A 127,571-nucleotide genomic window follows, 5' to 3' on the forward strand; every position below is an offset into this window, starting at 1 on the left:
AAAGCAAACCTTGAGATACTTACAGATTGTGGCTGGTGAGCCTTCCTGTATCCTGTGAAGGAAAAGTGACATTGAGATAACGCAGCCAATAGAAGTTAAAGTCAGGCTGGTCTCTATCATTAAGCCAGTGGAAGAGGTCACTCCTTCCAGGCCGCAGTTCACCCCGGAGATCTGAGTGATAGGTGGAAGAATGGGACACACCGCTTTGTACGAGTGCTTCTACCCAGGATGGATAGTTTGTACCTACCTGGTCTCCTCCTCCTCAAGGAGTGATCTATACATGGCAATTTCAATATCCAGGGCCAATTTCACGTTCAGGAGCTCCTGATAATCGTGAAGAAGGCGAGTGAGATCATCTTTGGCCTGCTGCAGGGCATTTTCCAACTCCTGAAGCTTTTGCTGGCCATCTTTGATGGCAGAGCTCCCACGCTGCTCAGCATCTTTAACGGTTTCTTGGAGGCTGGCATTCTGCAGGGGACACAAACAGAGCGTTTCGGTTTCCCTTCTACGGGACGGGGATTTTCAGACCCTTCTGGCAGTCCTTGGAAATTAAAAGACCTGCCTCAATGACAGAAGATACATTAGACTGGGTAAATTATACATTAGGCTGGGTAAATTAACCCGAATTAAATCCCAGTGTAAACAGCCAAAATCTAAATCTGCTTCATTTTGAAGAGAGAACGTCATCTCTGTTTGCCTTCAAAGGACAGGCCACGTTATACTGCGCTATGTCCCCGTGTAACTGTGACTTAAATAGTTTAGTCATGGTGGAAAGCATCAGTCTTACCCGTTTCCTTGCGATTTCAATCTCTGATTGTAGTCTTTCGATCTGCCTGGTAAGTTCCTGAATTTCCTGATAACTGTTTCTCAGTTGCTCACGTTGATTTATCCACAAGTTCTGAAGGTCCTGGTACTGATGTGCAGAGCAGAGAACAGACATTTTTCGTTTCTTTACCATTGAGACAGACTTGCTTCCCCATTTTGTTGATGTCTACTCACCCTGCCCTGATACATGGCATCTATTTCAGCTTTGCTACTCTGAGCAATTGTCTCATACTCCTGCCTGACTTCTTCGATGATGCCATCCATGTTCAGCTCTCTATGGTTGTCCATGGACAGAATGACGTTGGTGTTGCCAACTACTGTTTGCAGCTGGGACAGCTCCTGCAAGGAAAACAAGATTTTGGATTTTAATAGTCCATGTGAGCAGTCCAGGTTGTGTTACAATGAAATAAAGGGCACTATCTGGCCAGTTACCCCCTGGAACTTCCCTACCTGCACCCCTCAGGTCCTATTGTTCCACCACCAGTTTTAATCTTCAAGTGCCTCTTCCAGTCTTTATGACACACCAGACCCCCTTTTCACTCACAGCTTTAAAAGGACTTTATAATTTCAAAGATAATCCGCTCTCCACACCACTCTACAAAGTCCTTTTCAGGTGAAATTTCTGAGAACCTCCAAAAGATACACGTCCTTCAAGACCTGAGGGTTTTTAATCTGAGAAGTATACTCACAGCTTCATGTAAGCATCTGAGGAACTCAAGCTCCTGCTTCAGTATTTCCACCCGAACATCAAACTCCATTTTTCCCATGTAGGCACTATCCAGTTCCTGTAAAAAAAAAAAAAAAAAAAGCCATAGGCATATTTGTATTTCTCTGATGGCACTCTCTCCACTGAAGTGCAATTCTTGCAAGACTTGGTACGTTTCTTTAAAGCGTTCATTTCTGGAGTCAAATAATGGCCCACAAATCTCAGGTTTCATTTGAAAAGCTATTGGAACAAAAGGAAGGTTTTTAAGAAGAAAAGGATGGCTCGGAGATAAGCAAAATAGCTGTGGGAATAGATGTATTCCTGGGGAAAAAAAATAATGCAAAACCAGAGATTTCATTAATTCTTCTAATAAAAAGTTGTCTAAATTTTCTATTCTCCTGTCTAAGCCATCTATAGATACTATTTAACCCCTAATACTGTTTCCCCTAAGTTGTGACTGAGTGAACAGAGAAAGACCAGCACTTTTTAGATATTCGTCTTACAAAGGACCAATTCCATCTCTAGAGGAAATTATTTCTTCCTAGTCTTGTAGTAAAAAGTTCAGGTTTTCAATTAATTCCATTAATTTTAATTAATTTTAATTAATTAGAGGAGAGTTAGATGAAGCTAAGCAAAGACCCGGCTTTTGAAAACCTCAGCAACCATCCAGTTATTGCTTTATTTCCGAGGCTTTGACTTAGCTCAGTGTCTTGGATTACTTCACCTTTTTAAGCTCCACAAACTCCTCTTCTTTAGATGCACGCTTGTTGATCTCGTCCTCAAATCTGTTGCGGCAGAGAAAAGAAACAGGTGGATCATTGCCTATCTGACTCTTCCCGTCAAGTGGATCAGAAACCAAAGGGATCATCCAAAAAGGGAATGTGTCAAGTTTTCATTTAACCGCAATTTCCGACAGCTGCAAGGGCAGTTGCAACCCCCCGCCCCTGCAAAAGCATATGCTAAATTATCCAACAAAATGCAATAGATGTACACCAGTTCTAACGTCCTGGTGGTTCTGAACTAAGATGCCCATATTTCACACCTGTGGACATATGTTATATTTTGGGTGTAGACAAGATAGAAGAAGTGATTCTTCTCAGCTTGAGGCTGATAGTTGGGGGTGTTCAGCCAGAGAAAAGAAGGCTCCGGGTAGACTTTATAGCAGCCTTCCAGTACTTAAAGGGGCTACAGAAAAGATGGGGAGGGGCTCTCGATCAGGGAGTGTAGGGATAGGATGAGGGATGACAGTTTTAAACTGAAAGAGGGGAGATTTAGATGAGTTATAAGGCAGAAATTCTCCCCTGGCACAGGCTGCCCAGAGCAGCTGTGGCTGCCCCCTCCCTGGAAGGGTTCAAGGCCAGGTTGGACGGGGCTTTGGGCAACCTGGGCTGGTGGAAGGTGGCCCTGCCTGCAGGGGTGGGGGGGTGGGGGGGGGGGTGTTTTGAACTAGATGATCTTTAAGGTCTCTTCCAACCCAAACCATTCTGTAATTCTCCACAACTACCAGCAGGAGTAGGGAGTTCTGGGTTACTCATTGCTCGGGGTAGGAAGGGCATGCAGGAGGACAGGAGGAGAGAAGAGTGGGATAGATCGACAGGGCCTTTGATTTTCCTCTTACTGTTCTTGGTTCTACCGAACCTGCTTTGGTCTTCCAGCATCAGAGTGAAGTCCCATAATGAACCTACTGCAGAGTAGTGCTATAATGGCTACAGAACTCTCGAAGGCGTGAAGCTAAGCTCTGCCATCCCAGGGCATGATTAACATTGCCGTGGAAAATTCCAGTATGCTTTTTCCCAAACTTGTGGTTATTCACCTATTTTTATAATCTTCAACAAGCTGAAGCATATTATACGCTTCTGGATCCAGCTGCTCCTTCTGGGTTTGGAGTGTTTCTAGCTGCCTCTGCAGGTTGTTGATATAAGATTGGAAAAAAGAGGTGATATTTCTGCTCTCCTCCGGTCGGGCACTTTGCTGCTGCAGAAGTTCCCATTTGGCCATCAGAGCCTGGTTCTGCCGCTCGAGACATTGAACCTGAAAGGCAAAGCAGAAGTGCGTCAGTGGCTGGAAAGCACTGGGGAAACACCGACATCAGCACCGGCCTCTATAGCAAAATAAATGTTTCTAAAGCAGTAACATCTAGAGGATTTGTCAGGTGGGACCAGCTGCAGTAACACTGGTACCAACACCTGAAAGAGCTTAGACTAATGGGGGACACACCTCTTTTTTTTTCCCAATCTGTTGCATAAGGGTGTGATTTTACTGCTGCTTCTCAAACTGGTATTGAAATCTTCACTGGCTTTCATCTCTTAAATGCACGATATTTAGGGGGAAGATTGGGGTGGAGGGAGATTTCAGCTGTTTCTGAAGTACCTGAGACACCCAAATACGTGAGAAGATTTTGCCCCCTCTCAGAAGACCACCCGGTACCTCTCTCTTCCTAGCGATACCTCGCCTTAGAGAAGAGGTCAGAAAGACCTATGACATGCAAAGCTGGTGTTTTTAGAAACCAGAGGGATAACATCTCTTCAGCTGGGACACTGAAGAGGTTATAAGCTGGAAGATGACATCCAGAAGGTTTCAAAAAATTTAAAAAGAAAAAAAAAACAGTCAAAGGCACTACTATTTTTCAGGATTGAACATGCTTAAAACCTGCGTGTAACCAGCACCTTTTCTGTAGGGTAATACAAGAAGCCCTGAGGTTTTCACGTGTAACAAATAATACAAGCTTCCACCCTGTGCAGAGACACATGTCACCACCCAAACAAAGGCACATGTCAGGTCTGTGTGGGTGGAAATGTTTTTGTGGCCTGTTTTGTTCCTGTGTCTGTGAGTAGAAATGAAAGAGAAGACAAGACTGCAGATAGAGGTGAAAGTATCGCAGTGTGGACCAAGAGGTAAAGAAGGAAGATGTGGGGGCCATTGGCCACTTGCAAGAGGCTAGGACCTCCAAGCAAAGAAGTAATTTGTTTTGGAATTTGGAGAAATACAACAATTTGCTTTGCTTGAGAAAAAGAACACATCAAGGATGTCCAAGTCCATCACCCATTTGTCCTGCTGGCATCAACAATTCCCACGCACCAGACTAACACTCGCCATACAGAAACCCTTTTCCTCAAAAGAGAAGTGAGTTAATGTGTCGGCGACATCTCAGTGGTTTGTTATTGTCCTGCCACAAAAGATTACTCAGAGATATTTATCCCAGGGCTAAACATAAGTGATTCATGCAGCAGCCTTTATAGCAAGCTGTTAAAAACTTCACACCGGCACAAGGGAATCTAGCCAAATCTGTGATTTTGGGGGGAGAAGGTGCAATCTAAAGGTGTCCCCATGACTCAGAGAGGCAGAGCAGCACCCCTTATGTTTCCCCCTTCCCAGATAACAAGTCAAAAATCGGATAGGGACTCACCTTATCGATGAACGATGCAAATTTGTTGTTGAGAGCCTTAATCTGCTCTTTCTCATCCGACCGCACTCTCTGGAACTCGGGGTCAACTTGTACTTGGATTGGCCTCAGCAGGTTGGTATTGACACGGACCTCCTCGATGCCCCTGATAACACCAGCCTGGCCAAAACCCTGGCTCGCCCCTGGGTCGCCAAAGGCACTTCTGCCAAGGCCTCCTCCAAGCACCTCCCTGCCTGAACTTCTTCCGCACATTCTACCAAGCCCTGCTTCACCACCTTGAAAAGCTCCCACAAAATATCCTCTTCTACCAAAGCCACTATCAAGGTGTTGCCTACCACCAAATCCCAGGTACCTCCCGTATCCTCTTCCTTCTCCTCCGTAGCCTCCACCAGTAGAAACATTCCTAAATTCACCAAGGTTGTGGAGACTCCTGCTGCCATATCCATACCAATAACCACCGTATCGTTCTTCTCCTCTATTGTCTTCATAACGCCTTATGGTAGATGGACTTCTCCCACCACCCAGCGTGCCACAGTGAGCAGAAGAAGAACTGAAATTCCCATCCCCAAATCTGAAGAAATGTTGGCTCATAGTGTCACTTTCAGAGCGTTAAGAGAAGGCAAGAGAGCAGATGGGAAAGGTTTGTAAAACAGGAGGAGAAATGAGAATGAAGGATCCTCACCTCCTCTGGTGGGGGTGATGGAAGTTCTCCTTTATACGTTCTGGAGGAGTTAGTCTCCATTCCGTGGTAATTAGCAGGTCTGTTAATATTGTTATTGGGTTTGGTTCATCAGGCAGCAATTAATGGCTGGCTGCCTGAAGAGAGGTCAGAGTAAACACCACACACCAATGGAAGAATTGTGAAATTCCCCAAATCCTGCTTGACTCATGAGTTTTTCTCAGATAAGATTTCCTTATCTTATTAGCCTGCCCACCGTCATTAATTACAGCTCGCACAGTTATCCATGCACATTACCGGGGTTTGTTCTCTCTCAAATTTCCCCACCTCTTTCGGCACTTCACTTCATGGCACAGAAGGCCTTGATATTGTCCTCATACTGACTTCATGGTGGCTCACCTTGCTTCACCGCAACACCAGGAGTACCTACTACTCCTTTAGCTTCTTATGCTCTCTCTCATTCCCGGTATATCCACCTGTGAGTAAGCATTGCCTCTGCAGGGCTGCAAGGAGGGGGAAGGTGTTGAGATCTGGTCTAATGGCATTAAAAAAAAAATATATATATATATCTGCCTTTGGCTCATAAAGTTGAAATAGCATCTAGAAAACAGAAAAAGATGAAATCTCTCTGTATCAATCTTAGCTTTGAATAAATGGATACATTTTAAATGGAAAAGAGAAAGCTCTGACACAAACTTTAATCAATTAAACAAAACATTTAACTGTTTAAGATTAAGATGAGGTCACATTAGGGAACAGATGACCCATCACTTCTATACACTCTTGGCCCTTCTGCTCCTGCTCTTCCATGTGGAAGCAGTTCGACCATGAACTGAAACTACCTGTTTGTGGGTTGTTGTTTTCTAAAGGCCGTGCCACTGGACAGCTGTGACACCAAACACAGAGCTGGGATCTGAGATTTTCTACACAGATTCTCTCACTGACCATCTGCCTGATCCATCCTTTCCTCTCCTCAGCTCAGCGCAAGCGTCCACTTTTCCAGTCTGAGCACACTCTGGTACAAGACTCAACGGCCATGGGCTCATGAAAAAGCATTTGGGAGCCAAGTCCTGCTGCTGACAACGCCACTGAGAGTCTTCAGCCTTGCCTGATATCTCTAGAAGACAGCTCAGATCCAATGCACCGTCCCCAAAAGCACTGGTGGAACACTTTTCACATGGCAAGCACCTCCCCTTTGTCCCCTACGCAACATTGAGGATCTGGGCTTCACCTGAAGGGGATGTTTTTCCCTTCCAAAGGTGCTGGATAAAGCCACACTGCAAACCCTTCAGTTACAGAGGTTAAGTGGTCAGGGCTTTGTAATCCTTGCTCTGGCTCCATTTGGAAAGTGCCTCATAAATCCCCTAAATGAAAGGTGTGTAGGGAGAGTTTACTAAACCAGCCGTTAGACCAACTGAAATATCTTGAGGGGGGACAAGATTTTGGATGCTCAGCGACCAGATGAAGGGTTCTCCTTAGAAGCAGACACAGTGTTTTCCAGACAACCAGATAACAAGTACTTTTCCCTACCAAACTTGGTCTCCTCCAGCCTTACACCAGGAATGGCCAACTGGTAGCCCAGACCTTCCATTCGTGTTACTCCTTCGTAATTAAACTTTACTAGTTACCCACATTTTACTGAGAATTTTGATCAAATTTCTCACTGAATTCCAGCTTTTTATATACATATTTGGAATGAGAATTCTGTGTCCTGCTGGAAAGAATAATTATGGTGAACAGAAAAAGTGTGTAATGACCTTGATTTTAAAAGGGGGGGAGGAAATCTGGAAACAGAACCATTTCAACACATCTGGGTAAGGTTTACCAAAGCATTAGGATATTAGACAATAATCTTTCCTATTCTTAGTTGGGCTCAGTAGTTTGTAGATGCTGGTGCGTTTCAAGAGAAACCAATGTAAATTGGTTTTTACTCCCATATTTCAGTCAAGCTGAAAGATGCTTTCAGAACCGCGTCTGCTCCCTGCAGAATCCTTCATAGGACAAAGTGTGTCTGAACAATGCTGAGAATGAAACTCCTTTGTGACCTCGGAGCCATTACTAGATTAGGGGACAATGACTTCATGTCAGGAGGACGTGAGACTCAGTGACCCATGATCTTCTCTGTGAGGTCTGAGCTAATACATCCCTTTTGCTTGCCTTCACTAACAATTCCTCAGCAACGTGCACAAGAGTTTCTAAAGAAGGGCTGTTGCTGTTCACTTGTCTGCTGAGTTTGTGAATGACTGCTCTGGGTGCAATTCATCTCCATCCCTTCTCCTTCCAGTTTGAGAGTGGCTCATTCCGATGAATGCTGCATCAGTCAATACTTTAGATCATCCACATGGACCTTGGAAGGAAGTGTTATGACCCAAGGAAGGGAACAGACCAAACAAGCCAGCTCCATGCGGAGCATTGGTTGGAGAGATGTCTATCCAAACCCCATTGCCCTAAATACATACATCAACTCGTTGCGTGAAGCAAACCAGATGGCGATTCATACAAGACCACTGCGTTGATCTCTGAGGCAGCCGTGTCCTGCTTGAGAAGGCCTCCTGCAAACGCTGCATGAGAAGAGCAGCCATCCTACTCCACGTGCCACATAATCCAGAGCACAGCATGTAGGCTGCTGTTGTGATTGTCGGTGGCACCAGCTCCGCCTTGGCACAACAGACCAAGCCACACCTGGACCTGTTGAGCTGGTTCCAAAAACAGCGATGCCTCCTGCAGATGAAGGGGGAGCTTCCTGTGATACCTTCCTCTTCCCTGCAATATGCTGGCATAGTTTTTGGATCTGCCTGGCTAGCGTCTGCTCTGATTCCTTAAAAAAAAACAGCAAAATAGTTCCCAACACGCATGGACCAAAAGGACCACAAGCTCAACCAACGTCCTTACCACAGGGACGGGTTATCACAGAATCTACCAGGAGTGGAAGTCTTCAGGGGATATTCAAATAGACACATGGTCAACCTGGATTTTTGTTGTTGGGGGGGTTTAAGATAGATGTAAGTTGCCTCCCAAAAGTTATTCATGTAGAATTGACTGCCTGGGCTTCTTGTGTAGCTGTTGGAGCAAGCACAGAACATCCATGTGTTGTTCCTCATATCCAGAACAGTCCATGAAGCAGGTGATGACGTTCCTCCCATCTGGAGAAGCATCTGAGACAGGTGACATGAGCGGGCCTTTCTGGATGGTCTCCCTTCCCTCTGTGGACCATAAGGGAACCTGGAGATCTCACTCAATTCCTGACTTCCAAGTGCTGAAAGTAATGCAAGTTGGGTTGTCCTCCATCAGAGCCGTGTCACAGAGTCTACACCAAGGATTAACACCTTCAAACCATAAAGACAATTCCCAAACAGACCCAAGCCTTAGCTCTTTGAGCAGAACTGATGCAGGAACATGTCGGCCTCCACAATCCCCACCCATCTCTGTCCACCTCCGGTCAACCCAAATAATAAATGGGAATAATAAATTCTAGTACTGCGGCTAACACTCAAGGAAATGCCTCCACATCCTTGCGGGACTATTTTCATCAGCTCAAAACAGAAAGCCTAGATGACTAAAATCCTGCAGATGTCTCAGAAGAAGAATCTAGCTACATTTCATCACTGCTGAACATAAACTAGTGCTCTTTACAAGCCACGCTGGCAGAGCAGAGGGTAGATAAGTACAGTGATGGACTTATTATTATTTAATATAATAACTACTGCACACCAGTACAGTGGACACACAGCAGTGTAGTACCGTAGTGCATTAATAAATACAATACTTAACTTCAACAGCTGTCCAGATGAAATAGACTGACATGCACACATAGGATTGAAATGGTACATTTTGATTGCCAGTTGCCTAAATACCTGCGCATAAGTAGGGCCCTAAGTCACTTAGAAAACGGGACTGAGATCGCATAGACACGCTAATAAAAATGCCTGTTGTCCCCCAGACTTTAATTTTCCCCCACCCTCCATCCCAAGGACTAACAATAACTGTTTGCTGTGGCCTGTGAGGGCAGTAAGAGATTTCAAGGTGAGAACAAACGGAAGACAAGTGTCAAAAACCTTGTAATGGCAGAAAAAAAAAAAAAAAAAAAAAAAAGTGAAACGCTGGCATTCTACCAAATGTTTATGCTATTTTAATTCTGAGGTTCCCCAGACTTGAAAGCACCTTGTCTGCAAGAATATATTGTACTAATTACACAGACACTTAGAGGTGGGAACAGAAATATGATCCCACATACATGATCTATAGTACATAGAGATCTGACGGGGTTTCCTCCACCCAGACCTACACCTGGGTGTGACTGAAAGTTGCTCTTAGACCACAGAAAGAAAGTCCCACATCAGGGCATGGTCAGAATTACATGAGCGGTCAACCCTTCGCAGTAAAACAGTGAAGCTTCTGCACGAGGAAACTGTAATTAGAGGAGTTCTGGGAAGGCCCTAAGATGGGAGAGCTCTGTTCTGCGTAGGCTGATGTAAGTGGGCACTGAGTTCAGCTGCTTGGGGATGGTTTTGGGGAGAAAATGTTTTCTCTTTGGCAAACAGAAGCATCTTGTGGAAATGCTGTGGTGGATTTGCACAGAACCAGGGTGGAGGCTGGGATGGAGGGTGAGGGGGCAGAGCTGGCCACTCCAAACAACGTGTGCTTAATGAGTGGGTAAGGAGGAACCTGGCACAGCACCTGCCATTGGCTTCTCCATCAGGAGCTGCTCCATAATACAGATGTGAAGAAGCAGCTGGTGGACCGCAGCGTTTCAGATGGTGAGAAGCAACAGAGCACCTCTGCTTGCACGGGTGTGATTTCTTTTTGAGTGGAGGAAGGACAACAAGTAGAATAAGGTGGAGACCAAGAGGTCAGGGGCAGCACAGACCAACCTGTAAGAGGTTGGAAACAAGTGCTGAGCTCGTAAGTACAATGACAGCAAGGCAAGCTGAGGAGACACGGCGTGGGAAGCCCATGAGGAGCCAAGAGAGCTGTCCCTGGAGCGCCAAACCTTGACTGTGCAGGGAGCTCCGTGATGGCTTTAGATTAGACCTTTGACTTCGAGAAAGCCAGAGTTAGGCAGGATGGATTCTACCTGGTGCGGGGTAGGTCCCCTTCTTCTCAGGGTAGGTTACTTCCCAGCTTGGTCTTGCCTGCTTCAGACACTTTGAATGGGGAGAGGCGTGGGCTGTGTTAAGGCTTGATTTTAGTTTCAGGTCTGGACCAGCAAGTGTTCTTCTAATACAAAACAGAGTATTACTTTACCTTGCAATCCCGTTAACATATGACTAAAGGCTACTTTATTAAATGGTTAATTATTCTGGGTTAACAGGAAGGTAAACAAGTCAATAAATTACTCGTAACCACCTATAATATTAAATTATCTACTCAGAAAATACTAATCACAATTATGATATATGTTGATCTCTTACTTCCCCTACAAGAATGTGAAAGTGACGGTTTAATAAAATGTGTGAAAACAGTGAAGTAATTTTTCTGTTGCTGTTATTATTAACAACTGCAGTGAGTGGATGAAGTAGAAGCTTATTACTTCTTTTTTTTTTTTTTAACTTTATTGGCTAACCGAATCAAAATATCATGCTCTGTGATCCCTGAGATCTCTTAAAGGCTGAACAAGTCCTGGTTCCTCCACACACAGCAAACCTGAAGCTGATGCACTCAAGCTGGGGGATGTGGTGCTGGAGCAAGGCAGGGATGAAATTTCCAAAGATTTCAGGGCGAGGAGAGATAAAGTCTACAGAGGGGGAAAAAAAAAATAAAATTAAAAAAAAAAAAAAATTAAGATGAAGAGGAAACTGGGTCCCACACTAGGTTAAATGTGAACTCTCATGTCATGAGAAAACACTACTTGCTTCCCAGCAGAAAAATAGTCAACGTACATGGTGTCCATGATATGAATAGAGGAAAAATTCTAGGGCAGCTTCTTGAGCAAGATCTACAGAGGGAATAAGTAAAGAGAGTTGCTGGGACTTCAGTAACTGACACCAGCAATCGGTGCTCACAGGAGTGGCCTCTCTGAGGGTTTGGGACCTTGGGGACCGCTTCACTTGGTCAGAGAAAAAAGGTAGAGAACATGCCGAGAGGGGTGTGGCAAACATCCAAAGGCCCTGTTTATGATTGGGAAGAATTATAATAACATCCCTTCCCACAGGAAGTTGAAACAGCTGAAAATAATTCTGGCAGATGTTCAGAATCCAGTAAACAGTGTGATTACCAGCCGACAAAAGAAGTGGGTCCCAGTGCTGCCTTCTCTGGGCAGAGTGTCATTACATCTGGGAGGTTCACCACACCCAATCACACTTACGTATCACCTGGGCCGGCCTCACAGTTGACTTAGAGCTGATAATTAGTCCAATCAAGGTCAGACTTTGTGATCAATTGAGTAAATCACTCTTTTAAGTTATTGGAACCTCAATTGCTATAATTAGCTCCGTGGCAGTAATAACAGCATCCACAGGACAACAAAACAGGTGGAGAAAAGGTAAAGCACAACAGAACTTTGATTATTCTCAGGCTAGACCTCCTGCCCAGCAAGGGAAAGATCTGAAGAAGTCACCTAGTGTGGGCATCACGTGACAGCCAGCTCTGGAGATGAGGATTTTGGCTAATCTAGGCACTTAGGTTCTTTGCAGAGGTGGTCAAGAGAGATCACCGCCTGCAGGAAGTGATTCCCTCTCTGCAGAATCCATCTTGGAAGGTATCTTTCTTTCCCTGCATAACAGCAAAGTTAGTCAAAGTCTCTTTTAACACAACCTTAATGTGTTTTAAAGGATGATGTTTCTTAGCCGAGAGGACTCTTCCATTAGAGGGTTCTGCCGGGTATATCGTGCACATCCACAGTTTCAGACAAGCCACATTCCACCAGTCTCTCCTGGGTTTGCAGTGGTCTCACTGGTGGCGGATATGAGGGCCAGTGACTGAGTTTGACACAAAGACACAAGATTCCCCAGAATTCATCCTTTCAAGAGACCTGTGGCATCATAAGGCACCTTACTTGGAGGAGCACTTTAAACCATCGGTGCTATCCCTGGAAGATCCATCCCATCATACTTTGTCCCAGTCCCATGCCCATATTTCACATAATCAGATGCCATACGGTGTCCAAAACTCAGCACCCAGCGCTCCCACAAATCAGTGAGTTCCTATCCCATGGCATCTCCCAGTTAAAAGCTCCAGTTCGCAGCAGCAACTACACAACGCAATTTGCTGGCCAAGCCCTGAATTCAGCTTTTTCCAAAGAAGTTGAGACTGGCAGCCACCTCGCTCTCGCTGCACGCCAGGACAGCGTCCGATCTCTTTTGGAGCACAGCCGCTGCCACGGAGCTCTGTTTGGGTCTGGGCCAGCAGGTTTTGCATGGCGGGTTGGGCATGACTTGCTGACGTGCACCTTCGAGCTGGTGGTGCAATGGGCCCAGGGGGGCAACATGCAGCCGCCTCCCACCAGCGCTCCTCAGCACCACGCACGTTTGGTACCTGCTTGTGCACAGCACGAGCCAGGGGGTGGCGGTTCAGGCTGCCACGTCCCTCTGATCTGGGAAAGCTCTCTGGGCAGGACATGGCATTTGGGTGCCTGTCTCCATGGCCCTGGGGATCTGATAACATGCCGGCTATAAAGCTCAAGGAAGAGCTGGGATGGAAATAATTTGCTCGGTGGAGGCCTGTTCTGTGCTGCGGCAGTATTCATCATGCGGGTGCACGGCATGGGGGGTGCTATAAGTGCACACAAGTCTGTAGGATTTAGGGCAAGCTTCATTTAGTATGGTTTGTCTTAGGTGGGAGAGTATCATCAAGTCCATGAAGGCTGGTTTGATCCCTCAAAACCTCCACATACTGCAGCTCAGGCTGTGGTACACGCATCATTTCAAATGATGACCATGGGCAGTCCTGGCACCTCAAGAGGAACCCGCAATGAGCTGCCACTCAAAGCTGTCCTTTAGCAAAGCAAATACTCCCAGGCACACATCCAACCTCTGGTTTGGGGGAGAGGAATAAAAATCTGCTGAACACTGCGCTCCGTTTAGGGGACACGCTGCAACTCTTGTCCACGTTAGCAGGAAATGTTCCCTGTTGCTACATGGCCCAAGAGGGCTGGAGCTGAAGTATTAACATCCTGGGAATTATCTCATCCATCAGCCATTTCCACCCTGGCCTGCAGCTGCACTTTGCTCACCAAGACAGAAGAACGCCAGTCCGCAGGAACAGAGGCAGGTTTGCGCACCAGAAGGACTGGCGAAGGCGTGCCACTGCTGGGAAGAGCCAAGTGAGTTGCAGACTGCTAGAAGTAACCCTGTGGCTCAAAAAGTCACAGTCTTTCCCAAATCCTCCTGCTTTCAATAATTCCCATGCCAGAAGCAGTCAACAATATACAAAAATTTTAAATACGGTTATTTTTTGTCACTAGGAACCTCAGTCGGAGCCATCAATCATCTGTGCTCGGCGCTGTATGAACAAAACCGTTCACACATTGTCACCAGAACCCCTGTGGAGCCGCAGGCACGCTGGCTCTGTTCCTTGAAGGGAGAAAGGCTGCTAACACTCGGCAGTAAAGAGTAATTTAGATCTATTTTTTATGCATTTAAAACCTTTCCCGAGCCCTCTAGTGGTGCTTGGCACAGTCTGTGCTTTTAAAACCACCCAGAGCGGCAGTTTTGCTGCGCATCTTGGTGTAAAAATACTGACCCAAAGGATGCCCAGAGCCTGAAGCACCTTAGTGAGTTTACCAAGACTTTGGTAGCCCGGTGTGAGTGACCTCAGCCATCACAGCCTGTCAGATCCAGGCACAAGATAATCTCCCCTTTCCAAGGCCCAATTTGCCTACCTAACATGCCAGAAAAGGGACCTACCGACCTACCCTTGAATGCCAGAACCCACCAGAAGTCTTTACAAGTGTAACAGTGAAAAATTACAACTCCTGCCTCACCAACAAACGAGGCATTTTTTTCACTGAGGATCTTGATTTGCTCCTTCTCCAGTATTTGCACATTCTGGACCTCAGGATCAACATCTGTACTGAGAGGTGTCAGGAAGTCTTGGTTCAGGGTGATCTCTTGGATGCCAGCAGATGTGATGGAGGGGAACCAGCATATCTTTTTTCCAGCAAACATTGTTTTCACCGTAGAGATTTCCCACACAACCTTAGGAGCACTCAGCACCAAAGTGCCCTCCCAGCTGAGAACTTCCAACCTGTAGGAAACACTTCTACCCCCACCGGTTCTGGAGAGACTTCTACTGCAAAGCCACAGAAGCCATTTCTCAGCCCAAAAGGTTTTAAGCAGGCTGTGCTGTTGACAGTCAAGACAATACCAAAGCTGCCCTTGCTCTTGTTCAGCTACTTCGCTTCAAATGGACGAGGCTGTGGCGCAAAACCAGACCTCCTAGCAGAGGATCGGCCGATTTTCCCTTTACGTGTCTGCAAGGAGCTGGGCCTGGCCAGAGAGGTGACACAGCTGAAGGGCTTGGTTCCTTGGCTGTCAGCCCCGCCTTTACTCCAGCAAATTTAAAATATCTGTGTTAAAGGGCTTATTCTAGGGACTTCGGAGAGTGGTTCTGTGGGGATGGAGGCAGAGAAGCTGCTCTGAGGACCTCCAGGACCGGCATGAAGTGGCTGTTTAAGTCTGAGATGAGGACCAGTTCCTGTTTAGTTAATTCTGGTCCCATATCAAACCCTGTAAAAATCAGGCAAGGCAGAAGACCTCCAGCTCAGACAGATCTGCCACAAACACACTTAGCAAATGCAACACGCCACTTGTCCTTTCATCAGGCTGTCACTTGTGAGTGATGACTGCACTAAGGATGAAGCCGGTCCTTCCTTTAGGTAGTGGTTTTCTGCACAACCTGCAATTCCCATCTCAAGCCTGACCGATAATTTATGGGAAAGTCAATTTGTCATCAACCCAGAGGACAACAGCAGGTTTGTGTGAGAACAGGGCAGTGTCCCTTGCACGGGCTGCAAGCCTTCTGGTGACATTTTGTGGCTGTGTCTACCCTATCTTTATCGCGTCTGCCCAGCAAGCCCCAGTCCATGGGCTATGGGAGATGTCGACTTGCTTCAAACCATACTTCTAGTTAAAGAGTGGATGTTGCCATGCCATGCTATGCCATGCCGTGTTGTCATGCCGTGTTGTCATGTTATGTCACGTCGTGTAGACTTTCAGCTTGACCTGATAAGCACCGTCAATAGAGCTCATCAGAAAATGTGGATTGTGGGGTGACAAGTGTAAACCTGAAGAGATATCAGCCCACTCGTAAGGCAGAGCTAGTGAGTGTGGAGGCAAGATGAAGGGCAGAAAAGCACCAGCTTCCAAGCCAAGAGTGGGTGGGAGGAAGAAGAGGAGGAAGGTTTGCTGTCAACACCAGACACAGACAATGTGGTTGCCATAAATTCTGAAAATCCTGCTCTACCCGCCCCAGCTGTAGCTGAGAGAGCCCTGGATAAAATGAGGCCAGGAGGGAGCTGGAGATACACCACATGTCCCGGCAGCACTCAGCCAGGTCACCTGGCTATGTGGGAGCAGCTATTCTGTTCAGAGACACGTAACACGGGAGCAGCATGTGATTTGTTTGCAGCTCATTGAGCACTCTCACAGAGGAATGGAGCTGACATCAAACAGGAAGGAAAGGCTGGGATCAAAGACGCTTGGCTGTTGGTGCAATCTCCACGATCAAAGCCGAAACTTAGAGGAAGGGCCCAAATTCTCCTGCAAAGCCTTAGATGATGCTCTAGGACATGGACTTCTTTGGATCCCGGTAAGGCAGACAGCGAGACTCACCCTGCCAGCACAAGACATCTGTGGAGACTGACAACAGAACCAGTATCACACCTGATGAATCCAAGGCAAGAGCAGCCAGGATCCGAAGGGGAGAGGAAGGAGGTGGGTTTGCATCTAGAGCAAAAGAACAGGAGCTTGCAAAAGCGAACAGAAGAGCTCCACTTTGCTCCTTAACTAAACTTCTTTGGTAGCTACGTAGATTTAGGTACATTTGTCAATGTGTTTGCTTGCAGAAGGTTTTTAGGTCTTTGACTCTTGGGTTTTAAAACTCCTTCCAAGCCAAGACGCTTGGTGAGTGTCCCTGTTCTCATGATATGCTGATTTTAGTCTCTCTTGAGAAGGTCAGCAGTTTTCTAGTGAATATTTGATCTCGTTTTGAATTTAGACGAGTTGGAGGTGACTGAGCTGGGGGTGTTGCTGTTGCTGTTTGAAGTGTAGATAAGGGACGAAAGGATTCTGATTTCCATTTAACCTCCAGTAACCTCTCTGCACCTCAATTCCATTGCCCTGAACATCTCATCCTTCAGGGTCATGAAGGACTCTGGCTGCTCAGGAGATGTGTGCCATGTAAATAACCGTGAAGGATGCAGAGGCAGATTACCTCTCAGGAGACTCTGTTCCCATCCTTTCAACAAAGCAGCACCACTTATAAAGCCAAATGTTTCCTGCTTACCAGCTGTCCACTGACGTATCCAACACGACTACAAAGTGGGTGGGTCTCCTCCATATTTGCACAGTAACCAACCCAGGGGAAGTAATCTTGGTAGCTTCTGAGGCCCTCCCATAATAAACATGATTAGTAACAATTAAAAACTCATTACAGCTCTAATTACAGCTAATATAATGCCACCTGGATTCATTCCCCAATAAGCTCATAAAATATTGCACCTATTTTGTTTCTTCCCATGTTCTAATGCGAAGAACCACTCATGCCCTGAACCAGGTTTTATAGAGACATCTACGCGCTGTCTTCTCCTTCCAGCAGCTTCCTGCACGACAATCTCAATGTCCAGGGCTACCTTCACACTCAACAAGTCCTGATGTTCCTTCAGTCCACGGCCAAGCTTTCCCTCAGCTCCACCAAGGGCTCGGCAAAGTTCAGCCAGTTTGCTTTTGGCTTTGCTGAGGGTGAGATCTCCTTTCCATTCCACCTCAACAATGCTTGGTGGAAGGAAGAGTGCTCCGAGTCCCACCAGCTGGGGCATCGCTGTCCTCTGAGCCATAGGGCATCTAGCCACTGGTGGTCTTGTACTAAGCCAGTTGGTGACTGGGCAGGTCAGCAATCCCAGACTATCTCACAACTCCACATTACTCAGACTAAGTGGTGGAGACCCAGTGGTAAATAGGGGGAGTAAGGCGTTTGCCATCTCGCTTTGAACTCCAATCTCTGCATTCCAAAAACGATCTGAAAATGCAGGCACGTTCTCGTGAGCACCTAAGAAGACTCCTGAGGGCAGATTTTGTGTTAGCACAGAAGGCACATGCCCTTTACTGTAGAAAACAGGAACTTACAAACCAACAAAAACCCATATTTATCCTATATTTTTTATCCTCTACGTCCAAAATGGCAGCAGCACCACCAAAAAAATACTGAAGACATCATTGGTTGATTGCACTGAGGCTGTTTCACAAGTAAATTCACTCATTTTATGTGACGTTTTGCTGCAGATATGGTTTTACATTTACACTAGAGCTAGCAGCCAGCACAGTGCCCCACGGAGCAGGTGAAGGGGAGCCCAGCCACTGGGCTGTTAACGATCTTTCACTCAAGCGTGATGCACTTGAGCAATTAACATTTCTCCCTTTTTCATGAGCGCAGCAGATGGGAAAGATAAACTCCAGCACCTCTGGGTTATAGCTTGGCCCCTCTCCAGGAAAAACTCAGGAAACTCATAAAAATCCTGTGGTTTTCTGCAGGACGAAGCCTGCATCTTTGGCTTCTTGGGTTTCAACACGCTGAAGATCTTCCCCTTCTCTGCCATCCTTCCAAGGAAGTCCCCGGGAATGCTCTTGGGCTTTGCACCATCTTGGTCTGTACCTGTCCTTGGGCGTGAGGAAGTAGGAGATGACTTCTTGGTCTTTCCCATCCCAACCTATAATTTTTAGGATCAGAAATGTCGTTGTTTATTTAAACAAGAGAATAAGGCAGATTATAACCCGGTGTAAACATCAGATGAAGAAGTCAGGTGAGTCAACTGAAAGAATAATTGGGGGAAAATAAGAAAAGCGGCATGAAAGTAACACTAGTTCGAATAAGAATTGTCATTTCCTCCTCATTTGTTTTGTTCGTTTAGATGGCAAGAATTCTGCGTTCTTCCCCACTTCTATACTTTTATCTGGCAAACACCGAGGCTGCACCCAGCCAACGCGCACGCTACAGCACAGTCAGGGTTGATTCACCTACTGGTCCAGCTCTCACTCCTCCCAATGCTGGAGAAGGATCCAGCCAAGCATTAATCAAATTAATTTGGTTGCAATGGGATGATATTTAGGGAGGACTAATGACTAACCTGGCTGGGCAATCTGGAGTTATAATAACAGGTTGGAGGCTGCGTCTCATACTTTCACACTGCTTTTTTTTTTAATGAGTAATTTGTGTCCATGTAGCGTCTTCAGGCCTTCCCACCGCTCACGAATGAGGTGGCAGTGCCCGTGTAAGAGCCCGGCTCGTCAGATAGATGGTGCTGCTCGCCCTTGAGCCAGCCAAGGGTGGAGGACAACCGCTCTTCATCGCGCATGAACCGCCCACTGCAGACCTGTCGCTGGTGTCCTCCTCCACCGAGGCCTCCAGGGCACCTGGGTGGGAACTCCAGGCACCATCAGGACTGAGCCACCGCGTGGTGGCGATGGCTTGGCTGCGTGTCCTCTTGGGATGGCAACTGTGCCAAGGATTGGCACTAACTGCCACATCCCAACTGCCATGTTCAAGCTGACACCATCCAACGGCCACGTCCCAACAGCCACGTTCAAACCAATCCCAGTCCAACTGCCATATCCCAACAGCCATGTTCAAACCAATCCCAGTCCAACTGCCACAACCCAACGGCCGTGTTCAAACTGCCACCATCCAACTGCCACGTCCCAACGGCCGTGTTCAAACCAATCCCAGTCCAACTGCCACAACCCAACGGCTGTGTTCAAACCAATCCCAGTCCAACTGCAACATCCCAACAGCCATGTTCAGACTGCCACCATCCAACTGCCATGTCCCAACGGACGTGTTCAAACCAATCCCAGTCCAACTGCCACGTCCCAACAACCATGTTCAAACCAATCCCAGTCCAACTGCAACATCCCAACGGCCATGTTCAAACCAATCCCAGTCCAACTGCCACGTCCCAACAACCATGTTCAAACCAATCCCAGTCCAACTGCCACATCCCAACGGCCATGTTCAAACTGTCCCAGACCAACAACCACAACCACCCTGTTCAGACCACCATGTTCAAACCATTACATCCAGACCACCAGGTACTGACTGCTGCCATACATCCCCACATCCCAGACACAATGTCCCCACTGGTGGCCCTGACTGCCTTGCTCCTGAGGTGCCCATCAACTGAGGGCTGGACACTTCATCCTGCTACTCTTGGGACAAGCACAATCCCCCCACCTCATGGGCACCAGGGTGGCATCGCATGTTGCCTTCCTGTGCCACACTCACAGAATCACAGAATCATCTAGGTTGGAAAAGACCTTGAAGATCATCCAGTCCAGTCCTTAACTTCACATTGTCCCTTCCCAACTGCCCCAGATCCCTCAGCGCTGGCTCAGCCCGACTCTTCAACCCCTCCAGGGATCCTGGGGACTCCCCCCTGCCCTGGGCAGCCCATTCCAACGCCCAACAGCCCCTTCTGCACAGAAATCCTTCCTCAGAGCCAGCCTGACCCTGCCCTGGGCAGCTTGAGGCCATTCCCTCGGGGCCTGGCGCTGGGGCCTTGGCTCCAGAGACTCATCCCCCCTCTCTGCCCCCTCCTGGCAGGGAGTTGCAGAGGGCCAGGAGGTCTCCCCTCAGCCTTCTCTTCTCCAGACTGAACCCCCCCAGTTCCCCCAGCTGCTCCCCAGCAGACCTGTGCTCCAGACCCTGCCCCAGCTCCGTTGCCCTTCTCTGGCCACGCTCGAGTCATTCAATGGCCTTTTTGGGGTGAGGGGCCCAGAACTGAACCCCCTCAGCGAGGGGCGGCCTCCCCGGTGCCGAGCCCAGGGCTCAGATCCCTTCCCTGTCCCTGTGGCCACGCCAGGGCTGGTACAAGCCAGGATGCCGTTGCCCTCCTTGGCCCCCTGGGCACACTCTGGCTCATTCTCACCCCCCAGTCCCTCTCTGACCGGCAGCTCTCCAGCCACTCCTCCCCAGGCCTGTAGCCCTGCTGGGGGTTGCTGTGGCCCAAGGGCAGCCCCCGGCACTTGCCCTCAGTGAAACTCCCCCAGCTGGGCTCAGCCCAGCGCTCCAGCCTGGCCAGATCCCTCTGCACTCCTCACAGCCATGGCTCTCCCACCCCACAGAATCTACTGTGATGAGGATTCTACTGTGGAGGAACAAACTGGCACTTCCTAAGAGGAGAGAGAAGGACACTTTCTTCCTCCTCACCTCAGCTGGGCAGTTCATGGCGCTCAGAGATTTGCACCACAGGACAGAACGCAGGCATTGCCATTCCTTTTGGTGAAGAACAAAGGGTGTTTTCCCTTCCCTGGGGACCGTTAAGCGATAAGACAACACAAAGATATCTTTTCATCTGACTGCAGTTTATTGGTAATGAAAGAACTTGGAGGGAGGGGGTGCTGGTAGGAAGCAACCATGCAGAAGGGTTCACGCAACAGAAGGTTTGCAATAAGGCCATACATATGTCAGGTGTGAAGGAGAAGAGGGAAAGGAATCTGTAAAATATTAAAGCTGCCAGATTACTCCACCAAGGGAAGGCGGACATCATCAGAGACCTGTTTCTCACTCCTAAATCTGACTATGAGACGTTATCACGTTTCTTCTGCTTACGTGAATTCCTGATATAGCTGAAACAAGCATGTGGATAACATGCAGGACACGCGGAAGTCGCAAGGGAAACACTGCCATTGAAAAAGAGACCTTAAAAAGTGAAAGGAAAGCAGTTTTATACACGCTCCTTCTCAGCCAGCGCAGCAGCTGGGGCCAGCAGCAAGAAGCGCAATGGAAGATGCTCAGATGAGCTCTGCAGTCCCTGGTACCCACGAGGGAGATTGTTCATCCCTGGAGACTGGTGGAGCTCAGAGAAGAGCCAGGCTCTGCCCACAGGATGGTGTTTCGCTGCAAATCTCCCCTTGGGTGGGATGTTTTAAGGAGGTTCTGAGCTATAAGGGAAACAGTTCATTGCTTTGCTGGATGCGGGTTCAGGATGGAAGGGGTTGTGCTGTTGGCTGGAGAAAGGAAAAGATGCTCCTTTCCTTTGAGGGACCGAGGTCAGGGCTCAGTATTTTACACCTGACGATTTGACCGTTGTGGTTGTGACACATCTCCGCACAGAGGAGGATCCACCCCCTGAGATGAAGTTGCCACCTCCAGAGCTGCACATTCTTCCACTTCCAGAGGAGAAGCCACCGCTGAGGATTCCTCCTCCCATGCCACAGCTGCCTCCAATGATGCTTCCTCCTCCGACCGCACATACTCCTCCTCCCATGCCACTGCTGGCTCCAAAGCCGCCAGCTCTGCCTCCGGCAATGGTGGTTCTGCCTACCACAGCTGCAAGAGAAGGACAGGCTCACTGCACATCGAGTGACAGCCTGGGAATCCTCACGAAACCCAGGGTAAAAGCCATTCTGCAGAGAGGACAACGTACAGATACTTACAGACATTTACGTTGGATGGGTTGTCTACGCAGAGCCTGTGTGAGGAAAGGAACACAAGGTGTAAATCTAATGTAAGAGGAATTAAGCTCCATGCGATTTCACAAACACTCCTTTCATTTCCTGTTTCATTCAACATCAATCAAAACCACTGAGAAATATTCCCCGTGGGGACCTCGATTCTATTCTGGGATCAAAAAATTGGGGAAAGAATGAAAGTAAATCAGATTCCAACGTTAAATATGTTGTGAGAGATGATTAAACCTCAGTCTGTCCCAAGGAGAGACAGTACCCTGGTCACGCCAAGCTGACAGCAGATCTTACCTGTTCTCCTCTCCCTCCAGCAGCTTCCTGTACATGGCAATCTCAACATCCAGAGCAATCTTGATGTTCAGCAGCTCCTGGTACTCCTTCAGCAAGCGAGCCAGCTCCTCCTTGTCTTTGCTCAAGGCGCATTCCAGCTCCTCCAGCTTCCTCCTGGCATCCTTGAGGGCCATCTCGCCCCGCTCCTCAGCCTCAGCAATAGCTGCCTGAAGCTGATGGTTCTGAGAAAAAAAAAAAGAAAAGCAGTTTCTCAGTTCCCCTCTGCACACTCACCACTGGAGCAGCCCTCAGGGCACAGACTGCATGGAAACTCAGGAACCATCAATCCTCTCCAAAAGACCTCAATATCGTTCCCTCACGCTATCTTTAGCACGACACTCAGCTCAGTTGTGATCCAGCCTCATGCCGTTACCCAACAAGATGCTGAGGAAGCCCTACCTGCTTCTTCACGTTCTCAATCTCAGCCCGCAGCCTCTGGACATTCCTGGTCAGCTCCTGGATCTCTATCTTGGTGTTGCGGAGGCTGTCCCCGTGTCTTCCAGCGGTGTTCTGCAGCTCTTCATACTGACAGTAGGGAGATGAGGCAAACCATCAGTGACACAACCTACCAAGAGCCATGGCAAGGGAGCAGAGACTGTCGCAGGCGCTTCCCAACTCACCCGGCTCTGGTACCAAGCCTCAGCTTCGGCCCGGCTGTTCTGAGCAATCTGCTCGTACTGACGCCTGACCTCCTCGATGATGCTGTCCAGATCCAGGTGCCGGTTGTTGTCCATGGACACCACCACAGACAGGTCCCGGCTGATTGTCTGCATCTGAGCCAGCTCCTGCAAACAAGACAGGCAGCCCAAGTGATTCTCAAGCCTAAATCCACACGGGCATCCAGTCCAACCCCGCTGTCTTTGGCCACCACACACTTCATTGCAACTCCAGGCAGCCCAGCGGAAGGCAGAGCTCTTACCTCCTCGTAGATGCACCTCAGGAAACTGATTTCATCGGTCAGAGCTCCCACCTTGGCTTCCAGCTCTACTTTGGTCATGTAGGCACAGTCCACATCCTAAAGGAAAGATCCCACAGAGAGACAACGGCTGCAGCCCAGCCCAGAGGAGCCGTTGGCAGCCAAAGCCTCCTCTGGGTGCTGCCTCCTTCCAAGGGCTTTGCAGCCTGTCCCCCCACACCCCCTCTCTCCTGCTGCCTCTCTGACTCACCTTCTTGAGCACCACAAACTCGTTCTCAGCAGCGGTGCGCCTGTTGATCTCTTCTTCATACCTGGGGAAGGGGACAAGACAGGGTCAGTCTCCTCGACCGCTCACCATCAACCAGCGGAACCCCCCTGCCCTCCACGGCAGCCTTGCTCCCATTTCTGCAGAGACCCACAGCAGGCAGAAGACAGTGTGGGAATGTCCCCGCTGGCTCAGCTCTCCTGCCGTGCCGCTCATTTCTTCCTCAGGCTGTCACTGCACTCACTTGGTTTTGTACTCCTCCACGTATTGCCGCATGTTCTGCAGCTCCGACTCCAGCTGTCCCCTCTGTCCCAGCAGAGACTCCAGCCTCCTCCTCAGGTTCTGGATGTAGTTTTCAAAGATGACATCCAGGTTCTTCCTTGGCCCCGAAGGCCCTTGCTGTTGGAGGAGCTCCCACTTGGTGGAGAGGACCTTGTTCTGTTGCTCCAGGAAGCGGACCTGAAAGCCCACAAAGGGGTGTGTGAGGTGTTCACCCAGGGAGACATCACACTGCTCAAACCTCCTGATTATTTGGGAGCCCAAGGCAATCATTTCCCCAATGCCCAACAAGACCATGGCTAGCTGAAAACCAGTTTTCCAAAAAGATTCTTCCCTTCTTTCTCCCCTTTTGTCAATTATCCTTGAATTTGTCCTTTTCACCTCCTACATTTCAGGTCTCTTTTTATTATCTATCGGAATGGTTACATTCCAGATTTACAGATTATTGTCATTCCCAATTGCAAATCTTGATCCACATTAATTTTCTGAAGCCTTAGATAATTTTTTCCCTCCAGATAACAAAATCCCATTTGTCTCAATTTCAGAGAATATTCCTCTTATCAATCAGATACAAAACCCATGCAATATATGTAATAACCTATAAAGCACATTTATAACCAGTGTTCTCCCAGTGCAGTCTAAAGAACACTCATCTGTACTTAAACTGAAATAAGGAACAGCCAGGAATTATTGAAAGTTCATTCCTACATTTCAAGTTTCTCTAAAAGAAACTATCCTTGAAAAAAAAAAAAAAAAAAAAGACTTAAAGAACCACTTAGGCTAACTGAGTATATCATGATCCCTTTGGGCTGACTGCACAGAGAACACTTGAGAGAAAAGCTAAGGAAGAGTTTGGATCAACCAAACCTACAGAAAGTCCTCTGGTTTCTCTGCAGATGTAAAATTTTTACATTTCTTTAGGAGGACTCAGTGAAAACGCTACCAGCCTTCCAGATCTGCCAACACCGAGCTGAGGAGGACATTTCCCTCTCCACAGCACAGGGAAGTTTGTCAGAGTCCCATTCCCAAGCAAATACAGTTCCAGCCTCTCACCTTGTCAATGAAAGAGGCAAACTGATTGTTAAGAGTCTTGATCTGCTCCTTCTCCTGGCACTTCACTTGCTGGATCTGAGGATCAATATCAACATGGACCGGCCGCAGGAGGGTCGGGTCAACCTGCACCGGCTGGATTCCTCCAGGGAACCCAGGACCACCTCTCACAGGACCTCCAAAGCTGCCTATTCCTCCACCAATGACACCTCCTCCAATGCTGCCAAATCCTGCTCCATAGCCTCCACCAAAGCCACCAATTCTACATCCGTATCCACCGCCATAAGAGCCACCCATGGAAATCCTTCCGCTGCCACCCATGTTATGGAGGCTCCTGCTGCTAAAACCTCCGCAACGTCCGCCGCCTCCAAATCCCCTGGAAGTGGAGAACGAGCTATAGCTGATCCTGGTTCTGCCCCCACTTCCTCCAAAGCCACCACCGATGGCAGAGCAAGAGCTGTATCCCCTTTTGCTGCCGCCTCCAAAGCTTCTGCAGATTGACTGCCGAGACATGGCTGTTTCTTCCGAGCAGAGTTGAGGAGAGCAGAAAGACGAACGGAGCTGTGCTGCTGAGGGATGAATGCAGAGAGAAGTGTGCACAGTCTTCTCTGGCTCCACAGCTTCAGGCATTCCCTTTTATCTGTTTCTGGAGGTGGGATGGGTCTACAAGGGCGTGAAGAGGAAACAAATTTACTGTCTTCATCAGCTTGGTGCGGTTAACAGATTTTTGCCAAATTGTTGACTCCACCCAGAAATACGCTTTGCAATGCAGAAGAGAATAAAGAGCAAGAGCATTGAAAGAGGTCTCAGTGAGTAAGTGGACTCTCATATCTTTATGGCATCTGAAAAAAATATGTTTTACAGTGATGTAGTCATGTTCCTCCTCCCTCCCACCTTTCTATCTGTTCTTAATGATTTCACAGTTTGTCTGGATCTGGATCTTTTGCACTGACACTCAATGTCAGACAAGTATTTTGGAGAAAACCAACTAGAATGAGACTTTCACAATTCCCCCAAGCACACCCCAAATCTCCTTCTTAAGTGGAAAACTGCTGATGGCTTTCCAAGAGGCAGTTTCCCAGTGTAGAGCGAAAACACCACACATTAACATTTAACAACTGTCAGCATTTCTTTTTTATCCGTAAAGGAGGTGCTTAGTTCATTTCCTAAGAGCATCAGTTGGGATGGGAGTGCCTTCTTCTAGGGCACATTCCTGCAAAATGTGTCTCCTAGAGTCTGAAATAGCCAGGTACCGAGACGCTGAGCACCAGAGAGGAATGAGCAAGAAGAACAAGGAGGTCCAAGCTCCTTCCTTGTGCTTTTCAGATGGCCACAGGGATTGCCAAACCTTCAGAGGACTGAAAGGACGCTTCGGGCACTAGATATGGTAATGATGACTGAAGACAGACAAATCGCAGAGAAATGCAGGCAGGGATAACAGCGGCTTGTTCAATTTTTTATTTTAACTTAAGTTGGTAGGCAAATGATCAGACTGCATTCATCATACTTGATCATTTTGAAATAAGGGGCAACTAAAAGGTAGAAGAAGCTCTGATCATTTCTTAAGCAGTAACAAAGTATTGCTGTACATGAAGTGTGCTTTAAGAGGCATGACATCGTGGCCCACAGCTTTGACCACAGTAAATTTGGAGTGGGGGAGAGAAGGATTGCTGACCAAATTCACTTTAGAGAATGTGGTTTTTAGACAACAGCTGTTGCCTCAAACTAGAAGCCAATCATTTTTAATTTCATCCACAGGCTATTTGGCTATGAAGTGGGAAGTTCACCTGAAAGACATCTTGCAGGTATCTTCTGTGTCTCACATACACATTTTAGTTACAATTATTACATTTAAGAAAAAAAAACCACTCTATTCCTAGTGCTTACTTCCTGAAAATCTTATTAAATATCAGGGGAAATATATTTTCAAGCCTTCCAAACATTTCAGCAGTCCAATATTGCACTAAAACTTCCAAAGCAGAATATCCATGTGTGTTTCAATTCTCACAACCACCCATAAGACTTGTGCAACTAAACGTTGTTTGAAAGTATCACTAGGGAACAGCCTTCAGCCACAGACACTTCAAAGCCTTTGAAAACCCAGCCCAGAGAATCACTTGCAAAAGCCGCCAGAGGAATCAGAAACGTAAATGCTGGTGCCTGTCGCTGGGACCGAGGCTGCTGGACACCGCAGACTCTTCACAGAACAGGGCGTAGGGAGTGGAGATGGTTACCCTTGAGGGATGCAAGTAATGGTTGGCCAAAGGTTATCCCACCCTTGAGGGACACAAGTAATGGTTGGCCAAGCGTTATTCCCCTTGAGGGACACAAGTAATAACTGGCCAAGGGTTTTCCAGATGTGTGCGGCCTGTCGTACGCAGCAAGCTGCAGCTGGAGGATGGGCAGGGAGGGGACATTTTCCCTTTCAAAAGCAGCTTGAATGAAGAGGGTCTGATTTCTCCGTTGTTATCCCCAAAATAGAGTTGAGTTCTCCGGTTCATTCTGCAGTTCAGTGCACACCCTCATGATGAGCAGACCTGGGCAGGTGTGGGGTAACTCAGTTTTTACTTAGAAAAAACAAGTGGTCTCTTCTCATGGCCTCCCTCCAGGTTGTCAAACGTACAGTAGCCACCTCTCTTGGTCGGCTGCGTGACTTGGTTGTAACATCCCACATGGCGGCTCCATGACAAGGGCAAAGATCTGTTAAGTCAGCCAAATGCCTGGATGCTGACCACATTCAGCTCACGCAGATAAGACGCCCAGATTGAGTCACTCTCTGACGTCTTCAGACAAGATGTGTAGATTATACTAAACCTGGAGTCACTTCAGCCTCCTCCAGGTAAAACTCGATAGACAGCCTGGGCTCCAGTCGTTCCTTCAGATCTCTTACGCAAGGAGCTGTGCACAGCAAAATCATCAACAGCGGGCAAAATGTAAACTCTGCAGAAAACATAGATGGAGACTAAGCCAGGCTGCAGCTCTGGATCTCACACAGCAAAGAGATTCTGGCAGCATAGAGGAGGATGTTGCAATGACTCCTCACAACAATGCGTCTACAACGCTGTGTTTCAGATTTTAAAGCTGAGAAGAAACCGTCTTAAAATTAAAAATGAGAACAGGTGACTCTTTCCACAAGCCAAAGCCCAAAGAACTCTTGGCACAGCCCCAGCTTCGCAGAGGCATTGCCTTCTCATCGTCTCCTGCTTGGGCCAAACCCGGCCACGTTCCCCAGCTCGAGCTCACTTCTGCTGGGCTTCAAAGCCACTCAGATCCCTCTTGGAGAGCCCTGGAACCATTCCCCACCACCTTGATGGGCCTCTTCTGAGGTCTGCAGCTTCCCGACCTGCGTCGGGGACACTGGCAGCTCACAGCAGGTTGTTGTGGGACTCCTCAACCACTACTGACAGCGGTTTCTGCCTCTTTGATCTCTTTGTGGGCTGGAGCAACTGGAGCAGAGCGCAGATCAAACACACCAGCATTCTTCTCCCAGTCCCCGCTCCTCGAACTAGACCAGATCTCTCCCTCTTGCTCTCAGTGTAAAGGAGAGACTCTGGGGGAATTTATTGACTTTTGAGGGAGCTGAGGGGTACCTGAGCCCAGGGGTTTGGGATGAATCACTCCGTCCCAGCCCTTCGTGTTCCCCCTTCTGGTGCATGAAGAGGGGGATGAGTTGGTGCTTCTCAAGCGCCCCTGGTGCTCGTAGGGTGCCGAGCTGCGCAGCCTGCCTGGCCACAGCCGACTTGTACTCCAGCGAGTAGGTGCTTGGCCAACGGCCATACCCATGCTTACGGGCAGTTGTAAACCTGCTCTCCCACCACTCTCCACAAGACTCCTACCACTGCCACCCTCCCCTACCACAAAGTAAAGTCCACTCCAAGGCAGGAAACTCAGATTAACCGACAAGAGCAGACTGATCTGATGTCTGCTCCCACCCTGCAGCTCCCCATTTCCATCATCAGTCAACATGTTTGAGTCTCTACTGGTTTCACCACTACACACTGACAGCATTCCTTCACAAATCCCAAAACTCTCTGCGATTTCAGCACAGCCTGTACACAGCTTCTTCCTGCTCTGAAAATCTGAAATCCAAGAGAGAGATTAATAAAACCCCTTTCCCAGAGCAACAGCAATTTGTATGTTAGCAGATCACTCTGGTATCACTTGACACGGGCAACAGGGCACAGAGAGACTTAGTTTGCATCATGGCAGATACTTAAATATTGGTGCAGGGTATCCTGGAGCCTCCACATTGATTTGGGAGGTGATGGACTCCTCTGTGCTGGAGGTTTCCAGACACAACAAATGAAGACGTCTGCTGTGGAAATGACTACACATATTTCCAAGGATGGGTTTATATCAGGATCTGCCCAAACATTGAACTCCTCCTTTGGGGTCTCAGGGCTCCCGCCTGCTCATATTTACTGCACATTGTTGAGTGAAGCATCCAAACCCCCACCGTTCTAGATATGGGCTTGTGTTTTCAGGCACTACAACGACTCATAAGAGTCGAGCCATCACCCACGATTGGGCACTTGTCCAGCTCTCTCCGCACACCAGCCCAGACCCCTCAAAGCACAGTCACAACACATTCAAAAGAAGAACAACCCACACCATCCCACCAAACTGCTTCTCCAACAACAAAAACCACCTTGCCTGGAAGGGCCCTCCAAAGTAATGACACAAAGGCATCATGAATGTTCTCTGCAATTTATTGAGAATGGCAACATCCCGAGGAAGTAGGGCCTACCACAAACAGAAGAGGAAGGGAGGTGGGGACAGTACATCTTGTTCCATGTCACAGGGGGCCTGGCACTGAAGAGCAAGGTTTGTTCTCCTTAGAAAAAGTCCACGTGTGTGTAAGGGGTTACCAGGTGTCACAGAGAGCAAGGACAAGTGGAACTGGAAGCCACAACCTCCAGGGAGAGCTCCTGCTTACAGCACACCTGGGGCTACCAGGTGAGCAAAGCTGCCCAGGAGCTTCGCTCCGGGGCCGTTCATCCCTCTGGCCACCTGCCAAGAAGATGCTCCCTCCCCAGCTCTGCCAAGGGACAAGTTCCACTTGCCCCACGTCTACCCTGACCCCAAAGGCTAGTGAATGGAAGCAGCGGGATATACTGCATGCAGAAGCACCCCAGGGACACGGCCATCGGGGAACAAACATGAGGACAGAGGAAGAAAGAGCAGTTTTATACACATTTGCCACAAGGCAGCCAGAAATGTACAACACAGCAAGAAAGGCAGAGCGTTTCCCTCCTGTAAATCAGCTCTCCGTGCTGGGTATCCACAGGAGAGGCTTTTCTTTGCTCAGAGAGTTATTTCATCACGGGGCTTGGGGCTAACGAGCAGCTCAGCAGGGCTGTTGGCGGGACGTGGCACTGCCACGAGTCTCCCTTGCTGGGACCAAGCCAGGTAGATGAGCTGGTACATGGTGGGCCGTGAGGGACACAGTTCATTTCATTGCAGGACGCTGGAGCTGGATTTAAGGAGGCTGGGCTGCTGCCGGGGGAAGACAGGAGGTGTTTCTTTCCTTTTTCAATCTGGCTTTGGGGCTCAGAATCTCACGCCCGAAGATTTGACGGAGGTGGTTGTGACACATCTCCGTACGGAGGACGATCCCCCACCGGAGCTGAAGTTGCCCCCTCCAGAGCCGCACATCCTTCCACTTCCAGAAGAGAAGCCACCGCTGTACATTCCTCCTCCCATTCCACAGCTGCCGCCCATGCTGCCTCCTCCAAAGCTGCCTCCTACTCCACATACGCCTCCTCCCATTCCTCCGCCCATGCCGCTGCCACCTCCGAAGCCTCCGCCCATGCCGCTGCCGCCTCCGAAGCCTCCGCCCATGCCGCTGCCGCCTCCGAAGCCTCCTCCCATGCCTCCTCTGCCTCCAGAGATGGTGCTCCTGCCTACCACAGCTGGAAGAGAAGCACAGGTTACATACGCATTGCCCACTGGCAGGCTCTATCTCCAAAAAAAATCTGGTCTGCTGCTGCTTCACAAGGAAACAATTGCAGATACTTACAGACGTTGACGTTGGACATGCCATCATTGCACAGCCTGCAAAGGGAAAGCACAACCAGTTAATCCTGTGGGAAGTGCGCGTTTCTTCAGCTAAGAATTTCCCTTTTTTTTTGTAGGATATATATTCCTTATTCTTTCTGAAATTCCCAATTATTTTTTAAAACAAATGGCAACCTTGAACTTAACGTTCAAGAAATATGGAAAACATACTTCATGTTAACCATTAGAGTGAGAGATATGCAATTTATTTTTAGAGTGCATGCAAAGGTTTTACCAAAACATAGTATAACCTATAGATAATATAGTCAAATCAATACAAAGAAAGAGAGGTACCTGTTCTCCTCTCCCTCCAGCAGCTTCCTGTACATGGCAATCTCAACATCCAGAGCAATCTTGATGTTCAGCAGCTCCTGGTACTCCTTCAGCAAGCGAGCCAGCTCCTCCTTGTCTTTGCTCAAGGCACTTTCGAGCTCTTCCAGCTTTATCCTGGCATCCTTGAGGGCCATCTCGCCCCGCTCCTCAGCCTCAGCAATAGCTGCCTGAAGCTGCTGGTTCTAAGGGAGAAAAGAAAGGCAGTTTCTCAGTTCCCCTCTGCACACCCTCCACTGGAGCAGCCCTCAGGGCACAAACTGTATAGAAAATAGACAGGAACAATCATTCCCCTCCAGAGAACCTGAATTTCATTCCCTCACAACCACTCAGCTCAGTTGTGATCCAGCCTCATGCCGTTACCCAACAAGATGCTGAGGAAGCCCTACCTGCTTCTTCACGTTCTCAATCTCAGCCCGCAGCCTCTGGACATTCCTGGTCAGCTCCTGGATCTCTATCTTGGTGTTGCGGAGGCTGTCCCCGTGTCTTCCAGCGGTGTTCTGCAGCTCTTCATACTGACAGTAGGGAGATGAGGCAAACCATCAGTGACACAACCTACCAAGAGCCATGGCAAGGGAGCAGAGACTGTCGCAGGCGCTTCCCAACTCACCCGGCTCTGGTACCAAGCCTCAGCTTCGGCCCGGCTGTTCTGAGCAATCTGCTCGTACTGACGCCTGACCTCCTCGATGATGCTGTCCAGATCCAGGTGCCGGTTGTTGTCCATGGACACCACCACAGACAGGTCCCGGCTGATTGTCTGCATCTGAGCCAGCTCCTGCAAACAAACATGATTTAGCCTGACCATCCAAGAAGGGCAGAAGGAGCAGCAACACCAAGCAGCCTCTCCAGACCAAATCCACACGGGCATCCAGTCCAACCCCGGTGTCTTTGGCCACCACACACTTCATTGCAACTCCAGGCAGCCCAGCGGAAGGCAGAGCTCTTACCTCCTCGTAGATGCACCTCAGGAAGTTGATTTCATCGGTCAGAGCTCCCACCTTGGCTTCCAGCTCTACTTTGGTCATGTAGGCACAGTCCACATCCTAAAGGAAAGATCCCACAGAGAGACAACGGCTGCAGCCCAGCCCAGAGGAGCCGTTGGCAGCCAAAGCCTCCTCTGGGTGCTGCCTCCTTCCAAGGGCTTTGCAGCCTGTCCCCCCACACCCCCTCTCTCCTGCTGCCTCTCTGACTCACCTTCTTGAGCACCACAAACTCGTTCTCAGCAGCGGTGCGCCTGTTGATCTCTTCTTCATACCTGGGGAAGGGGACAAGACAGGGTCAGTCTCCTCGACCGCTCACCATCAACCAGCGGAACCCCCCTGCCCTCCACGGCAGCCTTGCTCCCATTTCTGCAGAGACCCACAGCAGGCAGAAGACAGTGTGGGAATGTCCCCGCTGGCTCAGCTCTCCTGCCGTGCCGCTCATTTCTTCCTCAGGCTGTCACTGCACTCACTTGGTTTTGTACTCCTCCACGTATTGCCGCATGTTCTGCAGCTCCGACTCCAGCTGTCCCCTCTGTCCCAGCAGAGACTCCAGCCTCCTCCTCAGGTTCTGGATGTAGTTTTCAAAGATGACATCCAGGTTCTTCCTTGGCCCCGAAGGCCCTTGCTGTTGGAGGAGCTCCCACTTGGTGGAGAGGACCTTGTTCTGTTGCTCCAGGAAGCGGACCTGAAAGCCCACAAAGGGGTGTGTGAGGTGTTCACCCAGGGAGACATCACACTGCTCAAACCTCCTGATTATTTGGGAGCCCAAGGCAATCATTTCCCCAATGCCAGCTATGGAACATTCCAACATCCAAGCTCCTCAAGTACATTACAGGTATTACTAATTTCTGAATCGTTCTGTACTGCTCACTTTGGGACAAAAAGATGTTGCAAATAGCAAGCTGCATCCCAATTTTCCATAGCGTCAGTTTGGGACGTTGCTATTGACAAAGTCAGGAAACCATCTAACGGCACATAAATTCTCTTACAAGACATTCCGTATTTCTTTGGTTTGTCTTTGCAATGAAAATAATCCAAGAGTGGTGGAAAGGTCTTTAACACTCTTAAGTTTATAGAATCAGTTCCTTGAAAAGAAAGTTTCATCCAAACGCAAAGCACAGCAATGAGAACTCAGGATAACTATATATACGATGATGACTTTACGCTGAATCACTAGAAATTAGGCTGAAGAGAAGACTAGGCAAGAGAATCTACAGAATGTCCTGCAGATGTTCTCTTTAATCCTCCATTAGCATTGAAACCTTGTCTGTTGTTCGGTATTACTTAATAAGACCTTAATAATAAGTTGCTATTAAGGCATCAGGCTCGCAAACTTTAACAAGTATTTGTCAGTAAGAAAAATAATTCCCTTTCCACACCACAGTTGTTTAAAAAAGTTGTTTAAAATGCCCACCTCCAAACAAGCACGGTGCTAAATTCTCACCTTATCAATGAAGGAAGCGAACTGATTGTTAAGAGTCTTGATCTGCTCCTTCTCCTGGTTTTTCACTTGCTGGATTTGAGGATCAATCTCAACATGGACCGGTCGCAGGAGGGTCGGGTCGACTTGCACCGGTTGGATGCCTCCAGGGAAGCCAGGACCACCAAAGCCACCCATTCCTCCACCGCCCATTCCTCCACTGCCCATTCCTCCACCACCCATTCCTCCACCAAAGCCACCCATTCCTCCACTGCCCATTCCTCCACCAAAGCCGCCCATTCCTCCACCGCCCATTCCTCCACCGCCCATTCCTCCACCAAAGCCGCCCATTCCTCCTCCGTAGCCTCCACCAAAGCCGCCCATCCTGCCTCCGTAGCCTCCACCACCGTAGCATCCACCCACAGTAATTCTTCTGCTGCCACCCATGTTATGGAGGCTCCTGCTGCTAAACCCTCCGCAATGTCCACCTCCTCCACCTCCCCGGGACGAGGAGTACGAACTGTAACTGATCCTGCTTCTGCCGCCGCCTCCTCCAAAGCCACCACCGATGGCAGAGCAAGAGCTGTAGCCCTTTCTACTCCCGCCGCCAAAGCTTCTGCAGGCAGACTGCCGAGACATGGCTGTTTCTTCCGAGCAGAGTCAAAAATCAAGAAGAGCAGAAAGATGAACGGAGCTGTGCTGCTGAGGGATGAATGCAGAGAGAAGTGTGCACAGTCTTCTCTGGCTCCACAGCTTCAGGCATTCCCTTTTATCCTCTTCTGGAGGTGGGCTGGGATGACATGGGCGTGAAGGTGGAAACCATTTTATTATTTTCATCAGCATGGTGTTGTTGACAGATTCTCAGTCGAGCTTTACCATATTTGGGCCTGCCTAGAAACACACCCTGCAATATAGAAGGGAATAAAAGAACGAGAACACTGAAACAGGTCTCAATGACTAAGCGGACTCTTACACCTTTACGACACCTTGGAAATCAGCTCTTAGGATAATGCCCTTTTCTGCAGCCCCTCATTGGATTTCCAGCCTTCATCAATGGTTTCCAATAATCCCAGATATAGATCTTTCCAATCAAAACTCCACTGAAAGGAAAACTTTTGATGCTATCCCAGCTATAATATAGCTTTCACAATTCCTTAAACACACCCTAAATCCCCTTTTTATATGTAAAATAGCCTTTGGCATTTCAGGAGTTTCCCAATCTGGAACTGGAACTCATGACACCAAAGTTTGAAGAGACTCAGCATATTCTCCTGCTAGAAAGTAAAAACATCTCCTTGGAGTGTGCACGGTATCACTTTGAATGGGAGTGTCCTCTACAAGTGGATTAAAATTCCCTCCAACTCTATCTCTCCAAATCTGTGACACCTAACTGGGACCTCAGATGCTGCTGGAACAGAGTGAACAAGACAACTTGGATCGTCACGTTCCTTCTCTTGGAACATCACGTTCCTTCTCCGTGCTCTTCTGAGGACAACGGGGACTGACAACCTGTGGAAGAACAAATGGACACGTCGGGCAGCTGCTTTGGTGACAATGACGGGGGACAGACAGACAAGCACTACAGAAGCGGAATGACAGATGAACACTTGGAGGAGGTGAGGGGGCTCCTCCTGCTCAGATGAATGTTGCTGACCTCTTGTTTACCTGATTGTTTCCAATTATGAGACAACTGAAGTGGAAAACTTGTTGAGAAATGGAGCTGTGACAACTTCTAAGGCATAGTATACCCTCTTGATTTCAAATATTCTGTTGGGAAAGGAAGATATTTTAGAAATGTATTGTGTAGGATGTTTCTGAAACAAAGAAGCCCATTTTTCGATTGCGTGTAAATGAAGTTTTAAATAATTACACATAAGGTTCCAGATTACGACAAAAAATATACAATGATACTGATGTGCAGTGTTCTGTCTAAACTGGATTATAAATGCTGGTTAAAAGTAAAGAGGTCTGTAAATACTATTCTAAAGGCATTCTGAAAGCCTTAACTGTCTGAATATTATCAATAAATACATGTTTAAGTTAATGAGTGAAATATACGATGACTTTTCACTTTTCCCCTCTAGATAATAACCAGCACAAGTAATCAAAAAGTGACAGAGAAAATACACATTACAGTCCTTCAAAAGATTTAAAACAATAATGGCCAAGCATTTAAGGACAATCAGGAAACCTAAATGTGAATATATACATCCATAAGGAATTTTCAGAATCTGCTGTAAGACTTGTGCAACTAAACGTTGTTTGAAAGTATCACTAGGGAACAGCCTTCAGCCACAGACACTTCAAAGCCTTTGAAAACCCAGCCCAGAGAATCACTTGCAAAAGCCGCCAGAGGAATCAGAAACGTAAATGCTGGTGCCTGTCACTGGGACGGAGGCTGCTGGACACCGCAGACTCTTCACAGAACAGGGCGTAGGGAGTGGAGATGGTTACCCTTGAGGGACGCAAGTAATGGTTGGCCAAGGGTTATCCCACCCTTGAGGGACTCAAGTAATGGTTGGCCAAGGGTTATTCCCCTTGAGGGACGCAAGTAATGGTTGGCCGAGGGTTATCCCACCCTTGAGGGACACAAGTAATGGTTGGCCAAGGGTTTTCCAGATGTGTGTGGCCTGTCGTACGCAGCAAGCTGCAGCTGGAGGATGGGCAGGGAGGGGACATTTTCCCTTTCAAAAGCAGCTTGAATGAAGAGGGTCTGATTTCCCAGTCGCTATCCCCAAAAAGAGGAGGTAAGTGTTTCTCCTGGTTCGGGCTGGGATAGAGCTAATTTCCTCCCCAGTAGGTGGTGCAGTGCTGGAGTTTGGATTCAGTGTGAGAATAACGTCGATAACACCCTGATGTTTTAGTTATTGCTAAATAGCACTATCCTAAATTAAGAATTTTTCAGTTTCCCATGCTCTGCCGGGTGTACCACAAGTTGGGAGGGAGCACGGCCAGGACAGCTGGCCCAAACTAGCCAAAGGGCTATTCCATACCACAGGACATCATGCTCAGTGTAGAAATGGGGGGGTTGGCCCAGAGGGGTGGATCACTCCTCAGGGACGGTCAGAGGGTGGTGAGCAGTTGCATGGTGTATCACTTAATATTCTTGAGTTTTATTTCTCTCTTTTATTTTGTTATCATCCTTTTCATTGTTGTTGTTATTATTAATATTATTATTGCATTGTGTTAAACTGTTCCTATCTCAACCTACGAGTTTTCCTTTTTTTTCCAATTCTCCTCCCCAGCTCACTGGTGGGGGAGAAGTGGGTAAGCAGCTGTGTGGTGTTTAGGTGCTGGCTGGGTTTAAACCATAAACGTGCTCCAGTTCATTCTGCAGTTCAGTGCACACCCTCATGATGAGCAGACCTGGGCAGGTGTGGGGTAACTCAGTTTTTACTTAGAAAAAACAAATCATCTCTTCCCATGGCCTCCCTCCAGGTTGCCAAACGCACGGTAGCCGCCTCTCTCAGTCGGCTGCGTGACTTGGTTGTAACATCCCACATAACAGCTCCACAACGAGGGGGAAGATCTGTTAAGTCAGCCAAATGCCTGGATGCTGACCACATTCAGCTCACAGATAAGACTCCCAGATTGAGTCACTCTCTGACGTCTTCAGACAAGATGTGCAGATTGTACCAAACCTGGAGTCACTTCAGCCTCCTCCAAATAAGACTCAATACCAAGCCTGGGCTCCAGCCGTTCCTTCAGATCTCTTACACAAGGAGTAGTACACGGTAGAATCGTCAACACTAGGCAAAATGTAAACTCTGCAGAAAACATAGATGGAGACTAAGCCAGGCTGCAGCTCTGGATCTCACACAGCAAAGAGATTCTGGCAGCATAGAGGAGGATGTTGCAATGACTCCTCACAACAATGCGTCTACAACGCTGTGTTTCAGATTTTAAAGCTGAGAAGAAACCGTCTTAAAATTAAAAATGAGAACAGGTGACTCTTTCCACAAGCCAAAGCCCAAAGAACTCTTGGCACAGCCCCAGCTTCGCAGAGGCATTGCCTTCTCATCGTCTCCTGCTTGGGCCAAACCCGGCCACGTTCCCCAGCTCGAGCTCACTTCTGCTGGGCTTCAAAGCCACTCAGATCCCTCTTGGAGAGCCCTGGAACCATTCCCCACCACCTTGATGGGCCTCTTCTGAGGTCTGCAGCTTCCCGACCTGCGTCGGGGACACTGGCAGCTCACAGCAGGTTGTTGTGGGACTCCTCAACCACTACTGACAGCGGTTTCTGCCTCTTTGATCTCTTTGTGGGCTGGAGCAACTGGAGCAGAGCGCAGATCAAACACACCAGCATTCTTCTCCCAGTCCCCGCTCCTCGAACTAGACCAGATCTCTCCCTCTTGCTCTCAGTGTAAAGGAGAGACTCTGGGGGAATTTATCGACTTTTGAGGGAGCTGAGGGGTACCTGAGCCCAGGGGTTTGGGATGAATCACTCCGTCCCAGCCCTTCGTGTTCCCCCTTCTGGTGCATGAAGAGGGGGATGAGTTGGTGCTTCTCAAGCGCCCCTGGTGCTCGTAGGGTGCCGAGCTGCGCAGCCGGCCTGGCCACAGCCGACTTGTACTCCAGCGAGTAGGTGCTTGGCCAACGGCCATACCCATGCTTACGGGCAGTTGTAAACCTGCTCTCCCACCGCTCTCCACAGACAATTGCAATCTTCTTTCCCTAACACATATCCAGCTCCACCAGATGAGCAGAAGGGACTGTCATGGGAGGGTGCTCAATGGCTTTGGCTGCTACGATGGCTGAGACATGAATGCCAGGACATTACTCCTGTCTCAGCTGAATTACTGCATGTTCTGTGAACTCAGCACCCAAACCCCCACCGTTCTAGATATGGGCTTGTGTTTTCAGGCACTACAACAACTCATAAGAGTCGAACCATCACCCACGATTGGGCACTTGTCCAGCTCTCTCCGCACACCAGCCCAGACCCCTCAAAGCAGTCACAACACATTCAAAAGAAGAACAACCCACGTTTTCCCACAAAGCTCCTTCTCCAACAGCAAAAATCACCTTGTGTAGAAGGGCCCTCCAAAGTAATGACACAAAAGCATCATGAATGTTCTCTGCAATTTATTGAGAATGGTAAATTCCCAAGAAAGTAGGGCCTACCACAAACAGAAGAGGAAGGGAGGTGGGGACAGTACATCTTGTTCCATGTCACAGGGGGCCTGGCACTGAAGAGCAAGGTTTGTTCTCCTTAGAAAAAGTCCACGTGTGTGTAAGGGGTTACCAAGTGTCACAGAGAGCAAGGACAAGTGGAACTGGAAGCCACAACCTCCAGGGAGAGCTCCTGCTTACAGCACACCTGGGGCTACCAGGTGAGCAAAGCTGCCCAGGAGCCTCGCTCCGGGGCCGTTCATCCCTCTGGCCACCTGCCAAGAAGATGCTCCCTCCCCAGCTCTGCCAAGGGACAAGTTCCACTTGCCCCACATCTACCCTGACCCCAAAGGCTAGTGAATGGAAGCAGCGGGATATACTGCATGCAGAAGCACCCCAGGGACACGGCCATCGGGGAACAAACATGAGGACAGAGGAAGAAAGAGCAGTTTTATACACATTTGCCACAAGGCAGCCAGAAATGTACAACACAGCAAGAAAGGCAGAGCGTTTCCCTCCTGTAAATCAGCTCTCCGTGCTGGGTATCCACAGGAGAGGCTTTTCTTTGCTCAGAGAGTTATTTCATCACGGGGCTTGGGGCTAACGAGCAGCTCAGCAGGGCTGTTGGCGGGACGTGGCACTGCCACGAGTCTCCCTTGCTGGGACCAAGCCAGGTAGATGAGCTGGTACATGGTGGGCCGTGAGGGACACAGTTCATTTCATTGCAGGACGCTGGAGCTGGATTTAAGGAGGCTGGGCTGCTGCCGGGGGAAGACAGGAGGTGTTTCTTTCCTTTTTCAATCTGGCTTTGGGGCTCAGAATCTCACGCCCGAAGATTTGACGGAGGTGGTTGTGACACATCTCCGTACGGAGGACGATCCCCCACCGGAGCTGAAGTTGCCCCCTCCAGAGCCGCACATCCTTCCACTTCCAGAAGAGAAGCCACCGCTGTACATTCCTCCTCCCATTCCACAGCTGCCGCCCATGCTGCCTCCTCCAAAGCTGCCTCCTACTCCACATACGCCTCCTCCCATTCCTCCGCCCATGCCGCTGCCGCCTCCGAAGCCTCCTCCCATGCCACTGCCGCCTCCGAAGCCTCCGCCCATGCCGCTGCCGCCTCCAAAGCCTCCTCCCATGCCTCCTCTGCCTCCAGAGATGGTGGTTCTGCCTACCACAGCTGGAAGAGAAGCACAGGTTACATACGCATTGCCCACTGGCAGGCTCTATCTCCAAAAAAAATCTGGTCTGCTGCTGCTTCACAAGGAAACAATTGCAGATACTTACAGACGTTGACGTTGGACATGCCATCATTGCACAGCCTGCAAAGGGAAATCGGTACATTTTAATTACCCAACAAAAGCAACATTGTAAAAACAGAACTGTATTTTAATTATCAAACCATTTTCCTGTTTCTTCTTTATCAGTAACTGCCGTATCACTAAAATATCTAAGGAGGGAAGGCATTGACAATTACTCTTTACCATATGGTTCTTTCAGATCTGATGTTCATTACAGTGTTTGCACATAACAGAAACAAATTGTTAGTTATACCACCTATAGTGACCAGGCCATGCCAATTATCAGTCCTGACTCTCCAAAATATCACCCCGAGTGCCAATATCACCCAGAGTGCCAATCACCACATCTACCCGTTTTAACCAAAAGAGCTGGATTGGGATTACACTGTTATCAAAACTCAGGGCATCCAGCATCGATCATAACAGCCCTCTCAAACCAGAGGTGAAGTGTTTACCTGTTCTCCTCTCCCTCCAGCAGCTTCCTGTACATGGCAATCTCAACATCCAGAGCAATCTTGATGTTCAGCAGCTCCTGGTACTCCTTCAGCAAGCGAGCCAGCTCCTCCTTGTCTTTCTGCAGGGCACTTTCCAGCTCTTCCAGCTTTATCCTGGCATCCTTGAGGGCCATCTCGCCCCGCTCCTCAGCCTCGGCAATAGCTGCCTGAAGCTGCTGGTTCTGAGGAAAAAATAAAGGGCACGTTCTCAGATCCCATTTTGTCAGTTAGCATCAGCCCTCAAACCCCAAGCGGAGAAGTCAAGAAAAATAAAATGAAACATTTACATGAAGCAAACAAGGGCTGGTTGAAGAAACCATTTCTGCCCCACAACGTGCCAACATCCCACGTGACACTAGCCAACCCCTACCTGCTTCTTCACGTTCTCAATCTCAGCCCGCAGCCTCTGAATGTTCCTGGTCAGCTCCTGGATCTCTATCTTGGTGTTGCGGAGGCTGTCCCCGTGTCTTCCAGCAGTGCTCTGCAGCTGTTCATACTGACGGCACCAAGACAAAGCAAACCTTCAGTGAGACATTCCTGACGCCTCGGCAAGATTTGTCAACAGTTTCATAGCTCGCATGTTGCTACAAGGATCTATCACGTTGGTCATGGATGCCCAGCTCAATATAAAAGATGAGTCTGAGACTCGATTATTGGTTTTGAACTTTGAAATAGGTCTTAGTGACTAATAAGCATCCCTCGGCTTCTGGCAAGCTACTTTGGGCAGGCATTTTCAAGGTACTATTTTGGCCATCTTTATTGAGAGGCTTGTACCGTGCACCAAAAGAAACAGAATTCCTCTTGAGCCTTCCTTGCATGAGTTCTAGCAGTGTTAGCTTGAAGAGATGTCTCCCATTGTCATAAATTATCTGTGAACTCTATCCGTCACCCAGGGTTCCTTCATTGCTTCCCAACTCACCTGGCTCTGGTACCAAGCCTCAGCTTCAGCTCTGCTGCTCTGAGCAATCTGCTCGTACTGACGCCTGACCTCCTCGATGATGCTGTCCAGATCCAGGTGCCGGTTGTTGTCCATGGACACCACCACAGACAGGTCCCGGCTGATTGTCTGCATCTGAGCCAGCTCCTGCAAACAAACATGACTTAGCCTGACCATCCAAGAAGGGCAGAAGGAGCAGCAACACCAAGCAGCCTCTCCAGACCAAATCCACACGGGCATCCAGTCCAACCCCGGTGTCTTTGGCCACCACACACTTCATTGCAACTCCAGGCAGCCCAGCGGAAGGCAGAGCTCTTACCTCCTCGTAGATGCACCTCAGGAAGTTGATTTCATCGGTCAGAGCTCCCACCTTGGCTTCCAGCTCTACTTTGGTCATGTAGGCAGAGTCCACATCCTAAAGGAAAGTTCATAGAGAATAGTTTAATTTCCTCTTGGAAATCTTTCAGGATCATGGAAATCATAGTCTGTGCTGAGGGTAAAAATTACGATAGCGGTATTCAGTTATACAACTTAAAAAAAAAAAAAAAAGTTATTTCAAATGTCAGCCCACAGATCCTTCAATCTCTACAAATTCCCGTTGAAGGAGTCCCCTCCGAGCACAGATAAAGCCTGATATTCAAGCAATCACCTTGTTAGTGCGTGACTCACCTTCTTAAGCACCACAAACTCGTTCTCAGCAGTTGTGCGTCTGTTGATCTCTTCCTCATACCTATAGAGAGTAAAAATAAAAGCTGACTTTCCTGAATTTTCCTGCCTAAGGCCATGCTAAAGAAACTAAACGAGGGAAAAAAAAAAAAAAAAAAAAAAAAAAAAAAAAAAAAAAACAACCCACAAAAAAAACCAACACAGGATATATAGACTGAAAAAACTATGTCCAGAATTGCCATAAAAACCATGTGTGTGAAGAAAGATGACTACAAAGCTGCTTGAGTTTCTTTATGGGTTAGACGGCCACTGCACTTACTTGGTTTTGTAATCCTCGACGTATTGCTGCATGCTCTGCAGCTCTGACTCCAGCTGTCCCCGCTGTGCCAAGATTGAGTCCAGCTGCCTCCTCAGGTTCTGGATGTAATTTTCAAAGATGGTATCAAGGTTCTTCCTTGGCCCCGAAGGCCCTTGCTGTTGGAGGAGCTCCCACTTGGTGGAGAGGACCTTGTTCTGTTGCTCCAGGAAGCGGACCTGAAAGCCAACACATGGAGTATCCACCATCACGTGGGGACCAGCAGGAAAAGATTCTCCTTTGCATGACAAGACACCCAGTTAATATGTTTTTGGTTTTTTTTTTCTATTTCTGTTGCTGCCTAAACGGCAAGAACAGGAAAAGGAGGGAATTTCTAACTCATAGTCAAGTCTTATAAATGTAGCACCAGCTCTAAGTACATTCCCATCACAGGCAGTGTAGAAATCTTTGATTTCTAGTCTGGATTTAAAAGCCTGAATATTTGAAAGCCAAAAGAAAAAAAAAAAAATATATATATATATATATATATAAGTGAATATTTAAATGGGAGGGTATTTGGAAAGAGAATGGTACAGGAGGGAAAATTGGTGCCTGAAACCTAAAGATGTTTGGAGGCGTTGAGCCTGCTTGCAAGACCGAACTATTACTTGATCCTGGTGCAACAGGCTGGATTAAAGCCCTGAAGACATAGCTTTGATCTCCTATGGAAGAGAGATTCTCATCTCTTCTCTAGCAGTACTTAATAAAAAGACTCTGCTCAAGCGTCTCAGCCTGCTGATATTTAGCCCAAAAAGGACATTTCTGCAGAACTTGAAAGTTCCTCCCAGTTTTGACCCTTAGACACAATCCCACCCTCTCACCTTATCAATAAAAGAGGCAAATTGATTGTTAAGAGTCTTGATCTGCTCCTTCTCCTGGTTTTTGACTTGCTGGATCTGAGGATCAATCTCAACATGGACTGGCTGTAGGAGGGTTGAGTCAACCTGCACTGGCTGGATTCCAGGGCCACCTCTACCAGGGCCACCAAAGCCTGGCATGCCAAAGCCTGGTCCGCCAAAGCCGCCCATTCCTCCACCGCCCATTCCTCCACCGTAACTACCCATTCCTCCACCGTAACTACCCATGCCTCCACCGTAACTACCCATTCCTCCACCATAACTACCCATCCCTCCACCAAAGCCACCCATTCCTCCTCCGCCCATTCCTCCACCAAAGCCGCCCATTCCTCCTCCGTAGCCTCCACCAAAGCTGCCCATCCTGCCCCCACCACCGTAGCATCCACCCATGGAAATCCTTCCGCTGCCACCCATGTTATGGAGGCTCCTGCTGGTAAACCCTCCACAACGTCCACCACCTCCAAATCCCCTGGACACAGAGAACGAGCTGTAGCTGCTCCTGCTTCTGCCGCCACCTCCTCCAAAGCCACCACCGATGGCAGAGCAAGAGCTGTAGCCCCTTCTACTGCCGCCTCCAAAGCTTCTGCAGACAGACTGCCGAGACATGGCTGTTTCTTCCGAGCAGAGTCAAAAATCGAGAAGATAAGGAAGATCAATGGGGTTGTGCTGCGAGGAGATGAGTGTAAAGAGAAGGGAAGTAAGTCCCTCTGACTGGAGGGCAGTAGATGCTCGCTTTTATCTGTTTCTGGAGGTGGGCTGGGTTTTGCATGGGCGTGAAGGAGGAGACAGTTACTGTCTTCATCAGTGTGGCGTGGTTTACAGATTTTCATCTTCAATTTGCCAAACACTGACCCTACCCAGAAACACACCCTATAATGCAGGAGAAAATTAAAAATATACAACTGTGTCTACCAAATGGTAACACTCAATGACTAAGAAGTTTTATGCTTTTGCAGTATAGTAGCAGTCTCCCTAGGATATACTAGTCTTTTTTTTTTTTCTTCTCTCTTTTTTTTTTTTTTTCACCTTTCATCCATTGTGGTTGTTTCCCTGCTTAAGTTTATCTTTATTATGATCTTTCACTCCAAAGCCCCATGGCAGGCAAGTGCTGTAGTTCATGCCAAGTTGTAGCATGGCTTTCACAATTCCCAAAACACACCTATGTTACACCCTTAGTCTTCTTTTTACATGGAAAATTGCCTTTGGCTTTGAGAAGTAGTTTCTCAATGTAGAGCCAGGGCTCAGCAAATTGCATTTTGATGAGGCTCTGCATCTTTTCGATAAATAAAACCTTACCAGAAACAAGATAGCAGAGCGATGGTTGGCACTGGAAATTCATTTATTGTTGGATCAAGCTCTTACTGAAAGTGAGTCCTGGAGTCTTCATGCCAAGATAGTCTCAGCACCAGTGAAGAAACGCCACGAATATCACAGATGGGAAATCCCTTTAGGGTTTTCTGAAGGCTTCAAGACCACGCGAAGAGCCAGAAAAGACATCAGGAACCCGGCTGCTACGGTGGGAAGTGTGGACAGAAGGACAGACGGCTCTGAGAATAGACACTGAGAAGGAGGCATGCAAAATCATGCTGCCCACATAATAAGTCCTGTAACCATTTAAATGCAATTAGCTAGGCAGAGGATGCTGGGGAGCTCAACTCATTTGTAGAGACACATAGAAATGAGGAGAACAGAGGGCACAATAACTTTCGCTTGAGGAAATGCGTGTTTTTCAGCTACCTGGCTTACTTCAGTATTTATATGCAAATAAATTTCTGGCAGACAGGCGCTTGTAAGCTGTGTTGAGCCTTCCTTCAAGAACCGGGGTAGGTATCCTTGTTAAGCTTATTTGAAAGCACTCGCCAGATTTTAGAAAGGCAGAAGCTTATCAGAACACCTTGGGTTTGATGCCGTACTGAGGGAGGATTAGCTTATGAGTTAAACTTGCAATAAAAACTCTATGACCCATCATGCATTCATCCCTTTGTCTTGCAGCAGCCTGCTTATCAAATAACGATTGCTGCCTCATTTTTAAACGTTTAAATTTTTTGATTCCTCTTTTTTCATTAGCCACCTAAGAAATTTTGAAGTTCAAAAATCTTTAGGACTATTGAGGCATCTAACTGTGCTGGCAGCTGTCTAGCAAGGTTCTCGGAAGTTCCCATAGGACACAGGCAATTAATTAAGCGCTTCTTGAAAATCCACACTAACAACTCTTGGTATCTTCAGATGTTTAAATACCTCTAAAAATATCACCCAGAAACCAATTTCCAAAAGTGCCCAGGGACCCGGGCCGTGGCGTAACATGCAGCTAAACTGGCATTTCCACGGCTGTTCCCTGCACAGCCCCCTCATCCCACCTCCCTCCCCAGCATCAGCACGCGGGGAAGCGGATCAGGAGACAGATAAAAAAATATAACAACAAGTCACTGTGAGACCAAAGGGATGGGGAGGGCAGGGGGTTTGGTGGTTGTACGGTGTGGCGTATAGACAATAAATACGTGGGCTGAGGAGGCCCTGGATGGCTTGTTGGTCTTCAGCAAGATTTTGTCTCCTAAATGCCACAGTTGGGACAAACGCCTGCCCGGACTGGGAGGTTCTGAAGCACAACCACAAACATCACTGCAACCATGAGCCAAAAAGACTTGACAAACATCTGATCCCCTCGTGGGGCAAAGGCAAGAGTCGTCTCTCAACAGCCCTTCCCGTCTAGAGGAGAGGCAAATCGCAGGCAAGACCTGGCAGCGCTGTCTCCACGGACCCAGGCTGTGAACGAGCTCCACTTCTGATTTATCAGTCAAATACATTCCGCCGCCGCCTGCCACACCACAAGGTTCAGGAGGGTGCTGTGGGTTTACAGCTGCTGCAGATATAATATAGATATAATCACGCATATGCAACACATCACAGATGCACACACATTTGACAATGCCTTCCCTTGCCTCCCCCTGCATTGCCAAATAACGTGGTTACGTTTTTCGGGGGGTTTTTTTGGCTTTTCCTTTTTTCTGTGGGTGGGACGACGCGATCAGAAACTTTTCGCGTTCCCAGCTGCGCTGGGAGGAGATGCATTAAGTCAGCACAATGCTTGAGTCCCGAGCACCCGTGTTTAGATAACGCCATCATTGAGTCACGGCCACATCTCCAGCCAAGTTTAGGAAATCAAACCAGGATTTGGATATCAACATCATCACCCGCTTCAAATGCAATAGGCAGCTTTAGACTGAGGGGATCTCAAACAACATCTTTGTACCCAAAGCCCTGATGAAGGAAAATTACCTTTAAGTGTCCCTTCCAACCCAAACTATTCTATGATTCTATGAAAATAAACAGGCAGGAATACAGGAAAAGCTGCTCAAGCCTTGAATACTTGGAGGAAAAATCTCATTTCAGCAGCAGCACTGTCAGTTGACTTAAGAAAAGACTTCAACCACAGAAAGGGAGAATTTCTGGGGAAAAAGCAAAGCAAAGCATTTAGTCCCCACACTTCCCATAAAACACTTGACGTCTAAGTGTTTTCACTGTGCTTTAGAAGAGACTTCTAAAATGGGAGGAAATCATGACGAAATTAAACGAAACTTATTTCAGGCCACGTAAAATGTTTTCGCTCCTCCAACAAAAGGCAGAAATTATGTCACATCTCGGTCCAGCCCAGGAGAATTTTCCCCTAATTGCTGGTGTGATCATAGGAACAAAAGGCAAGGCCTTTTTTTTTTTTTTTTGGTGTCTGTTTGTTTTAACTACAGCGTTTGTACACATCTAGAAGCCTTTTGTCTCTTCATCACGCTGCCCCGATGTCAGGAGTCATTTGCTGGAGGCAAGTTTACACAGAGGCAGCTAGATTGGGGTGACTCTGAGGGAAGTAGATGTCTTTTCATTCAACGCCATCTCAGGTCCCTTCACAACTCACTCGAATATTTAACCATTGCCCAAACCATCTCCCCATCCAAGTAGTTACATGCCTTTGCTGGCAGCGTTGTGACATTCCACAGTCTCTGGTAGGTTTATGTCTCAAGCACTTACAAACAGGGAACGGAGCATGGAATAAATTAAATGACTCATCTGGATCGCAGAGCGAGTCTGTGGTTGACCAGGGATGTGATTCAAGGTCTCCTGAGCAAGAGGTCAAACCACACCAGGAGTTTTTGGCTCTAAATTTACAGGTCATCAAAAATATTCTACTTTTGTGGAGAGGTAGGGCTTGACGGGGGGTTGGGATCTTGCTCTTCCCATGGTCTCAGCTACCTTTTGTGGCTTCTTTAAAAACAACCCATGGATCCTTGGCCAGTCCAGACAACAGTAAAAGCTTCAAGGCTGGCTCCAGCATCATGGATGCTGAGGAATTAGCTTTGATTTAGCTGCAGGGGTGATGATCACCCTTCCCACTTCCACACCGTCCCTTATAGGATGCTCCAGAAGCGCTTAGGGCTGTGCAATGTCTTTGTCATGCCAGCACCAGCTGTGGGCACCACAGCACTGGGACCACCTTGGAGAACAGGGAAGCACAGGTGGAGGCCAGTGGTGGGCTTGGAGGCAGTGGTCAGTCAGAGATTTACCCCAAGCTGGCCAACACGAGCAAGGAAAGAGCTTAGGAAGAGAAAAAGCAAGTGAACGGTCTCCTAAAATCAACCGAGTCCAAAAGTCTGTTCTGCTCTAATGGCCCACTCACTCCAGGAGTGCCAGCAGAAGGACAGAGGAGAAGAGCATCCAGGTTCAACCCAGGTGACTTTCTCTCCTGCCACGCTGCGCAGAATGGGCTTGTTCCCACGGATATCATCCAAGAAAACCCCGTGTGTTTCACAGAGGCTGGATCAGACCATCACACAGAGCCTGACCCAGCAATTTTGCCACCCCAAACACCTCATCCCTGCAAGACCTCCTTCATCCTCCTGCCAAACTTACAAACCATACAAATTTTTGTAGAGAGGTGGGTGAGAAGAACGGGCTACACGTTTGCTTTGGTTTCTTTAAATGCAAACTTCAAAGGGCAAGAGAAAGTCAGGTAACACTTATAGATCTCAGCAAAAGAGGAGTCCTGTTGCAACATGAAACTCTTTGGTCAGAGAGAAAACCACACAAGCTTACTGCCTCTAGTGTTTATTGGGGTATGCCACATGCCAAAGGAGAAAGGCCTAAGCAAACAAGCACAATTCTTCCCATGATCTCAATGAAAAGATAAACTCTGAGCAAAACTAAACATTTTACAATAGCTTGTAAAAAACACAAGTGAAACTGCCAGTATCTTGCTTAGAAAAGAAAAAGAAAAAAAACAAACAACAAAAAAAAAAAAAACACACAAAAGAAATTACAGCAGGGTAAGAAATGTCTTCAGCTGGGACTAGTCACCATTAGGAAATTCTTGTTTTGGAGTTCGAGCCCTGGCTGATGAGTAGCACCGATTAAAATTGCACCACATCTGGATCCAGCACAAGATCTTGACAGAAGTCAAGGCTCTCCGCAGGCTTCACAGGACACCAGTTCCCTGAGCGGCACAGGGACCAGTCCCCTGGGAGGAACCTCGCGCTTGGACCTCGCCTTCTCCCAGCCGTGTTTGGGGCTTCCCAGAGAAGGGGCAGGTCCTGCCTCCAAACGAGTCCTCAGCACCCCGATAACCAGCAGCTTGGCTGTGTCTCGGGGGGCGTGAGCTGTCCTCAGACACTGCTGAGAATCCCAGACTGGTGAATGGAGCCGTATTTTACTTTCCCGTGCAGTTTCTGAAGGATGGTGGTGGCTTAGAATGAAGTAGATAGCCATCACCTGGGCAGTGAATGGAGGGTGGTGGGGGGGTGGTCACCATGAAATTTGCTTCCTTTCTCCTTTGGGTGCTGGGGATGGGGGAGATAACTCACTTCCCTAGACCCTCCGGCTGACAGACATCGAGGTGGTGTTTTTCTTCAGGACAGTGCCAGAGCCCGCCACCACTGAGTTACACCCTCCACCCACAGAGCACAATCCTGCCCCTCCAGAGCCAAATCCTCCCCCTGCACCAAATCCACCCCCTGCACCACATCCACCCCCTCCTAGGCTGTAGCTGAAGCCAGCACCGCCTCTCCCACTTCCAGCACCGAATCCGAGTCCTCCGAGTCCTCCTCCAAGGCACAGTCCGCCGCCGTATCCACCTCCCACAGAGCTGCTGCTGCCTCCCACCACAGCTGCAGGGAGGAACAGAAGGCACGAGGTTACTTCTGATGCCACCAAAGAGTTTTGGAGCATCAATCCCAGCCGTGGGAACGCTACTTACAGATGCTCACGGTGCTCTGACACTCTCCGGACATCCTGCAAGGGAAGGAGACAGAGCATCAGCTCCAGCCAGAGCATCTGGGCCAGCCCAGCTCCATGAAGCCAGCTTGGTCCATGGGCACAAATAACAGCAGCTATAGGACTGCAGTCCGTGGCTAGTGGCAACACCATAATTATTTTAACAGAGGAGGTGTGATGTGCCGCATTTTTCCCGTTGATTTAGCAGGGTGCAGTCAAGCTCTTGCTGTATCCCCACCTGCACTCCTCGCCCTCCAGCAGCTTCCTGTAGGTCGCGATCTCAACGTCCAGGGCCAGCTTGACGTTCATCAGCTCCTGGTACTCGCGGAGCTGCCGGGCCAGGTCAGCCTTGGCTTTCTGTAGGGCTGACTCCAGCTCAGTCAGTTTGGCCCTGGCATCCTTGAGGGCCAGCTCCCCGCGCTCCTCAGCATCCGTAATGGAGCTCTGCAGCGTTTCACACTGGAGGGCAAGACATGGGTGAGATGAGTGGGGTAGGGGCAGCCACTTGGAGATGAAGCCATGATCCCAGATCAGCTGGTCTCAGCTATTCGCAAATACAACAGGCTCCCTCCTGCTTACAGTGACTGTTACCAGACTATTTGCTTTTAGGGAAGCTCTGAAGGGCGTTACCAAGAGCTCACACCCATTTCTTAAAAAATGCAACCCCTACCTGTTTCTTCACGCTCTCAATCTCAGCCCGTAGCCTCTGGATCATGCGGTTTTGCTCAGAGATCTCAGCCTTTGTGTCCTTAAGGCTGTCTCCATGTTTGCCTACAGTAGCCTGCAGCTCTTCATACTGGTAGGCAGAAGTGAGGGGAGAACATTAGAGCCACCACGTGTGGCTGCTCCCAACAGCTCTCCGTATCACCCTCCAGAACCAAAGAGAGCATGTGCACGCTGGCTCCAGCCTGGCTAGACCAGTACCAGCCATAGCCCAGGCCCCAGCATGCTCTGAGCTATCACCAATAAGCCCTCCACCTCCTCAGACATCGGTGATCACAAGCAACGTGTGACACACCCACCTTGCACTGGTACCAAGACTCAGCCTCCACTCGGCTCCTGTTGGCGATCTCCTCGTAGCGGGCTTTGACCTCTGCGATGATGCTGTCCAGGTCCAGGTTTCGGTTATTGTCCATGGAGAGAACCACAGAGGTGTCGGAAACGGTCTTCTGCATCTCAGACAGCTCCTGCAATTCATACCAGATCTGACTTTAGCCCTGTCATAATTTCCTGAGGGTCATAACCCTTCCCCACCCCAGCATCCCCCCTCCAGAGAGCAGCCAGAGCACTTACCACCTCATAAAGATACTTCAGGAAGTTTATCTCATCTGCCAGAGAATCTGATTTTGCCTGAAGATTCACCTTGGTCATATAGGCTGCATCCACGTCCTGCAGCAGAAACGGGAAGTGAAAACCTTCCGCCTGACGCACAGCATTTTATTTAACTGTGAGCCCTTCGGTGCTCCTTTCCCTACGGCACGTACACCTAGGGGTCCCAGTTCACATCTGATGTCAACAAACCAGTGCTGATGGAAGCAAGACATCCTCTGAACCAAGACGTGTCCTTGTGTTAAAAAAAAAAAAAACAAACCAAAAAAAACAACCCACAACAAACCAAACAACACCCAACTTTACCTTTTTTAGGAGCACAAAATCATTCTCCGCAGCCGTCCTTTTGTTTATTTCCTCTTCGTACCTGTTGATTGTAACGAGGGCGATTGAATCTCTCTGCTTATTTTGGCTATGGATGCTGCTGGCAACTAGATGTTGTTGGCCTCAGACTACTGAACGCAGCAAAAATAGACACGCCACGAGCGAGATTTATGGACAAACAACAGCACTTCTCCTTTCTAGACGAGCCCTGGCTCCTGCTGTCTCCAATGTCTTGCTGAAAAAAACCCGCCAAGAGTTTTATCTCTGCCTAAACCAAATCCTGGGGGCTGTGGCCACTCCAACTCCTTCTACAAGACCCAAGGACCTTCAGGTCCTCAACGTGGGCCACTTCCATCTGCTTATTGGGGCAGGGAGCTGCTGCAGAGTGTGGAGTGGTGAAGATAATCTCCAAAACCAAGTCAGTTTTCAACCTGCAGCCTCAGTAGAGCGCGGTTGATGAGTCCCAGACTTTCTTTCCTGCCGTTTTTCGTAGCTCCTTCAGTGGAAGCATTTCTCCAGGCTTTGTTCTTGCTTTTCCAGCCAGACAAATTAATCTAATAAATAATGGCAGGAAAATAATGTCTGGGTTTTTTTAACCCCACATCACCCTTCCAAAGAAAGCCCTAAGCTTCAAATCCTGAAGGATATTATGGGAAGGAATCCATGAGGAAATCCGTGAGGAAATTATAGTAGGATTTAGCAAGTGATCTAATTAGTTCATTAAATATTAATGTCATGGACTCGTAAGTGAGGAAGACAAACAGCAGAGAATCCTGCTTTAGTGAGAAGCACAACTCAGCAACAATGCAGATTGAGAAATCCCTTGAAAATTTACCATTTCTTGTCAAAACTCAGTGGATGAAAACTTCCCCAAAACCTTTCACATTTTCTAATCATTGAAGCAAGTGAAATATTGCCAATTCTCATGATTTTTTTTTTTCCATTTTCTGACAGTTCAAAGTTGTTTCCTCTATTTTTTCACTACCAGACAGCCCAACCATGACTACAACCGAGAACAACGTACTTGGTCTTGAAGTCTTCCACCATATCCTGGAAGCTCTTCAGCTCTGAATTCAGCTGATGCTTCTCGCTTGAGAGGCCGTCCAGCTGCGTCCTCAGCCTGCTGATGTAGGCTTCAAAAATGGGGTCGAGGTTCCTGCGACCCACCCCTGTGCCACCCTGTTCCTGCAGGAGTTTCCACTTTGTCTCCAGGACTTGGTTCTGCTGCTCTAGGAACCGGACCTAAGTGATTGTAGAGGTAGGTAGAAAAAGAGTCAGACTATTCCCAAAAGCATCGTTTTATTGAGTTTTTTTTCCGTGTTTTCCATCAGGTTTTTTTCCCACTTAATGAGATTAACCTCCCTGTCTATTCTCCAGGGAGCAATAACTCCAGGGTCCCACTGGGATGGGTGGGACCACAGCTCTAGGATGAGTGAGCAAAGGTGAGTCACCTTCCCTCTCCAATCTCACAGCCTCTAAACAGGAGAAACAAGGTGAAGCTCATAGTTTTGGCATCTCCTTAAAAAAAAAAGGCCAAAACACCCAAAGTCCTTCAACCCCCAGACGGACAGAGTCCACCAGCAGAGGCTCCTCTGAGGATGCTCTGCACGTCGGTACGTGGTCCCACAGCTCAGCACCAGCATCATGGTCTTAAGAACTAAGGATCCTATTCCTGGGTTTCTCCAATAACCTTGGGAAAGTCACTTCTCCAGCCACCATCTCTCTGGCTGCAGGGGTTCTTTGGGGTGGTCTGGGCAACGCCTGGTTCTCTGGGTATTATTGGATGGGCATCTCCCAGCAATTGCAACCAGGAGGAGCCACGGTGAGCTCAGACCTCCACCCCCCAGCCCCAGGTTGAAGCCACTCTCACCTTGTCAATGAAGGAAGCAAATCTGTTGTTGAGCTTCTTCATCTCCTCCCGCTCTTGTGTTCGCACCTTCTGGATCTCGGGGTCGATTTCCAGGTTGAGCGGGGCCAGCAGGCTCTGGTTGATGGTCACTTCCCTGATGCCGCCCGGTGGGCAAGGCGGAAAGCCTTGACCTCCCATCCCACCATCAAATCCTCCACCAAAGCCACCAAATCCACCACAGAGGCCTCCACCGAAGATGCCACCGGCCCCACCACCATAGCCGCCACCAAGTCCTGTCCCTGCACTGCAGCCGTAGCCAAAGCCTCCTTGGCCACCAGCCCCAAAACCTCTGCAGACACCACCACCTCCACCGAATCCTCCCAGAGAGGTACTTTTACTCCCTCCCAAGCAATAGAGGCTCCTGCTGCTGAAGCCACCGGCGTTGCCGGGTCCTCTGCATCCTCCACGGGACACCGAGCTGAACACGACCTTGTTCCTCCCTCCAAAGCAAGCGGAGCTGGAGCTGAATCCCTTGCCGAGGCCACAGGACTGGCGAGACATGGTGACAGGTCCCCGAGAGTAAACCCGTGAAGAGGGAAGAGCCGAGTGGCGCGGTGCACAGGAGGAGGTTCGGAGGCAAGAGGAGGTGAGTCCTGTGGGTGCAGTGGCTGAGTGCCCCTTTTTATGTGCTCAGGAAGTTGGCTGGGTGTCAGGAGAGTGGAGAGAGATTATTTTTTTTTATTATTATTCTATTCATTGTTTTAGGGCTTGGAAGGCCCCCCTCCTACCTTTGCCACCACCATGACCTGCCTCAAAACACTCCCTCGAGAGCTAAGAAAAACAAAGCTATTGTTGGTGTTGGAAGCCCAACTCCAAATCAAATTCCCTCAGCTGCAACTGTCAACTTATCATGGGCCTTTCTGAGCTTCTTATGGCAATGACAAAGCACTACAAATTCCTTGACGTGTCACACCCTCGAGGGAGACCCTTGTTTTAACTAAATCACTCATTTTGAGCCTGACGGCAGGTGCTTGGTTCACTGAATTCCAACAAAAACGTGGTTTCCCAATCACACCCTCAGATGCACTCGGGTTCAACCTCCTGCTCAGAGGAGGTTTGACTTGGGTTGTCCAAAACTGTTTCACAACCAGAAAGCATTAGTCCTTGGCAGGGTTATAAAATCAGTTTTATGTCAATAAAAAAGACTGAGAAAATGACTTTAAAACCTGCTTAAAAGTCATTTTACATCACTCTGAGTGGTGTATTGAGCTTGGAAGGACATGGAGGGGTTTGCAGAGAACAAAACATCTTCATATTTCCATGTTGCCCACCTTCGCCATACCTCAACGGCGTCGAGATGCCATTCCCCGCCTGGAGCTCTGCCCAGCATCTGTGACGGCAGGTCCCAACCCCTCCTCAACTGGAAGCCCTCCAGGCACTGCCGGGATATTTCCTGATCATCCTCGCAGGGTCTCCAGCCACAAACCCCCTCCACAGCACGTGGCACTTGGCAAAGCCTCTCCCATGGTAACCCATGAGCGAGCTCACATTGTTCAAAAAAAAATACGACTTAATTGCTTAACCACTTTTAATTTATATTTTAATGAGCAAAGGTGTCTGAAGATGCCTTCCAACTGAGGATCCCCATTTATCCCACTGTTAAAAAAAAATAATAAAAAGCCATAAAACTCCTCCCCAAACCACAAGCTGCAGCTGAAGCTGCGACAATAAAAGCTAACTCTGTAATTATCCCTTTTATTATAGACACTCGTGGGAGAGGTTTGGGGAACCAGTTTCAGCTCTGAGCCTATTCACCTCCAGCTTTTTTTTTTTTTTTTTTTCTACTGCAAACATGCAAATCTGGGGCCCGGTGCATCTCTGCAAGAAGGGAGGACTTTTCCTCCTGAACCTCATTCACTGAGCTGCAGGATTTTCAGCCCAAGGGGATTTGCATTGCAGGGAACAGGGAAATTCACGCTCCCCTTTGGCAGCAAACATCCTGCACGCCCCGGTCCCCCCTGGAAACCCTCTCCCACCCCGAGGTTCTGGGATCCCCGATTTTCCAGCTCACAGCAGGGACGTGGTCGGGGTGAGGAGGGAAGCGTCTTGAACCCAGCTCTGGCCGGGGGAAAGGAGGCGGCGGCTGCATCTCCCCGACCTTACGCAACCGGCAGATCTGCCGAGAAACCGAATGAACCTGTTGGAGCCCAGGCGGAGAGCATAGCTGCCGGGAGTTCCCAGGGTGGCTCCGCCACCGGCTCCTGGCACGGCTCCTGGCTCGCTGCCGGCCGAGGCGCTTGCCCAAGAAGCCAGCTGTTGGGCCAGCAGAGCGCCCTGCTACACCCATCAAGTCCTGCCCCACCACAGTGGGGTGGGAAAAACCTCACTGGGACACTGGGGCTCCCTCCCAAATCCATCCCACGTTGCATCTCGGATGCTCCAGAGCTTGCCGGGCTACTTAACGCACCAGGAGCAAGGAACCAGTGACCCAACGTTGGCCACCATCACCCACCCAGCGCCGGGACCGAGTGACCCTGCAGCAACGGCAAAGCCTTGGGATGAGCATCCCGGGGTGGGAAGCAGACGGTGAAGGCGACCTTCCTCCCAAAGCCGTGGGGTGGGGCGTGGCGACAGCACCCATGGGACAGCCCGGCCCCACTTTAATTGCCAGCGCTTCCTCTCCTGCCTCCCCCACGGCGGGGTGGGAGGAGAGGTCAAGTTCCAGCAACTCCTCTCTCTTCGCAAGAAGCGTGACGGTAGCAAAGCTGACGTAGTGCGCAGCAGAGATCAGATGTTTCCAAACGCAGGAGACATGAGTCCTCCTCTTAAAGACCAGCTCGTAGCTCAGAAATGCAGATAAAATCTCACATCAGGTTACTGCTGGGTTTAAAGTTCTGTCACCACTAAGGACCTGGACACCCCAGCAAACAGCTCAGCAGCCATTGGGCCCCGTTGCTCTGCAGCAACCATCCACCTCCCAAGGGGTTTCTCCTCTCCCTAAGGACAAGCGGACAAACCCCCAGACCTACACACACGCCTACGAGCTTTGCTAGGCCAGGCTTGGATGAGATGCTGGAAAGAGAAAATAGGCTCTTCCCATGGAAAGATATAAATAACCAACTTCTTTGCATCCTAACCCTCGCCCAGAGGTGAAACCTGATCCCGAGAGGTTTTGCAGCTCCACTAACATTTATTTAATGAGCTTCCGAGACTTCCTCAGGGCTCCGCAAGGCCACGGCAGGGGAGTTGGGCAGACGCAGATCCCCAGAGGTGCAGCCCGAGCACCTGTGGCAGCTCCCCGGCGCGGCAGGGTGGCAGCTGTGGGGCAGGGACCCACAGGCTCGGTCCCTGCTGGCACTGGGGCAGCTGGTTCATCTGCCGGGGGTCATCCCTCGTCTGCCGGCAGATACCTGTGCGGGGACACGAGGGTCTCCAGGCTCAATAGAGGAGCTGCCACACTCCGTGCACCTTAGCAGGAGATGAACCATGGCAGGATGTGACCCTTTTCTGCACCGGACACCGTGCCTGGACAGAAACCGGGATTTATCCTCCCAGGAGCTGATGGTGCTCAGCATCTCTCGTCAGGATCATTAGGAAGCAGCACAGTCCCTCAGCCACAACACCAGTTTATACTGGGAGTATTTCAGAGCCAGGAAAGCTTCTCAAAGCCACTGATGGGCATCAGAGCCCACGGCAGCGAGCACAGCCCCTTGCCAAAGGCTGACGCTGGGCTCTCCGGTCTCGCTGCTCGTTATCCCCATGGGCCAGGTCTCACATGCAAAGCAGAGGGAAGAAAGAGAGAAATTAAGCCAGGGCGGGCAGGTGCGTTCCACAGAGCTCTTTGCATCAGCTGTTGCACCCACAGGCTGGCTCCTCTCCCAGCAAAGAAAGGTGGGAAGAGGGGATGTGTCCTCGCTGGGGGGCTAAAAAAGGTTCTGGACAACCCCCGGAGCTGGATACCCCGGATATCCACACCCACAGGTATCCCTGTAGCCCAAGGGGAGAGGGGACCACTAGTACAGGCTCGAAGCACAAGCAGCATCCACGCTGCAGCACCTGGGGGAAAGCAGAACAAAACCAGAGAGAGCCCAAATGTACCCATTTTCACCCCAAAGCTGCGCTGGGACCGTGTTCAATCGAGAAAACCCCGTTTTGTGGAATAGTGAAGGAGCAAGAGCCTCCCGACTGCTCAAGTGGCAATTACTAACCAGGCAAATTGCAGGGCTGGGACTTGAGCTGGGAATCATAAAAGCAGAAATAACAAGGTGGGTCCCGAGAGAGATCAAAGCGGCGTGTTGCAGAAGACGGGCGGCACCCCCGCTCCTGTCAGAGCCGCAATTGCAGAGAGCAAAGAGCCCCGGGCGCTCGCTCGGGAGCCTCCTTGCAGTAAATGATGCTGCTAACACATAGCTTACAGGCAACCCCTTCTCCTGGGAATCTGCGGCCCTCCGTAAGTGGCATTAATAAGAGCAATGATCCTTATTGTTGTGGTGATGCCAGTCAAGGCTTTCACCTGACGCAGCGTTGGCACTTCCGTCGGGTGTCACCTCTCCCGCTGTCCCCTGCCGTGCCGCTCGGCGTGGGACGCTACCGGGAAGTCGACTGAGCATCTTTCCCCACCCCAAGGAAAAACTCTTCCCAGCCCTGCCCCCGAGGCTCGACAGTAGGAAAAACAGAGCCAGGTCTCCCATGAAACGAGTACGAGGGATCGTTTCGGACGTAGCCAGGAGGAGCATCCTCTTGGACTAGAAGTGGGAAGCAGGGACCCCCCTGGGGAGATGAGAACCTGCCCCAAGGGATACAGGGTGGGATTTACCCCAGGGGTGACCCCCGTGGGGGGGTGAGGGAGGTCCCAGTGACATCGCAGCGGCCCAAGCGAGGCCAATGCAGAGCTGTACAACCCCATCGCGTGGGAACAAAGACCCGATGGACACCCATTTCCCCCTGTTTCTTCCCACGTTGGAGGAAACCCAGCACCCTTTCCCCACGCTGAGGGCAAACAAGGACACCAAAATGGGGGAAATTTAGGGAGGAAAGGGTCCTGCTGCAATGGGGCCAAGGGTGGGGGATCGCACCTTTAAGCAGCTTCAGGCCATCAAGGAGAGTTTGCAGGGCAGAGCATCTCCCCAGCCTCCCCCCCCCACACTCCTACAGCATCACTTGGGGCCAGAACATTCATTTTTAGTGAAAAAAAAAAAAAAAGGATGAGGAAAAACAGGTGTGAAGCCTCACGGAAACGGAAAAGTTTCTCCAAACGCCTGCGGATTTGGCAGGAGGACAGAGAGGACTTTCCCCCATGAGAAGGTCCCCTCGTAACTCGTAAGCTGAGGGGGTGGGAGTGAGGCTGTTCAACTCGCTGGCTCTTACATGATCAGAAAAGGAGCATTTTGGGGAAGAAAACAGGCAAAATGGATGGGAGAGCATCTCTGCCTCCAGCAAAATTAGAGCCCGGGCTCGGCAGAGGATTGAGCGTGGATCGGGGTTAAAGCCATCCGGGATCGGGAGGGATTTTGGACCCGACAACATCCCGGTGCAGAGGGGAAGCGGCTTTGCTGCAGCATCGCACCCCCCCCTCCCCAAATTGCTGGGGTCACCCCAGGATAAGCCGAGAGGAAAGGCAGATGTGGGGCGATGGAGATGGGGACCGAGGGCGCTGCAGCCCAGGGGATGTCCCTGCATCCATCCCTGCATCCGTCTGTCCATCCACCCCGGGCCGTCCCGCAGTCCTCGGGGTGCGCAGATAAACGCAGGTAACTGCAGAGCACCCTCTAAAGGGCGGAGAGGTGTTGGGGAGCAGAACCAGCCGCCCCAACCTCCAAAAAACCAGTCCAGCCCTCCCCACCAGCCCACCTCGCCCCAGCTTCCCCTGCCCAGGGGTTTGCCAGCACCCGGGGGGACACCCCGTGCCTGATCCCGGGGTGTTTTCCAAACAAACCAACCAACAAAAAAAAAAAAAAAAAAAAAAAAAAAAGGGGCAACACCCTCCCCAAAATGTGCTGGGTGGGTCTGGGGATGCTTCACCCCCACGAGGCGCCACAGGGGTGGGGGGAAGCGGCCCAAAGGGAAGGATGGGGACATGGGGGGGTGTTGGGGGCCAGGTGGGGGTTTGGGGGCTCCAGGGAGGGGGGGAACCCCCCCGGGAAGGGTGCAGGGGTGTGCGTGTGAAAATATGAAGAGGTAAGCTTTGGGCGGCTCCTGCCCCCGCCGCTAATTACAGGCGTTAAACTCGCCGGCAAGCCCAGTCTTGCTGCTGCACCCCGGCCCAGAACCACGCCCAGGCCCCAACGGCGGGGGGGGACACACCAGCCCCCCCATATGGGGCAGGGACCCCGTGCGACCCCCTATGCACACGCGTGTGCAAGGACAAGCGCACGCCCTGAGGTGCCCAACCGAGCACGCAGATTTTGGGTGCCCCCTCTATGGGTGCTGCTCGTTCCCCCACCCCACACCCCCCCCACACAGTGTCACATCCAAAGGGGACCCCAAAACGCTTGTGGCTGGGGGGGGGAAGTGGGGTTTGGGGTGAAGGAGCCTGTTCTGGTAGTGGATTGGGGGGGGGGAAGGGCTTGGAGGGTCCCACAGAGCCGGAATTTGGGGTTCAGGTCCCATCACTGGAAGGAAAATTTGGGGGGACACAAAGCAGCTGAGCTCCATCGTGGGTCCTCACGCGGGGGGACCCCCCCCACCGGTAGGGCCCCCTTGGCCCACCACAACCCCCTAATTCCCCCCCCCATGGGCTCAGGACCCCCAAACCCCATCACCCTGCTCCCCCCCACAGCCCAAGGCGTCCGGTTCCTCCCTCCCAGCTCCCGCCCAACCCCAGGAGGACACCCCTGAAAGCTCCCGGGACCCCCCCACAACCCACGGGATACCGGAAAACCCCCGGGCCGCACACGGGGCCCCGGCACGTCCGTCCCGGTGAGTCACTGCTCCACCCCCGAGACGAGCTGAGTCAGGCCTCTGCCTGCCCTGGCATCCCCCCCCCAGGCCTGGGGGGGCCACAGCTGGCCCGAGTCCCCAGGGATGGACCCCCGGGGCGGTTTATAGGGTCAAATCCTGCCGGCGGGGAGCAAGGGGGGGGTCCCCGAGCTGTATCCGTGCCTCAGTTTCCCCACCCAGGGCATCACCTCCCCAGCTCCAGCCCTGGGACCTTTTTAGGAGGTGATGGTTGACTTTAACCCCCCCACACCCCCCCCGGGACACTCTGGGTGCCCCTGGGTCCCACAAAGCCGCAAGGCGATGCCGGGGACCCCCGAGGTCCCCCCCGCGATGCCAGCAGGGGGTGGGGTGACACCGAAACCCGGGGTGGCACCGCACCCTGCCCGCAACAAAGTGCTGCCCAAACCGCCCCCCCCCCCCCCCGGCCCCCCCCCGGCCTGTCCCAGCGCTGCCTGCTCCTGCCCGGCCCTGCCCGCCGGCATCCGGCTGAGCCGGCACCCCCGGCACCCCCGGTTTTGGGGTGCCCCCCCCCAACCCCCGGGGAAGGAGGTTATGCAGAGGAGGGGCTTGATTTTGGTGGGGGGACCCTCTAGCCCCCCCCCCCCCAAGCTTGCAGGTTGCACCCCGGGGGTCCCACCGAGCCGCCGCCCTTGGGGGGCTCAAGCACCCCCCATCGCCCCCCCCCCCGTGCCTCAGTTTCCCCTCCAAGTTCACCTCTCCGTGACCCCCAGCGTTTCCGAACTGGGGGGGTTCATGGAGCCCCCCCGGGCTCAGCTCCCCCCCCCCCGCCACGGGTGTACCTGGGCTGTTCCCCCCCCCCGCCCCCAAATGCTCCGTGGGGTTTGGAGTGGACCCCCCCACCCCCTCCCTGAGAGTCGAAGGGGGACCCCCGCATCCTGCCCCCCCCCCGCTCCCAGGCAGCTGCCTGCACCCATCCCCGCTCCTCTGCCGCCCTCCAGCGTCCCCGCGAACCCCAAAATCACCCGGAGGCTTCGGGGGGGGGGGGCGAGGGGGGGGTGCCGGGGGTGCCACAGGGTCTTGGGGGCAAAGCTTCTGGGGGTGTCCCCAAACCTGCCCCCTCGCCAAGCACCCCGTGAGCCCCCAAACCAGCTCCCAGCCCCCCGAAAAGCAGGATGAGCCCCGAGGGACCTGGATACATCGGGGGGGGGGGTGGGAGGGGACCCCCACCAAAGCCAAACCCTGAGGCAGGGTCAGGGTGGTGTTGAAATTAGAGGGGGGGTGGAGAGAAGAAAATGGGGTGCAGGGCGGTGCCCCCACTTTAATCCCCCCCTTGCCCCGGGCAAGGGTGAAATCGCGGCGCCGCGGCTGCTCCCACCCCCTTTTTGGGGGGGTGTCAGGTGTGTCACCCCCCACCTTAACCAAGCACCAGCCCCGTTTTGGCCAAAGGGCCCCCCCAGGTGCTCAGGGGCCCCCCCCCGGGAATGGGGGGGTGTCAGGGCGGCTCTCGGGGAGCCTCTGGCGGACGCGGGTGCTTCCCGCCGTGTGTCGTTCCCCCCCCCCCCCCCCCCCCGCTTTGCATCGCACCAAAAACTGACGGGACCCCCCCCCAACCCCCTGGGGGGTCCCCCCAAGCCCCTGGGGTGCAAAGTGTCAGGGCGTTGCACGGGGCGGGGGGGGACAGGGGCCCCCTCGGCCCCCAGAGCGCGTTAATTAGATGCAAGCGGTAATTGCGGTGCAGACGGCAGGTGTCACCTCCGGACCGGGAATGGGAGGCGGGAGGTTGCACCCCAACTCCTGGAGCACCCCAATAGCCCGGGGACATTCCCCCAGCCCCGCCTCGCAGCCCCCCCCCCCCCCCCCCCCGCCCCTTTCCACTGCTGAGGGATCACCGGAGGTACCAGCGGTGCCCGGGGGGGGCGATGCTGAACCCCCACTTCCATAACGCAGGCCCCCCCCCCAAAGCCACCCACAGCCCACCCTGAACCCCCAAATCCTTCCCTCGCCGCCACGTCCCCGTGGGAGCAGGATCCGTCCCCAGCCCGGACGAGCCGGTGCTGTTCATTAGTTAATTATTAACCAAGGGGCAAAGTCCCCGTCTGCCACGTGCCAGCGCCAAGCCGGGGTCCCCCCATCCTGATGTGTGTCCCCCCCCAAGGAGGACACCCCCAGGGATGGCTCCGAGCTCCGTCCCGCCGCCCCGCTCCCCCCCCCCCCCGTCTCTGCCACCAGCAGCTCCGCTGGCCCCAGCCATGTCCCCTGTCACCTCCGAGGGGGCTGGGGTGGAAAATCCCATTAAACACACACAGACACACCCCCCCCCCGGCTATTCACCAGGCTGGATGTCTGGGGGGGTTGGGACCCCCAAACCTGTCTGCTTCACCCCCTCCCTGAGACTCCAGATGAGGGGTGAAAGGGTGGGCACCCTCCTCCCGGGGTGACTTGGGGCCCTGGGGGCCAGCAAACCCCACGGGCGGGGCGATCCCACGGCTTTTCGGGGTGCAGAGGCGGCTGAAAAGAAAAAGGCTCCCACATTTTTCCTCCCAGCAGCACCCCAGGGCTCAACCCTCCTATGAGACACCAGAGAATCCCGCGGGGCTGAGCCTCAGCCAGGGCCTGGAGCAGCTCCCGGATCCAGGCGGTGCAGGACGGACGTGGCGGGAGCTGTCGTGTGGAGGGAACTTTGGTTTGGGGGAAAATCCCGCAAGATTTGGCTTCGTTACAGCCAGCGCTAACGAGGGCAGTAATTAACGCCCATGGGGGCTGGTGCTGGGGACCCTAAAAGACACCCCACAACCCATCGCGTGGCCCGGGGCTGCGCTGGGACGGATCCTGGCACCCCAGGAGGGACCCTGGCACCCAGGGAGGGGTCCTGGTACCCCATGAGGGACACTGGCACCCCAAGATGGGTCCTGGCACCCCAATATAGATCCTGACACCCAGGGAGGGGTCCTGGCACCTAAAGGTATGTCCTGGCACCCAGGGAGGGACACTGACACCCCAAGATGTGTCCTGGCACCCAGGGAGGGGTCCTGGCACCCAGGGAGGGACACTGAAACCCCAAGATGTGTCCTGGCACCCAGGGAGGGGTCCTGGCATGTGGGACCCCAGGTGGGAGCCTGGCAGTTTGGGACAGATCCTGGCACCCCATGAGGGACCCTGGCACCCCAAGACAGATCCTGGCACCTAGGGAGAGGTCCTGGCACCCCAGGAGGGACACTGACACCCCACAACAGATCCTGGAACCCCAGAGATGAGTCCCGACATCCCACAACAGATTCTGGCACCCAGAGGTGGGTCCTGGCACCCCATGAGGGACACTGACACCCCAAGATGTGTCCTGGCACCCCGGGAGGGATCCTGGCACCCCAGGAGGGACCCAGGCACCCAAGGATAGAATCTGGCACCCCAGGAGTGACACTGACACCCCACAACAGATCCTGGCACCCCGGGTGTGCGTCCTGGCATGGGGGACCCCAGGAAGGGGCCTGGCGGTTTGGGGCAGATCCTGGCCCCCAGGGACAGACCTTGGCATCTCCGGATGGATCCCGGCACCCCAAGATGGACTCTGGCACCCAGGGACAGAGCCCAGCACCCCGGGATGGACCCCAGCACCCCAGGACAGACCCTGGCACCCCTGGCCCAGGGTGAACCCTTCTCCAGGCCCCCCCCGTCCCCGCTGGCAGCAGCTCCCAGCAGCAGCATTTCTCAAAAACCCTCCGTCTTTTAAAGGCTTTATTCCAGCAGCAGAGCTGGCGGGAGCCCCCCAGAGCGGGGGGCAGGTTGGGCCTCCCCCTTTTGCACCCCACAGCTTCAATGGGGACATGGGGGGGGCAGGACGGAGGGAGGGAGGGGTTGGGGAAAATTGGGGGGTTGGAGCCCTTGCTGTGGATGGGGCGGGGCACTGGCTCAGGATGCCCTGGGGGTGGGGGGTGGGAAGAAGGGGGTGCTGGGGGTCCCGTCCGTCTGCAGACCAGATCTGGCCACCAAAGGCTCCCACGGAGGGACCCCCCCGGGGAGGGGGGCTCAGCTGGCCAGGACGTCGGAGGACTCGGACACCAACTTGCCGTCGCGGGTCTCGATCTTCTTGATGACGATGGCGCGGGACTTGGTGAGGGACGAGCTCTCCAGGGCGGGGGGGGACACGGCGTAGCCAGAGCTGGCGTAGGAGGTGCTGAAGCCCCCCCCGAAGCCCCCGCCGAAGCCAGCTGCTGGGGGAGGGGGACAGCCGTGAGCACGGTGGCACCGGGTGGTGGCACCCAAGGTGGGGGGTCCCGGCCTCAACACCCCCCCCCAGCCTTACCTGAGTACCCCGTTGTCTTGGTGTGGATGCTCAGGTTTTGCATGCCAGACTCCAGCCTGACGGGAGAAATTTGGAGGGGGGGGAAGAGACACGACACGACACACGCAGAGTGTCAGGGTGGGGGCTAAGGGACATGCCCAAGGGCAAACGGGGAGGTGGTGGCAGAGGGGGGGTGGGATCCTCCTCGTCACGGCCACAGCGTTGAGCTGCGGATACCCAGGGTGGGGCTGCAGGGTGCCCAGGGGATGTGGGATCTGGGATGCCCATTGGGTGCCCCCACCTGCTCTCCTCGCCCTCCAGCAGCTTCCTGTAGGTCGCGATCTCGATGTCCAGGGCCAGCTTGACGTTCATCAGCTCCTGGTACTCGCGGAGCTGCCGGGCCATGTCCTGCTTCGCCTTCTGCAGAGCGGCCTCCAGCTCAGCCAGCTTCCCCTTGGCGTCCTTCAGGGCCAGCTCCCCGCGCTCCTCCGCCTCCGCGATGGCCGTCTCCAGGCTGGCTCGCTGCAACGCACACGCACGGTGGGGAGAGGGGGGGGTGGTGAGAGGGAGAAGGGGCTGGGGGGGGTCCCTTGTGCCCCAGCACCCGCAGTACTCCAGCATCCCTGTGCCTCATCTCCATGTTCCAGCATCTCACAGCACCCCCGGGCCTCAGCATCCCTCACCCCCAGCATCTCTCAACCCCCGGCAGCCCCCACCAGCACCCCGCACCCCCCCGAGAACCTCCCATGTCCCAGCAACCCCCACCCCCCCAGCATCCCTCAGCCCCGAGAATCCCATGTCTCAACGCCCCTTGCCCCCCAGTAGGCCCTGCACCCCTCAGCATCCCCCATGTCCCACCATCCCTCACCCCCAGCATCCCCTATGGCCCCCACTGTCCCTCGCCCCCCCCATTATCCCCCCCACCCAGTCTGTGACCCCCCCTGCATGTCCAGGACAGCTCTAATCCGGAGTTTCCAAGGGTAGGGGTCCATGGGAGCCCACCAGTGGCTGGGAGGGGGTTCAATGCCCAGAGGAGCCCCCGGGGGTGCTGGTGGGGGAGAGAGGCAGCGGGAGGAGCGGGCAGCGTCTCCCCACTTTCCCACCCCGGGGGCTGTTCCCAGACCTGGTTCTTGAGCGCCTCGATCTCCGCCTGGATCCTCTGGATCAGCCTGTTGAGCTCGTTGATCTCGCTGCGGGTGTTGCGCAGGTCATCCCCGTGCTTCCCGGCCGTCGTCTTCAGCTCCTCGTACTGTGGGGACCGGAGCGGGCAGGATGGAGACAGGGCACCCCAAAATTGGGGAGAAAAGAGCCGGGACGTGCCCACGCCAGGAGGGATGCTCCAGGCTGGGCTGTGGCGGCTCCGGCTGGGTTTGGAGCCGGGATCTCTCCCACGCACCAGCCGCCTGCTCCGGGGCAGGGAGGGTGTTTGCCCGGCTGAAGCCTCAGGGAGGAGGAGGAGGAGGAGGAAGAGGAGGAGGAGGAGGAGGAGGAAGGCGCCTGCGCTTCCTTCATCTCAGATCGGGGGAGAGCGGGGACCAGCGGCGGGGGGGAGGCGGGAGCTCACCTTGATCTGGTACATGCTCTCGGCCTCGGCGCGGCTGCGGTTGGCGATGTCCTCGTACTGCGCCTTCACCTCGGCGATGATCCCGTCCAGGTCCAGGCTGCGGTTGTTGTCCATGGAGAGGACGACGGAGGTGTCAGAGATCTGAGACTGCAGCTCCCGGAGCTCCTGCGTGCAATGGCGGGGGGGTCCAGGGCTGAGCATGGGCACCTCAGTACCCGTGTGGGCCCCCCCGCCAAGGGAGGTGACCCCGTACCTCGTCATAAAGTTGCCTCAAGAAATTGATTTCGTCAGTCAAGCTCTCCAGGCGCGACTCCAGCTCCACCTTGTTCATGTAGGCTTCGTCCACGTCCTGGGGGCAGAGCAGGCGGCCCGTCAGCCCCCCCACCCCACCCCTCAGCACCCCCTCCCCGGCGCTGCTCGGCCCCTGCCAGACCCCGGGTCACCTTTTTGAGCAGGACAAACTCGTTTTCCTTCTCGGTGCGGTGGTTGATCTCTTCTTCGTACCTTGGGGAAGAGGGGAGGGCTTGGAGCTGGGGATGGGGGGGGACAGGGATGGGGGGGACATGGGGACGTGGGGATGCTGGGATATGGGGACATTGGGGTACAGGGACTTGGGGGACACTGGGATGCGGGGACATGGGGGACACGGGGACAGGGGGATATGGGGATGTGGGGATATGGGGGTACAGGAAGAGGGGATATGGAGGACAGATGCAGGGACATGGGGACATGGGGGTGCAGGGACATTGGGGACACGGGAACAGGCGGATATGGGGGATGGATGCAGGGACATGGGGACACAGGGACATGGAAATGGGGATTGGGGGGATGTGGAGACACAGAGACAGGGGGACATGGGGCTGTGGGGACATGGGAGTGCAGGGACATGGGGGACACAGGGACATGGAGATGTAGGGATATGGGGGTACAGGGACATAGGGGACACAGGGATATGGGGGACACATGCAGGGACATGGGGACATGGGCACATGGGAATGTGGGGTTTGGGGGGACACAGAGACATGGGGACATGGGGATATGGGGACGTGAGGGAACATGGAGACACAGGGACATGGGGACATGAGGGTGCAGGGACATGGGGGACACAGGGACATGGGGGTATGGGGGACATAGATGCAGGGACATGGGGGACACGGGGACCCACCCACCAGTATGTCCCTTGCAAGGAAGAACCACCCTCCCCAGGCCAAGCCACCCCAACGACAGCCAAAGGGGACGCTCCAGCCCCACCCCAACACCCCCAACCACCCGCCAACACCTCGGGGACACGGGGGGGACGCTGCACCCCACGGCGGGGACACCAGCGAGGGGGACTGTCACACACCCCCACCCCACAAGACACCCTAGGGAGGGGCACAAGCAGCGGGGTGAAGCCCTGGCAACCCCGGCCGCATCCTGGCCAACGGGGACGGGACTGACTTGTTCTTGAACTCCTCCACTAGCCCCTGCATGTTGCCCAGCTCGGCTTCCAGGCGCAGGCGCTCCTGGCCCAGGCCCTCGAGCTGGCGGCGCAGGCTGGCGATGTACGCCTCGAAGAGCCCGCTCATGTTGCTGCGGGTGGTCTTCTGGCTCTGCAGGAGGCTCCACTTGGTCTCCAGCATCTTGTTCTGCTGCTCCAGGAACCGGACCTGGGGGACAAGGGGGCGAAAAGGGGCGGGGGGAGGCGTCAGCATCACCCCCTCTCACCCCTCGGGTGGGTCATGGAGACGGGTGCTCGGTGCGGGTTTGCCAGGGGGCAGAGGGTTGCATGGGAGTGAGGCTGGGGTGCAAATCTGGGGTGCTGGGTGAAAATCTGGGGTCCTGGGTGCAAAAATCTGGATCTGGGGTGTAAGGCTGCGGTCCTGGGTGCAAATCTGGGGTGCTGGGTGCAAAAATTTGGGGTCTTGGGTGCAAAAATCTGGATCTGGGGTGTAAGGCTGCGGTCCTGGGTGCAAATCTGGGGTCCTAGGTGCAAATCTGGGGTGCTGGGTGCAAAAATTTGGGGTCCTGGGTGCAAAAATCTGGATCTGGGGTCTAAGGCTGCGGTCCTGGGTGCAAATCTGGGGTCCTGGGTGCAAAAATCTGGATCTGGGGTGTAAGGCTGTGGTCCTGGGTGCAAATCTGGGGTGCTGGGTGCAAAAATTTGGGGTCTTGGGTGCAAAAATCTGGATCTGGGGTGTAAGGCTGCGGTCCTGGGTGCAAATCTGGGGTCCTAGGTGCAAAAATCTGGATCTGGGGTGTAAGGCTGCGGTCCTGGGTGCAAATCTGGGGTGCTGGGTGCAAAAATTTGGGGTCTTGGGTGCAAAAATCTGGATCTGGGGTGTAAGGCTGCGGTCCTGGGTGCAAATCTGGGGTGCTGGGTGCAAAAATTTGGGGTCTTGGGTGCAAAAATCTGGTTCTGGGGTGTAAGGCTGCGGTCCTGGGTGCAAAAATTTGGGGTCTTGGGTGCAAAAATCTGGATCTGGGGTGTAAGGCTGCGGTCCTGGGTGCAAATCTGGGGTCCTGGGTGCAAATCTGGGGTGCTGGGTGCAAAAATTTGGGGTCCTGGGTGCAAAAATCTGGATCTGGGGTGTAAGGCTGCGGTCCTGGGTGCAAATCTGGGGTCCTAGGTGCAAAAATCTGGATCTGGGGTCTAAGGCTGCGGTCCTGGGTGCAAATCTGGGGTCCTGGGTGCAAAAATCTGGATCTGGGGTGTAAGGCTGTGGTCCTGGGTGCAAATCTGGGGTGCTGGGTGCAAAAATTTGGGGTCTTGGGTGCAAAAACCTGGATCTGGGGTGTAAGGCTGCGGTCCTGGGTGCAAATCTGGGGTGCTGGGTGCAAAAATTTGGGGTCTTGGGTGCAAAAATCTGGGGTCCTGGGTGCAAAAATCTGGATCTGGGGTGCAATCCCGGGGGTCCTGGGTGCTGCTTTGCAAGGGGCAGAGGGTGAGGTGGGTGAAGGGGGTGGCAGGGAGCAAGTCAGGGGTCCTGGGGTGCAAGTCTGGGATCACCAAGTCTGGGGTGCAAACCTGGGGTCCCGAGTGCAGTCTGGGGTTGCCCCCAGGGGAATCCCTGTCCCCCCCAGCCCCGGCGGGGCCCCCCCCAGCCCGCGGTGGGGTGAGGAGCCCGTCCCCAGCGGAGCACCCGGAAGCGGGTGCCGGGGAGGAAGGGTGCTGGGTGCCGGCGGGAGTGGGGCACCCACCCCACTGCTGGCTGCTTCCTCCATGAGGGGTGCCCCCATTACACCCCAGGGGGGCAACACTGCCCCCCCCATCCCCTCCCGCCCCAGCTCCTGCCCCAGTGCCGCTCCCTGCCCGCCGGCCCAGCCGCCATGGCCCCAGCAGTGGGAGGGGACCAGGGTGTCCCCACAGCAGACTGCATGTCCCCAGGGGGGGCAGGAAGTCCCCAAGGGGGGCAAAATGTGCCCAAAGGGGGTCCCTGGGGAGGGTGGGGGTATGGGTGTCCCAAGGAGGGCAGCGAGTCCATGAGGAGGACCAAAATGTGCCCAAAGGGACCAGGGTGTCCCCAAGCGGGTCTGGACATACCCAAAGGGGACAGAAGGTCCCCAAGGAGGGGCAAAATGTGCCCAAAGCGAGGCAGGAGGTCCCTGAGGGGGTTGGATGTTCTCAGGGGGGCCAGGAGGTCCCCAAGAGGTCCAAAATGTGACCAAAAGGATCAGGGTGTCCCCAAGAGGGCCAGGATGTCCCCAAGAGGGACCAAATGTGCCCAAAGGGTCCAGGGTGTCCCCAAGGGGGCCTGGACATCCTCAAGGGGACCAAGAGGTCTCCAAGGGGGGCAAAATGTGCCCAAAGGGGTCAAGAGGTCCTCAAGGAGGTCTGGATGTGCCCATGGGGGCCAGAATGTCCCCGAGGGTGTCAGGAGTTTTCCGAAGGGGTCTCAATGTTCCCAGGGGACTCAGGGTGTGCCTGAAGGGTCCAGGAGGTCCCTGAGGGGTCTCAAAGTCCCCTAAAGGCTCAGGGTGTGCCTGAAGGGGTCAGAACCTCCTTGGGGGCCTCAGGAGGTCCCCAAGGGGGTCTCAATGTCCCCAAGGGGCTCAGGGTGCGTCCGAAGGGGTCAGGAGGTCCCTGAGGGTCTCAGGAGGTCCCTAGGGGGGTCCCAGCCCTCTCCCCACAGGGTCTCACCCCAGCCCAGCCCCACCTTGTCGATGAAGGAGGCGAACTTGTTGTTGAGCGTCTTGATCTGCTCCTTCTCCTCCTTCCGCACCCGCTGGATGCTGGGGTCGATCTCCAGGTTGAGGGGTGTCAGGAGGCTCTGGTTGACGCTGACAGCCGTGATGCCACCCCCTGTCCCGGGCACGACAGCCGGCCCCCGGTACAGCCCGGCTCCGTAGCGGCTCCCCCCGTAGCCCCCGAAGGCTGAAGCCGTACTCATCCTCATGCCGGGGCCGGCGGTGTAGGAGTGGGAGCTGAAGGAACGGCCGGGTACGGCCGAGCTGCTGCGCACTGTCTTCCTGGTGATGGTGACAGACATGGCGAGCGGGCAGGAGAGCGGGCAGGAGGGCTGGAAGGTGGGCAGGAGGGCTGGAAGGTGGGCAGGAGGGCTGGAAGGTGGGCAGGAGGGCTGGAAGACAGACGAGAAGGTTGGAAGAAGGTGGAAGGAGGTTGCAAGACGGGCAAGAAGGTTGCGAGGAGGTTGGCGGAGGGCTGGGAGCTGGGCAGGGCCCCGAGCCAGGCAGGAGGTTGGTGGCAGGACAGGCAGGACGGGCAGGACGGGTTGAGGGAGGACGGATCCAGGGCGGGGTGAGCAGCTCCGGGTTTATATCCAGGAGCTGGGGGAGGAGAGGGGGTGGGAGGGCCTCCGGCCCCGGGAAAGAGGCACCTGCTTCTCCTTAACCCCTTCGGAGCGGCCGGGATCCGCCGGGATCTGTCGGGATCCGCCGGGATCCGCCGGGATCTGTCGGGATCCGCCGGGATCCGCCGGGATCCGCCGGGCCTCGCTGCAGAGCCGGGGCCGGATCCTGCCCACCGCGGGTCTCTGATTGTGGGGAAGGGGAGGGGGTGCAAGGGGGGGCTGGGGGGTGTCAGAGGCGGTGATACCGCCCCCCCGGGGCTGCAGGAGCGGGTGCTCGCCCCAAAATGTGGCTGCTGGTGCCAGCCACACCCCCCGTCAGCACCCACAGACCCGCACCCAGCTCGGGGGTGACACCCCCCCCGGCTCAGCTCCAGCATGGCGCAGGGGGTGAGAACCCCAACCCAGCCCCTGTCCCCAACCTGCGTCCCCCAATCTTTGTCCCCAACCTGTGTCCCCAACCCGTGTTCCCCCAATCTTTGTCCCCAGCCCCTGTCCCTAACCTGCATCCCCAACCTGTACCCTCACCCTGTGCCCCCAGTCTGCCTCCCCAGTCCCATGACCCCCGACCCTTCCCTAGCCCATGTCCCCAGCCCCACGTCCCCAAGTCTGTGTCCCCACACCTATGTCCCCAACCCCATTACCCCAACCTACAACCCAAACCCACACCCACAAGCCCACACCTCCACCCGCTGACCCCAACCCATGTCCCCAACCTACATCCCCACACTGGTATCCTCAGGCCCATGTCCCCAAGCCCATGTCCCCAAGCCCCAAGCCAGCCCCATCAGCCCCTGCTCGCTGTGACCTCCTGTTTTCTGTACAAAATCTTGTCCTCAAACCGGGGAAAAACTGACCAAAAAAAAAAAAAAAAGGAACGTGTTTGTGTTTCTGGCTAAAACCCAGGCTGCTCCCTGAGCAGCTGGACCGAGCTGATCCCCCCCAGATCAGGATCAGGCCACCCCTGCAGAGCCCCCGCCAGGCCAGGCCGTGCCACCTCTCCACCTGCAGCTCTGGCTCCGGAGCAGGATTTGGGCAGCACCCGGCAGCGGGGAGGGCCGGGATGGGGCATGAGCCCGGGTGCGGCTCCTCGGTCAGGACTGGGCTTGTCCCGCGCGGGAGCGGCGGGCACTGGGCCGAGACGGCACGCGGCGCCCGGCACCTGCAGGCAGGGATTTGGAGGTTTGTTGGGTTTATTTTGTCTTTGGTTCATTGTCTTCGGCGCAGCAGGAAGGGTGGCTCTGGGGCAGCACTGGGGAGGGTAACCGGGGATCCGGCTGGTGCTGGGTAAACCCACGGAGCCACCTCCTCATCCAGCCCCCGGCCTCCCTGAGGAGGGACATCTGTCTGTGCTTCAGCCAGCCAGCTCCGGCCGTCCCACCCATGCACATGCCCACGGACCCATCCGCCCGCCCTCCACCCTTGGCCAGACCCACCACCCACCCGTCCTCTTAGATGTCCGTCCATCCATCCATCCATCCATCCATCCATCCACCCACCCATCCCTGGCCAGACCCATCCACCCGTGCACCCTCCTAGATACCCGGCTGCCCGCCCTTCCATCCTTGGGCAGAACCAACCAACCACCCTTCTAGATATCTGTCCATCTGTCCAGCCAGCCAGCCAGCCATCTGTCTGTTCGTCCGTCCATCCATCCATCCACCCATCCGTCTGTCCGTCCGTCCATCCGTCCATCCATCCTTCCTTCCATCCATCCTTCCTTCCATCCATCCTTCCATCCATCCATCCTTCCATCCATCCATCCATCCGTCTGTCCGTCCATCCATCCTTCCATCCATCCATCCATCCATCCGTCTGTTGGTCCATCCACCCATCTGTCCGTCCATCTGTCCATCCATCCATCCATCCATCCTTCCATCCATCCATCCATCCATCTGTCCGTCCACCCATCCATCCATCCATCCACCCATCCATCTGTCCATCCATCCATCCATCCATCCATCCATCCATCCATCCATCCGTCTGTCCGTCCATCCATCCTTCCATCCATCCATCCATCCATCCATCCATCCATCCATCCGTCTGTCCATCCATCCATCCATCCATCCATCCATCCATCCATCCGTCTGTCCGTCCATCCATCCTTCCATCCATCCATCCATCCATCCATCCATCCATCCGTCCATCCGTCCATCCATCCACCCACCCACCCCAGGACAGACCCACCCACCCTTCTCGACACCCACCCATCACCCATCCCTTCCCGTGCTGATCCCCGGACAGCCCCACCTTTATGGACCCACCCACCCGTCCCCCCCCGAGTCGATACACCCAGCTGCCCAGCGTCTGCCCCTGCTCAGACACAACCACGCAGCCACCCCCCCCCGAATCCCCGCATGGAGCCGTGAGCCAGAAACCACCCGGGTGCAGCATCACCTTGTTGAACTGCGCGGGGGGGGGACACATGCTGAGCTCCTCCAGCTTTGCAAGGGGCTCTCAAAGGCCACCAAAGCTGCGACACCCGGGAAGGGGACGCGATTTCCCTCCCCCTTCCTCCCCAGGGGCTGAAAGTCACTGTGGCCTGGGGAGGGAAGCTGCGAAGCTGCAAACCCCCAGAGAAGCTCCCCCACCCCCTGGAGGTGCTGCCCACCCCCCAGAGAAGCTCTCCACCCTTCCCAGAAGCTCTCCATCCCCCCGGAGAAGCTCTGCCCCCCCCCCCGGAGCTCTCCATCCCCCCGGAGCTCTCCATCCCCCCAGAGAAGCTCTCCCCCCCTCCCAGAGAAGTTCTCCCCCCCCCCAGAGAAGCTCTCCATCCCCCGGAGAAGCTCTCCCCCCCCTCCCGGAGCTCTCCCCCCCCCAGAGAAGCTCTCCCACCCCCCAGAGAAGCTCTCCATCCCCCCGGAGAAGCTCTGCCCCCCCCCCGGAGGTCTCCATCCCCCCGGAGAAGCTCTCCATCCCCCCGGAGAAGCTCTGCCCCCCCCCCCCGGAGCTCTCCATCCCCCCAGAGAAGCTCTCCCCCCCTCCCAGAGAAGTTCTCCCCCCCCCAGAGAAGCTCTCCATCCCCCGGAGAAGCTCTCCCCCCCCTCCCGGAGCTCTCCCACCCCCCAGAGAAGCTCTCCATCCCCCCGGAGAAGCTCTGCCCCCCCCCCGGAGGTCTCCATCCCCCCGGAGAAGCTCTCCATCCCCCCGGAGAAGCTCTGCCCCCCCCCCCGGAGCTCTCTATCCCCCCAGAGAAGCTCTCCCCCCCCCCCGGAGAAGCTCTCCATCCCGCCCAGCTTCTCTTATCACAAAGGAATTTGCAACCCAGGCAAATACTTCCCTCCCCACCGAGATACCGCTGGCAGGGAGGGAGTGGGGCCCTGAGTGGGTGCCAGGTCCCAGCAGGGTGCGGGACCCCCCCGCTCACCCCCCCCCGGCCGACCGCCGCGAAGCCCCCAGGTCCCCCCCAGCGCCGCTCTGGGCGGGCAGGAGAGGCTCAACCTGGAACGTGAGGAGCAGCGGGGACTTCCCAGCCGCCCCGGGCGGCTCCGGGCCAAACCCCGCTCTGAGCTGGGGAAACTGAGGCACGGAGGGCAAATGGGCCGGGGAGGGGGATAAAACAACAGCACCCCCAGATAGCGACTGCAGGCGAGCCCCAAATCCACTCAGCCCCACCCCAGGAGACACTCAGCCATAAATCCCACACTCAGCCCCGGTCACCCCGGGGGGGGGGGACACAGACACACACACACCCCCCCCCCAACGTGCTTCAGACAACCCTAAAGCCCCCCGGGACCAGCGTCACCCCTCAGCGTGTTCCCCTGAGGAGCCGGGGGGGGCCACACTCCATTTCAGGTGGAGGCCAAAGGTCCCCCTGGACTTTTGTTTGCCGTGGGCTGGGTGACGGCCACGGGGACGGCGCTGACGGGTGGCACCCGCTGTCCCCTGCCGGCTGCCACCCCTCAGCGTGTCCCCAGAGAGCAGGGGGGGTCCCAGGGGGATGCACCCCCTTCCCCGTCGCCGGGTGGTCACGCAGAGGCAGGACCCTTCGAGGGGATGCGGGGTGGTCTCCCCTGGGTGCAGGACCCCCCTGGGTGCAGCGTGGCTGGGGGAGGGGGGGGGGGTGTCTCTTTGTGTGTCCTGGACCCCCACCAGGAGGGACATGGTGACTCAGGGGATGTCCCCAAGGTGCCACATCCTTGTCCTTGTGCAGGCAGGACCTCAAGGGTGCCCTTGGCTGGAGGTGGGGGGGACACAGGACCCCTCTGGGTGCCCCCCCCTCCTCCCCCAGGGCCTGACCCTGTTTGCAGCAACCCCTGAGCCGGGTCTGGGAGGAGGAGGAGGAGGAGGAGGAGGAGGAGGATGGGTCCTGGCTGCAGCTTCATCGCTCAGGAATGCAGCAAGACCTCGGCCCCTGTGGCTTAACCCCTGGGGAGCCGGGCAGTCCCGGTGGCCCCTGCTCTGCTTTTGGGAGGGGTGGGGGTGGGTGTCAACGGGGCATCCCCGTGTCCCCACTAATTGGGGACATGGGGGACGGTGGTGGCCCCGTGCCACCAAGGCCCCTGGAGATGCCGCCATGGAGGAAGGTGGCTCAGGGCTTGGCCGGAGTCGCATCCAGCATCCCTCAGGGTGCTGAGCACGGCCGGGGGGGTCCCCGGATCCAGCCCCTGAAGCGTTGGGGGCTGGGGACGGAGGAGCTGGGGGGGCGGGGGGGGCTGTGGCAGAGCCTTATCAGCCCCAGGGCTTTCATCTCGGGTTTATGGCCCCAAAGCGGGGGGAGACGAGGGGTGGGGGGACGGGACGTGTTTGCTCCCGGCTCCTCCATCACCCACCCGGCACGGGAGGAATGTGCCTGATAAGGGGCCGGGGTGGGGAGCGGCCCCCAGCAGCCCCCCCTGCGCCAGCAGCAGGGTCAAGGAGTGCCCCCATCTCCATGGAGGACCCCCAAAGAGGAGCAGACAGGTGGGGGGGTCTTGGGGACCCCCATGAGCACCCCGGGCCGCATCCAGCCCGGGTGTGGAGCATCACCCCAAGGTGGTGCAATGGGGGGGCGGGGGGGGTCAGGGGGTCAGGGCATCCCCGGGGCCAAACGCTGCCGGTGCCACAGACACCCCCGGGGGACCCCAGGGTGGGACACTCCCCCCCCACCCCCAACCAGCCACCACCAGGACCGCAGGGTGGGCCCCCCCCCTGCAACCCTGGGGTCAGACGCTGCGTGAACCCCAAGGTGGGACCCCCCCCCTGTGAGCAAAGGCCACGAGGACCCCAAGGTGGGACCCTCCCTGCGACCCCCCCGGGCAGGTCAGACACCTCGGGGCCCCCCCGGCTCAGCCCCTGCCAGGGCTGCCCCAGCGCCTCCATTTCCTCGTCCCCCCTCGTCACCCTCCTCTTCCTCCCGGCACGGTGCCACCGCCGGCACCCTCAGAGGACGCCGAAATGGCGCGGGGTTGGCAGCGTGGGGCCAAGGCGGATCGGGGAAGAAGTGGGGCAGAATGGGGCAAAACAGGGCAGGGGTGGGACAAAATGGGACAGAATGGGGCAGGGATGGGGCAAAGTGGGGCAAAGTGGGGCAGGGATGGGGCAAAGTGGGGCAGGGATGGGGCAAAGTGGGGCAAAGTGGGGCAGGGATGGGGCAAAATGGGGCAAAGTGGGGCAGGGATGGGGCAAAGTGGGGCAAAGTGGGGCAGGGATGGGGCAAAGTGGGGCAAAGTGGGGCAGGGATGGGGCAAAATGGGGCAGAAATAGGGCAAAATAGGGGCAAAATGGGGCAAAGTGGGGCAGGGATGGGGCAAAATGGGACAGAATGGGGCAGGGATGGGGCAAAGTGGGGCAGGGATGGGGCAAAATGGGACAGAATGGGGCAGGAATGGGGCAAAGTGGGGCAGGGATGGGGCAAAATGGGACAGAATGGGTCAGGGATGGGGCAAAATGGGGCAAAGTGGGGCAGGGATGGGGCAAAATGGGGCAAAGTGGGGCAGGGATGGGGCAAAATGGGACAGAATGGGGCAGGGATGGGGCAGGGATGGGGCAAAATGGGGCAAAGTGGGGCAGGGATGGGGCAAAATGGGGCAAAGTGGGGCAGGGATGGGGCAAAATGGGACAGAATGGGGCAGGGATGGGGCAAAATGGGGCAGGGATGGGGCAAAATGGGGCAAAGTGGGGCAGGGATGGGGCAAAATGGGGCAGGGATGGGGCAAAATGGGGCAAAGTGGGGCAGGGATGGGGCAAAATGGGGCAAAAGAGAGCAGGAATGGGGCAAGGATGAGGTACAATGGGGCAGGGATGGGGCAAAAGGGAGCAGAATTGGGGCAAAAAGGGGGCAGGGCTGGGTCAAAATGGAGCAGGAATGGGGCAAGGGTGAGGCACAGTGGGGCAGGGATGGGACAAAATGGGGCAGAAACAGGGCAGGAGCGGGGCAGGGGGGGCTCGGGGGGGGGCAGAAGGGCTGGGGAAGGGGACAGAGACGGGGCTCAGCCACTCTCGACCCAAATTTCTTGGGCCAAAGGCCAGAGTGGGGCCAGGGGTGGGGGGCCAGGATGGGGCCCCCCCAACCCAGCCCGTGGGAAGGTCCAAGGCCGGGGGGGGGCTGGGCTGGGCCCCCCCAGCACTGAGTCACCCCTTTATGGTCCGGGCAGAGCAAACAGGGGCAGGGCCGGGAGTGCGGGGGGGCAGGAGGCTGCGGGGAGCCCACGGAACCCGCGACTTCCCCCCCGGGGGTCTGCAAAAGGGTTTGGTGTTGCACGGAAGGGGTGCTCGTGCAAGAGGGGGTGCTTGTGCAAAGGGGGTCCTTGTGCAAGGAAGGGGGTTGCTTGTGCAAGAGGGGGTTCCTCGTGCAAGGAAGGGGGGGGTGCTTGTGCAAGGAGGGGTGCTTGTGCAAGGAAGGGAGGTGCTTGTGCAAAAGGGGGTGCTTGTGCAAGGAAGGGGGGTGCTTGTGCAAGAGAGGGTCCTCATGCAAGGAAGGGGGTGCTTGTGCAAGAGGGGATGCTTGTGCAAAGAAGTGGGGGTGCTTGTGCTAGAGGGGGTGCTTGTACAATGAAGAGGGTGTGCTCATGCAAGAGGGGGTCGTCGTGCAAGGAAGGGGGTTGCTTATGCAAGAGGGGGTGCTTGTGCAAGGAGGGGTGCTTGTGTAAGGAAGGGGGGTGCTTGTGCAAAAGGGGGTGCTTGTGCAAGGAAGGGGGGTGCTTGTGCAAAAGGGGGTGCTTGTGCAAGGAAGGGGGGTGCTTGTGCAAGAGGGTGTCCCCGTTCAAGGAAGGGGGGGTGCTTGTGCAAGAGCGGGTTCTCGTGCAAGGAAGGGGGGTGCTTGTGCAAAAGGGGGTGCTTGTGCAAGAGGGGGTCCTCGTGCAAGGATGGAGGGGGTGCTTGTGCAAGGAGGGGTGATTGTGGAAGGAAGGGGGGGGTCCTCGTGCAAGGGGGTTCCTCGTGCAAGGAAGAGGGGGTGCTCGTGCAGAGGGACGTGCTTGTGCAAAGAGCGCGCTCGTGCAAAACTCCGCGTTCTCACACCTGCAGCAGGGGGGACACACGCACCACCCCAGGACATCGCGGAGCGGGACGTGCCCTGCCCCACACCCCCCCCACACCCCCCCGTCCGGAGCCGCCTTAAATCAGCCCCGGGGGGTGACGAGGGTCCGGCCGGGGGGGCTAGGGGTCCCGCGGGGGGGGGCGGCCGGGAGAGGAGGGGGACGGACCCACTGTTGGGGTGTCCCCGGGTCCGGGGTGCAGGCGGGGGGGGATTGGGGGGGCGGGTTGCCCTGGGGGAGCGGGGAGAGGCCGGGCAGGATTCCTGGAGCCGGTTGGGCAGGATGAGCCCCCCCCGCCCTGAGCCCCCCCCGCCCTGAGCCACGGCGGGACCGGCCCCACGGGGGACACGCACCGACCCCCCCACCCCGGTCCCCCCGGGGGTCTCTGGCCCAGCCGGACCCACCTGTGAACCCCAGGAAAGGGGGGGGGGGGCATCGCTATGGGGGGGGGTATCAGTAGGGTGATGTGGGGCTGGTGTGAACCGGTGGGGAGAGCTGGACCTCGGTACCCCAAAATGTGTGGGGCTGCACCCCACGGGGTATGGGGCAGACCCCCCCTCCCTCCTCCCTGCACCCCACAGGTTATGGGGCCAAACCCTGCACCCCACAAGTTATGGGGCAGACACCCCCTCCCTCCTCCCTGCACCCCACAGGTTAAGGGGCCAAACCCTGCACCCCACAAGTTATGGGGCAGATCCCCCCTCCCTCCTCCCTGCACCCCACAGGTTAAGGGGCCAAACCCTGCACCCCACAAGTTATGGGGCAGATCCCCCCTCCCTCCTCCCTGCACCCCACAGGTTATGGGGCCAAACCCTGCACCCCACAAGTTATGGGGCAGACCCCCCTCCCTCCTCCCTGCACCCCACAGGTTATGGGGCAGACCCCCACTCCTCCACCCTGAGCCCCACAGGTTATGGGGCAGACACCCCCTCCCTCCTCCCTGCACCCCACAGGTTATGGGGCCAAACCCTGCACCCCACAAGTTATGGGGCAGACACCCCCTCCCTCCACCCTGCACCCCACAAGTTATGGGGCCGAGCCCTCCCCAGGAACAAAAGCCTTGGGCTGGATCCGGCCCCACCTTCCCGGGCACGCAGGGGCCCGGAGCGGGGCCGTGGGGCCGCCCTCCCGCCTCTCCCGGCTATAAATCCCCGTCCGTCCGTCCGTCCGTCCGTCCAGCTCCGTCCATCCGTCCAGCTCCGTCCGTCCGTCCAGCTCCGCCGTCGCTCCCGTGCACCGTCCCCGCACCATGAGCTACTCCCGCAGCAGCGGCTACTCCAGCTGCCCCCGCAGTGGGGTGACCCCCGGCGTGGGCTCCGGCCGCCACTTCACCCCCCTGAGCAGCGCGGCCAGCGTCTACGCCGGGGCCGGGGGATCGGGCTCCCGCGTCTCCGTGACCCGCACCACCAGCCTGACCAGCTCCGGGGGGGGCTATGGGGCCGGCTATGGGGCTGCCTTGGGGGGCAGCATGTTGATGTCGGGGTCTGGCGTGGTGGCCAACGAGAAGGAGACGATGCAGGACCTCAACGACCGCTTGGCCACCTACTTGGAGAAGGTTCGGAGCTTGGAGCAGGAGAACCGGCGCCTGGAGGTTCAGGTCCGGGAATTCATGGCCAGGAAGGGTCCCAGCGCCCAGGACTGGAGCCACTACTGGGACGTTATCGAGGAGCTGCGGGACAAGGTGGGGTCCCCGTTGTGGGGCGGGGGGGAGGCGGCCGAGCTGGCGTTGGTGGCCCCAAGGCACCGTGGGGTTAAGCATTAACCCGGCGGGTGGTGGGGTTGGGTGAACTTTGCACCCCGAGGTCGGGGATGTCACCCGTGCGGGGGCCGTGCGTCCCCAGGGGCGTCACTGGGAGGAGGGTGAAGGGACATGACCAAGGGCACGGGGCAGGGCGGTGTCAGGGTGGGCGCAACGCCGCCTTCATTGAGCAAACGCGCCCTAGGCCCCCCCGGCGCCATGTTCTGAGCCAGGCTCAAGGTCACCCAGGGCCCAGCCAAGCCCGTCCCAGTCACCTGGGTCCCCCCAAGTGAGCCTCTCCCTGCCCCCACCCCGGTTGATTGTCACTTTTCCGGGGCGAGGTTCCCCCCCCCCGTCCTCCCCCGCTCTGCGGGAGCGCGGGCACCTGCCAGGTGGCACCTGCCTGGGTGACGTGGGCAGCGGCGCGGGCGGGTGGCAGCGGGGAGGGGGGTGTCCCTGCACCCCGGTGACGTGTCCGTTGCGGTGTGTACCCCCCCCCCCCCCAAGATCTTCGAGGCGACGGTGGAGAACGCCCGCACGGTGCTGCAGATCGACAACGCCCGGCTGGCGGCCGATGACTTCAGGGTCAAGTGAGGGACGGGGGGGGGGGACGGGAAGGGGGGGGGGACACAGTGGGGATGGGGACAGGATGGGGTGGGGCAGGAAATGGGGATGAGGCAAAGGACAACGATGAAAACAGGAGTGGGGATGGGGACAGAGGACGGGGACAGGGACAATGGGGACAGGGACAATGGGGACAGGGACAACGGGGACAGGGACGGGGCGGGAGCGATACAGAGCCGAGGAGGGGGATGACAACGGGGATGGGGTGGGATGGGGTTTTGGATGAGCTGGGGGGGATGTGGGGTGGGGGGAACTTTGGGTTTGGGCTGAGGGTTGGACTCGATGATCCCGAGGGGCTTTTCCAGCCTGAGGGATTCTGGGATTCTGTAGGACGGGGTGGGACGGGACAGGACGGGACGGGAGGGGATGAGGTGGGATGGGACGGGAGGGGACGGGACGGGACGGGAGGGGATGAGGTGGGATGGGATGAAGTTGGAGGTGGAGATGGGGGTGGGACAGGGGCAAGAACACAGATGGGGACAGGGACAAGGACAAGGACAGGGCTGGGGCCGGAGCCACTCAGCGCCGTGTCCCCAGGTACGAGGCGGAGCTGGCCATCCGCCTCTCGGTGGAGAACGACATCATGGGGCTGCGCAAGGTCATCGATGACACCAACATGACCCGGCTGCAGCTGGAGGGGGAGATCGAGTCCCTCAAGGAGGAGCTCATCTTCATGAAGAAGAACCACGAGGAGGTAGGGAGGAAGCCGGAGGGGGGGTGCTGGGCAGTCGGGACACCCCGCACTGACGCTGGCCCCTCGCTGCCCCCCAGGAGGTGAGGAGCCTCCAGGCCCAGGTCTCCGACTCGGCGTTGACGGTGGAGGTGGACGCGCCCAAGTCGCAGGACCTGGGCAAGATCATGGCGGAGATCCGGGCGCAGTACGACACCCTGGCCCAGAAGAACCTGGAGGACCTGGAGAAGCAATGGGGGCGGCAGGTGGGTCCACACACCCCCCGCGCCCCAAACCTGCACCTCAGGGGGCCCTGGTGGTCCCCAGGCAACTGGGGTAATACTCCATGGGGGTGTCGTCCCTGGGGGGACATCAAGGCAAGGGAGGGGGCAGTCCCCAGCTCAACGGGGGGGGGTCATCTGGGGGTCGTGACACAAGGGGGATCCCCGATCTGCGGGGGGTGTTCCCCTGGGGGTCCCCAGTCTGGCATAGGGGTGTTCCCCAAAGGTACCTCACAAGGCAGACCTGACCCAACGGGGTCCTGTCCCAACATCAGGGATACTCTTGGGGTGACCCCTATCCCGTAGGGGGCCCCGAGCCCCAGTGGGAACCTTCTCCAAGGGGTCCTGGTCCAACATCAGGGACATTCCCCGGGGAAAACCATCCCAGGGTGACCCCAGCCCCACAGTGGGGACCTCCAGGAGGGTCCTGGTCCAACACTGGGGACATTCCTGGAGGACCCCTATCCCATGTGGGACCCCCAGTCCTTGGGGCTGGCTCTTCCTGGGGTGGTTTCACCCCCCCGTATCCCCTCAACGGTTTGGGGTGACCGTGGTGAGCAGTGCTAAGCCACTGACCCCCCCAAACCACACGCACGTGACCCCCAAGATCACCGAGAGCACCATGGAGATCACGCAGAGCAGCAAGGACGTCGACACAGCCCGCAGCACCGTGGTGGATCTCCGTCGCTCCGTCCAGACCCTGGAGATCGACCTGGACTCCCTCCGCAACCAGGTACCCCCCCCCCGCTAAAACCCGCCACATCCAGCCCCCCCGCGGGGTCACAGGGCCCCCCGCGGTGGTGAGCTGAGCCTGGGCGTGACGCTCTGCAGAAAGCCAGGTTGGAGGCCAACGTGCTGGAGGTGGAGAACCGCTACGCCGCGCAGATGGAGCAGCTCAACGCCCTGATCCTGCGGGTCGAGGCGGAGCTGCTGCAGGTGCGCAACGAGCTGCAGAATCAGGCCGAGGAGTACCAGGCGCTGCTCAATGTCAAGGGCAAGCTGGAGGCTGAGATCGCGACCTACCGGCAGCTGCTGGAGGGAGGAGAGGAGTTCAGGTAGAGGGGATGGGGTGGGGGCACCCGGCGGGGGTGACACCATGGGTGGGATGTCCCAGATCTGGCAGGAATGGGTGGGCTTGGGATGGGAAGGGGACAGCGTCTGGTGGGGACGAGCCCCAGGTGATGGGATGTTCAGGTCCCATCACCCACGATGCTCTGGGGACAACGAGGGGACAGCGGTGGCATCCAGCCAGGGTGACCCCAGGTGCTGGGATGTCCCTGGTCCCATCCTTCAGGGTGGTTTGGGGATGGTGAGGGGACACTGGTGGTGTCCAGAAGGGCTGAGAGGTCCCAGCTCTGTCCTTGAGGACACCCTGGGGACAGCGAGGGGACAGCGGTGTCATCTGGTGGGGACGAGCCCCGGGTGACGGGATGTCCAGGTGCCATCACCCACGATGCTCTGGGGACAGCAAGGGGACAGAGGCGGCACCCAGCAGGGATGAACCCTCCAGGATGCTCCAGCTCTGTCACCTCTTGGTGACACTGGGAAGGGAGAGGACACATTCAACGGGAGCTGACACGGGGAGGGGACACCCTGCGGCACCCCCCAGCACCCTGAGCCCCCCCCTTTCCCCGCCCCACAGCCTGCAGGACGCCCTGGAGAAGGAGACCACCTCCACCACGCAGAGGACCAAGCAGCGGACGGTGGATGGCAAAGTGGTGACGGAGACAAAGGAGGTGAAGGTGCGGGTGTTCTGAGCCAGCGGAGGGGGTGGCCCGGCCCCCAGCACCCTGGGGGGGACCCCTGAGCACCCCCCTCACAAATAAAATGACAATTCCCCCCCTGGGGAGATGTTGCATCCTGGTGTCTCCTTCTGCTGGGGGAGGGAAAAGGGTTTGGAGCCACAGAGGGGTGACTCCGGGGGGGGGAAACTGAGGCAGGGGGGTGAGGAGAGGCTGGAGAGCCCAGAGGAGGGATAAAGGGGGGGGGGGGGGGGGCGTGAAGAGGATGGGGGGGACAGACGGATGGATGGATGGACGGACGGACGGATGGATGGATGGATGGATGGATGGATGGATGGATGGACGGATGGGTGGACGGACGGACGGACAGATGGATGGATGGACGGACAGAAGGACGGACAGAAGGACGGACGGATGGACGGACGGATGGATGGACGGATGGACAGATGGATGGATGGGTGGATGGACAGACGGACGGATGGATGGATGGACGGATGGACGGATGGGTGGATGGACGGACAGACGAGGAGTCGGTCGGTGGGGGTGGACGGGGGGTGCACACATGGATGGGGACTGGGTGCAGGGACACGGGGGAATCCATGGCAGATGGACAGAGAGAGGGACAGGGGACGGACAGACGGACACAGACAGACAGACAGGGGACAGACAGACAGGGGATGGACACAGAGAGGGGACAGACGGACACAGACAGACGGACACGGCCAGCCCCGGCCAGCACTTGCACCTCCTCCCACCAGCTTCACGCCCCGGACCTGGGGCTGGTGGGAGCCCGTGGCCGCCCCCGTCCCCACGAACATGCCCCCCCCCCCGGGGGCACCTCCACACACACCCCCCCATGTCGGGGTCCCAGGAGGCAGCACCCACCCCCCAAAAGCAGCCAAAGGGACCCCAAAACGTCCCCGACCCCACTGGCATGGAGGGGGGGGGTCCTCTGCACCCCATGGCTCTGCCCCACGGCTCTTACCCCGCCCGAGCGTTTGCTTTGTCACCTTCACTCAACCGCCCCCCGGGGGGCCCCCGCGCTGCCCATTTTCAAACCCACTTTTCCCTTTTTTCACGCTTTTTCTGGGTGTCGGGGCACCCCGCGGCACCCTCCGGCCCAGCAGGGGGGCGCTGTGCGCCGGCACCGCCGCTCCCTCCCGCTCATGGGGTGTCAGCGGTGAGGGGACTCCCCGGGGGGCGTCCCCAGTGTCCCCCGGGAAGGGTCCCCGAGAGGGGCCCCGTGGCCAGGGGATCGATTTGGGGACCCCCAAGGTGTTCCCCTGTCCCCCCCGTTAGCGGTTTAGTTGTCTCCATCCTGGGGGGCGGGGGGGGGACACACACACACAGGTGACAAGAGGCCCCCCCAGATGCGAGGGGAGGGGCTTGGGGGGGGCATTAGGAGCACGTGGTGCTGCGGGAGCATGGCCCCGCCCCCTGGAGCTGACCCTACCCACTACTGTGTGAGCCACGCCCACCTGGGGTGAAACCACACCCACCCGTGATGAGACCACGCCCACAGGAGGGAAAACATCCTCCCCCCGGCGGTTGGACACACCCCTTAGAACCAAACTCCACCCACACCAGTGGGGAGGAGTTGTAAAAGCTCCACCCCGTTGGGTTGGCCACACCCCCAGGACAAGCCCTGCCCCCACAGATAGCCCCACCCCACCTCCAGAACTGGCCACGCCCACCCACCCCCTGTCAATCAGCGGGGGGGGGTGGTCAAGGCATGGACGGACCCCAACGAGCAGAGCTGGGGGGGCACCAGTAACCCCAGTGCTCCCAGTAACGACCCTTGAGAGAGTTTTGAAACGTACATAGAAATGAAACAAAAAGGGTAACAAAGACTGGGGGGAAAAAGGTACTGGGGGGAAAAAAGGTACCTTTTTGTGAGGGATTTATTCTGCTGCTCTGATGAATTACAGAAGGAGAATTTTCATGTCGGCAGCTCCAGTGGATATTTAAGAAGAAGGAGGCTGAGGACGAGGAAACCTCAGTGCAGCCCCGCTCGCTCCGCTGAGCCGCGACACAGGATCCCCGAATCCTCCGGGCTGGAAAAGCCCCTGAAGCTCCTCCAGCCCAACCATGACCCTCCCCCTGACCCCCCCAACTCCCCCAGACCCCTCAGCGCTGGCTCAGCCCGACTCTTCAACCCCCCCAGGGATCCCGGGGACTCCCCCCTGCCCTGGGCAGCCCATTCCAACGCCCAACAGCCCCTTCTGCACAGAAATCCTTCCTCAGAGCCAGCCTGACCCTGCCCTGGGCAGCTTGAGGCCATTCCCTCGGGGCCTGGCGCTGGGGCCTTGGCTCCAGAGACTCACCCCCCCTCTCTGCCCCCTCCTGGCAGGGAGTTGCAGAGGGCCAGGAGGTCTCCCCTCAGCCTCCTCTTCTCCAGACTGAACCCCCCCAGTTCCCCCAGCCGCTCCCCAGCAGACCTGTGCTCCAGACCCTGCCCCAGCTCCGTTGCCCTTCTCTGGCCACGCTCGAGTCATTCAATGGCCTTTTTGGGGTGAGGGGCCCAGAACTGAACCCCCTCAGCGAGGGGCAGCCTCAGCTAATAGCACAGACCCGCCGCTAAAACAGGTTTCTGTGTTTGCTGGAGCTCTCTCAGGCTTCTTCCAGCTTGATTTCTTTTTTCTCCTGAAGGCCTTTGTTTCATGCTTACACCGCTTTTAAATCACAGAAACAACATCCAGGACAATCGTTTTTATGCCCCAGCTATTCAGGTCTGCCCCTGGTGACAAGTGGTTTCATCAACAGAAGTTCCAGTGTAATTCAGAAACTTGTGGTTTATAGAATGGAATTCGCTCGGCGGAGATGAGAATTCACACTCAAAACTTATAATTGTTTGCAAGTGTTGAATCTTCCCTCAGCAGCTTGGTCTAAAGCTACATTTCCCCAGCTGAGCTGAATAAATACCCCTTTACAACGACACACACGAGTTGTGTTTCCACGTACTCGTTAACTGATCTCTGGTCATTCGAGTGGTTTTGGTTGCCTTGATTTATTGTAGAGGGATTCCTGTTGGATTTTCCCCACAAATGCTACAGCTAAACCTGTCTCTTGACCATCGTGTTAATTGTGTTGCAGCCTTGACTGATTTTACCCCAAGTCTCTTATTAGAGGAGTTGGGGAGTGTTGTGTGGTTTGTAACTACAGGAATGTTGGGTTTGCTTCTGTTCCATCCTGACTTTTCCCTTAAGCTTGTTGTTGATTATTCGCTCAAATTGTCCGTGTTCAACAGGTTGGAGTTAGTGTCAAAACGAGCGGTTTTAACCGCCCCAGGGCAGTGACCTTCACTCTGCTCCACACCGTTTGCTCTACACAAACCTCTAGAACGGGAAGTTGGAGAAATCGGTCCTAATGGCTCTTTACCAACTAGTAAATGGAATCGTATCTCGACTGCAGAGGTGAAGTTCCCCGTTTTTTTTCCTTTGGATCTTATTGTGGACAAACCACCGGTCTCCAGGTGTCACTTAAGGAGTGATTAACAACTTAAGTTGTCTTCTAGAAGCTCTGCCCCTTCTGGTGGCACGACGTGGAGACGTCACGTCTCGGGGCAACTTGACCAGCACAAGTTGCACGTGTTGGTAAATTAATCAAGTCCTTCGGTTTAGACGATTTACTAAACGTAGATGAGATGATCACTGGGAGACACTGGGCTAAGAGCTAAGGCATCTGAAAGAGTTTTAGTTACACAAGACTTTGTTTTACTCCTGGCTTACTCTGTGGAAGGGGTATGAACTCCTCAAGTCCTGCGTATTTCTTGGTTTACAGTGTCTTCCGTTTTGGCCTGAAAACTCGCCCGGTGAGCTTTGTGTAAGAGTTGCCAGCTGTGAAAGCTCATCCCAACCCGGGGTACTGGTACTCTGCTGAGGTTGGAAGAACTGGCAAGACTGACTTTGTGTGGACTGCTCTTAATGCCCCGCTTTAGCCTCATGGTATTGAACTTGGGGCAGCCTGACTCCCTGGGATCATCAGAACGGAAACCTCGTGCCTTAAGGTGTTGGTGCACGGCACGTCAGGTCTGTTGTGGGTCAGATTCACGGTGGTGTTAACGCTTTCAGAGCTGCGGGAAGTGGCCAAGTTGCTTTAGTTCTGACAAGCTTGCAGGAAGCTGAACAGCTCTCCTGCCATTAAATTAAAACTGGTACGTTACACCTCCAGCGTTTGTTCTTTTGCAGAGGGTATTTCTTAGGGGCCTTCAGTTTATTCAAATACTTATCCTAAAAGAGAATCTATTTTTTTTTGGTTTTTTGATAAGCTAATACATGCTGGAGACACACATTTCATGGCTAAAATAATTGATTATTCGATTAGTGGAATCTTAAGTATTTCAGAACTCACCCAAGCCTGGCCTTAGGGTTCGTGGCCAGCAGGGACAGGGAAGGGATCTGAGCCCTGGGCTCGGCACTGGGGAGGCCGCCCCTCGCTGAGGGGGTTCAGTTCTGGGCCCCTCACCCCAAAAAGGCCATTGAATGACTCGAGCGTGGCCAGAGAAGGGCAACGGAGCTGGGGCAGGGTCTGGAGCACAGGTCTGCTGGGGAGCGGCTGGGGGAACTGGGGGGGTTCAGTCTGGAGAAGAGGAGGCTGAGGGGAGACCTCCTGGCCCTCTGCAACTCCCTGCCAGGAGGGGGCAGAGAGGGGGGATGAGTCTCTGGAGCCAAGGCCCCAGCGCCAGGCCCCGAGGGAATGGCCTCAAGCTGCCCAGGGCAGGGTCAGGCTGGCTCTGAGGAAGGATTTCTGTGCAGAAGGGGCTGTTGGGCGTTGGAATGGGCTGCCCGGGGCAGGGGGGAGTCCCCGGGATCCCTGGGGGGGTTGAAGAGTCGGGCTGAGCCAGCGCTGAGGGGTCTGGGGGAGTTGGGGGGGGTCAGGGGGAGGTTCAATATTTGGACTGGATGATCTTCAAGGTCTTTTCCAATCTCTACGATTCTGCGATTCTGTGAACGTGCACATCAGCGTAGCGTGTTCAGACAAGTCTCTGGAGATAAAGCTTATCATAATTAGCTGAAATAGAAGTGGCTGTGAGGATCACCGAGCTCTCCACATTTACTAGAGCAGTTAGAAAAAACGGGTTTGGCACAAGATGTCATCAATGATCTGGTGCTCCACCGACGCACTTAATTAGAGCAGTGGGGCTTTCCTCCCCCGTTCGAAGGCAGTGGATGGCTCAGCCTTGCAGGAGAATCCTTCCTAGTCTGCAGATCGTGAGGTTTTACTACTCCTGTGTAGTCCTAAACGTCGTTTCTCACATCCCGCTGAGGGGCAGCTGCAGACTTGCCCCGCGACGAGCCGTGGATGCCACGAGCCCGGCTGTGCGGTGTCATGGCCAGCACAGCATCCTAGAGAAGCTGTTTGCATTCCCGGGGCTGCTTTTTCCTCAGTTTTACCTGATAAACCAAATATTTGAAGCAAAAATACAAAGAGACTCTTTCAAGTTAAACCAATATTTAATCAGTGCTCCCTAAGTTTTGATGAATCAGGGGAAAAAAAAACTCTTCCTATCTCTTCCTTGTTGAGTTTTTTTGGGAGGAGGTGAAAGGGGAGCAGCATCTCTGACTTTTAATCAGAGGAGAGTGCTGCTTTTCAAATCCTTCTGCTTAGAGAAAAAAAAAGATTGCGGGGATCAAAAGGGTGGGGAAAGGGCGCAGCAGAGATGATCCGTGACACAAACTCTATCATGAAAACAACAAAACTGTTGAAACTTTGAGCTGGAACCAGAAGTAGGAGACAGGGAATGAAGTTGAGATGGAGAAAACATTTCAGGAGAATAAAATGAGATTGAAATTTCAGGAGAATGAAAGGTGACTGGAGAGGGAGAAGGAGCAGTGAGAAATGGCGAGGGACGAGGGAGGAAAGACTAAACCAGAGGGACCAAAAAAACCCGAGATTTCTTGAAAACAGCTGAAGTAATTAAACTGCATTGAAATATGGAAGAAGCAAGGTTCTGAAGTATAAAGGTTGTCTAGAAAATAATTGTGAAAACCACAAATTCATTGAGATTTTGCTGGCATTTGCACCCTTCTGATGCCTGCTGGCTTGTGTAGTTCTAGGAACGTGCTTATAAAACTGAGTCTAATTGGGGCAGACACTGAAACAGAGCACTGATAATGTTGTGGAGACAGTGGGTAAAAATATTTCTAAAAAAAATTTTTAAATGACAATTTCTTCGAAGACTACATGGCACATAAGGCAGGAATTACATTCATTGCATGAAAAAATTTTTGTATGAGGTAGAAATCTCGTGAGAAAAAAAGTACATTATTGTATAATCAAAGGTGACAATAGTTTCTCATGAGAGAGTAAGATGAACCGATGGCTTTTTATTTTGATGTTTCTTTGATTTTTTTGCAAACTGGCATTCTTATAGCTTGGCCAATAAGCAAGTAAATCTAAGAAAAAAAAAAAAAAAAAGCCTTATCTAAGTTTATGTTGTTATAAAATCTGTGTCAAGATCACATTGAAGATACATTTAAATTTGATATTTAAGAAAGCCTGAAGGGAGTTTTAAAACAAAAAAGGATGATGTAAAGTATTAATGAAAATATTTTTATAGTTCAAGGTTTTCTGGGATTGCTTGCTGTGGGCCTGAATTTGGAAGTTTTGATTCACTGGTACAAAGACTGAGAAGAATTTCTTAGACATCGAACCAGTAAAACGCTCCTTTCGGGATTTTCTTTTCCATATTGTCTGAAAAATCACGTGGAATTTAATTTTGCAACAGGGAATAGAGGATGAGGCTGTTATAACACGGGGGCAGGACAAATAAAATTCTTGCTATGGGCGCTCCCTAAAAAACCAGAACTCAGTATATCCAGGCTTGGCCTAACGCCAGCTCTCGTGTGAAGAGTCTGTTGAGTTTTACAGTCTGTGAAAGTGATGATTTGGAAATGGCTTTGCACAGGGAAAAAAGAAACATTAATGCCTTGGGGTAAGAAGACAAGAAGCTTTGTCTTTGTCCAAAGCTCTCTGAAGGATGCACTAGACAAGGGGCTGTGATCCTTGCGCTCAAGTTTTGGAAAATAACAAAAAACCTTCGTTCTTGCAGTGTATCTTTTAAGGCACTCAAGTGATTCGGTTTGGGGTCCTGTTTTTATCTTTTTTTTTTTTTTTTTTGAGTCAAAAGCAGTTTTCCCACTAAAGAGCAGGGTGAGTTTTGCTGATGCAGGAAGCGATGAATTTCCTCTCTCGGTGCCCCGAGTCTGAGCTGCTGGTGGGGATGAGCTGGGCCCGCAGGAGCATCCATCAGCCTGGCGGGTGTCGGAGGGGAGGGGGCAGCGACGCCAGCAAAGCTTTATTTTCTTCTTAGAAAGAAAATTCTCAAGGTTCTTTCACAGGAGAGACTTCAGCTCCCCCTGCACGCGGTGCACGGAAGGTCTGTGGTGCTCTACAGAGAGGTTTTGCACTATGTTAGGGATTAAAACTTTATGAGAAATAGATACAGGGAGAAATAGATAAAGGGGGAAGAAGTATTCCTTCTTTTGGTGTAACTTCTTACCTGTTGAGAGCATTTTCTCAGCATGTCTTGATCAGACCAGTGCAGAGAAATTTGGGTTTATCTCCTCTAGTGCCTGATTTAGGCCACCACATCGAAGCGTAAATGCAAGCAGCTGAAGTTCTTGAGTCCCCGCTGGCATTTCTATGTGATGTTTCTCCAGACAAGCACATATTACTTACACTCCTGTTTTCCAGCGTAACGATTTCTCTGTAAACACGTTGCTTTTGATTTGCATTTCTGCTTCCTATTTTTTTTCCAGCTTTGTTTTAAGCAGAGGCACCTGTAACTGCTGAGAAAAAAAGGCACAAACCAAGAACATTTAGGCAATAATTAAGCTACCTTAAAATTGCCATTTGAAAGTTTTAATACCTGTAGATAAGGCAATTGAAATTTAAAACATACTTTAGATTTAAATCATAGCAGGAAGCTGTTCCACATGACTTCCACCCGCCGTGGTTAAGGACTAAGCGGGCCGCTTGCCTCCTCTTAGAGGTTCCACTTTTATTTGTAATTTTTCTTCTGTTGTGCCATTCCTAGGAACGTGGCAATCATTTTGTTTTGCAGAACGAGGCATCTGGGTCTGTTGTGATCTCCTGGGCTAACCCTGCTGACTCAGGTTTCTCCAAGGGCCGGCGGCAGGGTTCTGGTCTCGCCAGGTTGGACTGACGGCGACACCGGGAACTCAAGGGTTTGTAAACACTTTGAAAAAGGAAACGCAGACGATCGCTGGAAACTGCGTCTGAATTCTTGGCCGGTGAGGAGTGTTCACGCCCTTATCGTTGTGTTTTCCCTGTGTTACTCCATGGGCTTTCCAGGAGAAAGCGCAGGCTGTGTGCACTGAGGATTGCTGCGATTCTTACTGGGGGCACCGCTTAACCTGTGACTGGAAGGGGCTGCTCGTTATGGCCAAACGAAGGGAGCGTTGAGCACTTTGAAAGTGGCTCTTTGCCAGTTCTCTGCCTGCCACAACAAACCAGCTTAATCCCGAAATCATCCGGGCTGGAAAAGCCCCTGAAGCTCCTCCAGCCCAAGCATGACCCTCTCCCTGACCCCCCCCAACTCCCCCAGATCCCTCAGCGCTGGCTCAGCCCGACTCTTCAACCCCCCCAGGGATCCCGGGGACTCCCCCCTGCCCTGGGCAGCCCATTCCAACGCCCAACAGCCCCTTCTGCACAGAAATCCTTCCTCAGAGCCAGCCTGACCCTGCCCTGGGCAGCTTGAGGCCATTCCCTCTATCAGGGATGTACTTGGGGAGTTTTTCAGCCTGTCCAAGGTCTGTCTTATCTCTGCTAGGCAAGGAGTTAAAGGTTTTAAAACACGAGTGGGTAACGACTACAGAAGGTAGTTAGGAAAAAGTATAAATTAAGTTATACACATTACAGTAAAACACTGTAAGCTAGTAAAACATAAGTGATGTCTAACGTTAAAACTAAATGCCTTATTTTACAGGTATATGAGGAATTTCAAATGTACTTGCAGCAGCTTCCCTTCAAGATGAAGGGCGTTACGACAGTCCATTAAAAACCAGAAAAAATATTCTTTTCCTATTTCAATAAAGCTTTTTTCCTCATTACCTTGTGTGACTTTTATCTTCCATCCAGGGACAGATACATTTAGATATATATTTATACATTTAGATATCTATTTATACATTTATTGTAAATAACGTCCTGTAAAAAATACCAACAATTTTCTTTCTCACCAGCACCCTTTCCAGGTAAAGTTTTACCAATGACAGAATATTTAGGGTAATTAACCTAATTAACAGCAACCTTAACCCAACCCGCACACAGGATTGTCCCTGGAAGCGCCCACCCACCCCCCCCAACACACACAAACCGCTCCGTTTCAGCTCATTAACCATTCATTAAGCCCCAATTAGCTACTAATTACGGTGTAATAACTCATTAATCACATGTTAACAGCCAGCAATACCTTGTCGTGTTTTATTCTGTTGTGAATGATAGCGCTAATTACACACTCTCCCCCCCCCCCTCCCCCGGCGGCGGCATCCCCGTAATTAGCTCGGCCTCGTTACCGGGGGTTAATTAGCGTCAGAACCGCGCTGTTGCCAGGCGGGACGTCACACCATGGCAACCGTTGCTGGGTCGTCAAGCGGCTGGGCAGAGCGACGATGCCGTAAAAGTGAAGTGACGCGAGGAAGGAGAGGGGGAGAGGGCGCCGCGCTGCCGTAAAGTGTCGTAAAAGGGAGCTGGGGCGAGCCAGGGGGGAGAGGAGAAGGGGGGGTGTGGGAGAGGGATGGGGGTCGCGGGGAGGGGGCGGCGGGGGAAGGGAAGGGGGGAAAGTCCTGGAGAAATGCGGCGAAAAGGGGGTTAAACACCGCGCGGAGCCGCTCCGCCATCAAGCGTGACCCCACGACGTCGCAAAGCTGTCGCAAATCTGTCGCAAAACCAAGCGGCGAGGGCCGCTGGTGCCGTGAAGCGCGGCGGAGCGCGATGGCGGCGCCGGGATGGGGGGGCCCGGGGGGCTGCGGCCCCGTAGCGGGAAGCCGCTGCCGTTGTCTCGGGGGGGGGTGGGGGGGTGGGAAGGTGGGGGGGGACTGGGGAAGGGCAGGCTGGGGTGAACTGGGAGGACTGGGGGAGACGAGAGGGGGTTGGGGGGACACCAAAACTCTCCATGTTCCCCCCGGGACCACTAACCGCCCCAGGGACCCCTAAAATCGGTGGCAATCCCTAAAAATCTCCCAAGACCCCCAAAATTTGGGGGACACCCCCTCAAAGTTCCCCCCGAGACCACCAAAACCCACCCAAAATCAGGGGGGCCCTCCTCAACCCCCTTGGATCCCCCCAAGGCTCTCTGGGACCACCAAAACTTCCCTAGGACCCCCCAAAATTGGGGGGACAGCTCTTAACGCCCCCTAGACCCTCAGTTCCCCATTCGGGGACACACACACCCCGCCCCCCCATCCCCAGTGTCCCCTGCAGGGGCCTGTGGGAGGTCCCAGTGATGTCACCCCCCTCTTGCACCCCCAGTTCCCCCACTGGGACCCCCAAACCCCTTCATATCCCTGCTGTCCCCTGCAGGAGTTTTGGGGGGGTCCCAGCACTGCCACATCCCCCCCCTCCCTGCACCCCCAATTCCCCCACACACCATGTCCCCGCTGTCCCCACCATACTGTGCAGGGATTTGGGGGGGCGGGGGTCTCACTGATGCCACCCCACCATCCCTGAACCCCCAGCCCCTCAAGACACCCTTAGGGGGGTACATTGGGACACCCCCCCACATCCCCAAGGGTCTCTTGGAGGCCCCCAAACATGGGAGGGAACATGGGGACACCAAGGTGGCTCTTGGGGACATCCCCATCCATGAGCTGTCCCCCACGTTGATGCCCCATGACCCTGAGAGACCCCAAGGTGGCTGTTAGTGACGTCCCCATCCCTGGGCTGTCCCCCATGTTGACACCCCCTGATCCTGAGGGGACACAGGCGACCCTGAACTGGCTCTTCCTGACATCCTCATCCATAGGGTGTCCCCGATATTGACACCCCATGATCTTGGGACCAGAATGTCCCCAGCCATTCCTGGGTGTCCCCCCATCTCCAGCCACGCTGGAGTGTTCCTGGAGTGTCATCAGCCACCCATAAGTGTCCCCAGGACATCTCAAGCCACTCCAGGGTGTCCCCAGCCACCCCTGGGTGACCCTGGGGCATCCCCAGCCACTCCAGGATGTCCCCAGGGTGTCCCCAGCCACCCCTGTGTGTCCTCAGGGTATCTCAAACCCCTCCGAGGTGTCCCCAGTCACTCCAGAATGTCCCCAAAGTGTCCCCAGCCACCCCTTTGTGTCCTCAGGGCAGCTCGAACCACTCCAGATTGTCCCCAAGGTGTCCCCAGCCATTCCAGGATGTCCCCAGAGTGTCCCCCTCCACGGGTTGTGTCCCTAACTCTGTCCCTGTCCCCACAGGCACCTGGATGATGACAGCTCAATGGCACCCAAGTGTCCTCAATAACCCCCTCAAGGTGGGACAACCCGGACTCCTGGGTCCCTGGTTGGGGCAGGGGTAGGGGATGGGGACACCCCTGTTGGTGTCCCCCTCCCCGGGTGACAGGGGACACCATGGGGGTGGTACCCTCCACTTCTTTGTCAACGGGGCAGCACAGGGACCCACCAACTGGAACGTGTCCCCCAACATCTACAGCCAGGCCACCATCACCGAGGACAGCGGTGAGCTACTGAGGGACATTGGGGACTCAGGGGGGACCCCTGGGGACGTCAGAGGTGGAGTTGGGGGGGGGGGGGGCTTGGAGGTGTCAAAGTCCGGGTTTGAGGGACCTGGGGATCGGGGGGTGGCTTTGGGGAGGTTGGAGCCATGAGGAGGTGGGTTTGGGGGTCCCAGTGACACCAGGGGGTGGTTTTGGGGACAGTATGGGGGGACAGAGGTCCTGGGGACATCAGAGATGGAGTTTCAGGGTGCTTGGGGACATCAAGGGGTGGTTTTGGGGATGGGGGGAGCAGGGGGGGGCAGGGGTCCTGGGGACATCAGAGGTGGAGTTTAGGGGGATGCTTGCGGACATCAGGGTGTGGGGCCACATGAGGGGCAATACTGGGGTGCAGGGCTGGATCTGGGGGTGCAGGGGGGTTGTTGGAGCCCCCCCATTGGTGGTTCACAGGTTGTGTCCCCCACAGAGGTGACCTCGCTGGAAGGCGATGGCTCAGAGGGGGACACTCTGAGGTCCCCCAAAAGCCCGACCCCAGGGGGTTCCACCAACAGCAGCTGCACCGCCCTGTGCCAGAGCTGCTGCTCCCCCTGCACCCCAAAATCTCACCTTCTCCCCCAAAACCTGCCCATGGGTCCCCCAGTGTCCCCAAGCGCTGGCCTGAGGTCCCCAACTCTGCCCCAGAGCTGCTGCTGTGAATTTAATGATCCCGTTGTCACCTCCAGCTGGTTGGGGCACCCCAAAAACACCTTCCTGCACCCCAAAACAACCTTCTGCACCCCAAAACCCAGCTCCGGCGTCCCCCAGCGCCATCCCCGGGTCCCCAAATCTGCCTCAAAGTCATCCTCAAGTCCCTGGTCCAGGTCACATGTCCCCAAACCTCTGCAGCACCCCAAAACCAACTCCTGCACCCCAAATCTGCCCCAAACCTGCTTCTGTTCCCCCAAACCTGCCCCTGGCTGGTCTCTGCACCCCCAAATCTGCCCCTGCACCCCTAAATCTGCCCCCAACCCTGTCCATGGTCCTCCCAACCTACCTCTGAACCCCCAAACATTATTCTGGGTCCCCAAAATGGTCCCTGCCACCCCTAAATCTGCCTCAAAACTGCCCCTGCCCCCCTCAAATCCCCCCCAGTTCACCCCAAAATCACCTTGAGGCTCTTCCGCAGCATCTTGGGGTGCTCATAACCCCTCCACCCACCCACCTGGGCAGGTCCCCATGGCCCCCCCCCCCAGCCTGGGGACCCCTGTGCCCCTCTCTGCTGTCCCCCCGCCAGGTTTTGGGGTCCCCTCCTCCATGACCGCCATGTCCCCCAGGGCGCTGCGGGACGGGGGGAGCTCTGAGATCATCGCTCAGAAGATGGTGGATCGCTAGTCTGGCAGGTGAGAGGCGACGGGGGGGGACGGGGGGGGCCCCCACACCCCTCACCATCCCCTGTCCCCCCCTCTCGTGTCCCTTGTCCCTCCCATTGTCCCCGCAGGTCACCACCATCCGCCCCAAGGACCTGGAGTTCCCCATCACTGCATCGGACATCGACTACAACACCTGGATGCTGAGGTGAAGGGGGCGACACCGGTGTCACCGGGGGGGGGGCCACCTCGGTCCCCAAAGGGCTGTGCTGGGTCATTGGATTCCCTGAGGGCCCATAATTGTCCTGAAGGGGCTGTGTCAGTCCTTGGGAGTCCCCGTCTGTCCCCAAGGGGCTGTCTCTGTCCCCAAAGGTCCCCATCTGTCCCCAAGGGTCCCCATCTATCCCCAAGGGGCTGTCTCTGTCCCTGGGGGTCCCCGTCTGTCCCCAAGGGGCTGTGTATGTCCCCACGGGTCCCCATCCATCCTGGGGGTACCTGTCTGTCCTCAAGGGTCCCTATCTGTCCCCAAGGGGCTGTCTCTGTCCCTGGGGGACCCCGTCTGTCCCCAAAGGTCCCCATCTGTCCCCAAGGGGCTGTGTATGTCCCCACGGGTCCCCATCCATCCTGGGGGTATCTGTCCTCAAGGGTCCCTGTCTGTCCCCAAGGGGCTGTCTCTGTCCCTGGGGATTTCCACCTGTCCCCAAGGGGCTGTCTCTGTCCCTGGGGATTTCCACCTGTCCCCAAGGGTCTCCATCTGTCCCCAATGGGCTGTGTATGTCCCCAAGGGTCCTCATCCATCCCCAGGAGTCCCCATCTGTCCCTGGGGGTCTCTGTCTGTCCCCAAGGGCCTCCATCTGTCCCCAAGGGGCTGCGTTGTTGAACCAGCACCAGCGTCAGTTCCAATTTGCTGGGTGAAATATTTGCATTTTATGGCAAACAAATTAAGAAATAAATAAAGGAAAAAAGGTTTTTTGACCTGCTGGGGCGTGCAAAGAAGTACCAGGATCACGCGGCCTCAGGAAAAAGGTGACAAAGTGCAGTTTTGACATTAAATCGTGCTGCCGCGCCCGCGCTTGGCCCCAGCAGTGATGGAGAGGACGCGCTTCGATTTGGGCCAAAAAACCCCGTGTTTGGACACTGGGGGGGGGGAGAACGTAACCTCCCGTCCCGCTGATCGGCGTTTCTGAGGATTTTTTATGTTCTTTCTAATGTTTTTTTTCTCTCCAAATAGTGAATTTTCCTTTTGGTGCAGCCGCTCACCATCAGCCCCCCGGGTGGTGCGCCATGGGCGAGGGCTGCTGCGTGATCAGGTGATACAGTGGTTGATACAAGTGATTAAATGATACAAGCGATTAAATGATACAAGCGATTAAATGATACAAGTGATTGATACAAGTGATTAAATGATACAAGCGATTAAATGATACAAGCGATTAAATGATACAAGCGATTAAATGATACAAGTGATTGATACAAGCGATTAAATGATACAAGCGATTAAATGATACAAGGGATTGATACAAGGGATTGATACAAGTGATTAAATGATACAAGGGATTGATACAAGTGATTAAATGATACAAGCGATTAAATGATACAAGTGATTGATACAAGTGATTGATACAAGTGATTGATACAAGTGATTGATACAAGCGATTAACTGATACAAGAGATTGATACAAGTGATTGATACAAGTGATTAAATGATACAAGTGATTAAATGATACAAGTTTTTGATACAAGTGATTGATACAAGTGATTAAATGATACAAGTGATTGATACAAGTGATTAAATGATACAAGTGATTAAATGATACAAGTGATTAAATGATACAAGCGATTAAGTGATACAAGGGATTGATACAAGCGATTAAATGATACAAGCGATTAAATGATACAAGTGATTGATACAAGTGATTGATACAAGTGATTAAATGATACAAGTGATTAAATGATACAAGTTTTTGATACAAGTGATTGATACAAGTGATTAAATGATACAAGTGATTGATACAAGTGATTAAATGATACAAGTGATTAAATGATACAAGTGATTAAATGATACAAGCGATTAAGTGATACAAGGGATTGATACAAGCGATTAAATGATACAAGCGATTAAATGATACAAGTGATTGATACAAGTGATTAAATGATACAAGTGATTAAATGATACAAGTGATTGATACAAGTGATTGATACAAGTGATTGATACAAGTGATTGATACAAGTGATTGATACAAGTGATTAAATGATACAAGTGATTAAATGATACAAGAGATTGATACAAGTGATTAAATGATACAAGCGATTAAATGATACAAGGGATTGATACAAGCGATTAACTGATACAAGCGATTGATACAAGTGATTAACTGATACAAGTGATTAAATGATACAGGTGATTAAATGATAGAGAACACAGTGCTGTGCCCCACAATTGTGCCCCACGATTGTTTTCCCACGATTGTGCCCGATTGTTTCCCACAATTGTGCCCCAGCCTGGACTGCTGTGCCCCCTTGCACATTGTGCACCAGGGTGTGAGCATGCATTGCACAAGCGTGGAGTGGGGCAGTGGTGTGCTGTCACACGAGGAGCAGCTGTACACACAAGAGGGAGGTTATGTGCTGCAGCAGGGCTGGTGCATCGCACAAGGGGTCCTGGTGCATTGCACAAGGGATGCCGGTGTGTTGAACAAGGGGTCCTGGTGTGTTGCACGAGGGTTGCATTGCACGAGGGTCATGTTGCACAAGGGTTGCATTGCACAAGGGATGCTGGTGTGGTGCACAAGGGGTCCTGATGCATCACAGAAGGGGTCCTGGTGTGTTTCATGAAGGGTGCTGGTGTATTGTGTGAGGGTTGTGTTGCACGAGGGGTGCTTGTGAGTTGCACAAGGGGTGCTGGTGCGTTTCACGAGGGTCATGTTGCGTGAGGGGTGCTAGGGTGTCGCAGGAGGCATCCTGATGCATCACACAAGGGGTGCTGGTGCATCACAAGAGGGGTCCTGGTGCATCGCACGAGGGGTGCTGGTGCATCGCACGAGGGTCACATTGCATGAGCGTTGCACGAGGGTCACGTTGCACAAGGGTTGCATTGCACAAGGGATGCTGGTGTGTTGCACAAGGGGTCCTGATGCATCACACAATGGGTCCTGGTGTGTTGCACGAGGGGTGCTGGTGAGTTGCACAAGGGGTGCTGGTGCGTTTCACGAGAGTCACGTTGCATGAGGGGTGCTAGTGTGTCGCACGAGGGGTGCTGGTGCATCGCACAAGGGTCACGTTGCACGAGGGTCCCGTCGCACAACCGCCGCCGGCCCGTCCCCGCCCGATCTCGGCGCGGGCGGCGCCGCCAAGCGCAGAATCAGCCGCTCCCTCCCCGGCCCCGCCCCCTCAGGGGGTGTGGGCGGGGCGCTCATAGTCACGTGACGGCGCCATCCGGGTCCTTTGCCTTCTCTGCCTGTTCCCAACATGGCGGCCTCAGGTGAGCGCTGCGCGGCGGCGGCGGTGCCGGGCGGCCTCCGCGGGGCGCGGCCGGTACCGATGGGCTCCCCCTGGCCGCGCCGAGCGCTGCCGCTCCCCGGGGAGGGCGGCGGCGGGGGGCGGGCGGCAGCGGTGGGGCCGCGGCGGGGGCGCGGCAGCGGCAACGAACCGGACACCCCCACACCCCCCCCCTCCGCCATTCCCCTCCCCCGTCCCCTCAGGGCCGGCGCGCGCGGCCGCTCCCCCCGCCGCCTCCTATTGGTGGGGGGGCGCGCGCCGCCGGCGGTGATTGACGTGCGGGGGGGGGGGGGGGCAGATGGAACCTTCGGGCGCGTCACTGCGCAGGCGCGGAGCGGCCCGGTTGGGGGGGGGCAGGGCAGGGCAGGGCGGCACCCACGTGGGTGCGCCGCGCGCACGCGGCCGGTACCGGGGCGGGGGGGGCCGGTAACGGGGGGGGGGGGCGGTACCGGGGCCGCTCCGGCTCCGTCCTTGAGTCACAAGATGGTGGCCGGGAGCCCGGCAGCCCCCGCGGCGGCCGGTCTTTGCTTCCCCGCACCCCTTTGCTGGAGTCGGGTTTTTTTTACCTTTTTTTTTCCCAAAAATCCTTCTCCCCCCCCCGACTCCGGCCTGGAGGAATCCGCAGCCTGGCGGCAGCATCGCCCTCCCCGCAGCCTGACAGCGGCAGCCCTCGGGGACCGGGCCGCTCTTTTCCACCCACCGGCGCCATTTGGAGCCTGGCGTCGGGGTGGGGAAAAGACAGAAATTACACACTTTTCCCCCCTAAAAAAAATCTCTGCGGTTTCTCAGCTCGGGGCTGGCTGAGGCCCAGCACCGTGACGGGCACCTGAGGCCTCACACCGGGGCATGGAGCTGGTGTTGCCCCCACGGTGCTGCCCAAAGTGTGGGGGGGAGCATCGCTCCCCACCCGTATGTGACCCCCCCCAGCAGCCCCGGGAGCCCGACCCGGGGGGTTTTGGGGGGGTCTGGGCTACAGGGGTAGAGCTGGCAGGCACAGGGTGACCCAGGTGTCCCCTTTGGTGTCAAAAACCTCACGTGGAAGCCAACCCAGCCCTGGTGCCTCCCCAGACGGGCTCAGCTGCCCCTTTGTGGGCTTAAAACCAGTGGCAAGGGGCAGATTTTTCCGAAGTTTTGGAGGGGGGGGGTTTCCCTCCTCGACGCCGGAGTGACGCCGTTGTCCTGTGACAGAAGCTGGTGGCCGGAGCGAACTGGGCTCGCCCGTTGTCAGAGGCCGGTGGCCGCTCGGGAGCGGATCCGGTGTCGTTTGGGGCACGGGGAGGACAAAACACGCTGCCCGGCCTCTCCCCTCCGTGGGAACAGCCCTTGTCTTTGGCGGGACAGTGTTTCTCGTCCGTTTTTTTCCAGGCGGTCACCGCTGCCGCTGCTCTCCCAGCGTTTTTATCCGGCGCTGACGTCATCTTTCCATGAGTTTCCCCTTGGCAAACGGAGCTTGAGCCGTTCCAAAGGGCCAACTGGGATTTATGGCTTCTGGCCTTCACTGGGATGGATGGATCAGAGAGGCTCGTTGGCCCCAAAACCCGTGATAAAGTTTAGGGGGGACCCAGGGATGTTTGCGGCCAGAGATAAAGGCCCAGGGGGGCTCCTGAGGGCCCCGAGCAGCGCCTGTGGCTTGTCACCTACCCCCAGACACGGCCACTAGCACAGTGCTGGAGGGCTGGAAGGTGTCACCCCCTGAGGTCAGGGGGAGAGAGCTCTCTCTGCCAGGCTTTGTGGGGTGCTTAGGGCGCTCCCCGCTCTCCTGGGAGTGTCAAAACCCATTTTGCTCTTCTCGTGACCAGTGTGAAGCCGCTCCAGGGAGAGCCGGGAGGTGGTGAGAGGCGTGGGGGCCCCTGGGTCACCCCCTCTAAGGTGGCTCCGTGTGTGTTTGGGCTCCTGGGGGACACGTTTCCCGTCACCCAGAGTCCCAAAGCCACGGCTGTGATGCCCATGGGACCGGGAAGCGGCTGGATATGCGAGAGGAAGACCCAAGTGCTGCCAAGGTTTTCTCCAGAGCGTGACCAGGGTCTTGCCAGGAGGAGAGTACAACCCCGGGAGCCAAGGGGTGATGGGGGGAGCAGCCCCCACACGTCTCCCATCGCTGCCGGTGCCGTTTCATGTCTCTGGGCCGTCCCGGCTTTACCGACACCACCCAGAGCGGAGCCACAGGACGGAGCATGGAGCGCCCAAGCGGGCCTGGAGGTGTTAGCAAGGAGTGATGGCTGCCTGGGGAGGCTGTGAGCTCGAGGAGAGCGGTGGGGGGGACACGAGGCTGGGGGCTGATGTGTCGTGGGTAAAAATAAGGGTTCGAGCTGCCGTTGGGTTTCCTCTCTCTGCCCTGATACTTCTCCCTCGACTCGTGCAGGTACGGCCCAGGAGGCAGAGCTGGCCACACTACAGGGTGAAGGGTTGGTTTTAGGCCCAGTTCTTCTCTCCGTCCCTTCTGGGGTCTTGGTGGATGTTGGGAATGAAGATCTGGCAGGAGTGGGGGAGAACAGGAGCTCTGTGGTGGCATCTGGGAGCTCCCAGCATCGCTGGAGATACTGGGAGGGAGGGCTCCATCTTCCCGGCGCCTGGCTGAAGGAGCAGGGTGCGGTTTCATGCTGCCCTAAAAAACTTGGACTGAGACCAAAGGGAAAGAGCAGGACACAGAAAATGAGGATTTGAGGGGTCTGGGAAGCAGGACAGGGCCTGGAATTGCACATGGGCAGTCGAGCTCTACCTGGAGCCCTTCGTCTCTCCCTGCTGGAAGATGCTGGCGGTCGTTCCATCGACACTGGTGCGGGGATTTTTGTGGAAGAAACCATTTTAAGCGCTGTTTGGTGAGCAATCCCTCAGCTCTGAGCAACAGCAGGCGAGCTTTGGCTAATTAGAGACAGCAAACGAGTAGCCTGCGACACTCCCGCGTCTGTCATTGTTATCTTCGTTAAGGCCCCTGCAACGCTTCACCAGTTAATTATCGTGCTCCCCGGCCAGCAGCCTGGTAAGAGATAATCTGCGTGAAGTCCAGCGGTCGCAAAGTTTATTATTTCTCCTTAACGAAGATAAGAGCGCGTGTTTTCAAAAGCAATTAGTGGTTTTGCGTTGCTGTCGCCGTAGTATCTTTTAAAGCAGCCCAGCTTTTCTTTCTCCTGGGAGCTGAGAGCTGAAGCACTGCTGAAAATCCCTTCAAGGGGGGTGTCCCGAGGCACTGGGGGTGTCTGAGCCCCCGGTGCTCTGCCTGGAAATATTTTTGTGGGTAAAAATGACATTTTTGCAGGTAAAGGCAACATTTTTGCAGGTAAAGGTACCATCAGTCCCTGCTCCGGCCATCGGTGCCGCAGGGGGGCAGCAATTCCTTCTGCAAGGCAGGGAAAAAAAAAAAAAAAAAACCACACTCTGCTGAATTTTGCAAACTGCATCATAACCAGCTTTCCTAAAAATAGCCCGGCTTCCCCGGCGCTGTCGCAGCCCGTCGTGACGCCCGGTTTCGTCGGGAGATGGCGAAGCCTTGACAAATAAACGCTGCGGCTGCTTGCAGCTCCGGTGGAGCCAAAAAAAAAAAAAAAAACAAACCAACACTTCCCCAAGCTGGAGGAGTTGGGAGATTTGTTAAGATGTCGGCGAGGCCGGGCAGTGTCTGGCTCCGGAGGGATCTCGGCAGCCGTGGGATCGCCGTGCCGTGATGCCTGTGGAAATGGGGTTGTTTCTCCCCCAAAGTAAACAGGTCTCGGGGAGGTTTGTGGGTACAGCGGACCCCCAGAATGTGAAGCGCTTTGTGTGACGGGAGCCTTGATTTTTGGCTGTGCTGAACGCGAGGCTGTTACCCCTTTGGAAACAGAAAATAAATGGGGATGAGGTGGCCGGCGCCTGCGTCCCCGTGGCTCATGTCACGTCTCGGTTGCCCAGACCGCTCCTCCTTGCCCCCCCCGCCCCCCCCCAGCCCAAAACCAGTCCGTTCCTAGGCGTCACTTACCCCCGTCCTCCTCCTTTTCTCTCCCCAACAGCCAAGAAGAAGAACAAGAAGGGCAAGACTCTCACTCTGACAGACTTTCTGGCAGAGGATGGTGGCGGCGGCGGGGGCCCGACCTACATCCCCAAGCCCGTCAGCTGGGCCGATGAGACGGACGACCTGGAAGGAGACGGTACGGCCACCTCCCGCCTCCCTGCGCCCTGAAACGCCAGCGCCGGGCGGTTCTTGGCCTGTGGCCTTAAAGGAAGAAGCTTCTGCTTCTGGCTGGCTCCTGGGGGCTGAGGGGTGCGGAGGCAGTTTCTCCGTGGATGGATACTTCCCCTTCTCACACCACTGCAGGGGGGGGGGAAAAATCATGTGGGAAGTGCTGGCAACCGCCCCGCCGCCAGCCCCGGGTCTGACCCACCCTCCACCGCAGAGCAGCAGGCCCAAACCTCGCAAAATTTTGCCTTGTTTTTTCTTTTCTGGGGAGTAATTAAGCTCAGAGAGCAGACTGAGTTCTCCTTACGTTGAGACTCGCAGTCTGGTGGCGAAGGGGAGGGAGGTTTGCACCCACGCGAGGGACAGAAATGGGATAAAAAGAGCTTTTTGTCGACGCAAAAGGCAGCGGCGGGTGGGCAGATGCCACCAAGGCCGGGAGCTCACCGGAGAGCGCGGTGGCCTGGCAGTGACAGGGAGTTTTCCCTCTGAATATTGAGCCATGGTATTTTTTTCCATGAGACGGGCTGTAATTCAAACAGGAATCAGTCCCAGGAAGGCTTTAATGCTTTATTGAATGAGTCGTGGGACCGCGGGGTCGCTCTCCCTTGCCTCAGTTTCTCCTCGGGGGCTGCTGGTGCCTTTTGGGCAGCTGCTTCCACACTGGGTCAAATGAATTTCGGAGCTTTAACATGCAGCTCCTCAGCCCTAACGTGGCCTGCGGCAAGGATGGAGTGGCATTGGCAGTAACCAGTCTCTAGTTGGGTGGTTTTTTTTTTTTTTGGGGGGTGATTTGCTAAATTTCTCTCCTTAGTTTCCACCACTTGGCACAGTAACGATGACGACGTGTACCGGGCCCCTCCGATCGACCGCTCCATCCTGCCCACGGCCCCGCGGGCTGCTCGGGAACCCAACATAGACAGAAGCCGCCTCCCAAAATCCCCCCCCTACACTGCCTTCCTGGGAAACCTGCCCTACGACGTGACAGAAGAATCCATCAAGGACTTTTTCAGAGGACTCAACGTGAGTACCGGCTCGGAACCCGGTCTGGACTGTGGGGCAGGGCGCTCCTCGGGGTAACATGGGCTGTAAAAATCAGGATTTTTGGACGTTGCCATCCCCGTTTGTGCTCCGTCTGTGTCGCTTCCCGCTTCACTGCGGCTCAGCCGAGGCAGCTCCTGGCTCCTCAGGGGTGTGGAGGGGCCGTTTCCAGCCACCCGTGGCTGCTGGATCGGCGACCAGCTGCTCCAGCCGCGATGGTGACGCAGCGAGAACCCTTTTAAAGCAGGCGGCTGGTGTTTCTTCTGCTGAACCAGGCGAAAGGGGGGAGTCGGGGTGGTTTAGGGTGTTTTGCTGGTGTGAAACACCCCCTCAGCTGCTCACTCGCTCCCCCTCAGCAGGACAAGGGCAAAAATAGGATAAGAAAATTTGTGAGTTGCAGTAAAGACGTGGAGATCCCTTACCAGTTAGTCACAGACAGAATAGTCTTGACTTGGGGAAAACTACATTTATTACCAATTATAATAGATTGGTTATTGCTAATACGCGCTCCAGCACCTGGAGCACCTCCTTGTCCTCTGAAATCTGCATTCCTTCTGCTGTTTCTCACTTTTTTTCCTCTCCTTCTCTGCCTGTCCAGCGTTTTGTCCCCTTTCTTAAATATAATTTCACAAAGGTGCCACCAACTCTGATGGGCTCTGCTTTGCCCTGCGCTGGGTCCGGCCCCCTCGAGGGGTTTCCTAGCTGGAGCTCGCTTAAGATACATGCTGCCCTGTGGCTCAGAGCTCCCAGGGAGCCTGTGGCTGCCACAACATTATTTTTTCCCACTTTTAAGAGTGTTGGAGCCTTTGGGTTATTCGGGGAGGCGGTGGGGAGGGCGAAGGCAGGACAGCGAGCGGCGATGGGAAATGGCCGCTTCCCTCCCGGAAGGTCAGCCTGGGGAATGCAGCTGGAATCCGGCCATCCCCGCGCGGCAGCGAGTCGTGCTGATGGCAGCAGAGAGCTCCCTGCGGGCAGAAACATGCTGCTTACCTCCATCTTTTATTTTCAGCTTGTTTTTCTAACCCCTCGTGCCTGCTGAGGCAGCGTCCAACTCCTCCTCAAAGAGTAATAGCATGGGTGAAACTCCAGAGGAGGAGGAGAGGTCGTAGAAGTGCAGTGGGGATGTCTTGTAGGGCCTGGAGGCGATGCCGAGGGCTCTGGGCATGACCAGAGTTGTACATAGAATGTGACATACAGCCTAGCAAAGCCAGCAAGCTGTCCTGGCAGCCTCAGCGCTCACAGAATCCCAGAATCATCCGGGCTGGAAAAGCCCCTGAAGCTCCTCCAGCCCGACCATGACCCTCCCCCTGACCCCCCCCAACTCCCCCAGACCCCTCAGCGCTGGCTCAGCCCGACTCTTCAACCCCCCCAGGGATCCCGGGGACTCCCCCCTGCCCTGGGCAGCCCATTCCAACGCCCAACAGCCCCTTCTGCACAGAAATCCTTCCTCAGAGCCAGCCTGACCCTGCCCTGGGCAGCTTGAGGCCATTCCCTCGGGGCCTGGCGCTGGGGCCTTGGCTCCAGAGACTCATCCCCCCTCTCTGCCCCCTCCTGGCAGGGAGTTGCAGAGGGCCAGGAGGTCTCCCCTCAGCCTCCTCTTCTCCAGTCTGAACCCCCCCAGTTCCCCCAGCCGCTCCCCAGCAGACCTGTGCTCCAGACCCTGCCCCAGCTCCGTTGCCCTTCTCTGGCCACGCTCGAGTCATTCAATGGCCTTTTTGGGGTGAGGGGCCCAGAACTGAACCCCCTCAGCGAGGGGCGGCCTCCCCGGTGCCGAGCCCAGGGCTCAGATCCCTTCCCTGTCCCTGCTGGCCACGCCAGGGCTGGTACAAGCCAGGATGCCATTGCCCTCCTTGGCCCCCTGGGCACACTCATGCTGAACGGATCCAAAGCTGGTTTTCCATGGGGTTTTTCTCAGGAGCTTGGGAGGAGCTCTGAGAGCGGGCAGGATGCAAAGGGACGGCTCCTGCCTTGAGGAGCCCTCGGCCGCGGGGCACGGAGCAGCAGTGGACGCTCAGCAGAGCTTTTGTGGCCCTTCAGACTGGTTTCCACTGCAGCTACAGATCTGGTGCCGTGTTCCTCCCTCCAAACAAGCGTTGGTGGTGCTTTTAGTGGGAATCTGTGGTGTGTTTGAAGGAAGGGGGGGCTGAACCCCCCCACACCTCCTCCCTGCTCCTCATTGAGAGGTTTTATTCAGTCCCTTGTCAGCAGCGACTCGGTGGTCTCAGATAACTCCATCCCTGCCCCTTGTCCTCGCGTGGGGGAGTGGGTCCTTACGAGCGTTTTCCTCTTCCTTCCGCCCACAGATCAGTGCTGTGCGTTTGCCACGGGAGCCCACCAACCCGGAGCGGTTGAAAGGTTTTGGTTATGCTGAGTTTGAAGACATAGACTCCTTGTTCCAGGCGCTGAGCCTTAATGAAGAGGTGAGTCCCACCCTGGCGTGCGAGCTCCCCCCGGTGCCCCCAGTCGGATCAGGCAAGTTCCTCTGCAGCCCTGGACAACTAGAGAAGCATGAAAAACTGTTTTCTTGTGGAGCAATGGCTGGTCCTGCTTGATTGAGACTTAAATGAGGACGAAAGTGCTTTTTTAGGCCGTTGAGAAGCCCTGAGTGGCCGAAGCTGCCTGCGCTGTGCTTGGGCATCACCCCGGGATCCCCGAGGCTGACTTCTCGCTGATTTTTTTCAGTCTTTAGGGAACAGAAGGATACGAGTGGACGTTGCTGATCAAGCTCAGGATAAAGGTGAGTGTCATGCTGGCTCACCGTCCTCCCTTGGCCGTGGCCACCTCGGTAGCCCCATCCTGTGCTGGGTTGGTGACCAGCCTGGCTGAGGAGGAACAAATCGCTGTCATCACAGCCCAGATCACTGCGTCTGAGCCCTGCTTCAGGGCTTGGTTCCTGCCTGCTAGGCCCAGCCAGGATGTTTTACCAGCCAGCCCTTATCTAATAACGCCGTGCCGGTTCCTCCCACGCCCCCATGCTGTCCCTGTCGCGCTAATTGCTTCGGCTTGACGAAGCGTCGGCGGTTCCTGCTGATGCAGAGCAGTGAGCGCGGTGAGGCTGGGCTGTGCTCCCGCCTGGTTCGCTGCTCCCATCCCTGTGAGCTGAGTTTTCCCTCCTTTCCCCGGCAGATCGGGACGATCGCTGCTTCGGCAGAGATCGGGATCGCTTCCGTGACTCGGAGAGGTTCGAGAGCGACTGGAGGGCCCGTCCCGCCACCACCGATAGCTTCGACGATTACCCACCCCGCAGGGGCGACGACAGCTTCGGGGACAGTGAGTTGGTAGAAAAATGCGTGTTCCTTCTGTCACCGTCCTGAAACGGTGGCCGCGGGGTCTGAATGAGAATGAAAGAGTCACAGAATCCCTCAGGTTGGAAAAGCCCCTCGGGATCATCGAGTCCAACCCTCAGCTCGACTCTACAAAGTTCTCCCCTACCCCACATCCCCCCCAGCTCATCCCAACGGCCCTTAAACCCCCCCAGGGATGGGGACTCCCCCCTCCCTGGGCAGCCTGTTCCCCTCTCTGACCACTCCTCCCTGAAATATTTTCTCCTCCTGCCCAGCCTGACCCTCCCCTGTGGCAGTTTCCAGCCGTTCCCTCTTGTCCTGTCCCTGATCCCCTGGGAGCAGAGCCCAGCCCCAGCCTCTCCACAACGTCCTGTCAGGAGCTGCAGAGAGGGATGAGGGCTCCCCTCAGCCTCCTCCTCCTCACCCTGAACACTCCCAGCTCCTTCCCTGCCTCCTCACAGCATTGATTCTCCAGCCCCTCCCCAGCCTCGCTGCCCTCCTCTGCCCTCGCTCCAGCCCCTCGAGATCTCTCTGGGATTGAGGTGCCCAAACCTGGTGAGGCCACACCTGGAGGTTGTGTCCAGTGCCGAGCACAGGGTGACTGTCACCTCCCTGTCCCTGCTGGCCACACTAGTGCTGATACAAGCCAGGATGCCGTTGGCTTCCTTGGCCACCCGGGCACACTGCTGGCTCCTGTTCGGCTGCTTGTCAGTGAGAACCCCCAGACCCTGCTCCCCCAGACAGCTCCAGCCGCCCCTCCCCGAGCCTGTAGCCATGCGGGGGGTTGTTGTGGCCCAAGTGCAGGCCCCGGCACTTGCCCTTGCTGAAGCTCATCCCGTTCACGTTGGCCACGATCCCATCTATCCAGGTCTCTCTGTAGAGCCTCCCTGTCCTCACGCAGATCGACACTCCCCCTTCACTTGGTGCCCTTCCCTCCGCTTCTCCCCTGGCGAGCAGGTTCCCTGCAGGACTCAGTGGTCGCTTCCCCTGCTCCTGTAGCCCAGAGCTGAATGCGCCGCATCTTCCCGTTCTTCCTCATTTCTGTTGTTTTCTCCTGAAAATCTGCGTTACCTTGACACCCAGGTGTGTTTTATTCTGCTCCGTCGGTGACTGGACGCTGACAGAGCGGCCGCCCGAGCTCGTTCCGGGGCCGGTGGGTCGGCGCCGCCTCCCATCTGGAGAACAGAAGTGGGATTTTCCTGCTTCCGGAAGGGATTTGTGACTCACAGTAACGAGTGCAGGGAAATCCTTGTGGGTGTCTGTCACCTGAGCATTCAGGGTAGGACGTGCCCTGCTCACACCAGCCCACCCCCCCCCGCCCCTTCTCTTGCCTCCAGGGTATCGGGATCGCTACGACGATCGGTATCGCGACGGGCCCCGGCGGGACATGGACCGCGGCTTCGGGGGCCGGGATCGCTACGACGACCGCAGCAGGGACTACGACCGAGGTGGGATGTTCCCCAAGTTCTCTGGGGTGGAGAGGGTGAGGGCAAGACCCCCACCACAGCTGAGCCGCCCAGTACGGCCCAGTTCACCCTCCTCTAACTGGGGAAGGGTGCGGAGAATGAGCTGCTGCTCGTCCTCTCCCGGCAGCTTTAATCCCTGGCCTTTAGTCCTTCCCAGAGCCCAGGTCTGGCCCAGATTTTCAGGCCGTTGTGTTAGGAAGGGGCTGGGCTGTCTGTTAAAGGATGTCACCAGACTGGGGGTATCTCTAGGCTGCTTTATTAACAGCTCAGAGTCGGGCCATCATCTCAGGGAGTGGCCACAGCTGACAAAAAGCGTCTTATATTTAGATGATTCTTCATAACATGTAATACAATACTAATTAATCCTCAATTTCAAAAGTCCATTATATTCCAGAGTTCTAACTAGTTCTCGTCCCACTCTGGTTCCTTTTCCCACATCCCTGCTCACTGACGCAGTCTTCGATCTTCATCTCAATTCATTTTTAAACTTCTGTAAAACACTCAAAATATTCAATTTAACATATACTCAATTTACATCTAGCTTTCCCACTACCTAATTTTTTTTTCTAAATTACTTATCCCAAGTTAATCACTTATTTCTTATCTTCTGTCATGTCAACAACTTAATGCCTAAGGTTAATCTTTAATGATTTGGCTTGACTGGGTTTTAAACCAGGCATGGTGAGAGCTGTACAGGGGACCAGTAAGTAGCATGTGCACTGAACACTACACAACCAGTAGTGTTCTGGGAGCACCTGTGCATACTGCAGCGTGCTGTCAGTATTGTTTCTAGGGCACCTGTGCTCTATTAATCAAACCTATAAAACGATAATCTAATTATGAATTATTTCTACTATTAATAATATCCTAAAAAAAAAAAAAAAAAAAAAAGAGTTTTCTAAAGCTTATTCCTTTCACGCTGCCCTGCTGGAAGGCCTCTTGCTGTGCTGCCCGCCGACCTGGGAGGGATCAAGGACTCAGTGGGAAGCGTTTCCTTTTCTCCCCCCCCCTCCACGTCCACAGGTTACGACTCCAGGATAGGCAGCGGGAGGAGGGCCTTCGGCAGCGGGTACCGCCGGGATGACGACTACCGAGGCTACGAGGACCGCTACGACCGGCGGGACGACCGCATGGATCGGTGGAACTCCCGGGACGATTACGGCCGGGATGATTTCCGCCGTGAGGACAGAGGTGAGGGCTGCTTTGGGGGGTGGGAGGGGGGGGTCTGACCACCAGCACACCCCACCCCGAGCTCAGCTGAGAGCAGGATTCGCCCTCACCGGTGGCGTCTTGGCGCCTTCCCAGGTCCCACTCAGAGGCCGAAGCTGAACCTGAAGCCCCGGAGTGCGCCCAAGGAGGAGGAAACCTCCGTGGCCCCTGCACCCCAGTCCAGCCGGGCTGCCTCCATCTTCGGGGGGGCCAAACCAGTGGACACAGCTGCCAGGGAGCGGGAGGTGGAGGAGCGGCTACAAAAGGAGCAAGAGAAGCTGCAACGCCAGCTGGAGGACGATAAGAGGATAGAGAGACGACCCCGAGAGAGGTGGGGTGGGGGCCTCTGGCTGCCCCGGGCTCGTGGGGTTCAGCCAAATCCCCTCCAACCCCACCCCGAATTGTGGCCCCCAAGCGCCAGCTCAGCTCCTTCCCCTCCGGCACAGGCATCCCAGCTGGCGAAGCGAGGAGAACCAGGAGCGGTCGCGGACGGGGAGCGAGTCCTCGCAGACCGGCAACTCGGGGCCCCCCGGCACCTCTGTGGGAACCGGCCCGACGGGCAGGAGTGAGTAAAGAGTTTGGGGGGGGCCCTGGGCTAGACCCGGCTTGTCCCTTGTCCCCACTCTTTGACCTTCCGTTGGTTTGTGTCTCCCCTTGCAGCCACGCGACGGAGGGAGAGCGAGAAGTCCCTGGAGAACGAGACGTTCACCAAGGAGGACGATGCCCCTTCTCCCACCCCCAAGGCGAGGGAGGAGAAGCAGCCGCTGAAGGTGATGCCCGCGCCCCCACCCAAGGAAAACGCCTGGGTGAAGCGGAGCAGCAACCCCCCCGCCCGCTCCCAGAGCTCGGATTCGGAGCAGCACTCTCCCACCAGGTCGGTGCCGCGGGGGGAAGACACGGCCCAGCCCTTCGCCCTCCCCATTTTCCCCCGTGCCAGGGGGGCTCGTGGAGCCCCAATACCTCCCCCAGCAGCTCCCCAGCGTTGGGATCTCAACGTCTCGGTGATGTTCATTGTTTTTTCCACCCCCCAACACAGTGGCACCCAGACCGCACCCGGACTCCCCGCGGAAGATGGGGCACCCCCGAAGAACACCCACAGGAGAGGTAAGGCTGGCGCTGGGCCGCTCCTGCCTCCTTCAACCTCCCCCCCAAATCCCCCCAAACCTGTCCCCAAAAACTCTCCTGGTCCTGGCAAAGGGCTCTGAGCAACCTCCACCCCCTTCTGCTCATGTTTTGTGACCTCACGCCCTTTTCATTTCTTCCCCCCCCATCACCAGGAGATGAAAATAAACCCGACGGGGGCCGGGAGAGCGGCTCCAAGGTCCGAAGTGGGAGCTCCGGCCGTGGCCCGGGAGATTCAGACAGGTGGGTGCCCCTGTGCATGTTCCCCCCACCCCATCCCAGCTTCAGGAGTCGGGGTGTCGCCTCCCCCGTCCCTCCCTCTGAGCGCCCAAGAGTCGGGATTAAGACTTAACCTTGACCTAAGGGGCCTCCGGTTCTTGCAGGAAAGAGAGCAGGAAGGATCACGACTCGCGACCTGCATCTGAGCCAAAGAAACTTGACGAGAACCCCCCTTCCGTAAGCACCTTTTGGGGGGGGCCCATCGCTGGGGGGAGGGAGCGCTGGGTGTTTGGGGAGCAGAGACCTCAGTCTGGGGTGGGAGTTACTCCCCTCAGCTCTTGGGGTGGGGTTTAGTTTGGGATTTTTTGGGGGGCGTTTGGGGGTTATTGGTTAGTTGATCTTTTGGTTATTTGGTCTTTTTTGGTGATTTTTCTCCGTGTGATAACGAGGTAACACCACTCACCCCCCCCCCCCCCCCCCCGTCCCAACACCTCTCTCCTGCAGTTCAGCCACGCCAGCAAATACGCTGCGCTCTCGGTGGACGGCGAGGATGACGGTGAGGATGAAGAATGCGCCGAATAAAACCTCCGGCCCCCCTCGTAGCGTCTCCCAACCAGCTGCCACCTTTGGGATTATTTGGAGAATTAAAACAAAAACGGAAAAAAAAAAAAAAAACCACACACACAAAAAAAAAACCAACAAAACAACCACACCACCAAACCTCTATCCAGACGAGACAGAAATAAAACCTAAAACTCAACAGCTCCTGGAGACCTTTCTTAAAACTTTTTTAGATGAAAAAAATATTTAAAAAAAAAAAAAAAAAACGCAAAGTACACAAAAAAAAAATCCCCCAAAAGAAACCGAATGTCTTGCATGCTGCTGCTGCCTCGACAGTGTTGCCGGAGCCGCCGGGAGGAGACATGCGGGGTGTCGCTGGCCTTCCTCCCGCCCTCCCTCCTCCTCCTCTTCCTCCTCGCCAGCAGCGCTGCCCTCAGAGACCAACCCCAGGTAGGGCTGGGGGGGGGGTCGTGGGGCACCGGGAATCCCCCCCCAGCTGGGATTTGGGCCAGCTCTGGCCCCCCCACAGCCCCCAGTTGGTTCTTGGAAGGGATCAGCAGCTCCTGGGGCACCTTCCTCCTCCTCCTCCTCCTCCTCTGTCACAAGTCTTTGCCCCCCCCCCGCCCTTCACCCCATATTCCCCCCCCCCGTGTCCCCCCTTTTTAGGCACAACCCCTGGAATTGTGGCCCCACCTTGAAATATTTCCTTTTTTTTTTTTTTCTCTTTTAGTGGAGTCACCGTCGCCAGCTTTAGGGGATGGGGGGGGGGGTGTCAGTGCCTGCACGGTGACACGTGAGCAGCCTGGGGGGCGGGGGGGGTGTCCCCAAACTCACCCACTTTCCCCAGCACCCCCCCACACCTTTTATTTGGGGATAAAAAAGGGGGGGCACCCACCTACACTCTGCCTCCTCCCACCTCGTGGCGAGGTTGGGGTGATTTTTAGCTGGTCCAAGGGGAAGGGGCACAGCCATGGGGACCCCCCCCACCCCCTGGGGCTGCCTCCCTGTGACCCCCCCCGTCCCCCTCAGCAGAGAAAACTGTACAAAATTGTACAAAATTGTACAAAATTATCTTCTATGAAAACGCTTTGTAACGGGCACGGAGCTGGGGGGAGGCCGTTTGCTGTGTGCCCCCCCCCCCCCACTTCGCTGCATTGGATGGGGTGGAGGTTTGGGATTTTTTTTTTTTTGTTTGTTTCCTCTAATAAAACTAATGTTTAAAATACCCTTTAACGCCCCAATCCCTTCAGCTTCATCCTCCTCCTCCTCCTCACCCCCCCTCCCACCCAGCACCCCCGTAACCAGCCTTAATTAAAGATTAATGAGCGCCTTCCCGCACCCCCTGAACCTCCCTCTTCTTCATCGCCGCTGTCTTCCTCACGCCCGTGTCTGGAAATTCTCCCCGGGGCCTTTAAAAACATGAAACCAGGTCCCCCCCCCCCCTGCCCACCTTCCCCCCCCCCCCCCCGGGCCCCCTCTTCGGGCGTGTTTGTGCCGCAGAACCCGACCCCACAATGGGGGCTCTGTCTCCGCTCCCCGACTTGGCCGGTGGCGCCGGGGCGGGGGCCAAGTCTGGCTGCGGTCTCTGTTTCCCCCCCCCCCTGCACCTCACTGAGGTGTTGGGCCGGGGGGGGCTTTGAGGGGACCCCAAGAACCCAGGGTTGGGGTTTCCCCTTGCACCCCCATGGCTCTTGGGTTTGGGGGTGCCCCAAGGCCCAGCGCTGGAGGGGGGGGGGGGGTTTGGCTTGACACCCACCCACCCCCCCTCCATGCCCTGAGCAGCCCCTGGGGTAGGAGGCAGCGGGGTTTGGGGGGGCTGCCGGCCCCCCCCAGGGCTGGACAGCAGGTGGCCCCCCCTAGGGACCAGCCTCTCTGTGTCCCCGGGGTTGGGGGGGGCATTGGCCCATCCTAGGACATCACCCACCCCTTGCGGGGGGGGCACACGACACCCCACATCTTCACCTCTGCCACCCACCGAGGGGACACACCCCCCCACCCCCAATGTGCCCATTTTGGGGGGACCCCCCCGCCCCTCCCCAGGTACCACCTGGGCGTGGGGCTGTCCCCGGCGGGGGGGGGGGGGGGTGTCACCACACCCGGGGTGGGCACGGGCACCCATCCCCACCTCTGTCACCCACCGAGGGGACACCCCCCCCCTTCAATGTCCCCAGTTTGGGGGGCACAGCCTGCCTGCAGCCCCCCCCCTCAGAGCCCCGGAGCCCAACCCTGTCCCCCCCCACCCCCGCGGTGGCAGGGGGGGGCCAGGGGGAGGAGTTGTTTGTTTAGTTTGGTGTTTGGGTTTTTTATGGCTGTTTCCAAGATCTTTTAGAGGAAAAAAAAAAAAAAAAAAAAAAAATTAAAAAAAAAAAAAAAAACAATCGAGTGCTGGGAAAGAGAAAAATAACCCGGAGGCGGCCGGAGCCCATGGGCCGGGGGGGGGGCGGCTGGTGCTGGGCCCAGCCCTGCTGCTCGCGCCCCCCCGGCACCCCAAAGGTGTGTTCTCGCGGGGGGGGGGCTTGGGGGGGGTCCCCCTTTCTTTTCTTGGGGTGACCGAGGTCTGGCGGTGGCCGGGGGGGGGCGGTGTCCACAGCCGCGAGTTCCGTGTGTGTCCGTGTCCCGGGGAGCCCGGAGCGGGGTTTTGGGGGGGGGTGGGGGGGGGGGGGTGTGGTCAGGTTGTGCTTGGGGGGGGCACGGGGGGGGTCCCGGCTCGGGGAAGGTCGAGCTGGCGGCGGCCGGAACCAGGAAGAGCCGCGGCCACCGGCCCCCCCCCGCCCCCCGCCTCGCCGGCCCGGGAGCGTCTCGGTGGAAGGGGGGGGGGGAAGAACAGACGGGAGGGGGGACACACGACACGGCCGGGGGCACCCCCAGAGCGGCTGCGGGGCCGGGCCCTGCACCCCGAAACCCCTCCCTGCACCCCATAACCCCCCCGCACCCCAACACCCCCCCCTCGCCACCCACATCCCCTCCCTGTCCCCGTCCCGGGCCGAGACCCCCCCAGGGGCACCCCGAGGGGGGGGGACTGGAGCCACGGGGATGGGCTCGGGGGTGCCCACCCCCCCCTGAGCCCCCCCCGACCCCTATGGGGAGCCCCGATCCCCTATAGCCCCCCCCAGCCATGTCCGGGGCTATAGGAGCTATAGGCACCTCTATACGCCCCCCTGTGCCCCCCCCCGCCATGTCCCGGGCTATAGGAGCTATAGGCACCTCTATACACCCCCCCGTGCCCCCCCCCGCTGATGTCCGGGGCTATAGGAGCTATAGGCAGCTCTATACGCCCCCCTGTGCCCCCCCCCGCCATGTCCCGGGGCTATAGGAGCTATAGGCAGCTCTATACACCCCCCCGTGCCCCCCCCGCTGATGTCCCGGGCTATAGGAGCTATAGGCACCTCTATACACCCCCCTGTGCCCCCCCCGCCATGTCCCGGGCTATAGGAGCTATAGGCAGCTCTATACACCCCCCCGTGCCCCCCCCCGCTGATGTCCGGGGCTATAGGAGCTATAGGCAGCTCTATACGCCCCCCTGTGCCCCCCCCCGCCATGTCCCGGGGCTATAGGAGCTATAGGCAGCTCTATACACCCCCCCGTGCCCCCCCCCGCTGATGTCCCGGGGCTGTAGAAACAAAAAAAATCGACTCAACATCGAAGTTTTTTTGCTGTTAATTAACTATTCCTGATTAGCGGCGCTGGGGCCGCCCCCCCCCGGGGGTTTCTCCCCTTGAGGGCTCCCAAGGGGCAGCGAGGGGCAGCAGTTCCGCCCCCCCTCCGTCATACATATTCATTAGCGCTCCCGGGGAGGGACGTCTTATGCTAATGAGCTCTCAGAGCTCATTTACATACCGTGAGCCCCCCCCCTTAGAGCACTGAGTGCTTCTGTTGGGGTGGTGGAGGGACGAAGTCAGGGAGTCTTCCTCCTGGAGTGGGTGTGGGGGGGCAACGGGCTGGAGAATCAATGCTGTGAGGAGGCAGGGCAGGAGCTGGGAGTGTTCAGGGTGAGGAGGAGGAGGCTGAGGGGAGCCCTCATCCCTCTCTGCAGCTCCTGACAGGACGTTGTGGAGAGGCTGGGGCTGGGCTCTGCTCCCAGGGGATCAGGGACAGGACAAGAGGGAACGGCTGGAAACTGCCACAGGGGAGGGTCAGGCTGGGCAGGAGGAGAAAATGTTTCAGGGAAGAGTGGTCAGAGAGGGGAACAGGCTGCCCAGGGAGGGGGGAGTCCCCATCCCTGGGGGGGTTTCAGGGCCGTTGGGATGAGCTGGGGGGGGATGTGGGGTAGGGGAGAACTTTGTAGAGTCGGGCTGAGGGTTGGACTCGATGACCCCGAGGGGATTTTCCCACCTGAGGGATTCAGTGACTCTGGGATTCCGTGATTCCATGATTCCTTGCTTCCATGTTTCCACATTTCCATGTTTCCATGTTTCCGTGATTCCATGATCCCATGTTCCCATGTTTCCGTGTTTCCATGATTCCGTGTTTCCGTGATTCCATGATCCCGTGTTCCCGTGTTCCCGTGTTTCCGTGTTTCCATGTTTCCGTGATTCCATGATTCCGTGTTTCCGTGATTCCATGATCCCGTGTTCCCGTGTTCCCGTGTTTCCATGTTTCCATGTTTCCGTGTTTCTATGTTCCCGTGTTCCCGTGTTTCCATGTTTCCATGTTTCCATGATTTCATGATCCCATGTTCCCGTGTTTCCATGATCCCATGTTTCCTTGTTCCCGTGTTTCCATGTTTCCATGATTCCATGATCCCATGTTCCCGTGTTTCCATGTTCCCATGTTTCCATGTTTCCATGTTTCCGTGTTTCCATGATTCCATGATTCCATGATCCCGTGTTCCCGTGTTCCCGTGTTTCCGTGTTTCCATGTTTCCATGATTCCATGATCCCATGTTCCCGTGTTTCCATGTTTCCGTGATTCCATGATCCCATGTTCCCGTGTTTCCATGTTCCCATGTTTCCATGTTTCCGTGTTTCCATGATTCCATGATTCCATGATCCCGTGTTCCCGTGTTCCCGTGTTTCCGTGTTTCCATGTTTCCATGATTCCATGATCCCATGTTCCCGTGTTTCCATGATCCCATGTTTCCATGATTCCATGATCCCATGTTCCCGTGTTTCCATGTTCCCATGTTTCCATGTTCCCATGTTTCCATGTTCCCATGTTTCCATGTTTCCATGTTTCCGTGTTTCCATGATTCCATGATCCCATGTTCCCATGTTTCCATGTTTCCATGTTTCCGTGTTTCCATGATTCCATGATCCCGTGTTCCCGTGTTCCCGTGACTGTCTCAGGTCCCCCCCGACTCCTGCCCAGACCCGCGGCGGGGCCCGATTCCTTCTCAGAGCAGCAGACCCCCCCCCAGCGCCAGGGTCTCTGCCCCTTTGTTCGATCCCCCCCCGCCCCGTTCGCCCCCCCGGGATCCGTTCCGGGGATTTACGGGGGGACCCGGAGGAGCGTTTCCCCCTCCCCGAGCGGCCGCAGAGGCCGGGGGGGGGCGGGGGGGGGGGGGGGGGGGGGCGGTTCAGGGCCTTTGGGAAACAAAATTTTCCCAGGGTGGAGCAAAAATCCAGCGAAGCTGTGACAGACCCTGAGGGGGGGCTTGAACCTCTTCCCTATGGGCGGCTCTATACACCCCCCTGTGCCCCCCCCGCTGATGTCCGGGGCTATAGGAGCTATAGGCAGCTCTATACATCTCCCTGTGCCCCCCCCAGGTGACACCCCCCCCCCCATTAACCCCTTGTGCCCCGGCCTCGCCCCAGGGCAGCTGGAGAAGGGGGGGGGGGGCAGAGGGGGGGTCCCAGGCTCCTCCTCCCTCACCCCAGGTCGGATATCCCCGGGGGGGAGACACGGGGATACTGCGGGGGGGTCACCCCGTGCCGGTAAGCGGGCTCCGTAGGGCGGCAGCCACCGGGGGGGGGCGGAGGAGTGGAGGAGGAGGAGGAGGAGGAGGAAGAGGAGGAGAAGGAGGAGGAGGATGGGGAGGGGGGGGGCAGCGCTCCGCCACTCGGGGGCCGGGAGCACCGGGAGCACCGGGGGGGGGTCCCAGCGTCATGAAGGTACGAGAACGGCGCGGGGGGGGTATCGCATTTTTGGGGGGGTGTTTCCCTGGGGCTTTTTTCCCCAACTGGGGGGAAAGGGGAAACTGAGGCAGCGGCGCCACCCGTGTCACGACACGGCCCGGTCTCAGGCGGCTCCCCCCGTGTGTCGGGTCCCCCCCCCACGGGTCCCCCCCCCCCCTCCTCCTCGTCCCCCCCCCGCCGCCCTTCCCGGCCACGGGAAGCGGCTCTTGGGCTGCGCGGAAGCCGGGGCGGGCCCGGCCCATCCTCCGGCCGCCCGTCGGTCCCGGAGCCGCTCCCGGGCCCCCCCAGATCCCCCCCAGGACCCCCCCATTGTGTGTGTGTCCCCCCCCCACCATGAAGCGCCCGGGCGCGGTGGGGACGTTGCTGCGGGCGCTCGGTCGCCGCGACGGCACCGACACGGTAGGACGGGGAGAGGGGGGGGGAAATATCCTCCGTGGGGGGGTCCCGGGTGGGAACCGGGGCGGGGGGGGGCGGGCAGGAGTGGACGGTGGGGAAATTGCGGCGGGACACCCCCCCCCCGCGGTGTTACCCCCCTGTTTCCACAGCCCCCCCCAGGGCTCCCCACGCGTGACGCGAGTTGGCGGCGGCTCCGCCGGGTGGGGGGTGTCGGTGCTGCAAACCCCCCCCCACTACTTTTTCACTCCCCCCCCCCACTGTCCCCCCTCTCCCGCGCCCCCCCTTCCCCTCCTCTTTTCCCACGCTGCCCCCCCCCTTCCCCTTTTCCCATTCTCCCCCTTTTCCCACGCTACTCCCCCCGCGGCCCGTGGGAACCGGCGGGGCCGTCCCGGGGGGGGGTCACGCCGCTGCCCCCCCCCCCCCGGGGCCCCGTTTCCTGGGCTGGTCCCGGGCCCGTTTCCTGCGACGGGACGCGGCGTCCCCGGCCGTGGGCCAGGACACGGGGGGGTGGGGGGACACGGGGGGGGACACGGAGACCAGGACACGGGGAGGGGACACCCGTGAGAGCGCGTAGGGGGGGACACGGGGGCCAGGACACGGCGGGGGGGGCCCTGGGGACAGCTGGGGGGGGCAGCCCACGCTGTTGGTACCCACGGGCCCCCCCCCCCCGCCGTGGGGAAAGGGGGAGGGGTGTCCGTGCCTCAGTTTCCCTCCTTGGGGCACCGTCCCGGTGTAGGGGTCCTTGTGCGGGGGGGGGGGGCACCCCCAATTGTGCCCCCCCCCCCCGCCCCACGCCCACTAGTGCCCCCCCCCCACAGCCCCGGCAGCCCCCCGCACCCCACAGTTTCCGAGAGAAGGTTTTCCGGCGGGGGGGGGCGTGCGCTGCCTGCGGGGAGACCCTCGGCCCCCAGGGCCTCGTCTGCAGAGGTGACCCCCCCACACCGCCCCCCCACCCGGGACCCCCCCCCACGGCCCCACGGGACGGGGGAGGGGGGAGCAGGAACGGGGGGGCGATGGGGAGGGGGGGTGCTGGAGTTGGGGGGGGGGTCTGCGGGGGTGTAGCTGTAGTGGGGGAGTGCGGGGGGGCGCTGAGGGGGGGTGCTGGAGTGGGGGGGCATGTGGGGGATGCTTGGGGGGATGCTGGAGTGGGGGGGTCTTGGGGGGGCGCTGGGGGAGTGCTGTGGGCAATGGGGGGCTACTGGGGATGCTGGTGGCCAGGACTGGTTTGCCCTGGGGGGGTCCTGACGTCCCTTTGGTGTGTGTCCCCCCCCCGCAGTGTGCAAGATCACCAGCCACAAGAGATGCGAGGCCAAGGTATGGGGGGGCCGGTTGGTGGCCCAGGGGGTGTGACACCCCCCCGCCCCCCCCCCGCATTGTCCCTTCCTGGTCCCCAGGGTTTGGGGGGGGGGGGCACAGGCAGCCCCCCTGTCCCCCCCCATAGCCGGATGCTCTGGGTTAGGCGGGGGGGGGGGGTGGGGGGGGGGGGTGTCACAATGTCCCTGTCCCCGGCCCCCCCTCGGGGCCCCCCCACCGTTGTGCAACTCTGGCCTTGGCCGGCGGCCCGGGGCTGCAGCTGGACAAACCGTGGGACGGACGGACACGGGGCGGGGGGGGGACACACGGACACGGGGGGGGCCGGGGTCAGTGTCCGCCCGGGCGGGGTGACCAGAGGGAACAGCAAGGTCCTGGGACGGAGCAGTGTGTGTGTCCCCCCCCCCGACCCCCCCCAAGTAAAGCTCAGGATCCCCACAGGACCATGGGGGGGGGGGGGGGGAGCAGTGGGGGGGACACTCCTGCCCCCCCCCAGAGTTGGGGGGGGGGGGGCGGCTGGATGCGTAGGGTTCCCCCAGATTTAAACCCCACCCCCCCCCCCCCCCCCCCGTGCCTCGGTTTACCCCCCGGCGGGGGGAATAAAGAGGATTTTTTGGGGGGGGGGGGTCTTGTGTTTGGGGGAAACTGAGGCAGGAGCCCGTGAAAGGGCCCCCTGTGCCGCCCGCGCTATATTTAGCCCCGGCCCCCCCCCCGCCCCCCCGCCCCACCCCGGCCACCGTCAATCGGTGCCTCTGTCCCGGCCGGGCACCGGCGCCAAGAGCAACACGGGGGGGGGCAGAGACGGCGGGGAGGGAGGGGGTCCTGCTTGGGGGTGGCCGCCGGGGGGGCCCCACTGCTGGGAGCCGGGGGGGGGGTGTCCGTGGGGCTGGGGTCCCTCTGCTATGGGCCCCATTTAGGGGGCTGGGGTGACCCCCCCCCCCATCACTCCTTCCAGGTGACATCGCCGTGCCAAGCTCTGCCCCCCCCCGAGCTGGTAAGTGCTGGGGGGGGGCCAGTCCCGGTACGGAGGGGGGGTGTGTGCGGTGGGTTTCCACCCCCCGTGCCCCCCTGGCAGCGGGTGGGAAAGGGGAAACTGAGGCAGGGCCCGTGCCCCACGGTGGGGGCTGGGCCCCCCCCCCCCCCGTGCTCCCCCCACAGCCCGCTCTGCCCCCCCAGAGGAGGAACACGGCCCCCGCGCGACGCAGCGAGCACCTGGTGAGACCCCCGGCCCGTGTGTCCCCCCCCCCCCACACCTCCTCCGTGGGACAGCCCCCCCCCCGACCCCTCTGTTTCCCCCCGACCCCTCTGTGTCCCCCCCCGACCCCTCTGTTTCCCCCCCGACCCCTCTGTGCCCCCCCGACCCCTCTGTGTCCCCCCCTGACCCCTCTGTGCCCCCCCGACCCTCTGTGCCCTCCCCGACCCCTCTGTGCCCCCCCTGACCCCTCTGTGCCCTCCTCGACCCCTCTGTGCCCCCCCCGACCCCTCTGTGTCCCCGCCCGACCCGTCTGTGCCCTCCCTGACCCCTCTGTGCCCCCCCCGACCCCTCTGTGCCCCCCCCGACCCCTCTGTGTCCCCGCCCGACCCGTCTGTGCCCTCCCTGACCCCTCTGTGCCCCCCCCGACCCCTCTGTGCCCCCCCCGACCCCTCTGTGCCCCCCCCGACCCCTCTGTGTCCCCGCCCGACCCCTCTGTGCCCTCCCTGACCCCTCTGTGCCCCCCCCGACCCTCTGTGTCCCCCCCTGACCCCTCTGTGCCCCCCCCGACCCCTCTGTGCCCCCCCTGACCCCTCTGTGTCCCCCCCCGACCCCTCTGTGCCCCCCCGACTCCTCTGTGCCCCCCCTGACCCCTCTGTGCCCCCCCTGACCCCTCTGTGCCCCCCCCGACCCCTCTGTGCCCCCTCAGGGTTCCACCAAGTCCCTCAATAGCACCCGGCAGCGGAACACCCTGCCCAGGTACGGGGCGGGGGGGGCAGGAGGGGGCAGGGGGCTCCGGGCTTGTGGGGTGCTGGGGGGGGGAGATCAGGGGCCTTTGGGGTGCTGGGGGGGGCACAGGGTGCTGGGAGGTGCTGGAGGGGGGGCAGGGGGTTAAGGGGTGGGGGAAAGCCTATGGGGTGCTCTGGATGGGGGGGGCAAGTGGCTGGGGGTGTTGTGGGGGGAGTCTGGGGGGACAAGGGGTGGTGCTGCAGTGCCCCAGGGGTGGGCTCTGTGCCCCCAGGGTGGGCGCTGTGCCCCCGGGGTGGGTGCTGTGCCCCAGGGGTGGGTGCTGTGCCCCCGGGGTGGGCGATGTGCCCCAGGGGTGGGTGCTGTGCCCCAGGGGTGGGTGCTGTGCCCCCGGGGTGGGCGCTGTGCCCCCAGGGTGGGTGCTGTGCCCCCGGGGTGGGTGTCATGGGTGCTGGGGTGGGTGCTCTTCCCCCAGGGTGGGCTCTGTGCCCCCAGGGTGGGCGCTGTGCCCCCGGGGTGGGCGATGTGCCCCAGGGTGGGTGCTGTGAGTGCTGGGTGGGCTCTGTGCCCCAGGGTGGGCTCTGTGCCCCCAGGGTGGGCTCTGTGCCCCAGGGGTGAGTGCTGTGGCCCCGGGGTGGGTGTCATGGGTGCTGGGGTGGGCGCTGTGCCCCCGGGTGGGCGCTGTGCCCCGCGGTGCCGGGCCGTGCCCCCGGGGTGCAGGACTCCCCGTGCCCCCGCAGGAGCCTCAGCCTGGAGCAGGTGATGGAGCGACCCTTCGATTTCGACCTGACGTACGTGACGGAGCGGATCATCTGCCTCCGCTTCCCGCGGCGGCTGGAGGAGTCCCGCTACCGCGGGCACCTGCGCGACGTGGCCCAGATGCTGAGCTCCCGCCACCGCGAGCACTACGCGGTGTGTCCGGGGGGGACAGCGGGGACCCCGCGGCAACGGGCGAGGGGGGGCCGCAGGACGGTGGGGACCCCGCGGGCAGGACGGGGACGGGGCAGGAGGGGGACAGGATGTTGGGGTCCGTGGGGACAGGACACTGGGGTCTCTGGGGACAGGACATTGGGGTCCCCAAGGGCAGGATGGGGACAGGATGTTGGGGTCCATGGGGACAGAACATTGGGGTCTCTGGGGACAGGTTGGGGACAGAACATTGGAGTCCCCAAGGGCAGGATGGGGACAGGACAGAGGTCCCCAAGGGCAGGAAGGGGACAGGATGTTGGAGTCTCTGGGGACAGAACATTGGGGTCCCCAAGGGCAGGATGGGGACAGGACATTGGGGTCCCCAAGGGCAGGATGGGGACAGGATGTTGGGGTCTGTGGGGACAGAACATTGGGGTCTCTGGGGACAGGTTGGGGACAGGACATTGGGGTCCCCAAGGGCAGGAAGGGGGACAGGATGTTGGGGTCCGTGGGGACAGGACACTGGGGTCTCTGGGGACAGGACATTGGGGTCCCCAAGGGCAGGAAGGGGACAGGATGTTGGGGTCTGTGGGGACAGAACATTGGGGTCTCTGGGGACAGGTTGGGGACAGGACATTGGGGTCCCCCAAGGGCAGGATGGGGACAGGATGTTGGGGTCTGCAGGGACAGGACATTGAGGTCCCCAAGAGCAGGATGGGACAGGACACCAGGGTCCCTGGGGTCATTCTGGCGTCCCCAAGGGCAGGATGTTGGGGTCCCCAAGGGCGGGAGTGTGACAGGATGTTAGTGTCCATGGGGACAGGACACTAGGGTCCCTGGGACAGGACATTGGGGTCCCCAAGGGCAGGAGGAGGACAGGGCAGTGGGGTCCCTGGGTACAGGATGGGGACAGGGTGTTGGGGTCCCTGGGGACAGAACATTGGGGTCCCCAAGGGCAGGATGGGGAACAGGGCAGTGGGGCCCCTAGGGACAGGATAGGGACAGGACGTTGGGGACTTTGGGGACAGGATGGGGACAGAACATTGGGGTCCCATTGGGGTCCCTGGGGACAGGGTGGGGACAGGACACTGCGGTCCCCAAGGGCAGGACATCGAGGTCCCCGGGGCCGTTGGGGTCCCCAGGGGCAGGAACCTGGGGGGCGGGGGCAGCGTCCCCCTGGGTGCTCTGGGTGCAGGGTCCGGTAGAGCTGGGGCCGTGCCTCAGTTTCCCCTGTGAGCACCCAGCCAGCGGCCCCGCTGACCTCCCCATCGTCCCCCCACGGCCCCCCAGTTCTCCCCACAGCCACGTCCATGCCCCCCCACAGCTCCCCAGTTTGTCCCACAGCCCCTCCCAGCCCCCCCAGCCCCTATAGCCCCCCAGTTCCTCCTATAGCTCCCTACGGTCCTCCATGGACCCCCGTGGACCTCCAGCCCCCCAATTCCCCCCCATTTCCCCCCCTATGGTTCCCCCAGATGCCCCCCCCGACCCCTTCAGACCCTCCAGAGCCCCCCCCTGACCCCCCCAACCCCGCAGCTCTTCAACCTGTCGGAGAAGCGCCGGGACATCACCCGCCTCAACCCCAAGGTGAGGGGGAGCTCCTGGGGGGGGAAGGGGGGCAGGTTTGGGGGGGGATTTGGGTTCTGGGGGGGGCCCTGGTGCTGATGGTGCCCCCCCAGGTGCAGGATTTTGGGTGGCCGGACCTGCACGCCCCCCCCCTGGACAAGCTCTGCTCCATCTGCAAGGCGATTGAGGGGTGGCTGCGGGCGCACCCCCAGCACGTCGCCGTGCTGCACTGCAAGGTGGGGGGGCCGGGGGGGGCAAGGGGGGGGATCTGGGGGGGCCGTGAGGAGATATGGGGGCTGGGAGGGCTAGGGGGGGGCATGGAGGGCTGTGGGGAGAACTGGGGGGGCTATGGGGGGCTGTTGGAAGAACTGGGGGGGCCATGAGGGGCTATGGGGGGGGGCGTGGAGGGCTGTGGGGAGAACTGGGGGGGCTATGGGGGGCTGGGGGGGGATCTAGGGAAGCCGTGGGGAGCTAGGGGGGGGCATGGAGGGCTCTGGGGAGAACTGGGGGGCAAGGGAGGGCAGGGGGGGGCTGGGGGATGGTCTGGGGGGGCCATGGGGGGGCTGTGGGGAGAACTGGGGGGCCACGGGGAGGAACTGGGGGGCATTGTGGGGCTGGAGGTCCACAGGGGACCATGGAGGACTGTGGGGATCTGTGGGAGGAACTGGGGGGGCTGTAGGGTCTGGGGGGGCCATGGGGGGCTGGGAGGGGCTATGGGAGGAACTGGGGGGCTGGGGGGGGGACCAGGAAAACCCCTCAGGGTCATGGTCAACTGTGTGAGGAACTGGGGGGCCATGGGAGGCTGGGGGGAGCTATGGGGGGTCATGGGGGGGCTATGGGAGGAACTGGGGGGCCATGGGGGCTCATGGGGGGGCTATGAGGGGAACTGGGGGTCTGGGGGTGCTCAGGGACAGGAGTATTGGGGGGCTGGGGGGGACATGTGTGTGCTGGGGGGAACTGGGGGTGCTGGGTGGGCACAGGGGTACTGGCGGGTACTGGGAGCTACTGGGGGCTGAGGGGCCACCTTGAGGGGGGCTGGGGAAGTGGGGGGGCCCTGACACCCCCGGCCCCCCCCAGGGCAGTAAGGGCAAGACGGGCGTCATCGTGGCAGCCTACATGCACTACAGCAAGGTGTCGGCCAGGTATGGGGGGGCTGAGGGGGCCGGGGGGGGCTGGGGGGGTGATGGGGGGGCTGGGGGGGTGATGGGGGGGCTATGGGGGTCGGGGGGCAGAGGCTGGATGGGGGAGCATGAGGATGGGGGGCCCTGGGGGGGGGGGGTGGATACAGGGGAGGTGGCTGGGGGGGGGGATTAGGGGGGGTTCCAGGGGGTTATGGGGGTACGGGGGGGGGGGTGGGAGCAGAGAGGGGGTTCTTGGGGGGCTGCGGGGCCCTGACGCCCCCCCCTCACACACACACCCCCCCCCAGTGCCGACCAGGCCCTGGGCACCCTGAGCATGAGGAAGTTCTGCGAGGAGAAGGTGGCGGCCGCCCTGCAGCCCTCCCAGAGGAGGTGGGGGCCGGGGGGGCCACAGCTGGGTGCTGGGGTGCAGGGTGCTGGGAGCTGTGGGTGCTGAGTGCCATAGGAGCCATGGGTGCCGTGGGTGCTGGTGCCAGGTGCTGTGGGTGCCGGGTGCTGGCGCCCTGGGTGCTGTGGGTGCTGTGGTGGGTCCTGTGGGTGCCCGGTGCTGTGGGTGCTGGTGCCGTGGGTGCTGGTGCTGTGGGTGCCCGGTGCTGGCGCCATGGGTGCTGTGGGTGCTGTGGTGGGTCCTGTGGGTGCTGGTGCTGTGGGTGCCCGGTGCTGTGGGTGCTGGTGCCGTGGGTGCTGGGTGCCGGGTGCTGGCGCCCTGGGTGCTGTGGGTGTTCTGGTGGGTGCTGGGTCCTGTGGGTGCTGGTGCTGTGGGTGCTGAGTGCCATAGGACCCATGGGTGCCGTGGGTGCTGGTGCCAGGTGCTGTGGGTGCCGGGTGCTGGCGCCATGGGTGCTGTGGGTGCTGTGGTGGGTCCTGTGGGTGCTGGTGCTCTGGGTGCTGAGTGCCATAGGACCCATGGGTGCCGTGGGTGCTGGTGCCAGGTGCTGTGGGTGCCGGGTGCTGGCGCCATGGGTGCTGTGGGTGCTGTGGTGGGTCCTGTGGGTGCTGGTGCCATGGGTGCCAGTGCCGTGTGCTGTGGGTGCTGGTGCCGTGGGTGCCGGGTGCTGGCACCCTGGGTGCTGTGGGTGTTCTGGTGGGTGCTGGGTCCTGTGGGTGCTGGTGCCGTGGGTGCTGAGTGCCATAGGAGCCATGGGTGCCGTGGGTGCTGGTGCCAGGTGCTGTGGGTGGTGGGTGACGAGTGCTGTGGGTGCTGTGCTGGGTACCGTGGGTGGTGGGTGCTGTGGTGGGTGCTGTGGTGGGTGCTGGGTCCTGTGGGTGCCGGTGCCGTGGGTGCCGGGT

General features: G+C 56.2%; 8 protein-coding genes, 1 long non-coding RNA gene and 1 pseudogene across 13 annotated transcripts in view; 5 read left to right on the top strand and 5 right to left on the bottom strand.

Annotated features, from left to right (window-relative positions):
• Nucleotides 1–243: 243 nt before the first annotated feature.
• LOC141972024 (keratin, type II cytoskeletal 8-like) lies at nt 244–5,676 on the bottom strand (annotated as a pseudogene).
• A 16,144-nt stretch (nt 5,677–21,820) lies between these two features.
• On the bottom strand, nt 21,821–25,582 carry LOC141972034 (keratin, type II cytoskeletal 6C-like). Its single transcript, XM_074929778.1, has 9 exons — nt 25,073–25,582; nt 23,985–24,199; nt 23,726–23,786; nt 23,479–23,574; nt 23,180–23,344; nt 22,959–23,084; nt 22,521–22,741; nt 22,200–22,234; nt 21,821–22,092 (listed from the first exon to the last, which is right to left on the bottom strand). Exons 1-9 carry the CDS (start codon nt 25,580–25,582, stop codon nt 21,821–21,823), a joined length of 1,701 nt encoding a protein of 566 aa, XP_074785879.1.
• Nucleotides 25,583–30,311: 4,729 nt separating this feature from the next.
• LOC141971820 (uncharacterized) lies at nt 30,312–44,184 on the bottom strand. Its single transcript, XM_074929414.1, has 20 exons — nt 43,824–44,184; nt 43,543–43,766; nt 42,686–42,900; nt 42,370–42,430; nt 42,020–42,115; nt 41,683–41,847; nt 41,128–41,259; nt 40,725–40,939; nt 40,256–40,290; nt 39,799–40,148; nt 34,736–34,763; nt 33,884–34,506; nt 32,910–33,124; nt 32,651–32,711; nt 32,404–32,499; nt 32,067–32,231; nt 31,846–31,971; nt 31,421–31,641; nt 31,089–31,123; nt 30,312–30,921 (listed from the first exon to the last, which is right to left on the bottom strand). The coding sequence occupies exons 1-20, from the start codon at nt 44,182–44,184 to the stop codon at nt 30,620–30,622; spliced, it is 3,726 nt and encodes a 1,241-aa protein (XP_074785515.1). The 3' UTR covers nt 30,312–30,619.
• A 5,244-nt stretch (nt 44,185–49,428) lies between these two features.
• On the bottom strand, nt 49,429–53,896 carry LOC141971821 (keratin, type II cytoskeletal 4-like). Its single transcript, XM_074929415.1, has 9 exons — nt 53,357–53,896; nt 52,511–52,728; nt 51,469–51,529; nt 51,127–51,222; nt 50,856–51,020; nt 50,504–50,629; nt 50,072–50,292; nt 49,817–49,851; nt 49,429–49,727 (listed from the first exon to the last, which is right to left on the bottom strand). The coding sequence occupies exons 1-9, from the start codon at nt 53,894–53,896 to the stop codon at nt 49,429–49,431; spliced, it is 1,761 nt and encodes a 586-aa protein (XP_074785516.1).
• Nucleotides 53,897–63,961: 10,065 nt separating this feature from the next.
• Nucleotides 63,962–70,804, bottom strand: KRT8 (keratin 8). Of its 3 annotated transcripts, none has more exons than XM_074929479.1 (9): nt 70,215–70,804; nt 67,519–67,727; nt 66,522–66,582; nt 66,332–66,427; nt 66,079–66,243; nt 65,638–65,763; nt 64,816–65,036; nt 64,536–64,591; nt 63,962–64,440 (listed from the first exon to the last, which is right to left on the bottom strand). In XM_074929479.1, exons 1-9 carry the CDS (start codon nt 70,545–70,547, stop codon nt 64,259–64,261), a joined length of 1,449 nt encoding a protein of 482 aa, XP_074785580.1. In that variant the 5' UTR covers nt 70,548–70,804; the 3' UTR covers nt 63,962–64,258. The 3 variants fall into 3 exon arrangements, with proteins under 3 accessions (XP_074785580.1, XP_074785578.1, XP_074785579.1); XM_074929477.1 differs by having other exon boundaries at nt 63,962–64,443; XM_074929478.1 differs by having other exon boundaries at nt 63,962–64,443; nt 64,518–64,591.
• An 8,712-nt stretch (nt 70,805–79,516) lies between these two features.
• On the top strand, nt 79,517–83,476 carry KRT18 (keratin 18). Its single transcript, XM_074929491.1, has 7 exons — nt 79,517–80,003; nt 80,568–80,650; nt 81,222–81,378; nt 81,456–81,620; nt 82,243–82,368; nt 82,467–82,690; nt 83,278–83,476. The coding sequence occupies exons 1-7, from the start codon at nt 79,572–79,574 to the stop codon at nt 83,390–83,392; spliced, it is 1,302 nt and encodes a 433-aa protein (XP_074785592.1). The 5' UTR covers nt 79,517–79,571; the 3' UTR covers nt 83,393–83,476.
• Nucleotides 83,477–94,079: 10,603 nt separating this feature from the next.
• Nucleotides 94,080–97,763, top strand: LOC141971968 (uncharacterized). The gene is made up of 5 exons (XR_012635339.1): nt 94,080–94,856; nt 94,993–95,061; nt 96,371–96,436; nt 96,535–96,611; nt 97,635–97,763. It is a non-coding gene; the product is annotated as an uncharacterized LOC141971968 (long non-coding RNA).
• A 2,027-nt stretch (nt 97,764–99,790) lies between these two features.
• On the top strand, nt 99,791–113,065 carry EIF4B (eukaryotic translation initiation factor 4B). The gene is made up of 15 exons (XM_074929589.1): nt 99,791–99,884; nt 103,885–104,022; nt 104,863–105,071; nt 107,393–107,509; nt 107,772–107,826; nt 108,216–108,359; nt 109,711–109,821; nt 110,863–111,030; nt 111,145–111,379; nt 111,495–111,613; nt 111,709–111,922; nt 112,085–112,152; nt 112,326–112,413; nt 112,554–112,626; nt 112,894–113,065. The coding sequence occupies exons 1-15, from the start codon at nt 99,872–99,874 to the stop codon at nt 112,969–112,971; spliced, it is 1,830 nt and encodes a 609-aa protein (XP_074785690.1). The 5' UTR covers nt 99,791–99,871; the 3' UTR covers nt 112,972–113,065.
• Nucleotides 113,066–115,332: 2,267 nt separating this feature from the next.
• TNS2 (tensin 2) lies at nt 115,333–127,486 on the top strand. 3 transcript variants are annotated; one of them, XM_074929564.1, is made up of 11 exons: nt 115,333–115,443; nt 120,239–120,347; nt 120,697–120,734; nt 121,687–121,725; nt 121,908–121,946; nt 122,633–122,682; nt 123,411–123,582; nt 125,113–125,163; nt 125,256–125,378; nt 126,220–126,284; nt 126,570–127,486. In XM_074929564.1, exons 1-11 carry the CDS (start codon nt 115,375–115,377, stop codon nt 126,715–126,717), a joined length of 903 nt encoding a protein of 300 aa, XP_074785665.1. In that variant the 5' UTR covers nt 115,333–115,374; the 3' UTR covers nt 126,718–127,486. The 3 variants fall into 3 exon arrangements, with proteins under 3 accessions (XP_074785665.1, XP_074785664.1, XP_074785666.1); XM_074929563.1 differs by lacking the exon at nt 115,333–115,443 and adding an exon at nt 119,211–119,423 and having other exon boundaries at nt 121,890–121,946; XM_074929565.1 differs by lacking the exon at nt 115,333–115,443 and adding an exon at nt 119,212–119,423.
• The window catches only part of ZNF740 (zinc finger protein 740), a 6,032-nt gene continuing 5,701 nt past the window's right edge, over nt 127,241–127,571 (top strand). Inside the window, exon 1 of the mRNA XM_074929416.1 lies at nt 127,241–127,261. Coding sequence (XP_074785517.1) covers nt 127,241–127,261 — 21 coding nt within the window. The remainder of the gene's footprint in view (nt 127,262–127,571) is intronic.

Source organism: Athene noctua, chromosome 30 (genome assembly GCF_965140245.1).
Source record: "Athene noctua chromosome 30, bAthNoc1.hap1.1, whole genome shotgun sequence".
Taxonomy (NCBI): domain Eukaryota; kingdom Metazoa; phylum Chordata; class Aves; order Strigiformes; family Strigidae; genus Athene; species Athene noctua.

Coding starts and splice junctions, on each gene's coding strand:
- LOC141972034 (XM_074929778.1), bottom strand. CDS start 25,582: ATGTCTCGGCAGTCAATCTGCAGAAGCTTTGGAGGCGGCAGCAAAAGG. Junction 23,787..23,984: donor GTGGAGGAGTACAAAACCAA/GTGAGTGCAGTG, acceptor CCCCTTCCCCAG/GTATGAAGAAGAGATCAACA. Junction 22,093..22,199: donor CCCATCCAACGTAAATGTCT/GTAAGTATCTGT, acceptor CTTCTCTTGCAG/CTGTGGTAGGCAGAACCACC.
- LOC141971820 (XM_074929414.1), bottom strand. CDS start 44,184: ATGTCTCGGCAGTCTGTCTGCAGAAGCTTTGGAGGCGGCAGTAGAAGG. Junction 40,291..40,724: donor CTGGAGGGAGAGGAGAACAG/GTAAACACTTCA, acceptor TTCCCTTTGCAG/GCTGTGCAATGATGGCATGT. Junction 30,922..31,088: donor CATGTCCAACGTCAACGTCT/GTAAGTATCTGC, acceptor GAGGCTTCGGAG/GCGGCAGCGGCATGGGCGGA.
- LOC141971821 (XM_074929415.1), bottom strand. CDS start 53,896: ATGTCTCGCCAGTCCTGTGGCCTCGGCAAGGGATTCAGCTCCAGCTCC. Junction 51,223..51,468: donor ATTTTGTGCTCCTAAAAAAG/GTAAAGTTGGGT, acceptor TTTCTGCTGCAG/GACGTGGATGCAGCCTATAT. Junction 50,630..50,855: donor AGTCTTGGTACCAGTGCAAG/GTGGGTGTGTCA, acceptor TCTGCCTACCAG/TATGAAGAGCTGCAGGCTAC.
- KRT8 (XM_074929478.1), bottom strand. CDS start 70,547: ATGTCTGTCACCATCACCAGGAAGACAGTGCGCAGCAGCTCGGCCGTA. Junction 66,583..67,518: donor GTGGAGGAGTTCAAGAACAA/GTCAGTCCCGTC, acceptor CTCTTCCCCAAG/GTACGAAGAAGAGATCAACC. Junction 64,444..64,517: donor AGGTAAGGCTGGGGGGGGGT/GTTGAGGCCGGG, acceptor CCCCTCCCCCAG/CAGCTGGCTTCGGCGGGGGC.
- KRT18 (XM_074929491.1), top strand. CDS start 79,572: ATGAGCTACTCCCGCAGCAGCGGCTACTCCAGCTGCCCCCGCAGTGGG. Junction 80,004..80,567: donor TCGAGGAGCTGCGGGACAAG/GTGGGGTCCCCG, acceptor CCCCCCCCCAAG/ATCTTCGAGGCGACGGTGGA. Junction 80,651..81,221: donor GCCGATGACTTCAGGGTCAA/GTGAGGGACGGG, acceptor CCGTGTCCCCAG/GTACGAGGCGGAGCTGGCCA.
- EIF4B (XM_074929589.1), top strand. Junction 112,414..112,553: donor GGCCCGGGAGATTCAGACAG/GTGGGTGCCCCT, acceptor CGGTTCTTGCAG/GAAAGAGAGCAGGAAGGATC. Junction 112,627..112,893: donor TTGACGAGAACCCCCCTTCC/GTAAGCACCTTT, acceptor TCTCTCCTGCAG/TTCAGCCACGCCAGCAAATA.
- TNS2 (XM_074929563.1), top strand. CDS start 119,358: ATGAAGCGCCCGGGCGCGGTGGGGACGTTGCTGCGGGCGCTCGGTCGC. Junction 120,348..120,696: donor CCAGGGCCTCGTCTGCAGAG/GTGACCCCCCCA, acceptor CCCCCCCCGCAG/TGTGCAAGATCACCAGCCAC. Junction 120,735..121,686: donor ACAAGAGATGCGAGGCCAAG/GTATGGGGGGGC, acceptor CACTCCTTCCAG/GTGACATCGCCGTGCCAAGC.